The sequence below is a fragment of the Rhamphochromis sp. 'chilingali' genome (genome assembly GCF_963969265.1).
Source record: "Rhamphochromis sp. 'chilingali' genome assembly, chromosome: 20".
Classification (NCBI taxonomy): domain Eukaryota; kingdom Metazoa; phylum Chordata; class Actinopteri; order Cichliformes; family Cichlidae; genus Rhamphochromis; species Rhamphochromis sp. 'chilingali'.
The window spans coordinates 22414989-22559167 of NC_137947.1; the positions used below are offsets into that span (position 1 = coordinate 22414989).

The window sequence follows — 144179 nt, forward strand, 5'->3', positions numbered from 1 at the left end:
CAATACAGTGAGTCAAAGAGATGGTGGAGTAGGAAATATAACTGTCATTTTAGTGATGAAGAGAGGACCCAAACTCAAGAAAAAGAGAGAAACATAATAGACATCCTGATTAAGGTTACGGGGAAGACTGGACTGTACAAACGGTAGGGAGTGAGACACAGGTGAAAACAATCAAGACAGCAAAAAACAAGGCGGTCAAGCTGGAACAAAACATGACAGGAAACTTAATGAAGTGTTTCCCTTCACAGCACAGAATCTGGAATAGGTACCAAAGTCTATTGTTATCTAGATCAGGTAGCTAACTCTTGCTGAACTTCTTATCATTATTCAGTTTTTAATCAATTACATTCCTATACTATAATAATATAAGTGCCTGTTTCTGCTGGAGGTTTCTTCCTGTTAAATGGGAGTTTTTCCTCCCCACTGTCACCAAAGTGCTTGCTCATAGGGAGTCATATGATTGTTGGGGCTTTCTTACAATATAAAATTTTGTGATTAAAAACTATAAATAAAATTGAACTGAACTGAATTGAATAACTTCTATAATTTACTAAATCACAATTAATGCTAGTTCCTATTGGAACATTACATGTGTCTGTTTTGTAATGCGCTGCATTACTGTTGCTAATTTCAGTCACATTACAGTTATTGATGAAAGAATTACTGCACTGCATACATTTTACAAAGATTTGCAAATTCAGGGGGAAAATTCATCAAATGTGGCTTTTCATGCACACTTTGCACCAATGACCTGACCTCAGTTTGTACAGGACATAGAACAAAAATGGCAGAGTGGTACACTGCTCTTTAAAGGCGAGGATATCGACGTTATTTTTGGAATTTCCTTCACGAAATGCAAGAGCATGTGATGCGGAAGTGCAAATTGTATGCAGACAAGAAACCACTATCCACCTTACAGTTTTTGCCCACTGCTTGAACACATTTTGCAAAACCCCGCTCGCTGTGCCAAAACTGTACACACAAGTACACATGACACAACACTGGGAAATATACTATTCACATCTGTGCCAAATTGGAACTCTACTCCCAAAACCTAAACTCTGCTGTCAAAACCTAACATTCCTTTGTCAAAATGTAACTCTGTTGACAAAATGACACATACCAGCACCATATGCAAACACTCACAGATCAGGGGGAACACACTAGTCTGCTGTACATAAAACACTGCAGTCCTTGATTCCCATTGTTTATTCAGAAGGCACATTTACAGGAGACACATTTCCAAACAACCATAAACGCAAATAGACCTACTCAATACTGTACATTGCAGTACCATGAATACAGGTACAGCAAATAAAACAACAACAACACAATAGTACTGCAATAGAAAAAACACTATACTGTAAACACAAAAAACCATGACAATTGTGCATAAGTGGGCTCATGGATCCCGCCGTCTGTTGGGGTCTGGCCACAGGACCTCATCAACATCGCAAGCAATGTCCTCTCCCGCTAGGCACCGGGGTAAATATCCTCTTGCTCTCCCTCCATCCATGCTTGCAAAGTTCTTGGAATGGCTACGCTGAGGGCTTTTTGTAGTTGGCTAATTGGTGTTCGGTTTTGCAAGTAGGTGCCTTCAGGTGTGTATTTGAGTGGTTGCAATTACCCGATGTGTTTTGTATTTTGGATACATGTGTTTTCCGAATGGCACCCTGAGATTTCATTTTGTGAGCGAAGTGTCTTATGTATGAAATAGAGTGTAGCATGCAGGACCATGTGTGTTGCATGAGGGAGTAGGTGTGTTGCATAATTGGTACTGGGGTGCAAAGCAGCGCTTTTGTTTAAGGTAGGGGTACATGTGTTTGAGGTATGGTAACAACAGCTTCACGTTGTGTTACTTTAGTCTAAGCATGGGTTTATAGTGTTCAAGCAACGGGCAAAAACTGTAATAAAACAAAAACAAGTAGCAAAAGCCCTCCAGTACCAAAATCATGATCAAGATTAGTGTAACAAAATTAGAAACAAGTAGATTTGTCACCATACAGCAGCTACTAGGGAAAACATTCACCATATCTATAGTAGATTGGTACTGCCACAACATTTTTAAGGTTACTTCCCACTTTGTCGTGATATTTAAACACCAAGACAAAGACCTTGTTTATGTCCTTTGTATTAGGACAGAGGTTTATCCCAAAAGGTTGATCCATTTATCTCTGCACAGTTTTCTCAGTACGAGGGTGCTGAGCATGCATCAGAAGATAGAGGTTTGTGGTCATATGTGAGCTGTGGTTATTACATGACAAGGTGATCTCAGGTAATGTTGCAGAACTGAAAACGTAATGCAACAATCAGTGCAAGGAATGAAAGAGTGCAGTAATACTTAAAGTAAACCATCACTTTATACTTTTTAAAGTTATAAACATGTCGTTATGTTAGTAAATGGGTAAATATATTACATTTACAACACTGGTCACTTTGTCACATAAATACTGATATTTATGATAATTATTCTTTAATGTTGCTTTCTGTCCTCAGTAACATGACATATTCAGATTTGTAATTATCAAAATATGTTAAAATATCAACTTGATGGCCAAATCCCAGATACAGATTCTGCCTTCCTCTGCTCGCTCAGCCAGACCCCTGCGTGTGACATAACCTGGGAAAAGTATTTTTTGCCATCATGGGAAGTGCAGAGTGTGAAGGTTCTCTACATAAAACCCACAACCTCAAACTGAAGGTTATTTATGCCACTGCTGTGGCATTGTGGCCTACAGAGTCTTTGTGATGCAGGGAACAACATCCTCTAAAGCTGCTTGGGTTTTGTGGGGAATAAATTGTGCGGTTCCTCTGGTCCAGCTCTATATCATATTCGGCTAGCTTGTGGGTGCCACTGAGGTGGTGAATGGGCCGCCAGAGGCCCAGCCACTGGCGGGTGGTCTGACACAGAAAGGTTAAATATGGTTCAGCCATGGACTCTCTCAAAGGGCCTGGTTGTTAAAAAAATAAGTTATGTGTGCTATACGTCTTCATGCAGTCAGAAAATTGACAATACTGGCGCACTGAGGCACAGGGCTGTCCGAGAGCTGAACTTCATGGTTGACCATCCCACTGAAGAAAAAGAGTCGCAACCTCACTTGTTTCCGGTGGATTTATTGACGGCTCATCAAAGACTCGGCTAGACGAGAGGTGTAAAATCAGCACAATGACCATAATGGTTATGCTCGGCTCTTTGCACTTAAAGCTATGAACTCTAAACTTGAACTCAGTGACAGAAAAATGGAAAAGCAAACAAAAATGTAGCCATTAAATAAAAGAAACAGTTCAAATGCTTAATATAGTACAAGCATTGAGTGATTAAATGAGACATTGCTCTTAAAGCCCAAGTGAGTTATTGTACTACTTGTATGGTCAACTGATAGGTCAGTTTTGCATGCCTTTATCCATTATCATCATCATCAGAGGATGATTACTGACTCTTCTCCTCCTTTTCTCCTCTAATACTACAACTATAACACTACAATCCATGTCTTTTTGTTAAAAATGTAATCAAATTAGGGATGATGCAGAAATAAAATGGGTCAACCGGTGTTATTTTCCCATCTACAGTGTGTCTGCCATCACTGTTTTGTGCAGTTAGACTGACAGAGTTGAGATCACTGTGAAAGCTCATCTCAGTTTAAAACATTTGATAACGGAGCGTTTTTCTACCTATTGTAGAACAATAGAAATTTCTAGTTATTTATAGATAGCTAAATAAACAGGAACTTGTTTATGTAGTTACTTAATTACTTTGGTGTAGTATGAATAGCCATGAGGGGGTCTTTATCAGTAGGAAACGTTGTAAAAGGTATTAAAAATACAGTTGAAAGTCCAAACTTTATATCCTATAAATTTTCTAATGCCATACAGTGGGCCAGATTGGAGTCTTTGCTGTCTTTGTGCTTGACACCACTGAATAGACAACAGGGTCCAGCTGATTTACCTGCAAAGAAGGTACAGGTATAACTGCTTTTTCTAGAAAAGGATTAGTATTGTACAGAGGGACTTGCACAAATTGATTCAACAACCCCAATTTTCTCCACACAGCTGTGTCAGCTTCTGAATTTCTGTGTAACTCAGTAATAAAAAAAAAACTAAAAGTGCTTTATCCACAGAGAACAGGGGTGGGAGTGGGACATGGAGAGAGGGCGTGTGTTTTTGTGTGTGAGTGTATGTTGGGTTGGGGGGTCCGAAAAGCAGTGAACGGGATGGGAAGGATCTTCAAAGCCTGGGGAAGAGGTCCCTGGCCCCCCACTGCAGCCTTGTTCACATGAGAATCAATCTGGTTCCAGTGTTTGATGTGAACCACAGATAAAAGAAACAAAACAAAGAATGACAGCGGGGAGATATGGAAAGATGGGGCACAAACAGACAGGGAGATTAATGGGATAGGCAGATAAAAAAAATGTAGAGGTATGAAGAAGTGCCAGAGGGCAATGTTTACCAAAGAGAGACAGGGCGACGGTATCGGGACAAGCAAATGCAAGGATATGGAAAAGGAGTCATGAAGATGGTGTGATTTTAGGAAAAATAATAATAAATAAGAGACAAAAAAAGAAAATCAAACCATCTGATTGACAGATGCATGTAAGCAGAAGGACAAAGTAAAAGACAAAATGTCTTTCAGTCAGACAGACACAATCCATCAGTCAGTCAGACATCGAAGGGCAAACGAAGGTTCAAAGCCAGCGTGGTGGACACCAGTGCAGTGTCTCCTCGCACAGTCTCCCCGTGACGCCAGGAACTCGAATTATCATCACAATGCAAACTGCATTATCATCATCACCATTACCATTATCATGAAAAATGAAAATCATATTGAGTTCGGAGTAAAGCCTTCAGCTGGACAGCTTTCACTAAAGGATTCACCCCAGTGGAATGTGGAGGTTACATCTCAGTGTGCCACAGCTTATCGAGAGCTTTATATTCACAGATAACACTGAAAATATCCTGTGACAAAGGAAAAAGTTGTAAAATTAGCATAAGAGTGTAAATCAGAAGCCTCCTTTTTTCCAAACCTCCTCTTTGAAACTCCCCCCTCACGGCTGGTCGTCATGCTCCTCATGGAACAAGGTAGGAATGCTGTTTTATTTGTACTACGTTGAACAGAAAAGTCACAGTTCTGTTATCATGGGCCGTATGGGAACAACGAGAGGTGGAGAGAGCAGCTTTTGGGTCTTTTCTTGTTTTCATTTCAGTTGAAACAGCCTTGGACATTGTTGTTCTTTCTGCTAATTAAGCTGTTAGAGAGAGGGGCTGGTCTGACAGGGCTCTGCCTGGCAGGGAGGTGAAGAGTCAATGGGCCGAAGCTGAACTGGAGACATTTATGGGCTGCCTTAAGCCATTGTTTCCCCCCACTGACGATCTTTTCAGGCCAGTCGCCTCTGTCTCGGTGACCTGTACAATGAGAAGAATGCCACTCTGAGAACCCAGAGCTGGCTACAAAGAGCAGTCCCGCAGAATGAGGATTTCACGGCACTGGGCCGAATCCGGACGCTGCCAAGATTCCGCGGATAGTTCTCACTTTTTCCGACCATGAGACACTCCGAGTAGCTCTGCATGCGTCTGTGGGTGCATGTCCAAGCAGGAAATATTTTAGACACGGATGTTTTGCATATATTCAGTAATACAGGTAAGTTTAATTATGTCGTAGACATTCTCCAAAGGTTAATTCAACAGAGCCATTAAAAAATAAACATTAAGAAATGTTATTTGTCATTTTAACATCAATTCCTGTTTATTACCCAGGGGGAAAAAAAAGAAAAATCAGATTGGGCTTTAATCAACTTTTTCTCTAAGTTTGTCCAGCAGCAGTTGTTTCTGCCAACTGTTCCTGTTACAGAAGCTGTTGCCCAACCTTGCAGATTAAACAGGTGAGATTAAGGCAAAGCTTTGGGCAGCTTGCAGAACATCCCCTAACACAGGCTACAAACACCCCTTCTGTGAGTGTGTGGATGCATGTGTGTGTGTGTATGTGTGTGTGTGTGTGTATGTGAGTGTGCTCTGGTCCATTTGATGGCCATCCAAGCGTCTCCGTGTGTTTACTTGGACTTCACGGCAGATCCGTCCTCTCTCGCCGAGTCACACAACTCTGTCGCTGGCCTGAAGACTAATTTGTGATCTGCTTAGTTGTCTCAGAAAACTTTTTTTTTTTCAAATTGTGGTTTTCTAGTGACTTAAAACAAACCATTTCTGTGTCAACACCACCTGCTTATGTCTTATCAGCGTGCCAGTTTCTGCTCCTTTAGCAACTGCCATGTGTTGTCGTAATGTAACTCCATTTACCACAAAGTGTTGAACAGCACTTTCAGACGAGTCTGCGCCTCGCACAACAAAGCGGCCCAATTATAGAGCCATTTATGTGTTTGTCAGGGGCTTCAAATGGGCACTGGTTTCTTGGGGTAGCCATATTGGCGAGGTCAGGCACAGCATCTAAAAAGGCAGCTTTATTACAGAACGACCCATCCCTCTCTTAGATGAACACCCAGGAAGAAAAAAAATGACAAAAAGGGAAGAAATAAAAAATGACAACTTTGTTCTTTACAACAGTTTGGCTCAGCCTGCCTGTCTGGCTGCTCTGTGGAGCGCAGCAGCATGTGTTTCAGGGATTGTTCTGGAAGGGGGAGTGCAGAAACAGCAGGGAGCAGAAGACAAACAGGCAATTCGTGACTCATTAAACACGGCCACGTTGGCCAGCACAGTGGAGGGGTGTGAGGACCCACGATCCAACCGGGCGATAAACCCCCCCTGTACCAGCTGGAGCAGGCATCTGTCAGCCGCGCGCCGCACCACGCCACGCCACCGATTATCAGCAACAAGCCATATCTGAGTGACCGGCCACCGCCATTTTCAAACACCTTACACTTACATAACCGCCCTGATTGGCTCTCAGGGGACCTTCAGGTCCACTAACAGGTTTCCTGTTGAAAAGTTGTTGCAGGTCAAGCTTTAGAGGGAGGCGAGCAAAACCTGTCTTTTTTTTTTTTATCCACATGCCACTTTCTCATTTTGTTATGAGTAGCAGGTTGGCAGGTTTGTCTGGAAGCTTGTCTGCTAACAGTAGTCCATAACACCAAAGCAAAAAAAGGACACTGAACCCAGACTGACAACCTATTCTCAGGGCAAGAGCTGAAGGCTGAAGATAGTTTTAATTATAAATTGGTGGCACACACAAGTGAGGGCGGTACTTATAACAGCTTGTGTGCTTGTGTCTGTCCTTGAAGTATTACACAGGTGTGCAATACTTCAAGGACATCTCTTTATGGACTAAGAACTAAAAAACGTCTGGAAAATACTTAATAATAGCAGTAAAACTATATATATTTTTAATATGAGCACAATTTCTTTAGTGCTAATCATGTAAAACAATGGATCCTTTAATGCAGGAAAGTTACATTTGCAGGCAAAAAGCAAAGCATCAGGTAACCAGGATGTCCAAGTACCTCTACTGCACTATTTGGCTTAACAGTACGGCAAGGAGTGACGTGAAGCTACAGGATTATATACTTCACATAACTGTAGATGAGAAACAAGTGTGCCTGTGAAATCTGAGCCAGCCACACCCACTTCTGAGAGGAGGCAAGATGAGTTAGTTGAGTCACGAGGAGAATCAGAAAGGGTGTGTCAGGGGACCATGACACCAGGCGTGGCTAATCAAATGCACTTTACTCATGATCAAGTGTGACAACCGCTATATATATTGGCAGTTGGAACAAATGTATATTAAGGTCAGACTCGGCAAGTAAATAGAAAAAAACCAAAAAGCCACATTTTAGACTCCTCAGTTAGTATGTTAAAGTTCACAAAAGTACAATTTATGAAAACAGCGAAGAAATATGTCTGTTTGAAAACGATGCCAGGAGAAAGAACATGGTGAAAAGAACATGGCAGGACAGTTGAGGTTTGCAAAGTTGCATCTGAACAAACTTCAACTCTTGTTGAACAACATCCATTCGACAGACAAGACCAAAGTAGAGATGAATGGCCACAATACACAATGCCACATATCACCACAAATAACAACAAGAGGCATGGCATGGGAGGCGGCGATAAAGAGAGTGGACTGGAACTACTAACAGTCCCCTCTGTTATTTCTGCATCATCCCTAATTTGATTACATTTTTAACACAGTAATGATCCCAAGCATGACAGCAAATTTACAACAGAAGGGCTGAAAGAAAAAATAATCAAGGTGTTGCAAGTTGACACCTAAGCCTGATTGAAATGCTGCTGCAAGACCTTAAAACTGCCACCCAGGTAGAATATTTAATTCCATCGTATAATTAGAATACTTCTTTTCATACACCACAAAGGCAAAGACTGGGGCATTCAGCTGAATGTATAGAGCATTTCTATTTGAGCCAAATATTTGAAGTAGGACATGTAGCTATTACAAAGACGTATTTCCAGGAATAAGAAATACTGCATAGTTCTAGGTTGTGCTAATAGTTTAATAACTATAATGTACTGCTTGTTGTAAGCTGTGTCCAATGACATCAAATTGCAAAGTCACACCAATGAGGCTAAAAACTGACTTCTCTCAAAGCTTTTGTAATAAATCATTTTCTTTATGAACAATTTATTCCTACATATGTCTCAATATGAACAAAGAAATGTCAGAAGAGAATATTGTCCCTGAAAAAAATAACAGCACAACTTATTACGACAGTGTGGCTGCAAGGTAATCAAAAGCCTCCATCGCCTGGAAAAGCTCAACCTCAGCACAACTTTGCAACAGAGTAAAAGTTTGCTCCCAATAGAATTTAACGAGCTGCTAACTGCCTAATTAAATGCTGAGAGCAGATAAAAGCATGAAATATAGATAAGCTGGAAATGCTGCCTATAGCTCAGTGGTCCATGCAGAGGAAGACAGCGATGTCTCCTAAAGCCACAATCAGCAGAGGAGCTGAACGACATCTCATTCTCCACCCGGCCGTGAATGTTTAATAAGAAAGTGAAGCTAAACATGCTGCCTCACAAGCCGCGAATATGACTGAATCGCCTGCCAATGGATGTAAAACTAAAAAGTGTAAATTTCACTGAAAAGCTGCCATTAATGTGGTGCTTCAGAAGCCCATGGCACTTTCTAGGACACAGGAATCAGAGCTTTAACGGTGCTCGTGGTGCGACAGAAGGGGCCTCTCCGTCTCCTCGCCAGTGGTAGTCAGGGTTGTAATTCTGACTTTAGCAGTCTTTACGACTCCCTCTCCTCATTTCTCTGGAATATGAAAACATCAGCATATGGCTGCTGACAGCACCGAGGCTAAGGAGTCAATTTCCCCTAAGTAACATTGGGACAGGGGTGACATTCACGTCAGTATTGTCCCCCTGATTAAAAAAGAGGACAGAAGAGAGACAAACAGAGAGACTCAGACAGACCCGCACTGTGAGAGGAGACAGATGGTGAGCCGCACAACGACAGAGAAATTCACAAGGAAAGGAAGACTAAGATGGTTTGTCTCTTATTTTCTTGCACCAGCAGGTCTTCAATGCCTTTCTGCCTCAGTGTGTTCAGCGTACAGTTCACAGAGTTTCATGTGGCTACCAGTAACTGAAAATCTGTCCGTCAGCTGCCAAAGGTTCCAGCTCTGCTCCGTTCCTCTGAGCGCTCTTAAAAACCCGCTGTTTCACACCCATGAATTACACTATTTATGGCCCTGGTTAAAATGGGCAGTTTCTGGGCACGCTGCATGTGTGTGCCTCTGTTCCTGTGTGAACGTGAGTGTGCCATGTGGCAGATGGGAAGCAATATGGCACACCTCTGCCCAGGCAGATGTGACACAGCACATCACAGTGAGCCGGGAGAGGGATAGTAAACCTCAGCAACATCTGGACCTGTGGCAACCTTCACCCTCAGCCAGCAAGCTAACTTTACCTAGCTGCTAAGGACCTGGGAGGACAGAGGAGGAAAAACTGGCTCGTAACATGTCTAGTCCCTGAGATCCTTTGCATGGCATCTTTATCTCCGGCGGCATTTTGACTGACAGATGAGGAATCCCACCTCCCTCAGTGAGAGCTGTCAATCAACTGCTCTGTGGAGTGGAGCGCTGAGGCCTGTCCCAACATGGGCCTGTCATGGCCTGCTGCACAGGACTACATTCCCACCACTCGGGGGGCAACCAGGCAGGAATTCAAACGAGGGCCAGCCAGGGGACAGAGTGATTACAGGAAGAGGGAGGGTGGTAAAAGGAAGCATGCTGATAGCAGTGTCAGACATTATAGACTCAAGTCTATTTATCAAAAAAAAATGTTTTCTGTGATAGCAGATGTTGGCACCAGTAGGGCTTTTTATTTTTTCTTGATACTGTATGTAAAAGATGGAGTCTGAAAAGCGAAGCCACTGCAAAAATGGCTTAAAACTGCAGTCTTTCTGATGGCCAGCAGGTGGAGACTCTTGTTGACTCCTTTAGACTCCAGTTGTTTAAAAGTCGTTTTGTAAAATAAATATATCATTATATCTATAAAAACTATAGTCTCAATGTTTCAAATCTTTCTTTATTAACACAGCACAATTTTTATTTTGTAAAGAGTTCCTTTCAGAATAAAACATGATAAATAAGGGTTTGAAATGATGGAGGGCTATGTGTATTTTTTTATTTACAGCCTATGTCCTCAAACTTTTTTGTCTCTTCCATAAAACTTCTCTAGTATCAGAATAATTGTGATTCTTTGAAAATTGCTGTTTAATTATACCAAAAATGCCAAAAAGCAATGTTTAAAAATCTACTGGATCTGAGACTAATTCTATGATTTAGAGACAAGAATATGTGGTTAAGACTTTTGAAAACAACTTTCCCTCCTGCCAGGGTGAAATGGGGAAAAAAAAAAAAGTATTTCAATGCAGTTTCTTAGATAATATTCAACACTGGGTAGACCATAATAACACACTGGAACAGCCACTGAAGCTCAATTAAACAATCACCGAACAATTTCACAGTAGAGCAAACAACAGGTAATTAGTTGACTTTTCAGGGTGAGGCTGCAGCAAGCGGTTGCATTTTGCTCTAGTTTACACAAACAAACAGACATGGAGAAGCTGTGTGAGATTGTCTGAAAAAGAAACGCTGTTTGTTTTTCTCTATGTGATGCACAGAAAACATACATTTTATGCAGGGAAATCGTAATAAGGTTTATATCAAAGCAGCAGACCATATCATTCCTGTGAGGGTAAATACCAACCAACTACCTTTTGTGCATTTCGTCCTTTCTTCCTCATGCGCCTCCCTGAGCCTGAGTTTTTCATTCCCACTGTTGCCAAGTGCTTACTCGTAAAGGGTCATGTGATTGTCGGTTTTCTCTGTATTATTGTAGGGTCTTTACAATAAAAAGTGCCTTAAGTTGCTGTGATTTGACGCTATATAAATGAGATTGGATCAAATTGAATTAAACAACCAAAACTGGAAAATGTAGAAATGCCAAAAACATCAAATGCAGGCAGATGCCGACACATGCAGCTGTAGCTGGCACATCACCTCTGTCAATCTGAGTTGCTGAATTGAACCTCTTAATCGTGTTTGTGGTGTTGGTGTCATCTGGAGCATTTTTAACTACCTAAGAAATAATAGGGTTATAATAGGGTTGCAGTTGTAGGTCTACTAAAAGCCCATTTTTTGTGACTGAAATTCAAGTATTTCATTAGTCTGTTAGCCCTTTAAGACCTACCATAGAACCAGGTCCAACAGAGTTATCTTTATATTTTTACATGCTGTAGAGCCATTTTTGGGAACATTTCAAGTTGCTATACATCAATATAACCGTTATAGCCCATATTTTAATATTATGTATGTATTAAGACTATAATAACTACATAATATAATGAAAAATGCTCTATTGGTTGAAATTACGCAACTGACTTGCCTAGTGCAGAATTACTTTTTATTTTATTTTTTTTTGCCTTGCGAGCTTTTGGGCTGGTTTTTGCAGTATGCTTTGTGTCCTCATCTATTTGTATTGTGTAGCACTGCTTCTGTCAGCAGTCACATCACAATAAACACACACTCAATCGCATCTTGATTGATTTACACCACTGTGATGGCGTATAAAGGCAAAACTACATAAAAAAAAAGTGTCTTTCTCCAATAAATTATAGACCTGTGTCTCTTTGTTGTGCATACACAGTATAACTAAGCTTTCTATTAATTTGTTAATAAGTTAGACTCCATGCTCTCTTCAAACATGGTCATCTCTGACTACATTAGTTCCATAAAATGATGGGTGATGTCTCCGTGTCCATTTTTTATATACAGTCTATAGCACCAAAGAAATTCTGCATCGTGGCTGAGTCCACAGATTCCATCATTAGATGATCCCGCCCCATGAGGAGGCTTCTGCGGGAAAGGGAGCAGACATGTGTTAGGCAGAGATGTCACAGATGCCTATAGACTGAAGCACAGATGTCCTCCTGTTCATACAAAACACAGGCAATATGGATCACATCCCCTCCATCTCACTGCTTCAGACCAAAACATCCGAAACTTTAAGAACATTTTGTTATTACCCAAAAGCAGCCGGTTACACGCTGTTTTATTTACATGAAAAATATCAGGTTATAAAACAACTTATTACCCTCTGGAGCAGAGATTTTTAATGTTATTTAGTCCAATAGTTAACAGTGTGTATTTAAGAATGTATAAGTTAAGTGATTTTAAAGGATTTTTACATCTATGTAGGCGTTTGTAATTTTTTTATGTGTCTATGCTAATTTTAAATTAAATATATGAGAAATGTTTGATTTAGTTCATGTGATATATAGATAATTTAAAGCATACTCAAAATCAACTAATTTAAAGTGTCTGTAATGTAACGCGGTAACGTGGTTTTGTTCTTGTATTATTATAATACACAGGAAACAAACTGGTAGATTCCTTTTTAGGGGTTCTCTCTCTCTCTCAGCTCTTTGAATAATTAGTGATGTGTGTCAATATTGTGGCCCATAGTAACCATATGGTGGGTGCAGGCAGACAGGCCATTGTTGGGAGCTGTGAAATATTGTGTATCCCTGCGAGGGCTGGAGCCAGCAGAGGCAGGAAGTGTTGTCAGGACTGACAGGGACATTGTGCGCTTGAATGGGCGAGTCCTCGGTGGCAGGGTGCACCGCGGACCCAGACAGAAAGTCTTGACCCTGGCGAGAAAGGCTGATTAGGCATGGTGCTGCAGGCTTCTCCTTCATCTACCCCCACCACCACCACCTCTGCCACCCCCTCTCATCCACACCCCCTTCTGGAAGCTGTTAGGGCCCAAGCAGAATACAACAAGGCCACTTAACTTAGTGACGCCTTTTCAGTGCGAACATAAAAACACTCATATATTCATGTCAGGGGTGGAGAGGAGAGGGACGGGGACTCGGGGCTGCACAGGCAGTGTGTGAACTCAGGAATGATTAGAGTGCGCGTGATTTGTGGGAATGACTGAGCTAATGCTTATTTAGTAGAACAAACTAGAGATTTTTGACCATTTCCCACTCACTTCTTAGCGTGCGTCAAAGCTAAATAATGTAATTAGTGGGTGGAGTAGAGAACAGATTGGAAATGATGCTAAGCTTTTGTTTTACATTGTGCATATAGCCACAGTAAAATCAGACAAACACATTAGTTCAGATACAATAGAAGGAGGACAACATTATCCTGTCACATTAACAATCTGTGGAGTGCATGAAAGCAACACAGCTAGTGTATCGTAAGCCTTAAAATACCACCTTAAGCTCCAGCAAATATCAGACTCTTAACTGTGCAAATATTTAAATTCAAGAAATTCTTCAAAATGTCGAGGGCACACATTTAACATCTGAGCTTTATGGCAAACACTTTATGTGGTAATTAACCGTTTAAGAAATTTAAATGCAGGGAAAAGGTTCACATCATTCACAAGCTTACTAAATAAATCAGTGCACTAACTCTGAAGTAGTGATGCATTCAGGTAGTTAAAACTGAGCTTTATGACAACATTTCTTCCACAATTTCTTCAGCTCAGTCTGACTTATGAATGATATCATGAATGGGTGGGCAACTAATTTTCCTTCCTGCAAAACAAGCAGGATATTTTCTTACCGACGGCTGAGTTTCACTTCACCGTCCACTGTTCCTCTCTGTTGATCAAACATGCTTCCATCCGCGTCCCCTTTCCTCCTCATCTCTCCATCATTCTCCTCTTTCATCCCATCCTCCTTTCCCCTCACTGCCAATTATCTCTCCGTCAGTCTGTCACACTTTGTAGTCTCATAAAGGCCGCCTAAATTGCTGCCCATCCCGCCTTTATCCCCCTGATAAAGCACAACAATTAAGGCTCATGTCTCTTTGCTCAGGGCCTTTGATGGCGCACAAAGCTGCACCAAGAAAGAGGGAGAGGTGGTGGAGCTGCACTCAAGTTAGCAGACGTCTCTCTCTCTCTCTAAGTCAAACATAAATATAATGAAGGTATGAACAGATATAGACACACAGAAAAACAGGTGATTGCTTTACAGTCAAAGACCTAAAGTAGCTGTAGCCATTGAGTTTATTCCAACCCTTTGACTTGGAATACATGCTTATTCCACACTTGAAATAGCCAATCTTAAATTGATTTCTTTCTGCCAGAAAAAAGGAAAGAAAGAAGAAAGAAGCCTAAGATAATAATTTTTTTTCTAGGCACAAGGACTGGCTAAAGATTCATGCCTGATATCTATTATAAGAAATTTCACAGGTGTGGCAGCAGCCTGGGAAAAGAGCCTGTAGCAGTTTGAAAACATGTTTTATCTTATCACAAAGTCTTTAAACGCCTGTCCTCAATATGAAGACACCCTACTGCTGTCAAAGAGACTGGTTGAAAATTAAGGGTTTTTTGTAATGTAGAAGTAAACAGACTCATCCGTTTGTCTTGATGTGACAGAAGAAGCAGATAAAAAGTGCAGCAGATAGCATTCTGAAAACCAAACAAATAAAGGTGATATTTGGGGTCTTTGGGTCTCAATCAAATAAATGCCACAGTCTTTCTGAGGTTTATTGATGACACTGTCCATCCCTTTATGACCACAGTTTATTCATCTCCCACTTCCAGCCAGATGATGCACCATGTCACAAAGATCAAATCATCTCAAACTGGTTACTTAAACATGACAGTAGATTGACTGTACTAAAATGGCCTCAACAGTCACCAGATGTCAAGCCAACATAGCACCTTTGGGATGTGGTGGAATGGAAGAACCTCATCATGGATGTCCAGCCTGCAAATGTGCACCATCTGTGTGGTCTCAAAATGGACTGAAATCTCAGAGGAATGTTTCCAGGACCTCGTTGAATCTCTGCTAAGAAGAATTAAAGCAGCTCTGGAGGCAAAGAGGGTGCGATGGCAAGGTGTAGCTAATATAGTAGCCAGTGAGTGTATGCAAAATAGTTGATGACTATAATTTTTATAGTTTGTTGATATAACTAAACTTTGATTTTTTTTTTTTATCAAGTAAAATTCAACTTTGATTATTTAATTTTTTTTAAAGTGCTTTGTGGAGCATGCCAGAGAAAGCGGGTTGGGATAGTGCTTGGGTTAAAATAATCTCTAACTGAAACAGTTAAATGGAAAAGCTTTTAACAGATAAACTCCATTGTCAAATTAATTTATGACAATTCATTTGGAAAGTTACATCTTCCATTTTAGATCTGGCTAAAAGAAAACACAACCCAAAGCCTAGACAGTCACAAAGAAAGTGGTTAAACCCATTCTTTGTAAATGACCTGTTTATAAAAGAAATATCCAACCAGATATGATGATCTGAGGATGACCTAGATCATCCTAAAAAACACTAGTGTCTTTTATAATCCTGGCAAAGCTGTGTAAAATAACGTCCAAGACCAATTTCATTAGAAAACATTTTAAAAGTCTTTCATAAAGAATGTTACTGCTGTAAATGGTCTCACTCTCCTCTTTATGACTCTCAGGTCATTGGTTATTGTACTATAAAATTATGTGAATACTGTAAAACTTTTATGTGACGTGTAGCTTGGCAGGCTTTTTGTCCAGGTCACTGTCATGAAAAAAGATAATGTATCTACTGACACTTCTTGGTTAAATAAAAATAAATCCCGCATGTCAAACAAGGGGAGGAAACGCTGAATGTGTCAACAACACAATAATAAAATGAATTGTGTTATTATACTCTGAGCTGTCTAACTCAAAGCTGTGAAGAAAAACTGTATTTCCTCTGAGAAAAGAACAAAAGTTTGTGTTTTTGAGGAAAGAGAAAATCGCTTGGAAATGATTGATGAGTCTTCAAAGAGCAAAATGTGGTAAACAATCATATTTACTGTGAGTATTTCAAATTTGGTAGATGAGAATTAAAACACAGATAATTACTAAGTAAATGCCAAAACATTTAGAAGGGAAAAAAAGGACATTTAAAAAACACAGCGTGATGCCTGCAAAAATGTTCAACATGCTACCTTTTCGTTTATTGATGTTTGTTTTTTCCCTATATGCCATGACACCAGGGGGTAAGCTGTAAATTTGAATAGTCGGTGGAAGTAAATGAAAATGTGTGAAGGAAAGCAGAAGACACAACGTTGTTAAAATCCATCTTCGGTCTGTGGAGGATTCAGATGCATGAGAGCAGCGACGCCGCTGACAACTGAAATCAAATCTGCACCCTGTTATTATACTGCGTCTTTTCACCAGAGAGGAACTTTTCTACCTAAAGAGAGACAAAATGATGCAAGGCAAAATATTCTTTACGTGTACACGGAAAGTTTAAATTGCACGTCTGCCATTGTGTACAGCTTTAATATTTCACAAATTGACTCTGTGTTTTTACAGGAAAGTGAGGACATAAAGAATGTTTTACTTTTGTTGTGTGGATGTGGAGCTGATTTGCAGGTCAAAGTTAATCCAACATCTACATATATCAGACTGATGCCATGTGTGGATTAAACTCTGCTTCCAGATGTGCAGTAATGAGTTTGTGGTTTGGTTGAGCAGTTAAACTTACTCTTTTTTTTTCTGGCTATCATTCAGTCAGCCCACATTCTGTGAGGGTGGTGCTGAGTCTGTGCACCGTCTCTCCATGCAGCAGAACCAGTTCAGCAGGGTAGTTACCTGGGAGGCAGGGCCTCTTGAGTGAGTAATGCTGCTGAAACAAAAGCTCTGACAGCAGAAGTGTGGAGAGAGTGATGAGAGCCCCTGCTGCTGTGTTAGCTGGCCTGGCCTCGGAATCTCCTCTCTGGCTTTCCCTTTCAGACTCTTGCCCCTGAGGGCCAGGAGCCTTGGAGACGTCAGAGCTCCGGTTCAGCACTGGTCACCTATAATGCAAATGCCACAGCCCGCTCACACTCGATTCCAAAACATATTTCTGATCATAAAATGATGATATGGACTTTAAAACTGTAACACTTTATCAGCTATTCCAATCCTGCATTAAAGCCTGCACTAACCTACTGAAATGAAAAAGGGTAATCATCATTGCTGACATTATTATTACTTCACCAATAAAATAAAATAGCTTTGTTTTTAATTTGCTGCAGTCTTACACTCTAGTTGCTTGTTGAGTTTACATACAAAACAACATTAATCACGTCAGAATATAATGCTCTGTAAAGATTTAATATAAAACTCCTAAAATTTGTCTCTAACTCTTTACTGGCATGCCTTCTGTCTGCTTCACAGTTACTTGTAACCAGCACAAAATAAAGCAAACTCTTATTTACTTTGCCAGTAAATTATATCTGTTCAATTCAGTTTCAAACCATATTTTTCCCACAGTAATACACATCTCTCCACCTCTGTTACATGCCAGGGCATCAATAAAAATAAGCCACCAACACTTTACATATAAGTTTGCCTTTCTAATCATTTTACTCGAGTAAAAGTTTGGATCTGGTTTGTTTTTGTTAATGAATAAAAAGAAATGATGACCGCTTTTCTGGTTGCTCTGAATGAATCCAATAGTGCTGTCATCAACAACAATACATGAAATGTGACGTATTGTTAGGCTTCCAAAGAATCAAAGACTCATTAGTTGAAAATATATTCGTGTAGTGTTTTAAAAGCTTCAGCATGCAGAAGTTTTCATTTACACGACAACTAGATGAGGTGACACAACACCACCAACTTCTCCCAGCTTCCCCGTTTAGGCCAGCTTCATGCAGTCACCGTGGTATGGGCTGCAGAGGGGACGTCCGGCTGTGATGGGGCGCGTGACATGATACTCAACATTCAGACACCATGACAACCTGGCAGCAATGCTGTTGATTCAGCAACTTGACTGAACTGTATGAGGAGTTGGAGGGAGGGGGCAAAAACCTGTTGCTGAAGGGAGGAAACACAGGCTGCTGTTGCAGGATCAAAGGCTTGTGCTGGATACAGGCTGTTTTATGACACCCGCTGAGGAATAGCAGGTGATTCAAATGAGGAAAATATTATCCCAAAGTCTTCTAGTCCATGTCACCGCTTCTCTTTTTTTTTTTTTTTTTTGTCTCATGCATAATCATGAAGGTGCCTGCTTGGAGTCAGAAATACAGTCTGCTGTTATTAATATTTTTAAATGATAGAGCAGATGATCTAATAAAGAAAATATATAAATATTATCCCCACTCTAGTGCAAATAGATCAGATTTTACTCTAATAACATTAGAAATTATAAATGTGATGTTTAGACCCAGAGACTGCTGGGTGGTGAGAAGTCTCTTAATAGCGTTTGGTTCCCAAAGTGGGATCTGCAAACCCCAAGGGGTCAGTCACCAATAGCCAGTGGCCCTGAAAATAATTTGTTGTAAATTATACAACTAAGCTGTATTATTAAAAAGTGCACAACTGCAGATGGGAACCATTTCCAACCTGAATCCAACCCACACCATCTTTGGGCCTGTTTAAATTCTGATATAACTGTGACCTTAGCATTGGGTTAAAACGTTTTTAAAAACATATTGTTTGAAGAATATTTATATTGTCTGATTGAGTCTAGCATTGACAATTTCATTGTCAGTCGCTCATCAATTAAATCGTTTTGGCATTTGGATTATTTATTTATTTTTGACGTGAAGTGGAAATGGTGATTCTCCTTTTGGAGTGTTTCATTAGTAAATTAATAAAAATAATGCTTTTTTGCTAAAAGCATTTATTTATATATTTATTTATTGTTAATTTTAAGCTCTGTTTTTTATATATGCATATAAAAGTTTGAATTTAAGTCAACATTAATATCAAATTGAATTTCACAATTTATTTGGAATTGCGTATGAATTGGGGAGTTAAGATGTTTTTAATTGCATTCTTCCCTGTTGCTCTAAGACTGTTTTGAAACATTGAGTACTTTCCATATAGAGCATTTAAAAGTGCATACAAAGAATAATAAATTAAGATGCACTAAAATGTGATTAAAAGTGATCAAATAAAATGAGCTACAGACAGATGACAAATCACAGTCTAGAAATAAGTTGTAAACAGCCTCAAAATTAATAAAACAAATAAAAGTTTGGTAGCGAAAACAGTTTTCTAAGTTATTGGAGAAGACCAGATTTTTTTGATGTGTCCATCTGTGCCGAGATTAAATTCTTCAAGCTGATGTTTTTTTTATCCGTGGTTTCGATTTATCAGCAGACATCGCCATTAAAAAAATCTAAGATGTGCTAAACTGGAAGCCAGAGCAACAGTTTAGGACTAATAAAAACGTGATAGAAGTATTAAATAGATGCTCAAAAAAAATGCTCAAGTTATCTGATGTTATTGGGGGGGTGGGGGGGAGCTGGAGATGAAGACATGGATAGCCCTCGCATCTGACCTTCAGTTTTTTCTTTGATTTAGCTGACAAAAAGCTGATTTTGTCATGGCTGCTGAAGCGCCATACTTAATGCAAAATAGTTTATTATTCAACCTCCTTATTTAAAAGGAAAACTTTCCCACAAGATGCATTATAGGCCCTGATGAGCTAAAGCGCTGCAGGAGAAAGCAGCAAGGCAAATAACCATGCTTATACTGCCACCATGTGATGGGAGAAGAATATGGAGAACATTTTAAAACAACTTTGAAATTCTTTCTAGGTTCTGAATATATATAGCGCTCTCTATATAATATATATCTATCTGTATCTCAATAACCCTATATATTGATATCTAAATCTCCATATACCTTCCTATATATATATATATATATATCCCTATATATATATCCCTATACATATATATATATATATATATATATATATATATATATATATATATATATATATATATATATATATATATATATATATATCCCTATATATCCATATATATCCATATATACTTATCCTAGTATCCAAGTGTATCCTTTTTGTTATAGCCAGTCACGTTTTTGATTATTAATTCCCATTTATAATAACAGGCTCATAATAATTATTGAGTAAACTTGTATTTTAAATCAGCTAAATGACTATTTTGTAATAATTAAGCTTAATTAAATCCATGTTTGCTTTATACAATAAACATATGTAGTGACTTTGAACATCTTTTGGAAATGTCATTGTAAAATAATGCTTGCAGTATAGGAATAGTTTCATTTTATGCAGTTATGAGCAGTAAATAGATCTGAGCAAATGTTTGTGACTTCAGAGAGAAGGACAATAAAATTATTTTTCTACCTTAGTCCAAATAATGTATGCTCATTTTATTCAATACATTCAGGAAAACGCACAGTAAATCTTTCTTCTTGATGCTCCAATCGCAAACAAGCTCTTCTTGTTTTTGGATTATTTCATCTGGGGCCTGATCTGCTTCTACAAAGAGAATATATTTGAACTCTTTAAAACTAGTATATTAAATGTATTTTTTGGTTGTTTTATCAGATTCTGATTGACGAGTGTGTGCTCACAGTGTTAGATGTCTTGCAGAGTTCCTCATTTTCCAGGGAATTGGACTCTGTCTGCCAATCATGACAAATCTGAGTACAAGATGGGAAGCCCTCAGCCACATATTCAGATAGTTCAGATGGAGGACCATAGAGATATCTGTGTCCAACAGTATTAAACCCATGATGCACATGAGGATTGAGGTAGTTGAAAGGACTTCAAAGTGACCCAATGGAGAGTCTTCAATAACCTGCTACCTCATTACTTTAGCTCACATGAGGGGGGGCCTCAACACCACTCTTCGGTCTACACAAAGCCTTCACCAGGGGAAAAGAGTTGGCAGACCTGCTGACTGAGTCCCATGTGTATGGATTTCCTGGGGCTGGTGCAGATTTATCATATCCAGGTTTAATGAATGAATGAATAAAAAGTAAAAAATTGGTACAGAGAGTTAAAATAATTTTTTACAGTTGGGAAAACACCAAACACTAGACCTAAAAGATCTCACTAATGAATGTGATTACCCTCAGCGAGTTATCTCACAATATTATTGTTTCAAATGTATGAACACTGAAGTAGAGATTTATTATTCAAATCATTTTCTTTTTTGTAGAGTAATTAAACATGTCAAGCACTGCCAAAATACAGAGTCCCACCAATTATAAAGTGCAACTCAGTGAAAATACCCAATTACATGAATATTGTGCTTGAATAGGCCACAATATTTGAGAAAAAGGATTTAGCGTCAAAAGAACTGGGAAATGCCTTCATTACAGCAGCTGAAATTTAAGTTAAATACAGCATAAATAAAAAAATGACAAAATACAATGCATACAAACTCATTTTGGTTCCTTTCACGGTTGTCTGCTTCAATTAGTGAGGAATTTAGAGAAGTTAAGTGCTGTGACAGTGCAAGCTTGAAACAAATGGTTAAGAGAAGAGAAAAGATAAGACTAACTGGATGAAAGCTTTAGTCAGTCAGTACTAAATTAACATTAGTTTAGCAATATAACTTGAGAGATGTTAACTTACAAAAGTCGAGGGGGGAAAAGGTGTTGCTTTAGCGGAAATAGCAGCTATAGATTTTTATCGTGATCATTTAATTTTGAGTGAATTGTAAACTTTGTGCTGTAAAAGATGTCTGGTGTATGCTTATGTCCACATAAGCTTAGAGGCTGCTGGTTAATTTCTACTTTTTCACAAACTATTTTTGGACACTAGTGGGAGCCCTCCACTCAATGTCCACGCTTTCTTGAGCTCAGTTAAATGTAGGCTACATGTAATACAGTGCACACAGTATGTGGTTACGTGCATAGTCTCTAAAAAGACATTCTAAAATTACTGTGGTAGGACCAAAGGACAGCATCTGATTGACTCTGATGCTGTTCCAAACATGTAAACTGTTTATAAAAAAAGAAAAGGAAAAAAAGAAGAAAGAGTTATCATCAACCTCCAGATGATGACCTGTGGTAGACTGTATTCCCAGAAAGTCCCTTTGCACAGTTTAGACTTTTCCACTGTAAATACACAGTAAACAGATCTGGAATTCAGTACTGGTCTGATTATTTTTGTGCCTCTATTCTGAACGCACATAAATAATTTTTGCAAGTAGAAACATTGCATTTCGAGGAGAAAATTATTTTGAGCGAAGAAAAGCTTAATTTGAGCGAACAAAATTCATTGCTGTGTGCAAGTTCAGTGTTTGCTATTATCCATACACACACAAACACACACAATAACAGCCCCTCACGCTCAGTTGTTGGCATTTGCTCTTGCTCAGACCTCTACTCCGTGTTCTGACAGACATCTGAAGACCTGCTGTCAGTGTGTCGCTCCCGCTCTCAACATATCTGCTCCCGCTCAACTCTGTACACTGTGCCACAAAACCAACCAATCACAGACTTGGATGCAAAAATTCTGATTGGCTGTCAGCTTGCTAGCTACTGCGTTCCAGAAACATATGTTTAATAAGTTTATTTTAAGATATATAATTTTTTAAGATATTATTATTCGACTGCATGGCTAGATTGTCGTAGCAGTTCTGATAATTATTTTAAGGATAAAATACCTGAAATCCAAAATTAATTAAAATGTGTTTACAGAGTATACACATTTATATATGTGTGTGTATATATATATATATAAGTCACTCTTTTTTTCTTTTCTTTTTTTAAAGAAATTAATAAATAGCTGGAAAAGAAACGTGTAGTTGTAGCAGTAACCAGTGTGTTAAGTGGATGCGTTGTACAGGGAGATGGCCACAGGCAGGAAAGATTTCCTGTGTCGTTCAGTGGTGCTTTTCGGTAATCTCAGTCTCTCACTGAACGAGCTCCTGTGACTGACCAACATGTCATGGAGTGGGTGGGAGGTGTTATCCAACATTGTCTTTATCTTGGACAGCATCCGCCTCTCCGACACCACCTTGGGGGAGTCCAGCTCCATCCCCACAACATTACTGGCCTTACGGATCAGTTTATTAAGTCTGTTGGCATCTGCTACCCTCAGCCTGCTCCCCCAGCATGCAACAGCATAGAGGATCGCACTGGCCACAACAGACTCATAGAAAATCCTGAGCATTTTCTGGCAGATGCTGAAGGACCTCAGTCGCCTCAAAAAATAGAGACGACTCTGGCCCTTCCTGTAAAGTGCTGTGGTGTTTTTAGCCCAGTCCAATTTATTGTCAATGTGTACTCCAAGGTATTTATAGTCCTCCACAATGTCAACACTGACCCCCTGGATTGAAACAGGGGTCAAGTGTTTCCTGGTCTTCCTGAAGTCCACGATCAGTTCCTTGGTCTTTGCCACGTTGAGCTGCAGATGATTCTGCTCACACCACGTGACAAAGGAGTCGACCACAGCCCGGTACTCTGTGGTCGAGTAGTTTTAAAAGGTTGACTTTCAGCAAGTCGTAAAGTTTGGGTTCAGACTGACAGTCAGCTTCAGAGAGAGCAAAGGCCAACATAACAAACAAAACATCCCTGATACGAAAAGTCACAGTACAAGTGCATGCACTCACAACTGGGTAACAAATGGAGTGATCTCCTAGACACTCCTTACATTCGTGGTCAAACTTGCATGTTATTTTGAATTCTTGTCTTTTTTCATCAGGATGGGAACATGGGATTGGCCGGTCTGCCATATCGCGCCATCGGCCGCTCTGGCCATCACCAGTAGGCAGTAGGTGAAGTGTCTTGCCCAAGGACACAACAACCGAGACTGCGGGGCCGGGGCTCAAACCAGCAACCTTCCGGTTACAAGACGAACACCCAACTCTTTGAGCCACGATCACCCCAAAGATTCTTTGGAATCTTTGAAAAGTGCTCTGAGTCGGGAGCTTTGGAATCCTTGAAAATGAAGCAGTCGGGAGGTAGAGGAGATGTGTCTAATGATTCCTGAAGAGGTACAATGTAAAAAGTGACTTTGCCACCTCTTGACACAGCTTTCAGTGTTTTGACAGAATATCTCCAGTTCAGATGGAATTACAGTGAGCTTTCATCGACCACTGCCACCTTTATTAAGAGAAAGAGGATTGGGGAAAAAATAGCATGAACAATGAAGCAGCAAAAGTATCCACTACATAATCATAATGCAGAATAAGCATGCAACAATGCCTAAAACACAAAAAAAAATGCAATTAACAAAAAACCATTTGTTGTTAATTGCAACAAATGGTTGCAAAGATGTTCCATTTTTGGAAATGTTTCTTCCAGAGGTCTGGTTAAATGTGTCTGCAAATGACTGCTTTTAATACCGACTCTACAAACTTACCTCTGTTTGGTCACCAGCTTCTGGAAGAGACACTGTTTGTCTCCCCATGCCCCTCAGCTGGCAAAGGTGTGTGGGATGTGTTTTTTGACAGCAAATAAAAACTGAGGGCTGTGGTCTTCCTGTCTGCCTTAACAAGCTGCTTAGTAGATGTTAAACATCTCTTTTTACCAAGACTGAAATCTGATTTGAAATATCCTGGAAATGATCTGTGGGACAAAAATGTATGAGTTTAAAACAAGCATAAGAGTTATTGTTTATAAAGTTAAAGATGTCATCTGTTCTGAATAGCATATTTTAATTTAAACATCTATGTTGTTAAATTGGCATCCATGAAGGATTTGTGCCATGTTGTTAAGCAAAAAAGATACCAGATTTCTGACTGCTGACTCAACTGCACCATTACCCTAAAAACAGATTTAAATGATTTAGTTAAAACTGCAACAATTCGTCATGAAAGTGGTCACATGGGAATACACATCCTCAGTAAGAAAACTATGCTGTTAATTAGCCATAAGGTTAGCTTAAACTCTACAACTGCACCCGTAACTACAATTTCACAACATATTTAATAAAAGGTACTGCAAATTACTTAATACACAGAACAAAAATCTGAACTCACCTGCTGCTGTGGTTTAGTATTATTAGAGCCATTGTTTGATTCTGTCATCTCTTCATTAGCTGCAGAGTAAATCAAAAATCCCTCCTTCTGGAAGAAGCTAAGCTGAGGAGGAAACATCCCTTCAGGACTGACTCTTTCCAAATCTGTTTCATAACAATGCGACAGCACTATGCTACACCAACAATGGTCTTAAAAAATTATATATTTAAAAATAAAATAATTAAACATACCAACAGAAAATGGGTTTTAATCTAGTTTAAACCACTGGATTTAGCTACATTTTGGACAGTGTTTCCGGAATGCAGTAGCTAGCGAGCTGATTGGAGAACAAAACAGCCAATTAGAATTTTTACATCCATGTCTGTGATTGGTTGGTTTTGCGGCACACTGTACAGAAAGAGTTGAGTGTGCAGGGAGCAGAGATGTTGAGAGCGGAAGACACACTGAGAGCAGGTCCTCAGATGTCTGTCATAACCAATTGGTCAGAACACGGAGTAGAGGTCTGAGCAAGAGCAAATGCCAACGACTGAGCGAGAGGGGCTGTTATTGTGTGTGTGTGTGTGTGTGTGTGTGTGTGTGTGTGTGTGTGTGTGTGTGTGTGTGTGTGTGTGTGTGTGTGTGTGTGTGTGTGTGTGTGTGTGTGGATAATGGCAAAGACTGAAATACATTTCTTGCTCACAGCAATGAATTTTGTTCGCTCAAATTAAGCTTTAAAATAATTTTCTCCTTAAAATGCAACGTTTGTACTTGTAAAAATTATTTACGTTCGTTCAGAACAGAGGCACAAAAATAACGCCATACTATGGCGGTCTGAAGGTTCTGTCACTGTTCTCTGACCCGCTTTCTAAACTTACCAATCGTTGTCATCATGTGCGTCTCTCATATTTCTGCTGGCTGATGGACCGGCTAATAATAGCACAGACACAGATTAACACGACTGCTTTCGCTCTCCCTTTCAAAAAAACCAATTACTTTCCACCTGTCAGTTTCACAGGCATTAACCTCCTTCTCCTTGTGTTCCTTGACCTTTTCCTATGTATAACTTTATCTTAGCCATTATAGTGTGAGGGAGAAGGGGTGGAAAGCAGCCTATTATACAGCTAGACATAATAATCCTAGCAAGCCAGATAATTTAATTAGTGTAGTTTTTGATCACCTTTGTGAAATATTTATTGATTATTATATTGATTGTGCTGCATGTAAATGTGCTCTCTCTCCTTTTTTGAAAGAAACAGCTACATCTTTGTCACCCCAGACAAATACAGTTTACAACTGCATGTAAAACACTCAAGATTAAAACTTGGACATTCTCCTGACACACTGAATGTGTATCGGATTAGTTGACTACAGGAAAGACAAGTGAGTCACCTCCAGCGACTCCTAAATGTCACATTTAATCCTGGGATGGAGTGGGATCTCCAGGATAAATGGGGGTTGTCCCTGAGAGAGAGGAGTGGTGATCCGGCATCTGTCAGACACTCGATCACAGTTAACCAACTTAAACCTGAGCAGCTGTTTAAGGTGAGCTTTGAAGCCACTTTACCATTTCTCTGTCGTCCCTTTAGCTCTGTGTGTACATTGACTCTATTCATCTGTGTCCAGTATAGTTTAGAGTGTTACAGTCTACAGGAACATTACAATGCCCTTGTTTACCTTCCCTAAACAGCTTTGTTAGATAACAGAACTTGAACAAGTATTTCCTAGATAAACAAAATGCCAGTGCAAACTCACCTCACTTGCTACCCTAGCTAATGCAAACAGTCCAAGCTATGGTTACACACCTGTCACCAAAAACCGCAACCTAAGAATGGCAGATGGCTGCTCCTCCCCCCATCTTTTTTCTATTGGAGGTTTCTTCCTGTTAAAAGTGAGATCTTCCTCACCACCAAAACCAAGCGTTTGTGCACTAGGGACTGTGATCAGTGGAGTTCTTTTATTTTTTTTGTAGGGCCTTTCAGACAATATAAAGTTCACAGTTCAATTCAAAATCAAACTGAACTGAATTGGATGTGTCATCATGCCAATGAAAACTCACATCACTGACTTATCAGACATGTAATTAGAGGGTATGAAGAAAAGCTGCCCTCCTTTTTAGCAGAGAAACTTTACGGGATGTCAGTCCTGTATTTTGGATGTGGGCAAATACATGAACTGAGTTTATCACACTAAGAAGAGCTTTTATAGCTTTTTGTTTAGTAACCATCGTGACTGAGAGCAGTTAGAGCCATAAAGTTAGTAAGCAGAGTGCAGCTTTTCTCTAATGGCTTGAATATATGGCTAAACATGTGAGATAAGTGCTTATCTTTACTATGGGCAGTTTCCCTGTGTCAGCAAAATTAAGCTTTACTAAAGTAAGGAAGAGGAATATTTTGCTGAAATTGTTAAAAATGGCTGCTAGTGGCCACAATATGTAAATAAACAAATGGTGAGTTAGTGAACTTTTGAAGGAAATAAAACTGAAAGTTATGCTAGTGGGCTTGCGTGTGTGTGTTAATTGCTAATACTAGCATCCTTCTATGCTTGCAATGACAGTTTTGGCGTGTTAAGATTAGCTAATCAGTGCTAAACACAAAGGAGCTGATGGTACATATTGATGTGATACGGCGCAAATGAAAATGTATTAAATTTTCCTTTCTGATTTTTGTGTTGTTACATTTTGATTTGGGGGGACAGATGTCCTCACTACTTCCAAGATTAGGCCTCAAACTTTAATCTTGAACAAAGGTTATCATTAGGGCTGGATCAAGTGCAATCATTTCACACTGCTGCTGGACTTCCCATGATGTACAGAGCAGTTCTTGTACACTTTGCCCACGTATTTTACTACTGCATTCCATTAACATTTGTCTTCTCTCTACCCCAGTGTGTTTTTTCATCATCTCTTTATGTTCTCCTTGTCTCGCTTCTCTTTTCCCTGGCCCCCAAAGGTCACAGCACATGGCGGCCCCTCTCTGAGCCTGGTTCTGCTAGGTTTCTTCCCATTAAAAGGGAGTTGTTCCTTCCCACCATTGCCAAGTGCTGTTCTTAGGGGATTGTCAGATTGTGTGGGGTTATCTGTTTTGGTATTTAACCGTTTCCTCCCAATAGCGGTCAAATGTATAATGCCTCCAACCGTACCTAAGACTGTGTAATAAACCTCTAGCCCAAAAATCTATTACTATTACATAATCTTAGTGTTTTAGTTTTTGAAAGAGGCAGAGCTAAAAGGGAACAAACAACAGCCTCGATTGATTTCAGTGACCACAGTGTATAAATATACATCCCACACCCAAGTTTCAGTTTGCCAATAAGAATTGTCTTATTTAAACAAAAAAAAGAAAGCTGAAGGGTTGTAGGCAAAAAAAACCCTCCAAAAAACAATAACAACAGGTAAGCGGAGCCTAGACCAGCCCTAATTTAATACAAAAGAAAAGCTAAGAGCCTCTTTCTCAAAGGCAAGAAGGAAAAAAACGTAAAGCCTCACAAGAAACCAAAGGATGCTTTTAAATAGAGGACAGAGCAACCATTAATCACTCCCACCTAAGAGAGGGAGAGAAAGCAGAGCAAAAGAGAGAGAGAGAGGAAGAACACACAAGGAGTAGACATGTAACACATGAAAGCACTCAACTTTCATTGGCTTCATAACTGTTTAAGTATAATTTATTCTGCTCCTTTAAGTATGTCTGTATGTAAAGACATATTTCTGATTGTGATTATCAGATAAGAACAAGAGTAGTAGAGAAGAGAAGTGAAGCGCCCAAACAATAAAGAGTGCAGGCAGGATCCCACAAAAATGTTGAGGAAATAGATATAATTTCCTTCAAGATCCCTATCTCACCCTCTACAGATGGGAAGCAATGTTGTTAATGATGGTAGCATTGGTGAACCAATGAGACCTAGTCATGTTAACAACAGAAAAATAGAATAAGACGATAATGTTGTGGCTATCACGGCCAGGTTAAAGCAGCAGCTCTGAATGTGTGACATGTAGCTCTCATCACATTTCCTGACTCTTTGTATAACATTACAAAAAGAAACTATGCATGGACTCTAAAACAGTTTTTTTTATTAAGCTGTAAACATGTTTTTTTAAATTATGTGAAGTTGGGATTCTATTGGAACTAAGTCTAAAAAGAGACCCACAACCATCTTCTTTGGCTCTTCTGATGGGATGCTGAGGCATTCCCAAGCCAGTCTAGATGCTTAATCTGTCCAGTGTGCCTTGGGTCTAACCATGGCCTCCTCCCATGTCCAAAGAGGACATGCCCCAAAACTCCTTTGGGTTGTCCAACTATCTTAACTGGCTCCTTTTCAATAACGAGGAGTAGCAACTCTCTGAATTCCTCCTGAATGACCCAGTTCCTAATGCTATCTGAAAAGGAAAAGCACAGACACCTTCAGGAGGAAGCTTATTTCCCTCACATGTATCTACCATCTCATTCTTTCAGTCCTCTATTGGCTTTGATTTCCACTGCTTGTCCCTCTGTGGTATCTTGCAGGATCCTGGTAGGTGAGGTTTATTGGTCAGTCTCCCTGGAGTATTTAAAAGCTGACTGTTTCAACTTTTGCAGCAGTTTTGGAATGGCCTGTCTACCAGCAGAGTTCTCTGTTGTATGATGGAAGCAATGTACAAAGCATTTGGTACAACTGGTCTGTTGGCTATTCTTGCTTATGCTGTTGCTGAGAAGAGCAAAATAATAATGTACAAAGAACTGAAAGAGTAACAAGTGTTAAAAGCAATGAAAAGTGTCCATTGCAGACCAGTACAGCATCCACACTGATGCTAATGATGCACCAGACAACAGCAAGACCATAAGGTATTTGAACTCCAGTTGAACTGCAGCAACTAATTGAGTCATGGCCTCTAACTTGGAGGTGCTAATCCCCCACAGAGGTCCTGATATCTTCAATAAATAAAGAATAACTATACTTTTTAAATTATATTTTTGTAGTAAACAAACCCTAGATGCCAATAGAAGTGCTGTCAATGCCCACCAGGGGGCTGCAGCTCACACTTTGGGAATCACTGCAACAGGGGGTTGAGAGAACTCATTGGTACGCCCCTGAAATCAGACTTTATGCTGGTGTCAGGGGGACGAAATTTAAAGTTTGAATTGGTGCAATGATTAGTTGAACGTGTGCTGTAAACTAATTAAAGAAACACTTGTTTTGCCTCTGGGATATCTGTAAATAGTTTGCATTGCTGCGGCAGCAGCCACGGGGCGGGATATAACTTCAGCAGAGTGCGCGAGGAAAAAAAAAAAAAAAGACGCTCCTTTGACGTCAGCAACGGTAGGTTTCAGTAGTCCAAGATGGCGGCGGAGAGCGGGTTGGTTAACAGAACTCACTTGGAGAACAACTACAGCCACGGACTCGATGGCAAAGGTAAAGTATTTTTATTTGTGCGAAAAGACGTGTGACAGGGAGCTGATGGGGAGAGTGAAGCCGGGACAGCGTTTACGAGTTAAAGTGTTTATGTTTCGGTGGTCTTTGTCCCAGTCAGGGGGGTTTACCGTTAGCCAGACGTTTCTGTTTTCAGTTGGAGAGACCCGTGGTGTCCTGCCAAATGCCCCAGCCAGAATGTGTCTAGTGTAGCTCGCAAACAGAGGCAACTTGGTTTAAAGTCTGCGAATTTTACTTGAGTTGAAATGAGGGTTTGAGTCCTCACTGTTAAAGTGTGGGTTTTTTCTTAAGTAACTTGGGGAGAAAACGCAGCTGTAGAAAAGTGATTCCGACCCGGATACAAAATTCAAACGCGACACCTGTCTGCTCGTTTGTCCGGGCCGTCACTTTCACCTGGTTTCAGGAAGGACCCACGGCTTGTCCGCGCTTTTTTTTTTTTTTTTTTTTTTTTTTTTTTTTTAACTTTCCACATCCTGCATGCTCACTATAAACTGCCTTAAAGTGCTTTCATTCTTAAGTTTGAAACCAATGTCCTTAAACCGGATTGTAGGCAATACAAATCGAGTAACGTCGCGCTAATCTCATCCCACTAATGACTGGGATATTTTTACATACCCTATAAGTAGTCTGCTCACTTTGTTAGCAGACCTAAACAAGGTAATTGCCAATCAGATCTGCATTTGCTTGTGTTTTTTAGCAGAAAATAAAAATATCATAGCCGTGAACCTATGAAGATAATGTAGATCATTTGTCTCCTTTTTCATTTAGGTTTTTTGTATTGAATTTTATGTATTTTGTATATTCCTTGGCAGAGTTACATTAGCCTATTGCCATTGAGTGTAGTTGTGATGTAATACAAAGCTCTGACTTATTAACAATTTTAACACAAACGCGAGAATTTAACGTTTTCCAGATGATGATAACATGTCTTTGTGATAAAGCTTCTTAAGCCTTCTTTTCATCCCAGTGGGCAACTTCTATCCGGTTGTTCAGTCTGACGTCACTAGCCGTGTCTGGGTCTAAACTCCGCTGCAGGTCCATATATCAAACGATCACTATGGCATTACTGAGAGTTGAAAAACTGTCTAAAGTCTTTCATCTTTAATAAAATGATCAGCGTTCTGCTCTACCAGGTGTAACAATTGAGTTTAACATCCAGGCATCCATGAAAACGGAATTTATGACATTTAACGGAGTTAGAAGTTAGCAGGGAGTTAGCTCGCTAGCTTCTATCTAAATACAATATAGCATGTCCTGACTGTGGGGTTTTGGAAACAAATTAAAACGTACAGCTCTGCTATCACTTCCAGCATAAATGAAGACAGAAAACTAAACAGCAGTGACGTTTGTAGGGTTACTGAAGTTGGGCTAGCTGGTATATAATGATGTGCTACGTGACCGCTAGCGACACAGCTATGTTAGCATAATATAAACAAGCTAACTTTTTTTCCACTCGATAAAAGTTAATGTGAGTGTTCTCGGTGGTCAGGAACAAATGTAATCGCATGGCAGGATGCTGTAAAAGGACCAAACTTCAGCCAGGAGAACAACTGAGATAATCCATCCACAATACGAGGTTAGTCATTCATATACTGCTGCATGGGCTGGGCTGTAGTTACATCGTAAGGTTTTAAAAACTGAGCTTAAATAAATGATTAGCGGTAATAAAAGCCGAGGGAGGTCAACAGTGATCACTGACTGTTTTAGGAGCTTTTTGAGATCAAATAGAAGAAAATACATAACATTAAACATGTTAACAACACAAAAGCCATATTAAACGCAGACTACTTTAGACCCGGAAGTAGGATTCGTCGCGTCATCACTGAACAACCGGATACCGTGCTGAGGAAAGTGGTTTTGCCATTTGTGTTTTTATTTTCCCTCCCCACACATTTGTCACACAGATAACCTGAGTAAATACAATATTCAGTTTTTAAATGAGGATGTAATTTATTAATGGAAAAAAGGTTAGCTACCTGGCCCTGTGTGGAAAAAGTAAGTAGCCTCCCTTATAAAATATGACTAAACACATTTTTGTGACCTTTCACTAATCACACCCAGCCCTGATTACTGCCAGACCTGTTGAATAAATAAATTATGCAAACTGAACCTGTCTGACAAAGTGAAGTCGGCTAAAACGTCTTAAAAAGTAACACATCAAGGAAAACTCTACTGAAACTCAACAAATGAGAAACAAAATCATTGACATCGATCAGTCTGGAAAGGATTACAAGGCTTTGAAACTCCAGTAATTCACTGTAAGAGCCATTATAAACAAATGGAGTAAATTTGGAGCAGTGGCGAGCTTTCCCAGGAGTGGCCTTTGGGAAAGTATTCTGTGTTCTGATGAAACAAAAATTTAAACTTTTTGGAAGTCAGGATCTGGCCTACTTGCTCTAATTGATGGAACCATAAATTCTATTCTCTACCACGAAATCCTGAAGGAGACTATGTGACTAGCAAGTTCAACCGCACTCACATTATGCAGCAGTACAATGATCTGAAACACACCAGAATAGTCCAATTCTGAATAGTTTAAAAATAATCATTTTGGAGTGACCTAGTCAAGTCCAGTCTTAAATCCAATTCAAAGGCTTTGGCATGACCTTAAACAGGTTGTTCAATCTCAAACCCTCCTGTGTGGTGGAATTAAAGCACTTGCGAAAAAAGAGTGGGCAAAAATTCCTCCACAGTGAAGTAAGACTCATTGTTATAAGCCCTGTGTGTGGCACAACCAGGTGTTAGGTTAGGGACCAGTTACTTTTTCACACATCAGGTGTTTTGGGGCTAATTTTCCCTTAATAAATTAAATCATTAAAAAAAATGAATATCTTTGTCTAATATTAAAATTTGTTTGTTTTTAGTTATAAATCAGAAAGGGGCAAATACTTTTTCACAGTACAGTATATTTAATTGTCTGCTAAAACTACATAGGCTACTACCTCAATCTTTTATAGCATAACTTTTTAGTAGATTTCATTTTAGGGTACAAAAGTTTTTTGACACCCAGGAAAGGGATTGTGACCTTCCCATAAAAGGAAAAATCCACAGGACTATGATAAAAATACTTTTAATCAGTTTAGAATAGAATAGCCTTTTATTGTCATTGTACAGAGTACAACGAAATTGGAGTGCCACTCCCTTGGTGCAAGTTTCAATAATAAATATAAATGTAAAATATAAAAAGTACAAAAAAAACAATCGTAAGTACTTTGGTCTTAAAAGTTGGGTTTAGTTTACTTAACCTTAAAATACACGTTTGGTTATCAAATAACCATAAATAACATGAAAAAACATTTTGTTAAGTAAGATAACTGTTTACATCAATAGATAACCCCTGAGAGAGCTAGATGTCATATAAATAGTCTAAACCTGCAAAAATAAATAAGGCAACTAAATCTATATTCCTTTACAGGTAGAAAGAGAGGTGTGGAAGGATTGATTTCAACATGCAGCAAATTTTACAGGAAATCTGCCATTTTTTTATAGATCGTGCCAGGCTAAACCAGCAGTTTGCATAGAGACAATTTTCATTTTACCTCATTAAGACTGTGGTCAGGCAACAAGATATTCTTTTCATGTTTAACCCTGTTAAACAGACGGTTTGATAAAAGATTGTAATGGCTTTTACCTGCAACAGTTCCTTCGGTAATACAGTGAACAGAAGTGGTGTGCTATATCTTTGCTACCAGCTGTGTGTAACAGAAAGGAGAGGCTGCAGCTTCACCATAAACCATCATATAATAGCTATTGGTCTAAATTGGACTGTTAACTTGCCCATGATACTTTTCACTGTTTTACTGAGCTGTGGTCATAATGGTATGTTGAAATCTACAGTTAATGTTAAATGTTGTTAAAACCTGTCACATCTTTCCCGTCTATGTTGCCATAACTTCAACTTGTTTTACAAATGTAGAAAATGGTCTGTTGTCAGCAGTTTAATGCAGCGTACATTTGTTAAACCAATTCAAAATATTTGACTGAATACTAAAGAGTTGCTGCTGTGACAGTCAGGAATCCTTATCGTGATAACCCTTATGTCTAGTTTGGAACACACCAGCTGACTCTGTGGCAACAACAACATTCACTCCGGTTGCTCTTAATCTGCACTTTGTCCTCGCAGACTTCACATTGGTCTGCTTGCTGCAACTCAACATTTCCCCTTGTTGACTCGTGTCCAGAGAGGCCAAGTCAGGTTGTCTTTTAGTGTTGGAGTGCAGGGAATTTAGCATAGCTGCATCTTAATAGCCTACAGTGAACGCCTCCTTCTTTATGCATTGAATAAAAAAGTATCACCTAGTAGTTAACATGTATATTCTGGATGTGCTATGGCTGGAAGAAGGAGTTTTAACCAGGCTTGTGACTAGCTGGTGTTACTAATCTGTGGTTGCAACAGTAGATTTTTGCTTGAAATTTTCTCCTTTTTTTCCCCCCCAACACTTTAAATGCCATTTTTCTTTCTTGTGACTCAACTAGAAATGTTAATTGTTTAATCATGCTTGACTAACTGGATATGTTTTCTTTTTATAGTACAGTTTTACTCCCAAAGGCCAGTTTCTTTGTAATTTTTGCACTCCTACACAGATATTGCCTGTTTAAAGTAGGAAACATTCCATATTTAGACAGCTGCTTAAGTTACTGGACTGTAGCTTTATCAAAGTCTGCCTCAGATGTAGTGCAGGAGTCGAGGGGAGGGGGTGAGGGCAGGGAAGCTCATTTGGGATATGCTGCTGAGATGTAGGCTACCTTGCATACTATTCTTGCACTTGATAGTTAAAGATAACTGTGTAATGCTTCGGAAACCTTACTGCACTAACCTGATGTTCACCTCTACAAATGACAACATCTTGTACTATACTATTGTTTCCTTTACATTTCTTGTTAATCTTTCCGCCATTATTCAGATTTCGACGGCATAACTACAGATCACTGCAGGCACACAATGCACAAGTATTAGTTCTAGCAGCAGTATTGGTCAGTTGCAGACTTGCATTCTGAACATAGATTGATCACAGAGGAATAAATTGCCCTTTAGTGTCCTGATTGTGTTTACATATTGCTCCAGTGCCGATTAGAGCTGACTACACCACAAGCAGCACTGGTTTGCATGGTTGTTTTACACTTTGCTTGTTTACATCTTTCTGTCACAGAAATTGAGATGTTTCAATCCATCCCGAGTAGCATTGGAGCATTTCAAACAATAGTTTGATGGGGATTGTTTCACATTAACACTTACACTTATTAAGAAAATAAGAAGAATTTGTCTTCTAACGTCATCTAATGAGGGATCTAGTGTTTAAATGGCTTGTCAACTAGTCATGCATATCTCTAGGATTTGTGTGCTGCTTTATGCTTGTGTGATGCAAATTCCTCATCATCAATTGTGTGTCAGGGAATCGTGTAAGCCAGTTAACATCTGCTCTGTGCCATCATAAGATAACAAGTTAAGGAGGCTAATTTTAGGCCTGTCCTCATTTTCTGGAAGCGGAGGAGCAGGGCAGTGCATTTGCTAATATATCATGAAGTGTTGTAGTGAGTGCACATATCAGCAGAGCTAATGGGGTTTTACTGTCTGTTATGCTTTCTTGCATACTCGGCCTGTATTGTTTTTGTTTTGCAACATAGGCCCCTCACAGTCCTAGCAGAATAGTGTCTTTGTGTAGGTCTCTGCAGTCTGTGCCACTTCATTCTGCTAAGTGTTGCTTTGGTCTTGATGGAAACCTGCAGTGCCACAGACTAAGGAAATGCTCAGGGCTAATTTGTGTGCAGAGGAGATTACTGTAACTGCCCTGTGCTTACAACACTGCTGTGGCCCGTTTGCAGCTCCAAGAGGGTCTTTGGGTGTCCTATTTACAGTTGTTCTCTTAAGAAATATCACCTGATGTTCTCAAAAGCTTAAACTGTTAGACAGCTGTAATTAATCTTCAGGTTATTTAAAAAAAAAAAATTGATTGTTTGCTTCTCCTTTGTGAGAAAACATTGAAAAACAGTGTTGTTGAACCCTGAAAACCTAGCGTAAGGTTCCAAAATATTAGACTAATGGTAAAGTCCAAAGATCCACATTATTAGTAGAAGTAGAATATTACAGAAAGAAAAGAAGCAAGACATCATAGATGAGGAGCTTAGAAGTCCAAGTATCACACCATTAGAAAAGTTTGACCCATCACCTCAGAACTTTCTACAACCTTATATATTTCAGAAATTTTCCCTTTCCTTTACTTTGGTACAAATAGAAATTTATTATAGAAGTAAAGAATTAGGTAGACAAATATAACAGGAAAAAGGTTCAGTTAAGTAAGGCAGGACACATTCTTTGCTTCAACGATATTTAGTCAATCACGCTTGCATGCAAAGCCACTCCCAAATCCAATTTTGAGCTAGGAAAAACTTGGTTATAAAACTTAATTTGAACATTTAAAATGTATATGAAGTTAAGCTTAAACCCTAAGTCCACACTTAATGGGTGTCTCTCACAGGAAATACTGCTCCTTAGTTGCTTTAAAAGTTCTGCAAGAAGTTGAGGTGTTATTTCTATTATTTGTGTATTTCACAATCAAACATAACTGCCCAAATGGCTGCCGATCTGAGCTAGTTTTTAGTATGCTCTTAAACAAAGAATAATCACCTTTGTTACTTTCCACCATTGCTTTCCTTGCTGCAGCTGCTTATATTCTCTAAAGCACGCCAACTGTTCTGTGCTGGCTGTGTTCACTGCTGTGCTGCCAGCAGTGAACACAACTGTCACAACTGAAGCCCTCTGTTAGCTGATGTTCTGGTCATGTGCTCTGAATATTTCCTGATTGGCTTTGTTTCCCTGAGAAAAGACCTGTAACCAAAGTCATTTTCAAAAATATTTATTTCCTTTTTTAAAAAAAAATTAAATTAAATTAAATTTAAAATCTGTGTATTCTCACATTTGAAGAACAGCAAATAATTCAATTTTGGCATTTTTCTTGATTTAAAAAAAAAATCTTTTGTGTACATGCTCTACCGGTACTTGCACAACTTTTTTTTTTTTTTTTTTTTTTTGTTTCTTTTTTTTTTTTTCCTTCTTTAGGATTTCCACTTTATCTAAAAACATGCTCAATTTCTGTAAGAGGCCACGGACTCGCAAAACAGACTATTAATTTCAAGACTTGACTTTCTTGTTTAGTTAAAATGTTCGACTGAAATTTGTGTTATACATAAGTGATAGCGCTTTTTAAAATAACTTTCTTGTAAAATGACTAATGGCACAGCTTGTGGTCATGAATAGAAGAAGTTGTGTATAATTGCTCCATTTGTTTTTCAGTTAAACACACAAGTAATGCATAACCTTCCACTTTCATAATTGTGATGTCTTATCTTGTATTGTCAGTTTTGTTACTCCTGATAAATGCTTAGTATCTTGATGGTGTTTATGAAGCAGGAGCTCATAGTTATACATTTTTTTTGTAAATATCAGGACTTCGATGGAGGTCATGTACTTATCAAGAATGCCAAGCAAATTAGAAGAGACTGGTCACGTTGCTTTCCAGACAGCCCATTTGAATCTTGTGACAGACGTGACTGAGACAACTTGGTATGAATGGCTTGTAACCCAACCTGTTTCATAGGCTGTCAATAATTTATATTTAAGTACACAGTGAACTGTATATTTAAATAGTGTCATTTTAGCCTTTACCTGTGAATATTCTGAATCTTTAAAAGAAAAAATGATACAATGTTTTTGTTTTAAAAGATGATTTTGTATGTCATTCAAAGATGCAAGAAGCCATTCATCTGTAAATAATAGATTTTGGAGTTCATCAAACTCATGTTTACTGCCTTTATGCCAATGATACAGGAAGAAGTCAGTTTTTAAGGAAAGGGATTTAAGAGTTAGTAAATATTTACAGAAATTTTGGGGAAAAGGCTGAGAACAACACTAAAAGCACTGTCCTGCTGACTTACTTTACTTGTCCTTTTTTCCTGGCCCTTTGTGATTTTTCAACACATAGCTATTTTAGAGCTTGACCTAGTTGAAGGGAACCAGAGTGGATAGCAGTATTTAGCCCAATACACAAAGCTGGAAAGAGTCCCGTCTTTAGTTTGATCCATGTGGCATTTCTTTTTTTCTCTCTCTAGCTTTACAGAACAGTAGTCTAAAGGAAGTTATTTTCCTTAGAAATAAGGAAGTAAGCTTTTCCTTAGAAAATAAGCTGGTCGCAAAAGTCCCGTTTCTCACTTTATCTTTTATCATCTAGCATGGTGTTATGTAACCACTTTCATTTTAGCTTTTTATCTCCATTTGGTCTTAGGCTCTAAAGGTGTCAATGGATTCAAAGATTGCACCATTTCCCAACGCAAGGCTCCAAAACCTGAAGCGAAATCTGAAGATGACAATGATTTGTTTCCCAGAACCATGGATTTGGGCAAAAATATCAGTCCCACCCCCCAACCAAAGGAAGGGAGTCAAGAAAAAGATGTGAAGGTTTGATGTGTTTTCTACCATATTAGTCTATTAATGAGATTTAGGATATGTAAATATAACAATACTTTTATAAATGTTTGAAGTAAGCAACACTTAGGAGAATAATGTGACCAACTGAATTCTTTGAGGGTCACTACAAAAATCACCTGAACCTCCCTGACAAACCTGACTGTTTGCAAACTTGTGTCTTCAGCCTGTGGAAGAGAAAAAAGTGGCCGGGCCCATCCAGATTGTCCAGGCAAATGAGCACAACTTTGAGCTGAACGCCACGGCACTGGAGGAAGTCTTGCTGCAGAAACATGTGAAGGACCTGAACGTGGTTGTTGTGTCTGTGGCTGGAGCCTTTAGGAAGGGAAAGTCCTTCCTGCTGGATTTCATGCTGCGCTACATGCACAACCGGGTGAGACGACTGTTGTATTTACACTTTCTGTAGTAGGGATTTAAAAAATAAAATAAAATTTTAAAGGTACACATATTAGTTGCATTACATTTTCCAAATATTTAAAGAAATGTCAACCAACATGCATTTCTGAGCTGTCTCTTTCTGTCTGAGGTTTGCATCTTTTTCTCTCAGCCCGTGTGGCTGTTCTGGCTTCCTCCTACAGTCCAAAGACATGGAAGTAATTCTAAGCTGGCCATAGAGTATGGGAACATGAATGAATGTGTCTTTCTGTATTAGTCCTGGACATACACTAGAGACCTGTTCAGGCTGTAATCCACTACTTTCCCTATGACTTCTGGGATAAGCTCATTAAATTACACTGTGTCAGACCTGTTGTTGTTGTTGTTGTTAAAGAGTCATTATTTAATCATATTGGTACAACAACCCGGAGCATTAAAGATATTCTTTAGATATAAATAAAGACAGTCAAATTGATGTCTCCTCATATATAAAATTTACTACTTTCATTTGTACACAGTTTCACTGAGCTGAGATATAGATTAGTGCTAATTTTGAACCCAAGATGTGTTTACATGAGCTAAGTAAACATAAGAGTTTATCCTTGCTCAAAGGGTGACTATTGAGTAACATTTTCAGTCAGTAGAGATTGTGAAATTGGGTAGAAATGAACAAGGACAGCAGAGGACACTTCAACTAGTACTTGCATGCACAGGTGACGTGCAAAGACGAGTGCTTCCAGTTTTGATTTTGTACTGAGATACTTGCTGAACCAGGAGAGTAAGATTTTGAGTGTGGTCCACGTGAGCACAGTATCTTGTTTATTTCCTATAGAAGTGTAAACGGTGAGTCTTTGAGCCCCTCTAACAGCAGTTGGACACACAGAAGCAGTCAGGATCACCTTACACTTATTTTCAAATAACACACGTGAACACATACCAGGAAATACAAAAGGGTGTTGCAAGTATGGTATTTCTCAAAGTTGTTGGGCATGAACATGGGCATTCATGAAGTTATTGATAATTAATTCAAGTTTATTCATGACTTAATGGTACCACTAGACTTAATAAGTGTGTGCAGCTTTTTTTTGTTTTTTCCTTTTTATTACAGGGAGTATTGTCTGCAGGTATTTATTATCTGTCATCACATCACACTTGGACACTGCACAGATATGTACTAATGGGGAATCAGTACTCTGATGTACTCTGACCTTTAAATCACACATTTGCTTTGAAGCTGCATTTCCTATTTGTGGTCAGTGGGATAAACATTCATTGTCACAAAGAGTTACCATTAATTGACATTTGTGCTCGCAATCACAGCAGTTGACTGGCAAAAATATACTATATTATGTGAAATTCTACATTAAGAAATCATTTTTTTATTCTACATTAAGAAATAATTTTTTATTCATCTGTTTGTTCAGCTTGTGTTGATATCTCTTTGAACAATGTTTAGTTGAAACGTGTTGCTGTAGTCATCATAGATGCTATAAAACATGTTGATGGTGATTAACCTTTGGTTGCTTTTCCTTCATTTGGCATACTGCATTAGTCTTACATGCACCATTCCAGAAACGTTACAACACACTGCACTGACAAAAGACCTCGGGTTCGGCCCCATTGGGCAGTGTACCTGTGCAATTTTCACTTTTATCTTTCATCCTCTCCCAGTCTTAGACAGGAATTCACATGGATCTAGATGACAAACAACCTTGGTTTTCATCTCCCTCTGTTCCCTTCTCTGTCTCATCTTGAATCTTTCCTTTTCAGGATAAAGACTCATGGATAGGAGGTAATGATGAGCCCCTGACTGGGTTCACCTGGAGAGGAGGGTGTGAGAGGGAAACCACAGGAATTCAGGTCTGGAGTGAAGTGTTTGTGGTGGAGAAGCCTGATGGCGACAAGGTAGATACAACACCTCCACTCATTGCCAGACATATTTATCATGAACAGTTATTTTAATATTTTGTTAATGAATTTTCAAGCATTTCAACACAAACTTGTGCTGAATGTGTTTTGAACTCGTTTAATCTCATCCCGACAGGTTGCTGTGCTCCTTGTTGACACACAAGGAGCATTTGACAGTCAGTCTACCATAAAGGACAGTGCTACAGTTTTTGCCCTCAGCACAATGACCAGCTCTGTTCAGGTGATATTCAAAGCATGTCTTTTCTTTAAATATAATATATTTACATATTTATTTTAACATATTAAGATGCAAGCCTTGCATTACATTTAAGTTCTGTTTTTTGTTTTTGGTTCTTTCAGGTGTACAATCTCTCTTCAAACATACAAGAGGATGACCTGCAGCACCTCCAGGTTTGTGTCATTTTGTTTCTTCTCTCACCAAAAAGTACCATCAGAATATTCAGTTCTTTCATCGTCATTTATTTTTCCTTTCATATGAAGCTCTTCACTGAATATGGCCGTCTTGCAATGGAAGAGGTGTCCGAGAAACCTTTCCAGGTACTGGCTTTTTCTTTTCGCTGTGTTTGTTGCAATTCACAGTGTACATTGTTTGAGGTTTGAGTCAGCCCTTTTACTGAAAACAAATGTAGTGTGGACAAGTAAAAAAACTAAAAAAAGAAGAAAAATAGCCTCATTTATTTCAGTTACAATGTTGTTGTTTTGTTTATTTTTTTTTCATAAAATGAAAGATATTCTCTGAGTTTCTGTACTGTTGGTTTTCTCTTTTAGTCTCTAATGTTCCTCATTCGGGATTGGTGTTTTCCTTACGAATTCTGTTATGGAATGAAAGGAGGCAATGAATTTCTGGATAAAAGATTGCAGGTGAGAATTATATTTCAACGCAGATTCAGAAAATAAAAGGGGGGAAAAGTGTCGGAGGTTACAGGCTTCTAGACAGAAGAAACCTACCATACCATACCCTGATGTTCACACAATGATTATTGCTTCCTGCAGCACAAATAATTTTAACAATGTTCCTGTTATGGATGGCGCATCTCTTCTTGAAAAACACAAAGTCAGTAACAAGCTCACATTTTCACTGTGTGTCGATGCAGGTTAAACATAATCAACATGAAGAGTTGCAGAATGTGAGAAATCATATCCAGCACTGTTTCTCCAACATCAACTGCTTCCTGCTGCCACATCCTGGCCTGAAGGTGGCTACTAACCCAAAATTTGACGGCAGGCTGAGAGGTGAGAACAAGGCACAGTAGTAATGTAGACTAATGGCTAAAGACGTGGTAGGTGCTGGTTGTACACGGAGCCTGCTCAAAACATTGCAGATTGGCGCCTATATGTTGTAGCTGTTACCTCAGCCAGTTTCAACTCTGCTGTCACTCCCTTTCCTGTTCATGGCAGTTTTTCAACCAGTCAACTGCCATGGATTTATGCATGGCTTATGCATGGCATTGTCCCTGTCAGGCTTAAAACCAGAAACCTGAGAGAGAGAGAGAGAGAGACGGAGAGAGAAAATTGTTTGAGTGGTATTTCTAACTTCAAAAATGATAGCTGTCCTAACCCTTGCTAATACTGATAAAAAGAGAATTACAACGTGTCTTCAGAGTGCCAAGTTTTACTTCTAGGATTATGTTGCCATAGCTCTTTGGACTGAAATTACACAACTTTCCATGTTTTAGACATTGATGAAGACTTCAAAAAAGAGTTGGCCCAGCTCGTGCCTCTTCTTCTGGCGCCGAGTCAGCTGGTAGAGAAAGAGATCGGAGGCAACAAGGTCACCTGCAAAGATCTTCTGGAGTACTTCAAGGTGGTGCATAATTTTAAATAAATACCAGTCTATGACCAAAATATGACCTATTGTTGTTAAGATAAAATTACATTTAAAAAGCGACAGAGGTCTCAGTGTATACAGGATTACAGCTGCTTGCACAAATGATTCCAGTGCTTTTCATACTGACCTCCTGCACTACAAATACAAAGCTTCAAATTGTACACCCTTCTGCCTTTTTTTTTTTTTTGATAAATCACAAAAGCTTGAGAGTGAATAAACGACACATAGCAATCCAGAGCTTTTGGTAAACTGTGGTCTCACTGACAAAAGTATTCAGTTCTTTGTCATCAGATTTCATTTCTCCAACTTTCCAAAATAAGTGTGCCCAGTCATACTTGCATTAAATTTTATTTAGGGGTTTTTGCAGTATTAAGTCATTTTTAAAGATAACATCAGCCTTTTACTTGGAGTACTTGTTAAGTCACCTACCTGCCAGAGTGTTAACTAAAGAAACACTTTGGTGATGCTGAGACTCATTTTTCTTTCCTGCAGGCTTACATAAAGATCTACCAGGGAGAGGAGCTGCCTCACCCAAAGACCATGCTGCAGGTCAGTAATTGGGAATCTTTTAAGTCATCTCATTTTGATTAGGGTTGTGTTCAATCTTTTTGTCTTTCATTTTTTTTGATAGGCAACAGCAGAGGCCAACAACCTGACAGCTGTGGCAGGAGCCAAAGACCTGTACAGCAAGAAAATGGAGCAGGTAAGGACCGGTTTATCCCTGATATTCATCGTGAATGAAGTCTAAAAGGTGCCCAAGTCCAGGGAGCAAATATGGGAATATCACTGCCTGATTAATTGACCTGCGCTTCCTACCTGATAATCACCTGGCATTTTGGGCAATAAGTTTCAGGCTACATTTTCCAGCCTGACAATAATCCCTGAGACATTGCCAGTGCAGTAAGAGTGTACCTGGATAGAAAAAATCCTCACAGTGAATAATAAAGTGAAAAGAAAAGAAAGAAAGTGTACTTTATTGGTCCCCGTGGGGAAAATCCCTCTCTGCATTTAACCCATTCACTCAGTGAAGCAGTGGGCAGCCATTGGGCGCCCGGGGAGCAGTGTGTAGGGACGGTACCTTGCTCAGGGGTACCTCAGGGTAGCTGTTCAGGGGAATCGAACCCCCGACCTTCCGATCATGGGGCCACGACTCTACCTACTGAGCTATCCCTGCCCTTAAGTTCATTAGAATTGTACAAACTCTGCCTTTGCCTTATCAGTGCATTTCTATGTACGTTCGACCATGTTTCAGTAAATCACTGCAGCGTCCTTCCTTTTTTCTTTTTCTTTTCACAGTGCTGTACTTTGAGTGCTGGTAATTCTGATCGATCTAATTTTCATAGTATCGCAGTCAAGTATTTGCATGGATGCATTAAGTATATGAAAACTATCTTGCTGACTAGTTTTACATGACTGACTCAGGAAAATACAGTAAATATTTTCCTGTGTAAATGTAATAAGGTACCAACAAACAAACAGAATGACTTAGAATTTCATACTACTTAGAAATAAAAATTTAGAAGGAAAGACTTTCTCCTGATATCATCTCCTCCTCCCTACAGGTCTGCGGTGGGGACAAGCCTTACGTCGCCCCGGCTGATCTGAAGCGCTGCCACGAGGAGATCCGCGATTACTCTGTGTCTTACTTCCGCTCTGTGAAGAAAATGGGGGGCAAGGAGTTTTGCCAGCGCTACCAGAATCAGCTGGAGTCAGAGCTGGAGGAAACCTACACCAACCTCTCCAAGCAGAACGAAGGCAAAAACATCTTCTACGCAGCACGCACCCCTGCCACGCTTTTCGCTCTCATGTTCATCACCTATGTGGTGTCTGGAGTGACGGGTTTCATCGGCCTGAGCACCTTAGCCACACTGGCTAACCTGGTCATGGGCATGGCGCTGCTGTCGCTCTGTGCCTGGGGTTACGTGAAGTACTCAGGAGAGTTTCGGGAGGTGGGAACGATTATTGATGAGGTGGCAGAAGCACTCTGGGTGCAGGTAGGTAGACAGTGTGAGAGGAGGGAGAAAAGTGTGTGTGTCTCTGTGTGTGTGCACAGACTTCAATCGACTGGCTTGGTTTTCATCTCCTAATTTTTTATGGTGGTTTTTTGTTTGTTTGTTTTATTTTTTTGTTGATATTGTGGCATTCCTTTTTTTTTTTTTTTAAGTCCAAAAATCAGTAATAGTTCAGTGCCTTTATATACTGAAAGCTAGCCAATAAGAAGGAAATCATAGTGCAGAAGCACCAAAGATCAGTTTGCAATAGAGGTTTGTCCTTTTTACATTTAAACCGAAACGTACAATTATGAACCTTATCGATGCATGAGTGTTCATCAAGCATAATGATCAACCAGTTGTAACTCAAAAGAGACAGATTGACAACCATTTGATCTATTAAACTGTATCTCTGTTCACTGCGTCATACAGCAGCAGCAAAGCAACGGTTACTAATGGGAGAAAGAACAAGGCTAACAGCAAAGAGTCAGTAGTTTGTTTTTCACAAATAAAGACAACATTTTTGATTTGAGCATCTTGTTAGACACTTGTCAAAGCGCTATTTGCTTGTAAAGTAGCCAAAAAAAACCTTGCAAACTCCAAGAAGGGCTTTTGTGAGGCACTACACTAAAGCAGGGACACATATATATTCTGCGTTCACAAACTTAATCATCAGACGGTTAGCACGAGGGTCCGTGCTGACATCTGCGTGCCTGCTGGTTTTTGACCATACGAAGCAGGGGCTCTCCCATTGAGAATTTACATATCATCACATTACATTTACATTCTGTCAACCAGGAATGACAAGTATAATCTAGACTTAAATGTGAGAAACTAGTGAAGAGAAATTACAGTAGCTTGCAGCCCAATCTGATGCTGAGATGAAGTGAGAGTAGTTTGAATAATTCAGGTGAATAATTGGTTATGTGGTCCATCTTGGGCCAGTTAATTATTATCCTTCTAATAATATCCACAGAGTATAAATCTGATGGATTTGTGTATTTGTTCTTACTGTTTTGTGTATTTAGTTTAAGTTGAAGCTTAATGTAAAAGTCATTATGTTAACAGCTTATTTTTCTCCAGGTTCATTATATCTGTGCACATCTGGTTTATTTTCTTCCTTACATGCGTCTCTTCCTCTTTGTCTTCTAGCCTTTTTTTCTGTCCTCTTATCCTGTTATCCTTATATTCACTTCACCTTACAGAGCTCCAGTGAAACCCAGCCAGCACATCCTTCATCCTCGTTTGTTTGCCTTCCCTATTTTTATTTTTTATTTTTAATATGTTTTATCACTCAACCTTCCTGTCTCTGTTTGTGCCTCTCCTGCTGTTTAGAGGATGGTAAGAAAGGTGAGCGATGTTGATTCCAGTTTTTGTCTGCCTGCATCATATCATTTCCTTCTCTGTTCTGATTTTATTTATCATTTTATTTATTTTTCCATCACTTCTTTCCCACGGCCTCTTCCAGTATCAGTGCCTGGTTCCCCTCTGTTTAACTCCCCCGTTCCTCCCTGCTTTCCTCTCAGGTCATTTCCAAACTTTTGGAGCCCGTCAGTAGCTTCCTGGCGTGGCCTATTTCTCTCCTCCCTTCCCTCCCGTCAGGAGCAACACTGGAATTGAAAGCTCTGTCTCCTCTCAACGACAACTACAAGAAGACCAACTAACTGCTGGTCAGCTGGTGGATTTGCAGACTCGTAAACGTGTATATCTTGTATCAAAACCTTCAGTTTGCTGGCCTCTTGATTTTTAATTTTCAGTCTGTTGATGCTGGATTTTTGTACTGGGTGTGAGCACGGAGCACGTCTGGGATACGGAGGCTGCACAAACGGTTTATAATTTTATTCTGTGTGGATAGAAACAAAGGTTTTCTTTTTCCTTGGCTTTGTTGTGAATCACGCGTCTTAAGAGTTTTCAGTTGTTTCCCTGGTCAGCACTTTGAAAAATACATCCTTTTTTTGTTTTCATTCCTTTTAAGTGCTTTTCTTCCCTAACCTACTTTCTTTTAGTTTCTGTCTCCTTTATCGACTATTTGTAACTGATAATCAGTTTGATCATCCGTTCATGCAGATCCTTTTTTTTTTTTTTCTCCTCCTGCAGGTTCTGAAGCCAGTTACTGAGCAATACATGGGGGATAACATGAGACAGACAGTGATGAACTCTATTAGAGCCAGCTTGACAGAACAAGGCTCGCAGCAAACAAGGTTAAAGAGTGATTGATGCTCTTCCTCCTCAACTCTACCTGTTATCTTCATTATCATCATCCTCCACTGACTCGGCGTGTTCAGTCCTAGAACTGTGAAACTAGTTCAACACCAAAGCTGACCCACTTTTTTTGTTTTTCCTGCCAAATGTCCTTCATCACATAGCTGCCCCCCTCTTTATTTGCCTGTCGAGGACTTGAGGCCCTCTGCCTGCTCTGCTCTTCATCGCCCCCCAGTGCCTCAGCTCAGATATTGCATGTTGACTGAGCAGAGTCCAGCCTCCTGCCAAAACACCTGACAAATCTTCTCCAGTGTGCCATGCTGCATTGTGATGCATACTGAAGGCTGGCACACACGCGCACACAGATTGATGCTGGTAGTGAACTGCACTCGTATCATGATTAAGCTGTAATTCAGGGAAAACTGACACAGCTGTGGGCAGCTGTTATCAGCATTGGATGCAAACTGAATTCATTTCGTCTTACAGGCCAGCTCAGTTTACTTCCTCTTCTGCCTGGTGATAGCTTGTCCTGCAAGAACAGACAACTAATCGACTTAAAAAGCTCATGAAGATGTGACGCCCAAGTTTCTCTTGATTCTACTGAAGTGAAAGTAAATTAAAATCTGAGTCGGAGGCAATTTAAAGACATTTATCTACCACTGAAAATGTGACTTCTGGATAAAAATCAAAGCTGTAATTCTTTTTTTCGCTCTCTCTTCTGTCTGCCTCCTTTATTAGTTTTCTGCACTACATTTGGAAGACAAGTTAATCAGGTAACATTTGTATAATCCACATCTGGGCTCCCATCTTTGCGCTTGTTTCATATTCCATTATTATCTCTTGAGTCTCAATCCTCTTGTTCTTTACGCGTTATATCTGGACTTCTTGTAACAGACCTGACAGATTTTGGCCCACTGCATGCTGTTAAGAGGAGCTGTGTTATATCATGAGGAGCTTTTAGAGTCCAGCTATAGTGAGGTAGTTCAGTTTAAGTCACACTAGTGCTGATTGTTTGCAGTTTTAGGACCTACAGGCTGTAAGTTTGACTGTTGCTTTGGGAGCCCCAGCTCAGATGTTTTGTACATTATTTATGGTAAATTTGATGCTTTTGTTTTTTTATAAACCTTATTAAAGGATTAAGTTTGAGGAGCTATGTTTGTCCACTTTCTTGCTGAAAGTTGGATGAGAAGCAACACTCAGCTGCTGGTTAGTTTAGCACAAAGACATGATTCAAATGAAACCAGTGTCGGTGAAGCTAAGCTGATCAGCTTTTACTTTAACTGACACAAGAGAGTGCTGTAGGTCTCGTCTTCTCAGCTCGCTCCCCAAACCCCTTACCTGACACTTTACCTGCCTTTTTGTTGAGGCAGCTGTCAGAGCTTCAATCTCCAGAATGAAATGAATAAAATGTGCTTGACTGTTAAATGATCTAAATAAATCTACCCTGTCGGTTTAACTCGTCGCACCTGTCTTTTTCACATCGATTCCATCCACTGCTCACCTTAAGCACCAGTCTTGTACTGTACAGTCTTTTGTTTTTTGGGTTTTTTTTTTTATGTGTTCATACTACAAATCGGGCATGTACGTTGGATTAAATATTTAAATAAACTTTGTGTACATTTTATAGCGAATCAGTTAAATGGTTATTTTTTTGTTTTCCTCTCTTGTTGATCAACTTACCAGTCTGTGGTTTAAGAATAAGTTGCTGCTGTAGGTTTAGTTTCTCCACGTGAGGATTGACGTTAGCGGAAACGCGTGAATAAATCTGACAGGAAAAGCATAGATTGTGATGCGCGGGCAGGAGAAGGTGTCTGTCTCTTTTAAAGATATCTCTGGTAATTTATTTTTGAATAAGATGTTTACCTTAAGAATAAATCATCAACACAACTCTTTCGGCTCCTTTTGTCTTTTATTCCTTGATGGAAGCATCTAAAAGGACCAGCAAGCAACACATGTATGTCGTGTATATGAAGAGTTGTCTTAACTGGGAAATGTGAATATTTTCTGCAGACTAACCAAACCTTTAATCCAAAATCTGATCATCACACAAGTGTAACAAAAAGAAACCACACTTTTCTTTGCATTCATTTAATTTGTGTTTCAAACACAAATTAAATGAATGCAATAGGTTTGGATTCATTCATTTTGCCAAAGGGATTAAAAAGATTCCACTGTGTTTATATATGTAAATATCTGTATTTACATATAAACATACAGGGTTTAACAAATGTGTAAGACCTGTTCAAAAACATTTTCGGAATCTGTCAAAACCCTGTTTAACCTGAAATCATGTTTTTATATACTCGAGCTGGCACACTGGAAATCTGAGGTCAGATTAATAAACTAAACAGTTCAACTGTTCAGGAATGCAAGTAAACTAATTTGGCATCTTAAAAAAATACTTTAGCCTTTTTGTGGATGCAAATTTGAACATTTGAATAACAATTATATTTTAGGGATAAAAATATCAGTTTGATCAAAGGGCTTGTGCATACTGGTGGATAAAACAGGATTCTAGTAATTAACAGTGCTGTTGATTTAGGGCACCTGTGACATAAACCTGGTGGACTAATAAAGCACATGGTATACATAGTAATAGTTCATGTGTTTCTTTCCTGATTGATAATGTGGAAAATGTTTGGGGAGGGGGTTGTTTGTTTGTTTTTTTTGGTAACACTGCTTTTGATACTAGTGATTTAGAATTGTAAATCTCCAGAGTTTGAAAAGAATACATTCATTTTCTCTCCTAAATAATACACTTAAAATAGTTTTTATCCTGTAGGATTATCGTATATTCCTACATATCTAAACACATTTAATGTTGCAAAAATTGAGAATTCTGGTTAAGAGATGAGGCGTCTGTTAATGTATTGTAAATGACTTATGGCTCATGTGCAGCACCAAGGAGCTGAGGCTCACGTTTACTGTTATTTACAGGTTTTATCTTGATGTGAAGCATGCTGTCTTCCTATATTTAGAGAAGGTGAAATCAAAGATGGAATAAATGTTCACATTTTACTCCCTCCCACTGTAATCTGTAATGTAATGACTAAACTCAGTGAAGATGGAAAAAGATCTATTGAAGAATTTTTTTTTTTTTTCTTTTTAAGGGTGAAAGGTTTCAGCCTGGTTTTACTGGAGGTCTCTTCCAGTTGAAAGGAAGTTCTTCCTCCCCACCGTCACCGAGTGCTTGCTCACTGGAGACCTTTCTGCTTTAATTTTGCAGGGTCCTTACCTTACAATATAAATCCTGTCTGTGAATCCCCGGAAGAAAAGCTAAAACTAACAGGGATCTGACTAAAGACTGAAAAATATAAATCACCCTGAGACAGCTGCTGGTGTGAACTGGCATTACATGAATAAGACTGAACTGAATGGGCTTGGCATCGCTTATATTTGGAAAGCAATTACACCACAGTCCCCAGGTTTGTTGTTTTTGTTTGAATTTACATAGAGTATTTTTATAGTATGGATTTCTTTTCTTTTCTTCAACAGTTTCTTCAGCACTGAAATGTCCCGAGACGTGAAGTGCTGCATTTCCAAAACTGACCAACAAGAGGAGCCAAAGTCTTAAAAATACACAGAATGACTTTATAGTGAAATACAACATTTTAATGGCCTGTGACAGATTCCTACCCACATTCAAACAGACTATAGAAGCCCAGACCAGAGTGCTTATAAACAAGCAGGCTGTTAGTATTCATATGAATCCTGTGTACAATTAAAGCAGACTTCTTAGAAAATAAAGCCCTACAAGGCCACCAAAATGCAACAAATGACCAATTTTTATCTCCTATTGAGATACGAACGGCTCCCCAAAATAAGCTAAAAACTACATTTGCTATAAAACGTACAGAACATTTAAAAGAGAAAATACGCCATTTTTAAAGTCCCAATCTTGCTCACATTGCCATGTAACGTGACTGACGGCTGCACGTTTTGCATGTTCATGATGCATTTATTCACAAAGTCTCATTTTTATCAGGTAGACGCAGCAATTTAAGAAAAAAACAAAACGTGTGACATCTGGATGAGTCAAACTGAAGCAAGAGAGACAATAATAATAATAATAATAACAATAATCTGAAACTACAAACGCTCGCTAAAACAAAGAAGATTCAGCAGGAGAAAAAAAAAGTTATTTATAACCTCCGCTTTAGGATTCAGTCCATCTTTACATTCTTTGAGTTTTGACGTCTTTGTTGAGTAAAAAAAAACTGAGCAGAGAGGAGTGAAGCAGTTCCTTAACCGAGTGATGGGTCAAGATTTCCCTTCAGAGTTCAAGATTTTCCAGTGTTGTCTTCATTTATTTGGCTTGATCCGCGTTAAAGACTGCAACGGTCTGGAGTGATTAACAGTTGCGTTTCATGTCTGATGTGTAAACGTTTTCAATTTACTGAATGAGCCACCGAGCACCATCTAAAAACCTCATTAACGACAGATTTGTTCTTTAAAAATGATTCCTTGAAGTAACTTATTTTAAAACATTTTAATCCTGTTTTGTTTTTTTAAATAACAGTTGATCAATGAGTCTGTGCTGTAAAGACTTTGTGCTCTTCTATAACAAGTACACTAAAACTAAAAGTTTTGGTTTTGATTTCCACTCCAAATATTGATCTGATCAGTGGTTACCAATTAGAAAATGTCCTCAAAAACAGGAGAAACAAAGGTTTGCACACTGTGCTGCTGGAAAAAAAAAAATCCCATTTCAGCTCTTGTTGAATGGATGAGTCTCAACTGTACACATGTCGAAAACTGAGGTCCTCTAGCCTGCTGTGCAGTCTCCTCTCTGTTACTGAAAGCTGCTCCCATACAGGATCATGACAGGGAAGATGTTGGAGGAAAGGATGGTCCACCTAAATCTACTTGAGGTTCTACTGCAGGTTTTAGATCGCAGCCCGGAAACCGAAGGAGACAGCAGCTCCCAGTGCCAAGCCGAGGGACAAGAAGAAGGCCATGATGGCCCCCGCCGTCTCTGCCTCGTGCTGCGACACCTTCCTGTAAGGTGACAGAGGGATAAAATCAGTTAAGAATGAGTCGTTAAGGAACACAAAGTGGAGTGTCAGTTCTGCTTTGGTGCTTTTTGAGAAATGGTTCACAAGCTGGGAGTACCATCCTCATTCAGGTTTGACAGGGTTTCTAGTAGCTGATGGCTTGGGCAAAACTTGAAGATTGAATCAGGTAGCTGGGCTCTGATGAACACTGGCACTGAAGCATTCTGGGATTTTGAGGTTGGAGATAATGACTCAACAGCTGGTGAAGTCTTAACGGTGAGTTTATCTTATAGATAGAATATGGAGAGGGGATTGTCTGGCTGGTTAGACTACCTTCAATGAAAACTTTCGTTTCATAAAAAACAAAAGGTACTGTTTGAATTCGGAAGGCCTATTAGCAAACAGCTTATAGTGCAGGGGCGTAATATATAGACAAAGAAGAAGAAGGGGCATGTATGGAGGCACGGTCCCACTCCTGAAATTCAGATTATTATCTCCACAAACACATTTGAGAACTGAAAGTTATGTAGTGTTGGAGAGAAACAATCCACAGAGGCCAAATGTTGTTTGTTTTCCAGTCTATTCATATCCCAAATTAACATGCGAGTCTATGGGGATGGGTTAGGTTTATGAAGCCGGCCTCAAATGGTCACCAGAGGAAATGCAGATTTGGAAACTTGAGCACTGGCATCATTTTCAGCCCTGCTCACAGCCACTGATGTCTGCAGTAGTGTGGTGCCAGATTTGTTGCTACTTTAGGTAGAAACACATACGACCGGTTCTACGTTAGGCATCAATTTTTAATATTTTCTCTCTGCTATTACATGTTATGTTTGTTTTGGGGATATCATTAAAGTAAAAGCATGCTGCAGTTACCTCAGTGTGGACACAGAGTTAAAACAACCAGCAGCTTTCAATGGAATTCATTTGATTTTTACATTTGATCAAATTTGTATGTGGTTCGCAGTTTTAACTGAAGTTAGAAATGGGAACTATTTAATGATTTATTCACCGACTTGGCTTCTGTAGCTCTCAAAAGCCAAGTCAGCAGATGTGTACGAATTAATAGTTTTCATATTGTTTTGATTTCATTTAGCCTTTAGAGGTCCTGTTAGGAACAAGGTTTTAGGACAGGCAGGAAATATTTCTCCCCCCCGCCCCGATGGGTTTGTGATTTGTAGGTGAGCAGTCCTTACTTGGGTCCAAAGCACATGCAGAGGCTGGCCAGGTATCCGTTGGAAAAGGAGAAAAAAATCATGAAGATGATGTACCAGGCATCATGGCTGAACCACACGGTTTGGGAAATCACACGAGGCTGGACATTACAGAGCATGAAGAGGGGGATGAAGACGACCCGCAGGCCCACGAGGATAGGAAGCCAGATGCTGTCCTTGCCCGGCTGGAGAGAGAGAAACACAGAGTATTGATTGTTTGTCAGACAAAAAAAATATTTGAAGAGATCTGTTTGGTATCCAGAAACTAGCATTAGATAAGATACAATGCAAAAGAAGGCATGAATGCAATAAGTAATGAGATATAGATAAATTACAAAACAAGATTTTATAAGATTAAAAACTTTCGTTGATTAAACACAGCACATAACAAAACAACTTAAATATTGTGAAATAGCTCAAAAGATAATGTGAAATATGACAAAATGTCTCAATAACATGAAGAAAACAAAAAAATTACACCGACCAGAAAAAATGAAGGTAAAAATAAACTCAGTTCAGGCCTTCTCTCACAGCCCAAAGATTTTTCTTTTGAATGAATATAAATCCAAAATAAAATAATGTGTTTATCATGTATTAACTCAATATATAGTAAAGCCCTTCAACAGAAGAGCATTTTCCCCTAAAAGATGTAATATGTTAAATATAGAAATCTTCTAGAGCAGTGGTTCCTAAACGTTTTTGTTATGAGCCCAAAAACACAGAATCAGCATTCTAGAGAAATTAGTGTGATTTTTTCCCCCAATGTCAGCGATATAAAATAATATCATGCAACGTCAACGTGCTCTCGATTTTTTTGACTTTCTGTTGATTTTTGGGTGGGGGGAACTGTTACGTTTCGGTGTTGTCAGTGTGTTGTTTTTGGCGTGACTGTTATGTGTTTCCTGTTTACTTTGAAGGTCTGTTGTTATCTTAGTGTTTTCAGTTTACGTTTCCTTGTCTCGTCAGGTCTAATTTGCCCCAGCTGTGTTTCCCTCCTGTGGTCCATTCCCTGATTGCTCCTTCTATGTATTTAAGCCCTGTGTGTCAGTTGGTCATGGTCGCGATCTCCCCCGTGTTGTAAATAGTTTGGTGTTTTGTTGTAAATAAATAGTTTGTTGTAAATAGATTTGTCGATACTTTCGTTTCGGGATTTTGGTGGTGAGCTTTAGTGGGGTTTTTTGTGTGTGTTTTTTTTCTTTATTTTTACTTTTTTTCGTGTTGCACTCCGGTTGCCTAGGCCGGGGTGTAACATATGGGGGCTCGTCCGGGATTGCCTTCGCTGGGGGGTCCGGGGACTGCCCCAGCCTTCATTCGCCTTCGCTGGATGGTCCGTGGGACCGCTCCAGCCTCCGTCGTCTGCTGGAGGGTCCGTGGGGCCGCTCCAGCCTTCATTCGCCTTCGCTGGATGGTCCGTGGGACCGCTCCAGCCTCCGTCGTCTGCTGGAGGGTCAGTGGGGCCGCTCCAGCCTTCATTCGCCTTCGCTGAAGGGTCCGAGGGACCACTCCAGCCTTCATCCGCCTTCGCTGGATGGTCCGTGGGACCGCTCCAGCCTTCGTCGTCTGCTGGAGGGTCGGTGGGGCCGCTCCAGCCGTCATCAGCTTCGTCTGCCTTCGCTGAGGGGAGGGTCCGTGGGACCGCCCCAGCCTTTGTCGTCGCTGGAGGGTCTGTGGGACCGCTCCAGCCTTCATCCGCCTTCGCTGGAGGGTCCGAGGGACCGCTCCAGCCTTCGTCGTCTGCTGGAGGGTCAGTGGGACCGCTCCAGCCTTCATCAGCTTCGTCCTCCAGCCTTCATCAGCCTTCGTCCGTCTTCGCTGGAGGGTCCGTTGGAGGGACCGCTTCAGCCTTCGTCCGCCTTCGCTGGAGGGTCCGAGGCACCGCTCCAGCCTTCGTCTGCCTTCGCTGGAGGGTCCGAGGCACCGCTTCAGTCTTCGTTTGTCTTCGCTGGAGGGTCCGAGGCACCGCTCCAGCCTTCGTCTGCCTTCGCTGGAGGGTCCGTGGGACTGCTCCAGACTTCATCCGTCTTCGCTGGAGGGTCCGTGGGACCGCTCCAGCCTCCACCAGCCTTCATCCGCTTTTGATCAAACATTTCACTTGGGGTTACATGTTTGATTTTTGGGTGGGGGGAAATGTTACGTTTCGGTGTTGTCAGTGTTTTGTTTTTGCGTGACTGTCATGTGTTTCCTGTTTTACTTTGAAGGTCTGTTGTTATCTTAGTGTGTTCAGTTTACGTTTCCTTGTCTCGTCAGGTCTAATTTGCCCCAGCTGTGTTTCCCTCCTGTGGTCCATTCCCTGATTGCTCCTTCTATGTATTTAAGCCCTGTGTGTCAGTTGGTCATGGTCGCGATCTCCCCCGTGTTGTAAATAGTTTGGTGTTTTGTTGTAAGTAAATAGTTTGTTGTAAATAGATTTGTCGATACTTTCGTTTCGGGATTTTGGTGGTGAGCTTTAGTGGGGTTTTTTGTGTGTGTTTTTTTTCTTTATTTTTACTTTTTTCGTGTTGCACTCCGGTTGCCTAGGCCGGGGTGTAACACTTTCCAAAAGGCTCGAGCAGCATTAACTCCACAGGACAAACACAGATGTGGAATCACAAAGAGGAAAACAGTCGCCAATCTTTCATCTGACGATTTAAAAAACACATCACATGGTGCTGAATCAGCTGACAAGCGTTATCTGCAGCGAGAAGCTGCATTCCTGCCAGGTCAGAGGACGTCAACAGATTGTACTGGGCTTGATGATTAAATTAGATGAGTTCCTCTGCCGCACAGGAAATCTGACCTTCTTGGTAATTTGTTTTTTCTGGACGAGGTTTCAAAAGGTTTGAATAAATGTTTTTACCAGAAAGGAAGCGATGATTCTAAAAACAAACATCAGCATGACGCTGAGAAGTGGTGAACAGGATGAACTTCTTTCTTTTTGTTGTTGTTGTTTTTTTAAATATGCAAGTGCCAGTGTGTAGGATTTTCATCATTATCAAATGACTGGATTATGTGTTTAATATCTTAATCTTTTTATATATGTTTTGCCTTCCTTAGTAAAATCATCCGTTTGGATGGCCCTGTCACACGTTTGTGATTGGTTATCAGCTGCAAACACCGCCTCCTTCAAGTCAATGCACTTGTAGCTACGCTGGGCTGACTGGGCCTAGAGACTGGTTAGCAACCCCCTGGCAACCAGCGGTCGCTTGGGAAAAACGTGTATTGTCTGACCAGTTGGCAAGAGGTTACTAGAGATTGATGATGTATTTATAACATAGGATTGATAAATGACAACAGCATAAAGAAGTGATGGAAGAAACACCCATCAACCATGGCGCGCATATTGATATAGCATGGTTTGTTCACCAGAGGGCGCTCTGCAGCTTCCCCGTTTGCAACACAAAAATGCCACAAACAGGCGATCCAAGCAGAGCTGGTAACACCACATGAGGAAAACAAGATAGTTTCCAAGTATATTATCATGTCATCTGCATAAGTTTTCAGAAATAACTACATAACAAATGGGAAATCACTTAATGTTTTGTGTATTTGAAAGAAAAGAAAGAATATCGAATTACTTTGAATTACGAGTTTGACGACACTAAGCTTTTTGTTTTGTTGTGAAGTCTTCTGCATAAAAATGTCTTTATTACATACTTTTGGAATATTTAGCAGAACTGATGTAACAAACCAGATAAATATTGATGACTGCCACTTGATTTTCAGTTTAATATCAGCTAAAATATTTATGCATCTCTGTTGCAAACCTAAAACAGTCTATTAAAGCTTGTAGGAGAATAAAAGTTATCCAAAAATTATTTCACAATGGAAACAGACACCCGAGGGCTTTCTGCCTTTCTACCCAGGACCCATTGTTCATCCAGATGTGAGGGAAAGATTAGCAAACCCTGAAAAACACTAGTCACTTTTTTTTGACCCCTAAAATCCCTTTACACGCACAACACGTATGTGCGCGCACACGCACACACACACGCACACACACACACACGCACACACACACACACACTCTTTCCTCCAATACAAACCTCTGATCTCAGCAGAAAAGCTCGTCCCTGAACGTCTTTTGTTTTTCCATCGTTCCCTTCATGACTCAGTTATTCATACAAGGGCAAACATTTTATGCAGCCAGAGGCTTTCTTTAATGTTGTTTGTAAATGCATTTAAAGGAGTTAATAATCAAGAATACTTGATCATCTGGTTCAAGCACTGGTCACTGTCATCGCTGCATATTTGTACAGGTTAAAACACGCTTAAGTAGTGTATTATATACTTTCAATGTGTGAGTTTTTGATGGATAAAGGCTTGTTAACTTGGCCGTGCAGCTATTTGGACCGAGCTCACAAACAAACAAAGCCAGCTCTGCACTCACCTGAAACCTGAAAAATTGGCTCCACAGCAAACAAGTTTCAACTAACTGTGGCTTCTTTTTTTTTTTAGCTTCGTGATGTGGCCTCACTGGTAATTTTGGTAAGAAATCTCATTTGTGATTTACTGACCCACATACAGATGGCCGTCAGACTCCTGCCAGCCCAGTCCATCACGTTGAAAAGGAGGAAACACGACACGGGGATGAAGTACTTTTCTGAAAAGAGATCAAAACAAACCGACTGTAGTCAAGAGCAACAAGACTGCAGAGATGCTTTCCTCAAATAAAAATACACAGGAATCCATTAAACCTCTGCTGGTTTAAGAGGAGGAGGTGAAGTTTGCTTTCACTTTTACGGAGGGATCCAGAGAACACCAAAGTAATTTCTAAAACTGATCTGGTGACACTTTAAACCTTATAGAAAAATGATGTTTAAATGGAAATAATTTCTAGAATTTTACAGGCTGCTCTGAAGTTCATAAATGAAGTCTCGCCCATAATATTTTCAAATGAAACTATGCAGATGAGCACAAATGTCAGGTTTAGTGACTCTACAACACTTAAGTCTGAATTCTGGATATTTTCCACAGCACTGCTGGAAACACTGTGATTTCTAAAAACACAGCTCGTGTGTGAAAACAGAGAAAATGAGCAGCAATTTCATAGCACGTTGAACTAAAAGCCTTTCAAAAAACAGACATTTGGAATCCACGTCAACCAGCAGGCACCCCCTAGGAGATAGGATCTGATCAGTTTTTGTAATCTTCTTGTCATGATTATTTCATTTTTATAAGAACTGGAAGGCGAATGAAATTCAATAACTTGTCCAGGCCTTAAAAATTCCCCATATCATGATTGGAGGTTAATGGGTAAGCAAATGATTCCCAGTTCAATCCTGGAAGGAGACAAATCCTTCTGGGGAAGAGTGTCCAACAAAAAACCCACTGTAACGACCACTTTCAGAGAAGAAGTTGAGAGCAGTTTCCATTACTGCTGGAGTTTAGGAGTTAAAGATTCTTAGCAGTCATCCAACTCCAATATCAGATTTTCAGAATTCCTGGCTCACTGATTACTGTAACAGTAACTGTTTGTATGAAAGGGACCTGCAGACTCACCCCAGGCACTTTCACCAGCAACTGTCGACTTGACATCGACGGTCACGGCTGGAAAAACTCCAATGGTGACAGTGAAGATGAAGCACACAGACAGAGCCATCACCCAAATCTGATTAGAGAGAACAAGAAGAGCTTTATCAATATTACGTAACCAGTCTGTCACACAGGTAGAAAATGCTTGCATGGAACAGATAATGTCCGACTTGTAATGAGATTGCTGGCTGCACAGCTTCAGTAGTAACTAGTTAATGTGATAGAAGCTTCTGCAACTCAATACACGATATTTATGATTTGAAAAAAAGACTCAAAAGTTTTGCCGGTAACAAAACCGGAGTTTCTGCCTTATAAGTTCTCATCTCACCTGCTTGAAGATGTTAAACACAGACGAGGTGGGTTTGGTCTCATCTTCCATGAGATTCACCACCGGCCGCTTTTCAGCTTCACGTTCTCAGGGGAAAAAAAACCCAAACTATTTATTGGTCAAGCAGCACCTGGAGTTTAGAGCATCATTACTATATTTGAGTGGGTGTACACACAAGATCCCCATTGTTACATCTTATATGTCAAAAGGGTTCCCATTAGGTACTCCTACTCCCTATAAAATTACACTGACTCAAGAAAATAACCTTTCATATCAAAGGAAACATGGTAAGAACTCCCGAAACAAGATGACTTCCCATTTATTTTCTCTAAAACCTCCAGAGCTGCAGGAATCCACCTCCACCCTGGATTCCTGCAGCTCTGTTCACCCGCTTTAATGCTAATCGTGCAGCCTCATCATCATATGTGCAGCTGTGCAGAAGTGAGGAGGGGGTTTATTTTCACTTCTAGCATTAAAAAAGTGGGCAAAGGTAGGCACACATCAGCTGAATGTTTAAAGGTTTTAAAGGTTTTCAGCTGATAAGCATCATTTGCCTGGCTCTTTATAAAGAAGCGAAAAAAGAGCAGTTTTCTAAACTGTCTTTGTGTGTTTAAACAGTTAACAGGAAGTTGGGGTGGGGGGTGAGGGGGTTCTTAGGAATAGTGGCTGCCACGCCTGTAATTACACTGGCAGAAAGACTTGTATGAAGCAAGCAGATTGAAGCCTTGGATGGAGATAAAGCCCTGCAGTCTGAATCCCATTTACCAGTCACATGCAATCTTTTTAAATAATGTCTTTGTCTAATCTAACAAGAGAAACAAAAGTACAATTTCCAAAGTGTTTCATCGTAGGAAACAGGCGAGGATGGAGCTTACTGAGTGCTGCCAACAGCACATGTGAGCTACAGATTGCACTTAATAGAAAACAGGTTTGTGGAATCTGCAGGTTTTGAGATTCTGGATCAGTTTAGATTTCAGCAGAATGTTGTTAAAACTACCGTTTAGATCAACCCCCGGGCTTTGGACCGGTACCGGTCCGTGAGTCGTTTGGTACCGGGCCGCGAGAGTTGAGGCTCAGGTGTGAAATGTATGGTTTTCAGCGTTATTTTGTTATCGTTTACTCGGTTTTCCTGGGTCTTTTCACGTGTGTTATGAATAAATTTTTTTTTCGGTACCGGTACTAGTTTTATTTTGTTGTATTTATCCGCGACACCTTAAAGGCCGGTCCGTGAAAATATTGTCGGGCATAAACCGGTCCGTGGTGCAAAAAAGGTTGGGGACCGCTGGTTAAGATGGAAAAATACAAAACAGATGACAGAATTTCGAGAATCTGATCTAGCAGGGTACACATGTTGAACTTTATTGCTCTCCATGTGATGTCAGTTCTTGAGAATTTGCACAGCCAGAATCAAAGTCTGAGTTACAACAGCGTTATGCTTTTTGCATCTGTAACATCCAAGAGGCAGAAATTTGTGACAGCACAGCCTCTACGGTACAAGCGGACTATAACGTAGCATAACATGAAAAGCTGTGTCCTAGCTTTAACCCCCTGACTAAAACATCTGCATTAGCTTCATTGCTGCTTCTTTTTTGCACACATCTAAAAGTTTCACACTGTTGTCCTTTTTTATAATGAGCAGGCTGGTAAGCACCTTTTTTGAGCAAGTCCATCTTGTTCTCCTCATCGGCTGATGGTGCAGATCTACTGCTCTCCATGTAGTACTGGAAGAACTCCTGTTAACAAAAACCATAATTAACTGATTCCACTAAACCAGCAGGACAAAGATGAGCAGCTTGTTCACAGAGAAACTGAATTTTATTCGCCATCAATCAAAACGTCCTTTTCAAACAAATACCTTGTGAATAAAAAGCACTAGAAAGGAAGAAAACCAGGAAAAAATGTAAGTTCTATTTATAGATTGAGGCCTTACCATCTTGGGAAGAATGAGGTAGGACATTATAGCCAGAAGAATCACAATACAAGCTGTGATGAAGTAACCAAAAGCACTGTCCTGCAGTTCTGACCCACCTGAAGACAATCACACAGAGTCATTAGTGTGTTTTGTTATTATTGGATAATTTCATGAAAAATGAATCAGTTCCTCCCAAGTCCCTCAGAATCAGCTGATTTATTTCTCTAATAACTTAAGAACACTTAATAAAGCCACAGAAACTTTTACATTCTTGTTATGAACATTGTCAGAGTTACAGACCCCTGAAGTCCACAAGGGCTGAAATCTTGTGCCTTTAATTTCACATCATTTTTCCAGCCCTCATACCTTCTAAAGGACAGGACAGACTCAGGGGACATTAATAGGGCTGAAGAACACATTTACTCACTCAAGCATCACAGACTGAAGCCACTGGCACCGTGGCTTCACAAGTGCTTTACTCTGTGAATCACCATGTTGGGGGAGGAGCATGAACTGTGGGGTAAATTGACCCTTGATAGGGTAACCCAAAGCAAACTGGTTTTGGGTGAAGACAAAATGTGGTGATCCTGTATAAACTAAGTTACCTCACTTGGAGAAAGGATAAGGGGGAAACCACTCTGCAACCCTGGCCTTGTTGGCAAGTGCCTGCTCAAATAAACCACATGGGTTCACCACCTGCAAGAGGAGCTGTGGTGGTCTGGTGTTTTGTGGCAGTGACCTTGTCTGTTTGTTTTTTGGGGGCAATTCAGTGTAGTAGACATCTTGGGGTAAGTTACAGAAGCTAAAGTTTTTCATGGCTTCATTTAAAGTTGATGAACATAAAAAGTAAGCCGACTCAGAGGAGGGTCAGAACTTTTTCAGAATATAAGAAATGACCCCCGTATATTGTTTAATCCCAGACTTACTGGCCAGAGCGCAGATCATGGAGAAGGCAGCGAAGGTGCCGGCCAGCCCCTGTCCGCTCATGATGGGAGTGGTGTAAGAGGCAGGTAGAATCCCAGCCAGCCCGAACAGACTGCTCTGAAAAATCGCCCCAAACGCTGGAGAGGGATGAAAAAAGAGAAAAACACATTTGAGGAATTACAGAGTGACTGTGACACAGAAACACAAAAAAATGATCCACATCTACACAGTTATAGCCAACAAGCATGTCAGAGAGAAACAACATCCTTCTGATCAAAGTATTCAAGATAAGTGTTGCATAACACTTCTATCATTTTAATTGTCTCCCCTAAAAAAGGTTTTTTGTCAGTACAGACTTTCCAGACAAATTCCTTCCGCATTACAAACGAGTTAGTAGCTGCAGAAATCTCGAAACGTGTGAAACTGAGAGGAATGTGCCAACGCAGATATCAAAGCCTCAAAGTCACCGTGTCCTCCGCTCTAAAGCAAACACGATGGGCTGTTCCACATGCGAATCTGGGGGTCAGGACTGGCCCACTGGGGATAAGGAGGGGGGTAAGTTCATTCCTGCTGCTCTGTGACTTATTGTAAACAAGCAAACACTGTGAGAGCGCAGCTTGTGTATCTTTGTCTGTGTGAATTTTCCCAACATGTTCAGGGGACGATTTTTATCAAAGAAAGATCCACAGAAATAATCAGTTATACGACTTCAACATGGAAATAAGGCCATGAATTAAATTCTTATTCTAATACAGATATCTTCATGAAGCTTATAATTGTTAGTTTTCTGTTTCTGGGCTCTTAAATTTATGATTATGTTGCTAATGCAGGATAATTCTTTGCAGATGTGCAGCAAGCTGTGTATCTTCATTTGCCTTTGGCACGTGCAGAAATCAGAAAACTCTCTGAGGCCTTTTCCCCACATTTTCTGTTTAACTGAACTACTTCTGTGTCATTTTTCCCCTTTTTGTACCCCTGGTGTGTGATTTTAAATGAATTTGTTGGTCACATCCTCATGTTTTGGCTGCTGTACCCCCCTTACCCCCAGATCCCCGTTCTTGCTGTTGCCATTTAGATGTACTGTAGTTTGAATCAACATACAGTTTTCAACCCTCCATCATCTGACAAAGAGGTCATCTAAATCAGCGGTCCCCAACCTTTTTTCCGCCACGGACCGGTTTATGCCCGACAATATTTTCACAAACCGGCCTTTAAGGTGTCGCGGATAAATACAACAAAAATAAAATTAGTACCGGTACCGAAAAAATGAGGATTTATTCATAACACACGTGAAAAGTCCCAGGAAAACTGAGTTAACGATAAAAACGATAACAAAATGACGCTAAAAACCCTGAAAACCATACATTTCACACCTGAGCCTCAACTCTCACGGCTCGGTACCCAACGACTCCGGTCCATGGCCCGGGGGTTGGGGACCGCTGATCTAAATAACTGTGGCTGTGGATAATTAATGAAATTTGATTGTCCTCTGTACCAACGTTTAAATTTTAATCAGTTTGTCACCTGAAAAAGTTGATTTTCTGGCTCATTTTGATTTGAGTGATAGTGAAATGGCTAATTTTTTTCTTTTTAAATTCTACTTGCTGTTTTTGGTTTTTCCTTGTATTACATTATTGACAAAGACGAATCTTCACCAGTAGTTCTATGGCCTCGAGCAAGCCTTAGAGCGTTGCATTGAGACTGACACAAATCAGGGATTTTGGGGTTGAACAGGGACACTAATCTGAGCGGACAGACGAAATGTTTTGGGACTGAAAGGTGGTGTGATCCCAGAAGTGATGCTTTGTGACCCGGATTCTGAACTGCTAGCTGCTGGAATCTGTTTCGCTTGCTGAGGTAATTCGTCCTTGTTTTGTCTTTTGAATCTAGATTGAATCAATATATGCTTTTTTTATTCCTCCATCAGCTGGCAAAGAGGTCATGTAATTGACTGGATGTGGACATTTAATGGATCCTGACTGTTCTCTGCACCACTTACAGGACACGAAGCTGAACACTTATCCAACATCCATTTCAACTCCACTGCCCCAAGCAGAGATGTAGAAAAACTTCATAAAAACCTCCTCCCACACTACCTGCACTCATTTTAAGCTCTCTATTGTTTCTTTTCATCTAGTATTATTTAAATTTAGATTTACTGAATTATGTTTTTTACTTTATTCTTCTTCAACAAAGTCATTTAACATTTTCTCCACATTGTACAAACAAAAGGTTTACATGGCCTACAGGTGAATGCACATAATCAAAGTACCAACACTGCTCTTGTTATCAAGTAGGCTAGTTTAGCCTACTTTTTCTGAAGAACTGTGCATTTTTTTAAGCACTAGACACTCACAGTTGATGCAGACAATTTTGACCATGGTCAGGACAAAGAAGGGAAGAGGAGCCAGTTCTACTTTAACAACCACCGCTGTCACCAGAAAAACCACCAGGATGACAGTCAAGCTGCCCGAGATTCTCAATTTCTGAGGAATCCTGAAACAAAGAAAAACCACATTTAAAAACGCCCATACTGAAAGCACACAAGCATCACTCAGTTACTGCTCTTCAAAGAAATGCAAATTTCAAGAAAGCGGAAGTGCTTGAGTCAGTTGCAGTGACTAAGCCCTTTTTTTCCCCATCTTAAGCTCATTTTTATGTCTTTCTGAAAGAACAGCAGTACATAGAAATGGCACATAAAGCAAAAACTAAGTGGTAAAAATGCTGAGAAATGAAACCAAGGAAGAGAGGGAGACAGAGGGAAACCAAAGTACAGCAAACCAGGAAGAGGTAAAGAAGATACATGAAGTGCTTACTCCTGCACTGAGTAAGCAGTGCAGGAGAAGGGTTCATTGTGGTTGAGGGCCACCCGGGATTGTTCTCAATCCTACTCTAATTAAACCAAACACACTAAACATAAGCTCATACAACAGGATCACGTTACTCACAGTGGCACGGGGTGACTGAAGGTTAAGGGCAGGAAAAGTTTACACTGTGCGTGTTAAGTCTTGTGTACACAATCTTCTCCGAATTAATTTAAAAAAACAGCTATGGTAAAATTACTTCATAGTACAGAAAACAGTTATAACTGAGTTATTACACCAGGGGATTTATATTACACTGAACTTGTGTAAGTAATGAAGATGATTAGAAATTCGAGCAATTAAAAGTTTGAGCCTGATGGATGAATGTGGAGGTCTCCTAATATACTAGCTCCATTGAGGCTAACTGTTTAGACAGCTTGCCTTGTGAGTGATTGGTTACTGTCGTTATGACGATTGTATCAGCAGAGATACCTCCCCAGAGATTAGACATAAGCGCTGTGAACCACTGAAGAAAAATCTAAATGTAAATTCTGCCTCAGAAAAATGCTGTATTAATAAATATTAGCTACTGGTGTACTCTCTGGAGACTGTCGATATTTATAACAATTAAAAACATTTTTTTTAAAAAGGGTTAATCACAATTAAAACAAAAGGGCAAAAATGTTTGAAAAACATGAAATATACTAATTAAAAATGTCTCAGTGCCATAAAATGAGAAAAGATACTAAACTGAAACCGAAAGCTAGTGCTGTTATTTCATTATAATGCAATACTGTGGCCACTAAACCCCAACTCGTGTTCCCTCAGATCTTTTCTCACTTCTAGCTTCATTAGAAATATTTACAGTTTGCCTCTTAATGAGTCGAGCTTTTTATTTAGACTGACGGTAGTTCGATACCTTTGGTGTATGAAGGAGTTGAGACAGGTGAAGATGAGCAGAGGCACCATGGCGCACAGCGTCATCACGTTGTTGAACTTGGACTCCAGCACATTGCGAGAGTCTCCGGCCGTCACGTTGGCTGTCTGATTGGAGGAGTGCACAGTGGGCACGTCCTTCAGTCTGCTGGTGAAGTACTGAAGATAACAGAGGGAAGAACACACATTTACCACAAGGGTTCTCCTGCAATTCATCACTAATATGGAGTCACAGGTTTATGTCACATGAATGTAATTTACAGAAAAAACTGAACTATGGGTGCAGTGTTTATTGTAGGACTCCTGCAACAGACTGAGGGTAAAATTTTGAGTCAAACTAAGCTGAATGAACATGATTTTTACACTCAAACAGTTTCCTGATGGTGTCAAGCAGAGCTGAGCAATCTCATTTTAATTTCAACTGAAACTTTGATGTGTGACAGCCACTAACATTAAGTGTATTAAAAAAAGAAAGGTACACCAGCCTTTGTTTTGCCAACCTTCCCATTAGTGAAGCCTAACCTTTCAAAGAACTACTTGTTAACCACAAAAGGCACCACCAGGGCTCTTCCTTTTATTTCCATCTGTCTCCTGATCTAGAGATAAACCACATTGGCCTGCAGACGCTCTCGCAATTACAAGATTAAAATTGTACTTTACCATTGTTGCCGTCATGAAGAAATTCCATGGCAAGAGGGTTCCCAAGCCCAGGATAAAGAAAATGAGCCATACTGAATTGTATCTGGGAAAGAAGCAAAAGGAAGTTCGCATGAAGGCACATCAATCAAGTCATTCATGTTAGTATCAACAAACAAATCGCAACACTGGGACTCAACCAAATTTCAGTCAGAGAATATTAATGCCAAGATAAAACCCAACAAAGGCACAGCTTAAATCGTTTAAAAATTCTCCTCTTACTTGTCCCGAGGCGCATTGATGGCCGTCATGGTTCTCGATGGACAATCTTGGGGTCCGTGTTCAGTGTTGGATTAGTGCAGCACCAGGTCTGCAATGTGCAGATGACAAATGGAAGGTTACACAAGTAAAAATCTCCGACGTGTTATTATCAGCAGCCATTTGTTTCTTTCTGTATTTACATATTCACATGTAATAGAGTGAGCACCGAGTCTTGTGGATGCCTCAATATCCTCCACTTTCTTTCACACGATGCATTGTTTAACCTGATTAAAATGTATACATTTCTCACCTCTCCTCTCAGCTGCGCTTGCAGCTTTGTTATACATTTTAAAAGCAATGCATAGCCTGTGATATCAAGTATTTACACGTGTTTTTTTTCCACTGGTAACTTTATTTATATACTGGTTAAACTCGTCCTGTAAATGAATCGCCTTACAAACTCGGAGTAGGATGAGCTATTTCTAAAAGAAACAATTGGAGCTTCTGCCAAGAGGAGGTCAGAACAAGCTGGCACGAGCAGGCCAACAGCTACTCACTCCCAACTAGGGCACTAACTAAAAGAGCAACTGAGCTTATTACGCTGCTGCTTCATTTTTTGGATTCTCCACCTACTCCACATGACGACCTTTTTATAGTTCAGAAACCCCCCGTTTTTGGTTTCCAAACAACCTCAGATTGAAAATCTAATTAATACACAAATTTCAATAAAAGCTTAATTTCATTTTCTAATTTATGCAACGTGAACAACCCCTCAGTCATTCCATTGTGTTTACAACACAAACTAACCGCAGCAACAAAGAGCAGCTTGACACTTCAGCAACAATAAGCCAGAGGCATCTTCCCACAAAGTTTTGAAATTCAAAAGTTCACAGCACAACTCCTCTTAAACACAACAAGTACAGGAACAAACAGCAAATAAACTTACTCTGAGAGGCGTTCAAACACAGACGGAGGCTCTCGCTTTCCACTGATCAGATCAGGGCTGAATAAGCTCTGCCTCGCTTATACTATACAGATGTTTCGTAGGCTGACACCCAACTGTCTTGTGACCAGCCCCCTTTGCATCTAAGTGCCCATCCCTCCTTCTTCCCTTTACCTCGAACATCTTGTTCTCCTCGAGCCCTTCCAGCCCTTCCTACACATTTTTACATTTGGAGCACACAATACTCTTGTCATACAGACTACTACGTTACATAGTTGAGCAAAACCAAAAAAACCAAAAAGAGAAGAGTGATTAATTAAATCCACCAAGCGTCCCGTCTGCGTGATCCTATTTTTCCAATCTATCCATCCGCATGTTCCCTTTCATCCCCATGTGTCCTACTGTCTGGTAATTTCTCATCTCATTTCATCCACTTTTCCTCCTCAGCAGTTCTTTTATTATCAAGTTCACACTTTCTTGACCTGCTCCATCTATCACTTTCCCATCCACTTTGCTCTCACTGCCTCTTATTGACTTATCCAGAACTATTTGTGCTTCCCCAACTCCTTTCAAACCTTGAATCTGATGGAAGACATGTGCTCAGATATCTGTGTGACACACATCCAAACAGAAAATCTTCACTAGAAAACACTTACCCCTTTAAAAAAAAACAAAGCAATTTGGCATCAAGTCAATCCAAACAACATAAAGCAAAGTTTAAGCTAACAAACTGCACTATTCAACTTTAATGGGCTGAATTTAAAACGGTATCCTGTGGACTTGACGTATTCACAGTGGGTGCACTTCTTTGCCTCTAACATGGAGGGGAAACCTTTTTCGGTGAGAGGAAGTGTTACCCTAATCTGTCAGGGTGATCAGTGTTTATGGTGAAATTAAACACTGATATGGTGGTATGGTTCACGGCCGCACTCTCTTGTATCAAAAAGTCACTTTGTTTTGTTTGCATGAAATAGTGATTGGCTGATATGGCATTTTTATTATTAGTAGCAATCAGAAAGATTGATGACCAATATTTGAAGCAGATACAGTTTTGTAGTTTTGATTAAAAAGCCACACTAAAAATGAAACAAAACTTTCCTTCAAACACTCGTGAAGGATCACACACACCAAAAGTGCAGTCGGACCTGCTTGCACAAGCCGTGCTTGGGTGTAGCTCCGGCTTGTCGTGCACCTCTCCTATTGGACGCAGATGGGTCAGCTGTGACAGCGGGAAAAACAAAAAAAAAAAAAAAAAAAAAAAACACTGACAGGTCTGTGGTGATACCACAATCTCGCAAAACAAACCAATGTGGCAACTACAAGGGGGCCCATAAGCTGTTGGAAATAGCGTGAGCAAGGCCACTGCAAAATGTTGCACTTTGAGCATTAACGTAACCGGGAGGCAAGAAATGAAGATCACATGACTGCATTTGTAACATTTGCAGAGATGTTTACTTCAGTAATATATGCTAACCTAACACTGAATCCCAGCTCTGCTAGCTCACACTGCTGCAGACCACAGTAATGAGAGGTGAGCGATAAGTCAGCCGAATGATGTGCAGACTCTGCCTTCTCTCATGAGCAAGAGGTGACTGGCTGATGAGCCAAATAACACAGTACATCATGGCAAAGGCTACAAGAGAGGACACAGCCGACAAGTATTTATTGTTGAAAATTCTGCATTAAATTCAATCTGCAATGAGCGATTGATAGCAGGAGGATTTAATGCATATTTCAGTCTCCTGCCTTTCGTCAAGATAAAGATGACATGAAATCTGCACAGACGGAAAGACGAATAAGCTTGGCGAGCGAATGATATCCTCCTCTCACATAAGATAATTTGTGGAACTAGACACTCCTCAGAAAGTAACACTACAGTCATAAAGGGTCACCCCATCCCTTATCACATAAGAAGTTGTCTGAAGCTGACGCACAAACAAAGAGCGTCTGTTTGCGTGGCTAAAACTGTTCTCTCTCACAGTCAGACAAACGATATGTAACTGTTCGACGAACAATCTGAGCTGCATAAAAGGTCAAAAAAAGAGTAACATCAGCGTATTTGTGAGATTTTCTAAGACACAAAAAAAAAAAAAAGGAAATGTTTAAAATACTTCAAATTTAACCAAAATCATCAACAGAATGTGAAGTTAATCACATCAAGGAAACATATGTATACAATTTGACTTAGCTACAGTTGAATTAACTGCCTTTCCAAAGTGTGATAGAAGCTCTGTAGTGCTGCTGAGAGAACTTATGAATCCATGACCAGCCAGAACTGGCTGGTCATGAGCGAGCTATGAGTGAGGACAGAGGGTCCTCTATATGCACACACAGGTTAGCTAATCGTACAAACATGGGACTGAACAAGCAGAATCCATCTGTGAGAAACCCCTGTCAGTGAGACGGGTCTATATGGATTGTTAGAGGGGCAGAGGACCAACAGACAAATACTGCAACAACGTCCCCTCACACTAGAAACAACCTTTGTTACATTTGTTACACTGTGCGCAAAGTTAAGGTTACAATATGCAAACTGAACGATGTGATTAAGAGTTTCAGCTTTCCTTTAAACACAGACACTATTCTTTTAAAAAATAGAGTTTGTCCTTGCCCACTAAAGGTTTTCACCATCTTCTGAATATTTCCCTACTTCCTTTTTCTTCCTCCCATTTAATCAACTAGGAAATTATGTATCAAAGCACGATTCCTGTTATGAAGGTCTTTGGCAGCTAAGTTTGACCTTTCGGGAAATTATCGTGTTTCTGTTCACATGTGCCCATCCTGTCTCTGTGCTGCCTTCCTCCAGGTACTCAGGCTTCCTCCCACAATCGGAAGAGATGTTTGTTAGCTTAATTGATGAAAGTGAGTGTGTGTTTCGGTGTGTCTCAGTGTGATGGGTCTTACAACCTTTAATGGGATGAGCAGCTAAGAAAACAGATGTATGGATCCACAGGAGCACATATTGTCTGAGCTTTATTTATCCCCGTTTCCCCACACCTTTTCAATGTCAAAACTGAGAGAACTGTGACTCAACATTTTGTAACTTTCCAAAACCACTAATCTGACATTGACGCTCTTTTCACACAGTGACTAACTGGCTGCAGCCGTGCAGAAGTAAGAAAGGACCAGGATTAAACTTCTTTCTCCTGAAAAGCCTTTTGAGAATCACACCACTAAATCAGTATTTTAAACATCTCTCTTCTCTAGATAGACTGATAAATGTCAGTCTATCAGAGCAGCTTATTGAGGCTTGACGTTGACCATAGCCATACACTACAGTGTGCTTAAAATTCACCAGCTTTGCCTTGTCCCAGATTCCTGTAAAGTATGCCTCTCTCAACCTAACATGCCATCAAAACGAGCCAGTTGGCATAAGCTGCCTGGTGCTGAAATGGTGCCCAGCAAACACACACTCACTCACACAGGCACTTTGCAGTCTGTAGAGTGGTGCACTTTAACACTTTCAATGGCTAGCCTCTCAACGATGTCCAAGTCCAACAATCAGCACTTCAGTTAACAAAGACTTAACAGCACTGGTGGTAATTTATTGTTTCCCCCTCTAGGAGAACTAGGGCAATTCAGACCAGCCCAAAACAATGTATGTGAAAAATCTGGTCTGGTCACGCCACAATGATGCTACAATAAAGTGGGCTTCTCATCCCGTATTCACCTCATTTTATACTTGATAAAATTGAAAAGTCATTTTTGTTCTTCTCACATTTGTGTCATTAATCCAACTATAAAGATTTTACACAGTGTAAAAATGATCTTCAAACTTAAATATTGCAAGACCCATGTTGTTTTTGTGTTGGAGCACAAACATAAATCCACATCCTCATCACAACCTCAACCAAATCTGAGCCAAAGCTCATTTACAGGAACGAATGAGAAAGCCCTCACAGACTTCTACACAAATCAGGCTATCTAAAACCACAGGGCTCTTTCTCCTGGTGGACGTTACAAAGAATGCATGTTTCAAGCATGTCTTTTATTCTGATTACAATTAAATCTTGAAAAGTTCTCATTACTAAGGTAAAAATGAATTTGAAATTATTAATGTATGTACTCAGAACATAAAACTTGTGACTATGTACCTATGTGTATACTGCATCAAAGCAGAGACAAAGAAACTCTATTGGCATCCTTTTTTATAGCAAGTCAAAGCTTGCTGTAAAATAACCTATATTGTGTAGGCTTAAAAGTTAAAGAGGTTCTGAATGCAGTTTCCTCATTAAGTTAAAACCAAGCAAAACAGCACACATAAGGAGTCATGTGCTCTGGGCATGATCTAAACTTTACCATCCACACTGAGAAGTTTAACCCTCTCAAGGCAGGCGTTGCTGATTTGCAACAGTTAAAAACTAACAACCTGATTACCCCACATACATATTTTATGAGGTTTTTTTACTCAGAAGTACCACTGCAGGACTTGGTTGTGCATTAGCAACAAAAAGTTTAATTTGAGCCTGAGAGGGTTAAAAAGCAGTCGTTGAACGCAACATTCTCCATACAAATGTGTGTCCTGCGGGTATAGGTGGAACAATAGAGGCTGATTCCGAGAACACAGATGGTATGACCATCTTCCTCATTGTGATCTCTCAGCAGTTATTGCTGGCATGTAGGGCTGCCACGATTAGTCGACTAGTCACGATTATGTCGACTATTAAAATCGTCGACGACTAATTTAATAGTCGACGCATCGTTTGAAGCTTTGTAAGATCACAAAGGACGCAGGAATGAGTAGTAGGATTTAAGAGTGTAATAACGGACTGAAACAGAAGATGGCAGCACTGCATGTACAAGGATGCCAGCTGCCGTTAAACCCCGAAGAAGAAGAAGCTGTGTCCCAGAATTCGTAGCGCAGCCCAGCGCAGTTGTCGACAATGGCGGCAGCTAGTTAGTTTTAACTTTACTCTTATTATTCTTTCTGGGTCACAAAATAAACGTTTAACATATTTTCAGGCGAGAATGTAGCTGTGTAAACCTCAAATATCTGCTCAGTTTATCAAGACACCACATATTTTCAAAAGCGCTCCGACGTTTTCGGAGACTCTGTTACCCACTAGCTCGTTAGCTAGGCGGGGGCAAGGCTAACTAGAGCCGTGAGAACACCGGACTCCCGGCAAATCGTTTTCAAACCCACCGCCGTCTTTCGCTAGTCAGGTTAAACATATATATAAGTCACTTAGATAACTTAAAAATGTTAGTTTGGCTTTCTTTAGTATTTTATTTGTTCCTGAGTAAATCGGTTTGGCTGAGATTAAAGTTATAGTTTTTGCACAGCTAAAACTGTCAAGCAGACAGCTGATTATCAGAAGTGTGAGACGCTGGAGAATATACTCCGGTGTCCTGTTATATTTTAGAAAGCAAGGAGTTTATTAAACTTCACCGAAACAATCTGCAAATTTCATTAAAAATTAATAAACTACCATCTTGTCTTTATTTTTAGTTAGCACAAACACTTCAAGCTGTAAGCTAATGATAGTTATATAAGACCAGATGCTGCTGGTGCAATAAGCTGTACGCTGTACGTCCAATGGATGATGATCTGATTAGTCGACTAATCGCAAAAATAATCGGTGACTAGTCGACTATCAAAATAATCGTTTGTGGCAGCCCTACTGGCATGTGAAAAAGAGTGGCACGTGTTATGGAAGTAATGCATGTCTATGTGGCGTGTTGGCCTGAATTTAGAGACAAGGACAGTGACAAGGGGTTTGGTGTATGGGGAAGTGAGCTTTTCAAAGTGGGATACAGTGGAGGGTAAGAAGTTAGAGTTAAAATGCCACTTAAATCAGAGCTAAACATGGATGGAAAAGGTTAGAAGTTCCTCTTTCTCACCTCTATAACAGAGACGCCTTTATCCCCAGGCTGAGTTACAGAATAGTTTGATGCTGGTCATATGATGAGGTGTGTGAAGAATAAACTCTCTCCTCGAGGTCATGTCCCAGTGCTAATGGGAGCCAAACCCTTTTCAAGTCACAGCATATTGACTTAGTAATATTAAACTGCAACTAGACTGGAACTGGATTGTTTTTCTAGGAATTAACCAGAGGAAATGGATATGGTGGTGCTGTTTATTTTAGCATGACTGCTGAAGACTGGATAGTTTTATACTGAGAATCTTGAAGAGACATGTCATGCTCAAGTTTGTGAACCCTCCCAACCCTGTGAATTAAATAACAGTCTGAGCAATAAGCTATCAGAACTTTTTCTGCAATTTGTACTGTTGAAATTAGACTTCTCTTTCTTAAATTGAGCTATTTTAGGGATTCAATAGTAGTTAAAGTTCTTAACACTCACAGACAATGGAGCTTCATTGGTCAGGCCCACTTAAGATCAAAGTGGGCTGTATGTGGCCCACGATGTAAAATGATTTTGATATCAGTAGCATTAGCGTGTGCCATTAAATGATCAGTGTGTGCAACCAGTAGGACGGAGGGGTGTTGTTAAAAAAAAAAACAAGCAATATGTAGCTGTGATTGGATAGCTTTTCAGGTCCGAAATTTCTCGAAGACAGAGCATGGAAACTACCACAATAGTGGTTTTGATCTACAGCACTTATCATCAAGCTTTCCAATACATCCCCTCCTACAGTGTGGGATTCCCCATCAGTATGTATTTACAACTCTCTATTCTAGCTCCACAACTGCATCCCACCACCGCAACACAAATAAACTTCCCATTAAATAAAGCCCTAAAAATATTAACCTACAAATCTGAATGTTTTTGGAATCCTCTCTAAGAAAAAAAAAAAAAGGAATTTCTGCAATATTAACCCTCTGAGTCGTCATTGTGACTCGCTCCAAACTAGCTCTGAACCCGAACCTGAACATTCCAAGAAAGTAAGTTGGAATGATTTCCACAGGAGAACTTTTCTGAACTTCAATATGAGCAATTAAGGCAACAACAATAACAGTAAAGGATAGTGTTGATTGGCATATGACGGGGTGGCAAATACAACAGTTACCTAGGCAACTGTTACCTGCAACACCCACTAGCAATTGACCGTCAGCTACAAAGGGATGTGTGCTGAGTGAATCAGTTCCTGTGTGGACACTCCTTTAACTTTAACTGGCACTTCCAGTCTCCTGTTTTTGCTACCGGCTGGCTTTTGGCCCAGGTTGCTCCTTTGGCCGCCCTTTAGGCCATTCAGCACCTTCCCAGAAAGAATCTCACACAGTTGGATGTACTCCAATTCAACCTCAGGGACTGCTTGCTCTGCTCTGGTAATCTGCTGTGCACTTGAGGGCCAAATTAACCACAACCTGCAGGAGGTGAAAAGCTGGTTCATGTGCCGCTACGCTGAGCTCACCGAGGCAGCAGAGCAGAACAAAGACTACAAGCCGGCTGCTCCAGAGTTGGAGTTCATAAGCACTCACACAAGAGGCACATGGATATACAGCTGTTATTTTCACAATTTAGTTAGCAAATATAATGTTTGCAAAGTAAAACTTCGGTGTTTATTTGTGATTAATTGAAATCTGCACCTGACATCTTCATGTCTTTGACTGTAATATTTAACATAGAGAGGGAGAGAAAGGGCGAGAGCAGGATGAAGACGGCAAAGAGACGGAGCAAAAATAAACAGGTAAGACAGGACGTGTAGTAAAATTCACTAAAAATTATAAAGCTGTGTTGTCCCGTTATCGATTGTGGATCCCCCACTTGCTCTTATAAATTATTATAAGGTTATATTTTTGCCATTTTTTAATTTCTAGTTGAGTGCGGAGGATAGAGAGAGGACAAAGGAGAAAGAAGGAGGCAGCAGATGGTGAAGTTAGCTGGAAAAACAATACTTGGGTTTCACAAAGTAGTTTTTCATTTATTTCATGGATGCTTTGTGTGCTTTCCAGCAGCACACTTAAAAAATGCCAGTGGATATTCTAAACAACGCATATTAATATGAATGGTAGTTTATTCAGGATTCATACCACTCTAAACATGGCTCAAACAGGATGACTGCCACTACACTGACGAAGAGACTTCAGATCTATTCTCTAGTCATAAAATTGGGATATACGACGATACTTCTTTCCTGACTGAGCCTTTGCCTCGGGTTTGATAACTAAAGCCTCCACCCTAAAATGGCTGGATTAGACTGAGATCTCCGACTATTCACTCGGCTTATTCTTAAACACTACAATAGGTCATCCAACCAATTAGGTTGCTTTTGAAGGTAACATGGTAAAGCGACTCCAACTTAATTGAAGTTTGCAAATGTGAAAAGGGCTGATGACATTTGCAAACGGCATATTTTTTTTAATTAATTAGAAGGCACTGTATGGATAACGTTATGATTGGGAGCTGAAACCCTCTAGAAGTTTGAACTAGAATCGCCCTGGGTTCAAGTATGACACACAAACTGAGGCACACACAGAAATTTCTGTTTGCTCCACAGCTCAGACTGAGGACACCCAGGAATACTTTATAGCTACGTTGTAGTATGTTGACTTTTACAGTCTTGATTTCAATTTCACGCAGTCTCTCCTCCAGTTTGTGTCATGGACAGTTTCACTATCTTGATTCTGTCTAAAGAGAACAACAAACTGAACGACTGAAAAAAAAAGGAGGAAGACATGGGTAAAGCAAAAAATTCCATTTAAAAAAAAAAAAAAAAAAAGGGCCAGAAAAAATTTTCAAGATGTTTGAGCTCATTTTTGAACAAAGAAGAGAGAATAAGAGAGGAGTTCTGGGTTGAATAAGGTTTACAGCTCAGTTTCTCAAAGCTTAAAGTGTGAAGCTGCGTTATTGACCATCACTTTATTGGCAGACTACATAAGGAAGTGGTTTACTCTGGTTGCCAATTCTCGTAGAGAGCGGGCAACCACTCACCCTGACTTTTATGCAAGTTAAGAGCAATGAACAGCAAAAAACTGCAACACTTTCATTTGAGATACAAGTTATATGCTGTCAAAGTATATATGTTGCTACAGTGATGTGCAAAGATCTTGAGCCACCCCTCATTTCTTTACATTGCGCTATCAAGGAGCTAGAAATGTGTCATTCATTTAGTCCAGTCCTGTACTTGACCGTTTTCAGACCAACCTGTTTTTGTGTGTGTGTGTCAAAAGAATTATTCAAGCATAAAAAAGGCACCTAATTAGAGGTGTGTCTACACATATGACAAAACCTAGTTTAAACTATGTGTCTAGTCACTTTGTTACACATTTCAATAAATCCAATGCATCCATTTCTCATGTTTCTATTCCTAATAGGATAAAGAACTGAATAAAGATTTGAGGGATGGTACAAGACTTTTACATGTACTTTATCTCTTAACGTATTTTAGGTTCACATGCTCATACATGTTCTTGCACACCCTCCTGCCTCACTGCAAACTAAGTACAGTAAACAGTAACACAATATCTTCACACTGCTTTCCAATTTTCACTGGGCCATGCATCAGTATAGCAACCACCTGCCCTGGCAGCAAATTTATGCTGCATAAAAGTTCAGTTTTTCATCACCTCAAAGCTGCTATTTGGTGTCAACGTCACAGTCAGTGGACATCACCAAACGCCGTGCCTGTACAGGCCTTTTATTCAGTCAGTGATAAAATAAATAAATAAATACAAACAATGACTGTGACAGCTCATATTCAAGGAATATCCTGAGACGTTGGCAAATACCTTAATCTCATCACGTATACAAAAAAGGGATTTGAGTTGTCACGTTCACAGCAAGCAGACCTGCACAACAACCCAATACACAATGAAAGCAGATCAATGAAGGTAATTCAACAAACCTCTAACATCACTGGAGCTGGGAGTGGAAATACAATTGAAACACAATATCTGGCTTATTACTCATAACTCCATCTATTTATAAGAAGTGAAAAACAACAGGAAGCACTCTCTACTGCAATCTTTATTTAGAAACAAACTACTACCTACTGCAACCATGCTGTCTAGGTTTTTCCCCTTTTTAGATTTTACCTACAAAAGCAATCCAGTGACTTACATAGATTGCTGTCTCAAACTGGGAATAATTATTTGCATGGGCAAATAAGAGCAGGAATCAATAACACAGGGAGATAAGGGAGACTTCAGTGAGGTACTGAGAGTATCAGGATTATAAATCCTTAGAATTTACAAAGAAATCCAATTCACACCAGAAGAAAGGGTGTTAAAAGGTCTCCAGATCTGTTGTCTTCACTGTGACCTGCTGTCTTTACACTCATTTTCCTTTCCCGCCACTCTAGCGGGAGCAGGAACAAAGCCTTTCTCCAGCTGCCCGTCTTTTCAGTTGGTTCAGGTGGTTTGGATGAATAGCAGACTGGCAACAGCAGCTCCATGACTGCACTACAGTCGGCACAGTTGAGTTGAAATACAAGGCAGTGAGTCAGTTTAGCCTAATCATTTCCTTCACATTAGCCAAAAATGATCTATGCTATATTCTGTAACCAAGAAGACTGGTTAAAGCTCAGGAAACAGGTGAAAACTTAACTCCCACTCTTACTAGTCACCCTGTGGTGGTCACAGCACCATCAGCTGTTCACTGGGGGGGGGGGGGGAGTTGCCATTCTGGCACACTCTTCTCTCTGTTCAGGGGTCACAGAGTCACAAATAGACACAGATTCATGTGACCTGAAGCCAGGCCAGGAAAGACACTCAGTAAGGGAGAGAGCCTGCAACAGAACTACCCCCTATAAATCATCTAAGTATCACAAAACCACAAGAGAAAGAACCCCACAGGATGCCCACTCCCCTGTTCCAACCACACTTATGGTTTCAGATTACAACTGGCACGCTTAAGCGGTGAATGCATTCATTTCACCTGCTCATCAATTCATTTCATTAGCTCCTGTGTGATACCATCACGCACGTTGAAGAGCCCATTACAGCTGCCAACACACACACACACACACACACACACAACCAACCACGTGTCCAACGACTGATCACAAGGTTATCTAAAAATGTAGCACTGCTATATGCAATTCTTTCATTCGACAAGAGTTTCATTAGAGTCTTTTGTTTTTTAATTACAAAATTCGGGAAGAAGCTGCAGCAGTGGTTTAGATGTGTCACTCTCGTGCTGAGAGAAACAAAAACCGGCGAAATGCGAAGCGCAGGAATGAAAAAATGCGTTAAGAAACAGCGTTTTTTAGCACCACAATGTTTCCATTAGTCAGCCCTCTTCTCTAGCCGGACCGTCTGTGTCTAATTGCCGGGATAGAGCGCGAAAACGTGGCGCTAAATTTAATTTAAATCAACAAAGGACACACGCGGCCACGGAGTAACGAAAGCCCCGGTCAGTCTGCCTGTTTTTCTACCTCTTTAGATTATTTTAGGTATAAAAACGAACCACGGCCTCGTAACTTTAACATAACAGCACAAATCAGCATCCGATACAACAGCAACGTTATTTTTACGCTTAATCTGAAGGCGGTTTCAAACTACCGCGCATTTATGTGGCGATCCTTGATGATAAAGGTAAAATAAGCGTCTGTGAGTACAGACTAGCGCTCATTGACTGCAGTGTGATGTCTTACCTTACCGGAGTTGGTGGAGTTTCTTGTCCCCATCCACTCGTCTACTCAAATGAACAGACAGACACGCCTTCGTGGCATGATCATCACCCAATCATTTATCGCAAGTTTAGAACAACAAAAGGCGCACAGGGGACGAAAATAAGCCTGTTATTGGGTGGTAGCCCGCCAGGGTATAAAAACAAATATCTAAAATTAATAAATGAGCCCAAACACAACACGAAAGGATCCTTTTGTCACAGTCTGTGAGTTTTGCTCCGAGCCTTTAAGTTTTCTGCATTGTTTTTAATTTGTAGTTCAGGCTTATTCGTTTCAGACAGTGTTTCATCGAGCTTTTTCGTTTCAGCACTATCCGCAGGGGCGGATCTAGAAGGGTGGCACGGGGTGGCATGGGGTGGCACCCCATGCCACGTTTTTTGTGTGATTTCAAATCCGTTTTGTTAATACAGTATGTCAGTGAAAAATAACTGACATAACTAAGGTTATTTTTTTCCTATTTTTTTGTTAAACACTTCCCATTTACACTTACTACAATGATTTGACATGCTCAACTACAGCTACTAGATACAACCTTGCAGCTCAAGATTATTAATATATAACATAATAAACAAACAAACTGCTGTGTAGTAGAAGGCTGTTATATTAGCTTTTCCTCAATAAGCATATTTTGACACTAGTCAGGTGTACTTTTTTCATAAACAATGAATAAAAAAATTACTCATAAGAAAGTGTTTCTACACTGTAATTCTATTTAAAAGGAAAAAACGGAAAGAATACAATTTATGGAAACACACTATAAAATGTTATGGCTCGGCAAGTCAACTGCACTTTCAAAATCATCCCTGAATGGCACGCCGTGAAGCCTAACCAGTGACGAGGCGGAGGAAGCTTGAGTATTCGATGTGGGACGACAATAAAATGTCATCTGCCACCCAAGACTTTCTGGATGTGTAATGCCAATGTCTGTGACTGTTTTTGAAACATCTCTGATGAGTAATCATATCACTACTGATGTGACCAGCACAACCATAAATGTGGCAATTATATCACTCTAAAGAAGCAGCTTGTGGTACAAATGAAACCAAGTAATGCAAAAGTACTTGCCACAGCACAGCATGGTTTTTCTTTGTTTTTGCTACAAGAATTCAGAACTTCAAAATAACAACGAAAAAAACAAAGTAAGCAAAAATACCACCAACTAAATATATTCTATAACAAAGCAACCACCTTTTGCTTTAATAATAATAATAATAATGGATACTTTATTGATCCCCATGGGGAAATTACTTGTTTTTCTCTGCATTTGACCCATTCACTCAGTGAAGCAGTGGGCAGCCCACTAAGCAGGCGCCCGGGGAGCAGTGTGTAGGGACGGTACCTTGCTCAGGGGTACCTCAGGGTAGCCGTTAAGTGGATTCGAACCGCCGACCTTCCGATCATGGGGCGACCACTTTACCTACTGAGCTATCCCTGCCCCTTTTAATAATAATAATAATAATTTGATAACACCTTTGCACAGTCAGCGTCATAAGCAAGTCTTGAGGGAGTTTCCACATTTGCTGAGCAAGAAGCACGAAACAAAGTTTCTGCAAGGCACCATTACATAGATTGGAAGTGATGCAAACAGAGATAAATCCATGTTTGAGTGATGTTTCAACTTTGGTCATGAAAACCCATCAGCTGCGATTCTCCCATAGAGGAAGAAAAGGAATTTAATGTGTCTTCTACTTGAAGCCTGAGAAGCAATGATTCAGAATTCAATCACAAAGTTCGACAATCCTAATGAATGTATTCTTTGATCCTATTCTCTGATGTAGACAGAAATCAGTACATAAGGCAAAAACAGAGTTTGTACAGTTATAATTTTTGAAAGAGTTTGAAAGTCAATATTTGGTATGAGCACCTTTACTCTTCAGCACTGCCATTCTCTTAGACAAGCTTTCTAGTAATTTCTTAAAGTAGTCTTCGGGAATACTTCTCCAGGCTTCTTGAAAGACAATTAAAGCTTTTCTTTGAATGCTGGCTGCTTTTTGCTCCGTTTTCTATCAAGATGATCCCACACTGCTTCAGTAATGTCGAGTTTTGAGCTCTGCCAATCCATGACATGACATGCAGAAAAATAAGCCTGTTGCCAAAAAGACATTTTTCAGATGGTATCAGTGGTTTAAAATCAAACCCTTCTTTCTGCATTCCCAGCTCCATCAGTTTTGACAAGATCCCCAACACAACAGGCTGAAATGCAGCCCCACACCATGACAGAGCCTCCATCATATTTTACAGATGCTATAAACACTCATTGTTGCACCTCTCCTGGAGGAGGTGAGGAGAGGTGAGGTCAGTTCCTTGATCATTAATATGCAAATATTCATGACTACTGATCAACAACCACTGATCTTTTGGGATTTCCTTACCTGGATGATTGAGCTTGCATCAAAATGGTTTTCTCAAATGTTTTAAGGATAGATGTTACTGAGAAATATCTAGTTTTAGCTAATATAGCTCCTTGGGAATCACCTTGTTGGGGCAACCACTTTTTAAAATCAGATTTTGCCATGTGCCATGAGTTCGGCACATTTTATGCTTGAGTGATTCATAGGTCTGTGTTAAGTGGTTTAACAAACAAAACAACATTCTGGTCAGATACAAAGACTGGACTGACAGTGAGTAAAAAAGCAGCCAATATCCAAAGACAAAGATCTTCAGAGAGCCTGGATAACTATTGCCCAAGACCCCTTCAGAAAATTACAAGAAAAGTCTGGCTCCTTGGAAACAAAATAAAGAAATAAGAGGTATCTCAAGAGTTTTGCACAGTACTGTATTTCCAAAGCAGCACAATACAGATAGTTACCAGTAATTAATTCGGTGTTAAATATGGAGGGAGTTGTTTTAATTAAAAATGTACAATCAATTATTTACCATGCATTACTAATATTCACACTAACCTACAGTATTTTCGAATGCAAAGACATTAGGCACAGGAATTTGCCCTGAAGGCCAAAGCTGACTAAGTTTAACAGTCTGAGGCATATAGAGAAGGGCAAATCACCCACAGACAAGATTAGAAAGCCTATTTAGTATTCCTAAAGAGCTGTATTTGTGTAAAACAAAAAAAAATGCCGAAAACATTTTTTTTCCCTTGTACTAGAAGAACTGAGTCCAGTTTTTGTCGTGATCAAAAGCTGGAAACAGATGGAATCGGTTATTGCTGTTGTGCAACACTTTGGCCTGCTGTATCTCTAAATAAAATACAAACATCTTACAGAATCTTTTAGAGTACAGCTTGTCTCAAGAGTGTGCAAAAAGAGACACCAGCATATAATTTCATCATAAAACGTGGGCCGTTGTTTGTGGACATTTTTGTGTCGAGTCTGGATACACTTAACCCTGTTTACTCATATAGTTGTGGTAGGTACACAGTCATCCACACCCTGTCTCCCCTCCGTCTAAAAAAAGCTTGCGGCGGTTTCGGACAGAAACCATCTGTGACGGAGAACAAGTCTGTCTGCTTCCCTGCAAACCCAAACCCAGTGAACGACGAGCTGAGCAAAGAGGACTGAGGGTCCACTGTCTCTCTCTCTCTCTGCTGGTGTGAAGACACAAAACTGCACAGCATTTCCATCACTGGCCTTTCAAATGTATTTTTGTAACTATATATGTCTGTGGCTTGTTTATTGGCTTGTGTAGCCAAAGAGGAAAGTCGGTTAGCAGCTTGTCAGTGCTGTAAGGCACAAACTTAACTGGGTTTTTCCATGAAGAGGACTGAGACTGCCAGGGAGAAGGAAAATAAAAGAAAGGAAAAAAAGAGAATATGGGTTCTATGAGAGACTTCTTTCATGAGGCAATGTTGAGCATGAACGCAGAGATATCTGACGGGTAATGTGGGAAAGATAAATGCAGGTGACGACCAGAAAATTGGGGCAGAGAAAACAGCAGCAACTGTAACCCAACGGGTGTGCGTGTTTGTGGTCTTTGGCGAAAACTGACTCCTTTGGAGCGCCTGTGTGACATCTGGCAGAGGCGGTTTTAGCCTGCACAAGCTGAACATGCAGCCAAAGCAACCTTTCATATTGTCAATGAGAGCCTGAAAAAACAATCAATGGCCTTCTTCTTTTTGTTGTGTCGCTGTCAGATGAAATGCTTAACCCCTTCGCTTCCCGCTGACCCACGAACAGCTTCCTTGTTTTGCCATTTTTAGAACAAAAGTTAAGCAAATAAACATCACACGTCTAATTCGAGAACATCTTGTGAAGTTTGTGGCATAAGAGGTGCACGCAGAGAGAGGAGGAGGGCATGACGTGAATAGGCTGGAAGTGGCTTTCTGACCACATACTGAGATTTAAGAAGACAGTGGTAAAGAAAGGAATCCCAACGGATGGCCTCTAAACCCCCGAATGGCTTAGGAAGCAGGGTGAAGTAAGCTCTCTACTGGAGGATGAGGATTTTAAGACCTGGCTCCATTTTTAGGGTTTAAAACTTGGACTGAAGTGATAAAGACAAACAAACAAAGAAAAACTCCTCACAAAGATATGTGAGAGTGGAATCCCTGTTTTCATTACCTCAGAAGCCCCTTCAAACTCCCAACTGAGTGCGAGTCGTTGCAAGGGTCACGCGGTACTATGAAATCCCTGTCACAATGGACCATCAGCAAATCTGCTACTGCACAGACAAGGAATTCCCCTCAATCTGGAGGTGCGTTGAGGGACAGGATTTTGAAACAGTCCATTATGGGATTTACATCCAAATCCAGAAAATTTAAAACTGGCATTAGTCCCAAATTGTGCAACTTGAAGAGTTGCTGCTCACATTCTTCTGTGTGACCATGAAATAAAACAGAAACCATCAGACTTTAATTTGCTGAATTCCCTTAAATCACTTCTTCATATATCACTAACTTGGTATGTATAAGTGTTGATAAAAGCTTATCTAAGCGTATCTGAAAAATGAATCGCTCCTGCACATAAAAATGATCTTTTCCATCAATCACTGAGCTCATTTTTCATTTCAGGATGGACAAACAGGTGTGCACATTTATACGAAACTGAAGACAGAGAATAGAAGTTATTTATGTCAGTTTGAGCAGGTTTTAACCTTCCACTGAATGCTGTTAAAATGTATGAATTACATGATGTTAAAACAAAGAAATGCTTCATTTTACAAGGTGTGTTTGTTCTGTACACAGAAATTTTGAGTCCATCCATGTGCAATGAACACACACGGAGAAGGCAGCGGGGAGAAGTCGGGGGGTTAGGTGCCTTACTTAAGAGCACTTGACACGTAGATCTTCTGAGATAGCGGGAACCCACCCACAAATTTCTCACACCACTCTCAGTCACAGTTGCCCTCAAAAAAACAGTTGCGAGTCTGTTCTGCACATGCAGAGGCGGAGGCTGTGTGAGTGTGCATTCTTGTCATTTCTACATTTCTATTATCCTTAAAATTAATTTGTGTTGTAGCAGATTTGTTCTGACGACAGGACAGAGACCAGTTCTCTGGAAAGAGCTGCTGTTATCCCAGGAAATAAAGTGGTACTAAAAAAAGCCCAGAAATATGGAAACTGGAACCAACAAACAATTAATTGCTTTATTCCACAGTTCATAACAAATGGCAAGTGCTTCTCAGGCATAAAAGGTCAACATTTAATACATTGAAATGTTTGCAGTGCATTTCAATCACATTTAATCCCAATGTGGTGTAAGGAAGGTGTCAGCAACCTGCAGCTCTGAACCCAGATTCTTAACGTGGCTTTATCTGATTTCATCCTTAAGACTGCTGGCTTACAGGCATGGTTAATATGCAGCTGGAGTTAATTCTAAATTAACTGAAGAAATCCTTCATTTTACAAGGGGTTGGGGCTCTAGGTGCCTTACTTGAGAGAAATTGGCCCTTTATTTTAGACTCTTAACCAGTCTGTTGTAGGGCTAACACACCATTGAGTCTCACACCTACATCCAATTTAGAATCACCACGTAACCTAACATCTAACATCCATGTCACTGGACTTCTGCAGGAAGCCAGAGTAAGATGCAAACTCTGCAGGGTCCAGGACCTTCTTGCAATGAAGCAGCAGGGCTAACCAGTGCACCACCATGCAGCCCCTAAGCACAAACCAACATTCAAGAATATTAAACAGGAACTCAAATCTCAAAGCATCACGAGGTACCAAGACTTCAAGCCATGAGTTACATTCACGTATCATCATCATCGTTCAGATGAGAATTGCAGAAAGATAGAAAGGTATAATCGGTGACCAACCGAACACAAAGCAAGAACTGCGTGACACACAAACCAACCTAAAAAAACATCCACGTTTTCCCTCACTCATTCTAGAACTGAATCCACACAAGCACTGTCATAAAAAGCCTTCCCACAAAGCTCTATATTGGCTAATAAGAAGCACTAAAAACATGCTCTGTGCATCCCTGATTAAAGCTCCTCCAGCAAGTCTCCTCTGTCCTTCTGATGCAATCTAGGAACTGATTTCATTCAACATGACACACTGAAATTGCTTTACGTGTCACAGGCAAGTAGACAGAGGGAACGAGGAGGCACAAATTAGAGATGACGAAACGCTCTGCCTCTATGTCAAAACAATGCAAACAGTGTCTGAATATCTATCTATCTATAAGGTCAGTCAATTGTAAGTGAGCTAAAAGTGTGTTTTCATGTAGAGAAAAGCAGAAACTGCACAGAAAAAACCCCACTTAAAAACATAAAATCCCTGTTTTTATGTGGGCACTAGCTAACTCAATCTGTGATGTCACAACATGTGTTTTTCATAACTGCTTAACAAGGTTAGTGTCTTTGAAATTGTTGAATCCAAAGTCTCCATGCCCAGTTTTACTATGAACTAACCGCACAGACATTCACCACGACACACACAACAAATATTAAACTGCAGTAAATGTGAGAAATCTCGCGATTCTGCACATGATCTGAACTGCAGCTGAAGTCCATGACTGCATGCGTGTAAACGTATATGTGTTTGCATGCAGCCGCCTGTGTTTTCTTTGAGTATCTACTTACATAACATCATCTGTGAAAACAGCTCAGGAAATCTGAATTCCCCACTGACAGACAGCTGTTACAAGACTTTAGGTCCGGAGTACATTTGGCTATCAGATCATGAGCATCTATAGATCTACTCTTCTCCTTGATGTTGTTTGCCACTCTTCTTAATGCCATCAGTTTTCGCCCAGGCCCTGCTTTACATCTTATCAGGAGCTTACAGCCATCCTGTTGGTCTGTCCCCATAAGGGAAAATAATCAAGCAGAGGTAACCAGATGCAAAGGCTTTATTTTTTTAACATTTTGGAGGTCTGTTTTCTGTGGTGTGGTTGCCCATTTGAAACCCAGTACTCAATTGTTCTTGATTTCCCAGTCTTATTTAACCTTGACTGTTTTCATCTCCCTCCACTTCACACACAGGCCATCTGTTGAAACCATAATGGAAACAAAGGCACACTTGAGGCTGTAATTGCTTAAGAAATGTGTTTAGTGAAATTATATTTTCACAGTGGCACAGCACATAATTTCAGACTGTCAGAGTCAGGTGATGAGGCTCTCTACAGTCACTTTAAAAAAAAAATTGCAGTTCTTCAGTTTCACCCTGGATTTCAAAGGATTAGTAATGGAGTCAGATATTTATTTAAACTATGGAAATTTTCTGCATAGTTTATCCAGAACATTAACAATGAATTGCAGTTCATGTTCTGCATGAAAATACAGAGTTTTTTCTGTGCTTGGTCTTAGGAATTCATATAAAAATGTTGTTTTCACTCGCTGGGCCCATGTCCTCATTTTCGGTTTGTCAGCGTCTTAGTAGGTAAAGGTGAATGGCTTGGACATGAATTGAGCTGCGGTTTGGGGAAAGCCTCGAAGGGGAATGGCTCCCGGGCCTGGCAGATCCCCATGTGCCAAAGAGAATTGAAGAAGTTAAAGAATTGAAAAGGGGAGGGAGGGTGGGGCACGTAAATGAGAATGAACAGCTTGTAGAACTGGGGGAACTTATATAGATGAGAACTGGAAGGAGGGTGTTGGAGGCAGCTGCTAAAGTTCATTTTTAATTGTCAAAAAAGTAAAATTAAAATTGCTGGTTACAATAAGCCTGTGTGTGTACGCAATGACTGCAGAGCTCCAGTTAGTTAAAAAACTGGATGCACTTCCAAAAGTATGAGTATTTTCCTCAGTCTCCTGACTAGTCGTGGTGTTGTAGAGCTTTATATTCTACTTCCATCTGAGAATAGTTTGAAGCATCTACAAGGATGTCCAAACAGAGTGGAAGTGTGTAGGATGTGTGGGCAGGATTGGTAGAAAAGTAAAGGGACACCTTTGTGGTCAGGCTTTATTCTACGTGGCCATCCTTCCACCTTTCCCAACCTCTCGGTCCTTACCAACTATATCCAGCATAGAGACAGTTACAACCGTGGGCCTAAAGAACCGTATCTCTGGTTGCTTTCTTTCAAAATTTTATGTCATAATCACTGATCACATGAGTGCTCCTTGATGGCAAGAAGAGTCTGGATGGTCAGAGGAGTCATCAAAAAAGCAAAGCTATACAACGGCGCAGTATAAAGTGATAAAAACAGATTTATTCTGTTTTATGGAGAAAAAAAAACAAGACTTTGGTGATATTGTTCAAGGTTCAAGGTTCTTTATTTGTCACATACATAGTTATACAAGTATAACACACAGGTAGAGGAAGAACATTATATATATATATATATATATATATATATATATATATCACTGACCCTTTTTGAAATAAGTTTAAACTTGAAATTTTATTTATGATAAAATAAATGATAAATGATTATTAAAAAAATTACAGAGTTTTGGGCACAAGCTTTTCAACTTTTGAAAGGCGGCATTTAAGAAAGACAGCCACTAGCTTAAAGAGAGGTAGAAGGACACTGTAACAGCTTGTTTCACACTGAGGATGAACTGTAGGCTGGCCTTTATTTGCTCGTTAAGCTGACACCAGATCCCTCAGCTGCGTGTGGACCACATGGCAGTGTGACACTTGATGATTAAGTGTGAGGCATCTGCCACATGCATGGCCAAACAGTGACTGTGAGACGTGTCATGGGCACCATCATCAATGCATCTCAAACAGAGATGTGGGAAAGGTTCAGTTCTACAGTTTTTCATTTATTATTAATAGATAATGAACAAAAGAAGCATGTTTATCATATATTATATTGTGTTTGTTTACATGACACCTCTACTCTCTTTTAGCCTCAAGTTGTACTGCTGAGACTTTGACCACAAGTGGCATGACATCATCACACAGACGATCATGCAACAGACCCCGACATCTGTCAACAATATCATTATTTGGAGGCGGAGTTAGCATTTTGCAAAAGCATTGTTTGATAAAGGTGTGATATGCTTTTAAATGTTTAAGGAGGATTTAAGATCTCAGTAAATCAGAGATAAAAGACTAAATGATGCCTCAAGGATTTTAATTTTTTCCAAAAGGTTTTTTAAAAAAACTGAATATGAAACAAACAAAAACAAACAAACAACGCAACAGTATCTAGAATCTAACAACATTCATTTTTGTAAAGAAAATAAAGATAAACATTCTCTTTTTATACTGACCTTGGATTTATCTATTGTTTAGGATGTTTTAATAGACGGACTTATAGACATTACCCAAAGGAGGTGAAAGTCTTTTACCTGCCAGCTCCCAGCTAAAAAACTATGTCATGTCTGATTGCACTGACGTGAGAACACTCCAAGTAATGGGGCACAGAATTCCTACCTTGCAGATATGCTGCCTCCAGCATGCTCACTCTAAACCAGGGAATACACGCAAGAGTGAGAATACTACTGATGCAGCTAGTCTCCTGCTGTGTGCTACATATGAGGAAGGACGAAAAAGGACACTGACTCTTCAAACATATTTAAACAGCTACAGACTGGAGAACACTCTTTATATGATGTAAAGATACCAAAACACAGGAAAGCCTGCTTTGCCCTCTTATGCATGCAACCTTGTCGCACTGGTGTGCAATGAGCTTGTGGTTGTCTTGCAGTCTAGCCTGGTTGCAAAATGTTTTCAGAATTAAGGAAACCATAAACCTCAAAAGATGTATACTGTGTGCTGTATGCGTGTATCACAAAATGGCATGCATATATCAGTCTGCAGATTTAGATATGTTGGGCAACAACATTATTCACATGACTTGAATGTTTTTTGAGTAGACCCAAGTCATCTAGTAAGTCATACATTTCTATCAATAGCCTCAGAATTGTTTCTCTTTCTTCTAAATCTTAAACTTAGTATTTCCCAGATCTTTGGGTAAAGCTTTGTAGTCCAGATCAAAGAAACTGAGCTTAATTTCAGTGCAAGTGAGAAGAGAAATTACAGTCAGCCTTGTGCCTGTAATCCATTTAGTTTTCGCCCTTGGCTCACTCTTTGTGTGTGGTCTTGACTCTTGCTCATTCTCCACAAATGTCCCAATTATACCACAGTATCAAAATCAGCCCTGTCCTTTTCTTTCATCTTTTCTTTCTTTTTTCTTTTGAGGAAAAGCAGCAGCAGCAGCAGAAAGCTGTGATCCTGGTGTAACGGAAACCAGATTCACAGCACTCAACATGGCATATCAGAATAAATACCTCGTACCAACTGTCAACCTTGGTGGTGAAGAGGTGATGATTTAGGCTTGTTTTGCAGCCACAGTCACCAATTTTTGTAAAATTATTCTTCACAAATCTGATATAAGATCGGATTAGGAATGTCTGATAATTATCTGAATTTCTGCTAGTGTTTTCTCAAAGTGTGTAAAAAGCCTTTTGCTCTGTTATTTACAGGCAGTTTACTTTGTGGACACTGAAAACAACAAATTTGAAGCTGCCTGGAAGTTAAACAACGTCCCAATGTTAGCTGAAAGATTTAAATGGCAAACATATGTTTCTGATTATTTCGAGGAGTTTCCCTGAACTCTCATCATTGGTTTGTTATGTAATCATAACTTCTATCTTCACATGAAAAAACATGAAGCAACTACCTCATTTTTATGAAATCTACTTTGCTTGACCAGCAACGAAGACAATTAGGCGTGAGCCTTAGTTGACAAAAACCAAACTGACCTCAGTTTGCTCAACTAAACTCAACAAACTTCTGTGTTTGTGTAAAATATGCCTTATTCGACTTCTGAAAACAAACCTGAGATTATTTACTGATGAAACTTAATCAGACCACATTCCTGGGTATTTTCTGCAGAAATACGCTCAGGTTATTTGTAATCTCAGACTTCTTTATTTTTAGTGACTGTAGAAGCCCTCTCAGTTTAGTTCAGACACCCTCCTTTTGTCCCTTTTGTTTCTATAGTAAGTTAATCATAATATCCATCATGGAAGTCTGTATACATACTAACAGCTTTGTGAAGTTGTAGTTACATGTTAACCAGTACTTAACTAGTGATACACTGTTATCAATGCAGATGTTTAAAATAACTAGCTGACTGCAGTTTCACTTTTTCTGTTTCTTGCTTTTGTTTTTGTTGGTATTTACTTTGTGATAATGAACTAAATAAACCTTCTTTAGATGAGCACAACTAATTGTTTAAAGTCTTTCAGCACTTAATCATGCTTATTTTGAACATTTCACAAAGACAAAACTGCCCTAAAACATTTCAACAAACAACTGCTCTTGCTAATGGTAAAACAACACTGCAGAAAGCAGTGTCACCTGAGTATGTTAGCACACAAACTAGCACTACTTACAGTAGACTGTAAGTGAGATGCACAAGGTCAGCAACAATACTGAGGTTTTGGGTGTTTAAATGATCCACGGGTTCAAAGTGCGCAAAGAAAATATGCCCCACACCCTTACACTACAGGCACTAGCCTGAACCTTTGTTACATGCCAAGATGGATCCATACTTTCATGTTGCTTACACTAAATTCTGACTCAGCCGAATGTCGCAGCAGAAACTGGGACTCATTAGATCAACATCCTATTGTCTAATTTGTCTAATCTGTTTCAGAGATGCTCTTCTGCAGATCAGCAGCTTCTACAATACTCAGACCAACAACCATGCTACATTCACAGTCACTTAAATCCCCATTCTTGCTCATTCAGCAGATCATCTTGACCATGTCTACATGCCTAAATGCATTAAGTTGAACAAGTGTCCCTAACAAAATGACCATAAAGTGTACATTAAACAATAAGTAGACATCTGAAGCGGTTTGTGCCACCAAAGATGAAGAAAGGTTTGGAGGTAACCAAAGACACTGGGATCCTCCTCTGGGCCATGTCAAAGCAGGACAGGATTTCCTTTCCTTTGCATTTATTTCAACTGTTGTTTTCATGAAACTGTGAAGGACATTTCCTTCTATTTCACCAGTTAAATACATAAACAGATTGGTTTGTCTCTACAAAATAAAGTCAGTTGTGTTTAAGACCTTGATTCGGTTTTGGTTAGTCCACTGCATCATGTTACCCTGCTGCACACTCACACTACGTGCTGTTCCACCCCCGTCTGATTTTCAGATTGGACTTTCTAATTATAGCTGCATAATTGTCTCAGGGCATAACGTCCTGGTAGGAGATCAAAAAGAGAGAGCTGCAGAAAAGGACAGTAAACTGGGCTCAGTTAATAAGGTGCTGAAGGCCGGTTACAGAGCTAGTAGGGAGTTCAGCATCTTGCTCAAACTCACAATGATCCTCGGCTTCTGCAGTCTGTAATCTAATCACTTCTATCTATGTGCCTCTGTTACAAGAACAAGAGAAAACAATCAGGATGTCACATAGTTTTATTGTTTTCCTAATGAATAGGAAACTTAACAGATTTTGCAAACAAAGGCCCATTAACTAGTAAAGTGCTACTCACTGGGGTGTTGCTAAAGTGGGGACGTGGGGTGGGGGTGGTTTCTTTTCCCCCTGGAATTTGATTGACATCCCCTCCCAGTTTCCCCCAGAATTGTTTTATCAAATCAGTGCAAGTGGGAAAAACTACAGGAGGGACGAGGAGGTCTGGATCCAGTGATCGGGTTCACTGCTTAAAGTACCACTCCCTAAACTCCATTACATTTCAGATGTCAGCCTAAAACTCTGTTCTACAACTGAGCAGAACAAAACATGCTTACAGTTGCAACCAGACTGCACTTTGTTGAATCTTGGCTGCTATGTTCTTATAGGTCAGCTGCATCTCCGAATGCATGGCTAAATTATGGAAACCGGTAATGTTTTTAAACCTCCGAAGGAGGAGGAGCAGGAATAGCTGACACCCGATGATGTTTTAGTGATGTTTATGGTTTTGTATGGTTTGGGGTTTTTAATAATCAGCATATAGGAAATGTAGTTCTCCTTTAATTGGCAAGTCTATAAAATAACTGAACATTAGGAGCGGCATGAGTTCACAAAGCTCTGCGGTCATCTTGCCTTTATCTTTTGTCAAGTTCAAATCCAAATATTTTCAGTTTCAGTGAGATAAGACTGAGAACAAATCAATTCTTCTAATGATCAACTACATTTTTGATGACTGTTTTCGAACTGAGAACATCAGCTCCAGTGAGGATGTAACCTGCTCCTCTTTACATGCACAGCTGTGTTCACTGCAGGAGAAAACCAACAGACCATATTATCACTGAGAGAATAGCAGCTTTCTCAAAGCCACAGGAGCGCTGATATGCAAGCAGCTTTAAAGGTGCAACACACTCCACCAACATTATAGCAAGCACACAGAGGACAGGGAGAGAGAGAGTCTGAAATGGTGTGTGAGCACTGAAAACACCAGCCAAATGTTCACATGATACAGTAGTGTTTTTAGATCAGTGGGGTCTATTCTCGGAGCTCTTTCATGTTATCTCCTGCTGCATAGAGTGTGTGTGTGAGTATTTGAAAGGAGGGATCTCCATTCTCACACTGCCACCTGCTGTGGCACCTCAACTCAAACCGTGCACAAGTCTCAACCTCTGGCCTGCACCAACGTTGAGTCCAAACGAGTCATCTTTCAACTTCCTCTGCAGCTATCACAACAAAAACGCGGGGTTTGTGTGGACTGTTCCACAGCTATTCCGCCTCACATCAAAATTCGAGTACAGCTCTCTGCCCTCAGTCACGCGTCATCTGGCGCACTTTCAGCACCATGCGCAGCATTTGACCTTGTCACCGGTTCTGCTGGAGTTTCACCAGCTCGTCCCAAACAGACAGGAACACAGACTTACCTAATGCAACCAGCCTGCGATAACCTCACATTCGAGCAGCACGGAGCTTTGTGGGGAACAGCGTTGACGCGTTCATTCGTCTGTTTTCTCTCGTCTCATTCAGCCGCGAAATTAGACCCTGTTCGTGCAGCTGGCACACATAGATGGGCTACTGACTGCAGGGTGGGGGTGGCAGGCGAAAGGGATTTCTGTGACTGGTCTAGATTTCGTCAAATAGCGGGCCAGGGTTTTTACAAATAAGCCACCAGATTATAATCCTTTTAAAACTACAACCAGAGCTTGATACTGGGTCAGAGAGAGAGAGGACACAGTTATCTAAGTATTCGTCCATGCATTTTGTCACCACAGTCTGTCTCACACTGTTGTGGACCAGCAGCCACCTACTCTTAACCATAAGAGTCTCATAAGAGTGTTAATTTATGCACTATTAATTGTATGCATCCTCCCAGGTCCCATGTATATCTTCTACATATACTGCAGCTGTCTGTGTTTAAAAGTAAACATGGCTCAAATCGTTGTAAAGACTTGGAAACAAATTAGATACACTATCAGTGAATATTTCGCAGGCATGTTCTGGATGAACATTTCGTGACTTTTTCATCGGGGAGTGCTGATAAGAAAATGCAACCCATATGGCATTATTTTCATTAAAAACACGGAGAGGTATTTATTGTTACAGAGTAGATGTTGCGAATCTGTAAGAAGTGAGAAATGTTTTAAGTAAATATTTTTTCAAAAAATAGCTTAAACCTGATATTTATGAGCGAAGTCCGGCGCAGAGATACGATTTCCCTTTCGGGATTAACTTGGTGATCGAGAAAGGAGGGTGTAATTTGAGAAATGTTTGCTTGAATTAGTGATGGTATATTCTGAAACTCACCAATAAATTAGAAGGAAATCATATTTATGGTTGGGGTTTTTTCTCACTTAATGTTGGATAAGAAATGTGCGCGCCTTCTGTGGATGCTTTACAGCACAGATGGTTTATTTTGTAACCCCGAATTCCATTTTTTATTCATGTTGCTGGTTTGTTATAAATAAAGTTACAGATGACAAAACGAGGCTTTGCTTGATCCAGCTCTGTGCAGAGAGCTGGGACATGTGAGGAAACAGCTTCTACCCCCAGCTGCAGCATCATCATCAGTTATTCTTTCTTCTTTGGAGCTCCTTTCATCTCAAAGGGTCCAGCATCTGATTTATATATTGCGGGATTAGCAAAAGAAGGTAAAAAAGAAAAGAAAAAAAAGGGGTAAATGTGTCATGTGGCCTGCTTCAAGGTTTTTCCACAAACTGTCTTTGAGTTTATGCCATTTAAAACATCAGCAGCAGGAGCGAGATGAGACCTGCAAAACAAAAACAGAATGGTCCACCAGTATTCAGATATTTACTCAGTGAACTCACAGAAATATCTGGTGTGCTATTCACGGTGCATTTTCACAAATATGTGAACATGATGCAACTTATTTCTATTTGCCAACACTTATTAGTGTGACTATGCATGCATGTTTTATTTCACACGTTTGCTGTCCTCCTCCACACCAAACCCAACCTAACAGTGGGCGATCGTGTGTGAGGCAGAGCACATCTCTCCTCATCCACAACTGGATTCCCCTTAAATGTTCGTCCTGTGTGTTTCCTTCATTGGACGGGATGGAGAGTAACTCACTGACCCTGTTATGCAACCCTGGGTTTGTAAAATTCCTGATCATGGCTGAATCCCAGCTCAATTCAAAGTCTTATTACTATACTCAGTGCACAATACTACTTCTCAGATACCCTGCAGACACACACACAAACACACACACTGAGAAAAGCATAACCCTTCTTCTCATGAGCTCAACTGTGAGACACGTCCTGACCCACATAAGGAAAATTCCTCCAATTCCCTTGCGTAAGTTTCACATAATTTAAATCGCAGGAGATTAACCACTTGACTGTTTTTTTTTCTCAACAAGGTATGGGAGGATTATATCAAATAACCTTAGTTAGGATCAAACACTGCTGCTATATAGAGACTATACACTCTTACTTACTGTAGCTCAGACTGTCTATAATGAAGTAGTGGTTGAAGCACATCAAGCCACGTCAGGGAACTGTAAACAAATTATCTGGTGAGGTTTGAGCCACTGAGTCCCCATTTGGGCTGGACATGAACAGACATGTGGGAAATAGTGTCCAAGGATCCAGTGGTGTCTGCTGATGATCCCGTGTCTTTGTGGGTGGTTGCATAACCAGATTAGGGCAGTTAGTTTTAGGCTCTGGGGTCACTGGGGCCTGATTATGCTCTTTAGCTTTTTCAATCTGAATCGCCTGAAGCAGCTTCCCAAACACTGAGATTCCTGAATGTGCTGCTGTTCTGTGTGAAACTTTTAGGCCACATGGAAGAGATTCTCGGGAAAGGCCTAAAAAAAGGCTTAACAAGTTCCTGAACAAGTCATAGATGATGGCGAATGTAGCTTTCCAGCTGCTGTTCTCAAGAGTGAGTGATTAAAATTGAAAAATGAAAGCTCTAGAAAAAATATAAACCATGACAGAAAAAACATTTGAGGAGTAAATACCAAGTTTAATAAAGGTTTTGAAATCAATGCATGAACAGAGTTCATTTAGTTGACTAAGATGTGCTACATGTCATGATTAAGCAGGATTGTGAGGCAAGCTTAAATACAACAATTGAAATGTTCAAAAATCAACTACTGGAGGTGGGAAAATATATTTTCTTACACCGACTGAGACGTTGGATAGATAAATAAAGGTTCTTGCAGTACCACCTAGTGGTGAATTATTTTCTTCTCAGGCTGGACAGAGGTATGCAAAAAGTAAAGTGGGTAAACGCTTCAGGGTAAACTCCATTATTAACCAATCAAAACACACACAAGACACTGCACAGCACACTCTCTGTGTTGTAAACTGGAGGTCATATATATCACTCAGTCTAAAAAATAAAGGACTTTTTCTTTGTAACTGAACTGAATTATTTTGTCAGTTTGCACTATGCATGTGCACATCCTGAATTAATCAGTGATAACTTCTCTTGTAAATGTAAAACTAGTTAGCCTAGAAAAATGAGAGCACATGAGTACTAGCTACACTCATGGCTCACTGGATATTTTTTGCGTTTTGTTGCAGTTTCAGCCAGTCTGGCGCCTTGGTCACTTAAACCAACTTTGTTCCTCAGCTTTAACTTCAACAGGTTGTTTTGATTATATCTTCATGTCTAAATGCATTGAGTTGCTGCCATGTGGCTGATTAGATATTTGTGTTAATGAGCAGCTGAACAGGTGTACCTATTGCACAATGATATAATTCACTCCCAAATTTCCCAATCTGCGCTCAGTGTACAAACATTCACTCGTGTGCAGACTGTTTCGATGGTTTTGGATCTATTCCCTGGGTCCTTGTGTTTATCTTCTGATTTCTGTTTACTTTGTTCTGGACTTTGTTATTTTATTGGACTTATTTCAGCATTAATGCTTGTTTTTTTCATCAATCATTCTATCTCTGGTGTCCTGCTTTTGGCTTCTCTTGTCCACATAATTGATGATAATTCCAGCTCTTCTTTTACTTTTTAAAATCTGTTTTTAAAACTGTGTTTTGTCACGTTGACCTCTGTGCATATTTGAATGAATGGTGCTGTAAAAATGACAATGTAGTTTCCCACCGTAAGCAAACACACTTCTAGAGAGAAGCAATCATCTTGAAAATAAACACTCTTATTCATTAGACTGTAGTAGTCCATGATAATTCACCACTACAGCACACTGTGGAGGTTATATTTCCAAACTGACATCTGAAGATTGTTCACTTTCAGAGTTACATTCAGATACTCTTGAACTCATCTACAGCATGAAGGCAAAACATGTCTGGATGGAGAAACAACCAGTGAACTTTTACATCCAGAGATTCTCTGCAGGTACATGAGGTCATGTGACCAGAGCCTGCTGGCTGTGCATCACACAGACTCCCCAAGAGCTCTCGCCCAGTGTGAAGTTAGTGACAAACTTGTGATGAATGTAAAACATCTAGCTGGTAAAGAAAAGTGTCCTTTTGAGACCAAAAAAAGAACTGAAAAAGAAACAGAGGAACAGAAACCAAAAAAAGAAAAGATTTGCTATGTAGATGTTTTTTAAACTTTTAAGCTGATTCTGAATTTCTTCCGTTAGTAGAAAAAAAAACAATTCAGCACTCGTGGTCCATCTTTACATAGAAATATAGCTCAGCGTACGCACTAATGCACTAATCAAGTATAACCAAACCCTCATTATTATTTTTTTTAGTGATGGGAAGCACAGAAAAATATGACTCTGCATGTATGCAAATCTTCATTTCTAGAAAAATAAATCAGTAGTGATGAACGAATGCTTGAAACTGAGCTACTGTCATCTGTAATAAGAACCTACTGCTTTGAATTAGTTGAAATGTGACCAACTGTGGTCTTTGCAGACCACAGAAGAACATTATACAGACACAAATCATTTTCATTCCATCATTTCTATCTATTTGTTCCTAATGACGTGACAATGCAGCTTTGTTGTGTGTTATTGCTTTTTAAAAATATAAATGTTTTGGGGTTGCAGGTGAATCGTGTCTGCAGTGGTGAAGAGAGAGCTCACTATGAAGCTGTCCATTTATAGGCTCATATATATTCTGACCCTCAGCTTTGGCGATGAGCTCTGGGTTGTGACTGAAAAATTAAATTGTTGATGTATGCAGACATGAGCTCATTGTCAAGAATGTCTAGGCTCTCCCTTACAGATAGAGATGTCTTCACATTGTTTGGGTATCCAACCAGAAGGCCTCCTGGACAGCCCTTAAATATGGGCAAGTTCTAGGAGGACTGAACCTGATAGGTTATCACACAAACATGTCATATATGTTTACTGGAGTTTGCATGTTCTCCCAGTGTTTGTGCTGGGATAGGCTCCCGCCTCCCCACGACCCTGAATTGGATAAGTGGAAGAGAACGGACGAATGGATATTATTTGGCTATTATAATTGCTCTTAACAGTAAATTATTCTTGGTGTACCCAAAGATCACAGGAAGTACATATGTGAAAAAATGTCAGTGGGATGATTAGTAGGAAAATTACTTTTAATAATAAAGGTTATAATTAATGAATCACAGAGCAGAAGAGATCTGGTTGATGAAGAGGTCGGCACACGGCTCTGAAAGTGTGACAGTGTTTTAAGTTTGCATGACCAGGCGAGCTGCAGCTGTACCAGAGAGCACATCTGCTGAACATCTGCTTACTTGAAAAATAAGAGTGGAAAAGGGCACTGTGTCCCACTTTGCTCTTTCTGAGTAAAATAAACTGATGATTTAACACCAATCAGATTCTGTTGTATAAAAGCAATCATTACAAGCTGGACGTTATCGGCAATGTTATTGCTCAAAGTGGGGATCAGAGGTCATGTCAACAGTAAAGAGAAACATAGTGTGAAGCTCAGAGCCTGTGCTCATCAAACTGTTAAAATACTTTTCCTTCACTTTACTTTTTAGCTGGTTACACTGCTTAAATTTAAAAGAGGTTTGCAGCTTTCTTTAGCACTTTTCATGCATCTTATAACGATGTTATAAACAAACACTTTTATTTAAAACCCAAGTTAAGAATTCATTTTCTGCTCCACTTTGGTTTTCTATAACACATCTTTCAGTGACATGTGATTTTTATTAAAGAAAATGAATCAGATACATCAGAACATACAGACGATTAATCACAGTGTCACCTGATAGCAGCTATTAAAGAGAAACTACAAAACAACAAAGTGTTAACTTCCAGAGGAAAACCTTCCTTAAAAATGTATTTTAGGGGAAGTCATCGGACATTTTAAAGTGCTTTATTTAGTTTTGAGATTTAACTGGTGATTCTATACATGCAGCATCAAATTTCAAGTTAATTTAGTTCATGCTTCAATTGATTTCTCAAAATAATAACCTGCTGCTGAGTGCAGAGACTTGTTTTTACAAGGGTGCTGCTCAGAGGACCTAAAAACATGTTTTTCAGGCAGTGGATGAACTGGAGGGCTGCACCGAGGCCCAGAATAGAATAAATAGGGATTATTTTGAACTGTGAATCATGCAATGCCCAAGAACAAAAACATGGAGCTAAAAATAATTGAATTAGACCCACTTTAAATGTTACTGACATTTTGCTTTAAGCATCTTTATAATGGGTCTTCTTGCTCTTTACAGCAAAGTTTGGCGTCTCTGCTGAACATTTTTCATTATTAAATATGAGCCCAGGGGGATGAATGAGTCAATATTTCTGAGTGTGAGTCCCCAGGTGATATTTCAAGTGTGCACTCTGTAGAAACCCTCTGCCACAGATACCACAGCGGTGAGGCCTCTCGCCTGTGTGGCTTCTCATGTGCTTCCTCAGGTGTCCGCTGTGGGTGAAACTTTTGCAACAAAAGGAGCAGCAGAAAGGCTTCTCGCCCGTGTGAATCCTCATATGTATCTTTAAATCCCCTTTGCGGCTGCACTCTTTCCCACACACGTGGCAACGATGCAGTTTCACCCCGGCGTGGCTCGCCATGTGCTCGGTCAGTGCGGTCGTGCTGTTGCACTGCTTACCGCACATGTGGCAACATTTTGAGCCCTTGTGCGATTTGAGGTGCATGTTAAGGCTTTCGGTGGATTCAAACATCTTTCCACACACGGCACAGATGGCACCTGCGTCTGCTGAATGCACGTGGAAAGCATGATTTATCAGGTGATGGCTGGAGGAAAATGATTTATTGCACAAATGGCAATGATAGTCAGGTGCAGCAGAGTTAAAATGAGGTAACTCAGTGGATTCTCTGAAAGTGCTAAAGGGCGCCTGGGTTTGTTCTGATGAAAAACTAGCAGCAGGTCTTTCGCTTTCCCTTCCGTCCTGGACGCTTTCACTTTGGGCTAGAGTTTGTGAAGAAGATGTCAATGTGAGAGGCAAAATGAACTGCACAGTTCTGGTTTCCTGCTCCTCCAGAAACTCCTCATCACGTTCACAGTTTTGCACTTCAGGCTGCAGAGACGGTTTCGTGTCCTCTAGCTCATTTTCCTCCCAAACAGAAGAGTGAGGTGGATATGAGGCATCAGCATCATGAAACTCTTCGGCCTGTTTTTCATCTTGCTCCTGACCAGCCCAGAGTTCGCTGTCTTCCTCTTTAATATGTTGAGGCTCTGCATTGCCCTTATGGATGCTGATGCTCGGTGTGCGCTCACATGGCTCCTGCTCAGGCGGTGACTCCTCTTTACAAACAGACAACTGAAGAACATCTGAAAAAGAAAATGTAATCTTTCTTTTACTACTTTATTACTATAAACAAGGATTAACAATCATGTTTGTTACTCTCAAAAGGTCCTTTAAAAGCTTTCAGATGATCAAATACAAATGAATTAAAACCTTATCATTTACTGATAAAAAGCAGATATCAGCAGTTTGCTGGTCTGGAGCATTCAGGTGTGTGTTAACACAATACTACAATCTTCCCAGGAGTGGACGTTCACCCCAACTCACCCCCTGAAGCTGAAAGAAACCCAAGAGCTACATCTCAGGCTCTATAGGAGAAAGCCTCAGCAGAGCTTAGAGCAAACCCCACGACTTCTGACACAATGTCATGCCGACTGTTGGTGGTGGAGGGGTAATGATTTAAAGCTTGTTTTGCAGCCACAGGTCCTGGGCACCTTGCAAACGAACACTTCTTTGTCCTAAAGTATCCTAGAGACAAATGTGTGGCCATCTGTTTGACAGCTGAAGCTTGGCTGAAAATGGGTCATGTAACAGAACGCATTGCCAAGCACAGCAGCAAATCTCCACCAGAAGGGCTGAAAAAGAAAAGATTCAAGATGTTGCAGTGGCGCAATCAAAGTCCAGACTTCATCTGACTGAAATGCTGTGGTGGAACCTTAAGAGAGCTGTGTGTAAACAAATGCCCAGAAACCTCAATGAACTGAAGCAATGTTGGACAGTGGGACAAAATTTCTCTACAATGATGAGAGAGATGTATAGTTGTACAGAAAGCGATTATTTCAAGTCACTGCAGCTAAAAATGGTTCCATAACCTACTGAATGATGTGGGTGCAGTGAATCAACTTTTTCACATGAGAGTATGAGGTCTTGAATAATCAGGCCCCAACACGGTGACCACAACAACACCTCATAGTACCTTATTATTCAAACAGTGTTATTCTCAGACTGCAGGCTTACTTGCACTTCCTAGAGTTTTTAAAAGTAGAATGGGAGGCTGGGCCTTCAACTATCAGGACCATCTGCTGTGGACCCAGCTCCCACTTTGGCTTCAGGAGACCGATACCCTCTCTACTTTTAAGATCACAATAGAAACTTGACATTTTGATAAAGTTCATAGTTAGTGCTGGATCAGGTGGCCCCAAACCATACCTTAGTTACTACTAAGTAAATACTTAATGCTTGACTATTATTTTTTCACAACATTTCAAAATTCCTCATTCAGGAAAATCAGAAATAATATGAGTTTTAGACTGTCTTCCAGTCAGTTGCTGGAGCACAAATTAAAGTGTTAAATAAAATTAAACACACTTCACAAATTACGTTGCAGAAAATAAACTTCGTCTGCAAGGTTACATTTTAGGTTAATAATTCCAGTCTAGTCGGACACCCACAGATAAGTAAAAAATAAGACCCCACAGACCTCTTTTCTGGTTTGTCATGAACTCCAGCAGCAGACCTCTGAGTCGCTCGATCTCCTGCTGGGAGCTGCTCGCTTCTTCCTCATATTTTTCTATCGTCCTCTCAAACACCTGAAATATTTCCTCCGCGGCGGCTGTCAGGCGCTCGGTCACGAAGGCCCTGAGAAGAAGCGGTGAAGACATTTTAGAATACGTGTTACTCTAGAAGCACGGGAAGAGGTTTAAAAGACAGCGGGGGTTGCGCTAGCTAGAAGCTACGGAAGCAGAAGTAAACAAAGTACCGAGAGGAAGAGCGCTGACAGCACCCACAAATCAGACAGGTGCTGCCCTCTGGTGGACACCAGCGAAACTGCTCGGAAACCTTTAACTGGGCATGTTCTATGCAAGGTGATTAGACTTGATGATTTTATAAAAATTATAGTTAACTCAATTAACTACCCTCTGCACCATAAAATAAATATTTAGCTTTCAGTTGCAGGAAGTCTTCATTCTCCTGTTGCTGCTTAACTGCTCACCTCAGCATCCTGTGCTTGGCCTGTCTCCTCCAGCACATTTTAGTGCATCATTTGTATTTGTATTCTGCTATTTTATGTTATTATTATTATTATTATTATTATTATTATTATTATTATTATTTTGTTGTTTTATTTTACTTCACAAATGTGTTTGATTTGTTGTGTATTTTTTACTTTTAAGCTCCTTTATTTACTTTATTTATTATAAACATAGCTCTTTCATAGTGAGTATTTGTTTTTTTCTTTTTAAGCTATTTTGATTGACTATATTGTATTTAACTGTGGAACTTAATTGGCACTAACACAGACATCTCACATTTTTTAATAAATTAAGTATATCTTTATAAAACTAAAAGAATCAAATAAAAATGTAAGCATGTCTTTAATATTATTTTTTGTTATTTTCACATTGAACACAAACCCTCATTCTCATTTACTCAGAAATTGTTGAAAACTCCTGCTAAAACCGGGCAAAGACCCTGTATACCCCTTAAGCTATCGTCCAATATCCCTTATAAATGTAAACCTTAAAATAATCTGCAAAGTGCTTTTAAAGAGATTAGAGAAAATAACCCCCCTCTTAATTCATCCTGACCAAACTGGTTTCATAAAGGCACTCATCTCATGAGTAGGCACTCATCAACAAATACACGTAGATTACTTAATTTGATTGACTACTCATGCAGTAAAAACATCGAAACTACAATATTATCTCTAGATGCAGGAAAGGCGTTTGACAGAGTTAACTGGAAATTTTTATTTGCAACTTTACACAAATTTGGTAATCAGTCTTTATGCAGTTGATGTGTTACTTTTTCTGGGGTATTTGCATTGATAAACTCTTTTGCAAGAGTATCAGATTATTCAATTAACTGGTCAAAATCTTCAGTCCTTCCGATTAATTGCTCCTTCCTAAATTCTTCTTCTACACCACTGCAATCGGGAAATATAAAATATTTAGGTCATAATGTTTCTCCCAAGCTTGCAGATTTAACTAAATTAAACCATATCCCACTTTTAAAGTAAGTTGCTGGATGGAAATGTCTACCCATATCACTCAGGGGAAGGGTTGCCGCTATAAAAATGATGGTCTTACCAAAAATAAATTATTTATTCTCAATGATCCCAACTAAACCACCACAAGATTGGTTCAGATCTCTAGATTTGTATATGTCTAAATTCCTTTGGGAAGATAAACCACCACATATAAGCTTAAAAACACTACAAAAGACCAACAATAAAGGAGGATTCGATCTACCTAACTTTCAGGCTTCAATTTATCTCAGGATGGCTAAAACATACCTTCTTAGACGACCTTGGCTAGATGTAGAACAAGCACTTATAATAATCTAGAGATTTCAGACCTACCATTTATCAGCTCAAACATCCAACGACATGAATGCTTTAAAAGCGTCAACATCAGCTCTTCTCTGACAGCATGGTGGGAGTTTCTAAAATTGATGGAGTCTTCATTAATCCCATGCAAACGTACACCTATCTGGAACAACCCTGACATATTACAAAACAATAATATGATAAACTTGTCAGATTGGAGTGGTAAAGGACTCAAATACTTAGAACATATACTAGAAGGAACAGAATTTATTCCATTTGACAGACTAGTTACACAATATGGGATCAACAAGAAAAGATTTTTAGAATATCAACAAATTAAATCCATAGTAAAAAAGAAATTTAAACCGGGTCAAGTTGAACTACAAACACCATCAAGTGTGGTTCAATTTCTTACTTATAAAACCCCCAAATTACTTTCCAAAATATACAGATTGCTTTCTGTAACACTTTGTATTCAATTAATTCAATACAAAATATTACATAGAGTACACTATACAGGTCATCGGATGATTTCTGTGGGTGCTCCGTCTCCAGGCTGGGGCTCTGGCTGGACCTTGGGGGCTTGGGTCCTGGTTGGTGTGTCACCGAGGTTGTGTGCGGGTGGGTGCATGGGGGCTCAGCCCTGGTGCGGGGTGCCTCTGGTGCATCAAAGTTGAAAAGCATGAAGCAATAAAATGAAAATGTATAAAATCAAATGTTTAGTTAGGGAAATATGCTAAAATATAAATCAAATGCATGTAAGTCAAGTAAATTTCATGTCCCCAGATTCTATTAATTTAGATTTATTGTATCACTTCTTTGTATTTTTGACTACCACATCATCCTATTTGTTGCTGGTATTTGTCAGCAGGTAGGAACTTGAAAGATTTATGCCAGCCTGACTAGAGGACTCATCCAGTGAGTCTCGATTAATAAATTAATAAATCCATATTGTTGTTTCATTTCATAAACCAAGGTCAGAGTGAAAAACCTTTGTAGCATTAATTTATAACTGACTCCACAGAGTCTGAGTCGTGACCTGGGCCCACTGCTCCCACACTGTGCTCTCCTGTCTACCCACTTGACCATCTGTCCCACGCTGAGCTCAAAGGAAACAAAAGGGACATGATGTAAGCTGTACCTGGCACCGCTGATGTCCATCTGCAGCAGGTAAACAGTTAGACTTTGTATGTAACACTTGTCTAAAAATACTAGGCAAATTGCAGACATACTTTTATATTGTTTTATTTTAGGTTTCTTTTCACTGCTGAGCCTTTGTCAAGGAAACAGTTTCAACCAATCCAGTAATGCTCCAGGGATATTGGCCTTGCATGCATTATGATCACCAGCAGAGGGAGCTGAATAATAAGAAATATATCTCATATGCAGTACAACAAGACTGCGCGTAAGTATGTTTTAACTTGGTTTTAATGAAAAGCTTGCTCCTGTTTCTGTTTATTTCACTCCTTGACTAGCAGGACTGTAGTCTGCAGAATATTTGCTTACAGTCAGATTCTGAAAACTTTAAAGGCTCAATACTGCACATGCTTTTATTCGACTTATTCCACTGTGGTTTGAAGCTGCAGCTGCAGAGGTCCTTGTGGGTTTTCAATCCAAACTTCTGTATCTTAATTGCGATTTCAGACTCATGCACAGAGTGTACCGCTAACTCAAACAGCCTTCATGTCTAATATGTAAGTTCATGTATTCGATCACAGATTAAAGACGAGAGGTTATCAGCTCACTGACTTGCACTCTCTGGTGAAATGTGATCTGTCATGATTTATTTGATGGCCACTGTGGCATAATGTGGAGTAACCTGCAAATAAAGCTGTTATGTTATTACAATTAAACACCAACAATGATAATAATAAGTTTAATAAAGTGCTTCCCATTAAACTCATAATTATTTAGACACGTACTTTATGCATCCAGCGCAAGTATTTCTCCAGCTTTTATTGAGAAAATGAAATTAGTCTTTACCAAAATAGTAATAAGTGTGTTATTAACTGTTAAACTCCCTCATATATTAGCCTCCAGGCAATCAAAACATGCATATATTTATTAAGAGGAAACATTTAATCTTTTCTAAATCTAAGAATCTACTGGAATTTTTGAAATTACTTAAAGAACATATTTTTTCTTTATTTTTCCTTTCTTTCTTTCTTTCTTTCTTTCTTTCTTTCTTTCTTTCTTTCTTTCTTTCTTTCTTTCTTTCTTTCTTTCTTTCTTTCTTTCTTTCTTTCTGTTTAAACTTCCATCAAGCAGACAAACAAATATAGGAATATTAACATTGTGCAAGCTCAGAAAGTTTGCTATAGGAAAGAATAATAAAGTACTAAATTTAACCATCTCCTAGTATAATAGTACCAATAAGTAATTTCAATTGTTTGTTTGTTCTTTTTAAATCAAAGTGTGATAATAATGAGTCGTACTTAGGTAGAACAAACATAAAAACAAATAAATAATTAAAATACGATAAAACGGGGAATATTATTATCTCAGAAGAATGTTGTGCTTTTCTTTGTCTAGAAACAGAAGCTGCACAAAAAGAAACGTTTTGCTCATTGACAAAACTGAATTTTATTGTGAAAGGACTGGGAAGAAGAATTTTTCGCACATGCGTAGAATAAGCCAGGTTTCCGGTTCGGCTCAGTTGCTGGTAGTTCCTCCAGTCTAGGTCGGTGAGGAGTGGAGACAGCCAGGTACCGAGCTGAAATGTCGGACAGCGGGAGTCAGGAAGCCCCGAAAACACGGATACCCAGGCCGACGGTTGGCAACAAAGTGACCGTGGTACTCGGCGCTCAGTGGGGCGATGAGGGGAAGGGGAAAGTTGTGGATCTGCTGGCACAGGACGCGGACATGGTGTGCAGATGCCAGGTACGTTAGGTGAGCTCTGTCGTCAGGAGAGAGTCCGCAGGTAACTGCTGCTCGTTAGCTGAAACACCCGCCTCTCTGATGTTCTGCCGCATTCTTTATGAAAACCTACTGTCAGCTTCCGACTTCCAGCCACTCAGTGGGAGCTGTCACGCCACGGAAATATTGCGCGAATCATGCAAATACAAATCTGCACGAACTCGACAGCAATACATTCAGCTCCTTTTATACAGCACCTCTGTTTCGTGCCGGGCTTCACCCGTACTGTCCCGAACTACCAATACCCAACATAACAGGTGCGATTTCACCAATTTCACACCTCGTGAAAGTGGTTAGCACCGGAAAAAGCGGGGTCTTCCTCCCCCTTTTTTCTGTCATCCTCACAAGACCGTGTGAATTGAATCCAACAAGCCAGCGACTATTTCCTGGCTGACGAACATCCCAGGCAGGCTGGCTCTCTGTGTTTTTGCTAAAGTCACCTTGAATTCCTGCTAGCTGCCTAGCTCCCCAAACACCTGTAAAGCTGTGGTGACTTCATGTGCACACGTAAAACAGATACCTAGAGCTGGTTATTTAAAGAGAGAAGGCGCAAAACAGCGGCTATCCTCGGTTTGTGTTTATTCTCGCCGAGCTCTTCATTAATGCTTGTGTCTTGGCGGTATTGGCACAATTAAAGTTATCTTAAGGCATTTTCTTCTTCTTTCTTTTCTTCTTTTAAATCTTAATTGCTGTTGGCCTCAAAATTGACCCGTGTTGACATTTGACAGCGTTTCAAACGTCACCCAAAATACACAAAAATATAAACTTTAAAAATGTGCAGGTACTACAAACTCTAACACACTGATGCTGTTGGAGTCAAACTAGAGACTCTTGAAACTCTGAAGTTGTACATGCCATGTCTCTGTGTATGTTTTTATGGGACAGTGGTGACATGCGATCTATCTGTGCACCTGCTGGTCTCTAAAGTGTCATGGGAGGAATTGCTAAACAGTGCAATAGTAAAACAGCACAGGAGGGATGTGTATGGGGGCACAAAAGGAATAGAGGTCATACAGAGGTCAAAGGTTTCCTTGAGAGAGGGTACCTCAGTGCCACGGTGGAAAAGTGGGTAATGGTGTTGCTTCACATAAAGAAGGTTCCTGGTACCAAGCCTGTCTGCGTGCAGTTTGCCTATATGAGTACTCCTTTTCCTTGTACAATCCTACGACACACATTGGTGAATTGATCATAGATGTGAGTTGCAAAAAGTGCTTGAAGTTTACAGTACTGTATGAATATGTGGTTACAGTGTAACTTGCAATTAAAGGCACTTTGAGTGGTCAGTAAGGTTATTTTTCCTCCAAAAACAAGTGTTGTAAAACCTAAAGAATGCCCTCTTCCTGCTTTCTGAAGCATTAATTAAGGATTACTAATTGATTACTAATAATCAGCATTTGTTGTAGACACTTACTTTACCTCATAATAAGTGACGCACTTCAATTCTTTTTATATGAGGACTTTATATACACTCCACAATGCTTTTGTATGTTTTATACAAAAGCATTTTAGAGCCATGTTTATACAAATTCAAAAGTAGATGGAGAGACTGGCATAAGGACTGTTTTCAATACTTGGATAAAAATCCTTTGCGGTCAATGACTGCCTGAAGTGTAGAAACCATGGACGTCACCAAATGCTGCGTGTCCTCCCCTGAGATGCTCTGCCAGACCTTAACTGCAGCCAGCTTCAGCTGCTGCTTGTTTGTTTGCTCTCTTGGGTTGAGATCAAGTGACTGACTATGCCATTGAAGAATATCCCCTTTCTTTGCCTTGTACGGTTTCTTTTAAAGCATGCTTTATTTACATTGTTCATTTGCTCTGTGAAGCGTTGCCTGGTCAGTTTTGCAACATGGAGATTTGGGTGAATCTCCATGTTATAAGGAATATTGACGTGACACTTATGGTCCTCTGTAAGCATTACCACGATGGTCACAGAGTGGCACAGCTTGCTTTTAGAGAGATTTTAGTGTTTTAGCTTTTTTTAAACCTGTTAACTGCATAGACAATGGCTAGAGCCACTCATTGGTTCTTTTGACCATCTTTTGAAGCCAGACATGACAATTGAGGCCTGACTGTGACACAGAGGACACTACACACTCATTGGCTAACAACTTGTAGTTGACAAAATCATGAGCCAGTGAGCATACCCTAAGTAGTCCTCCAGACTCTAATAATGACCACAATCTACAAAATGAATTTCACCTTTTTAATTTAGCAAGACTAAAGACCGAGCCCATAATCTCACATACAATAAAATTAAGCTTGCTGGTAAAATGGTGACAGTACAAAGACTGCAAGGACTTTTGAATTGCATCCACTGTGGTTTCCTCATGCAAAATGAGTGGATTCAACTTTAAAATACCCGGATATGTTATCCCTGGGCTTTTAATATGCCTCTCCTCTTTTTGTCCAGCCTGTATCTGCCCTTGATCTGCTTAAATAAAAAGGTTTAAAACCCTCAGTTAAAAAGAAATTCTTAAAACCCTGCTGTTATTGTGGAAAGCAACAGAAAGAAGACTGCTGACGTCTGGCAAGGCTGCATCAGACTGCTTATATTAGGGCTGTGATGTATGTTGTTACGCATCATACAGTGTCTGGATTTGAAATGCAGCAACCTTATGTTTTGGACTGGTTTAGGTATTGCCTTAGCAACAAAACATGCAAACTAGTCAGCTGAGTGTGTTGTGTTTGCAGAACAATGCGCAGGACTTCCTATTTTGGAAGAAAAGGCATCAAAGCTTTGCAGATCGCAAACAGGCAGTTTGTCAGCCTGAATCTGTGCATGTAATGCAGTGAGGAGTGGGGAAGCAAACTAATCACAGTATGTTTTACAAGCCTGCCAGGCTTATGCACCAGGTTTATTATTTTCTTTTCTAGGCAAAAGCTTCAACGGTTAAGTCTGTCTCTGTTAACTGTTTTTGTATGCATTTAAACAAAAAGCAGGTGAAATTAAATACTTTATCGCTCTGTCACAATGAGGTAAAATGTGATTTTGGTACTTCCTCTTCATGCTGTAAGAGGGAAACAAATAAAAACCCCAGTGCCTCCCTCCTCTTTCCAGTAATCCGGCTGTGCCTACGCACAATTAATAACAGCGTCAGGATAGTCCACATCAATTCACTGCAATGTTAATTTATCCTCCGTATACCCACTTCTTGGTTGCAGCAACTGCGATGACAGATTTTCCAACATGTCCCTGTAGTAATTGCACAGATTGGCTCAGAAACACACTGGTTTAAATTCTTCTTGGCAAGGTGTGAAAATCTGATTCAGAGGTTTGAAACTTGCTTGAGAGAAGTGCCTTAAAAAGAGAAAAGCATCACACCGTTTCACCTTAAAGATCTGATCACTAACATATGGTGAATGCATTTATGATGTGTTGTTCTGGCCTCCAGCACTGTAACTTTTTTGAAAATTAGACTCAAGATAGTCCTTTCAGCTCACCTAGCTCATGGGTGTCAAACATAAGAACCGGGGGCCAGCATCGGCCCGTTAAAGACCCCGATCTGGCCGGTTGGATGGTTATGGAAAATGTGAAGGAGGGCATAGCAAAGCAGTATTTCTTTACCATGTAGACAAAGTGAGGCAAAATGTTGAAATATCTCTTCTTTGTCTTATATTAAAGTATCTAATTGATTAAATATGCATTTAAACTTTTTACACTGTCAGAAATTGGAGTTTCAGCAGTCCATCCCACATAAGATCAAAGTAAGCTGTTTGTGGCCCTCGATATAAAATAAGTTTGACATCCCTGCTCTAACTCAAGCTCAAACCTGCACTCTTCCACTAAGTAGACTCACAAAGCTCCTACCAAGTGAACCGGCAAAATATTAACCATATCCTCTAATCAGGCAGCGATACCAAAGCAGTTAAAATGCATAATAAACATCTCAAAATTATGATTTAAATCTGTTTGACAGCAGATGGGGAGGATTTCCTGTTAAACTGATAAGCACTATAAGCAAACCTTGTTCCTAATAAAAAAGCAAAGCTTAATAACACCTTGTGATGTGCACTTGGTTCAATTTTTAATTAAAATTTTAATGTTGGCTTCCAAAATTATAAAACAAGATACTGAGATAAAACAATTACTGCACCACATTTATTGCTCTCCACTCAAAAAAGTCCAAATTAACCCACAACAGTCTGTGGCTTCTTTCTTTTTTTCAGCTGAAATATAATTAATGTTTAAAGAAGTCGATGTAATTATACAGAATTGCTCGATAAGCCTAGAATTACTTTTGGAAAGTGCGTGTATAAACCTGTCAGATAATTTCAACAGGAGCCAAAATAATTGTGGTTTATAATTCTGCTGTAATCAAACAGCCTCTTTCACTAACGCAGACGGTCCAGTGAATCTGCTGAGTGCTCGTGAAAACTGGTTGTTCAGGAAACTCCCTTTTCCGTCCAGTTGTCTGTCAGGCGACCCTGCACAGACGTGCTTCCCCTCACTGCATTATGATGTTATGACATGTGTGCTTGATGTGTAAGTGAGCGGTGAAGTGCTGCAGCAGGCACCCTTAGTCTTTTTATAAAATCAGCTTTGCCAAGCAGTCCTGCTCGGTGTCCCTTACAGCCCAGACCTCTAAGATGCTGTTGGTGACAGTTGGGTGTGTGAGTCAGAGGTGTGTAGCAGACAGGGCGTGATACCAGCAAAACACATTTACAGTAATATATTTCTGTACAAGCTGCTCACACCTTTTAAACGTTTAAACATTCGTTGAATGCACAATGCGAAGACAATTCAATCAGTGATTAAAGTAAACTGTGACTGCGTGCTTTTAACAAAAGGAAAACATACAAACTGTAAAGTGTTATAGCTGAGTACATTGATGCCTATGTGGGATTGAAATTACTCAACACGTACTTTAATAGCTGATTATTTAAGTAGTTTTCTAAACAACAGCTCCAGATTGTCATATTTTTACTTTTTTATTTATCATTTTGGACAAAGTGTTTTTCACTATTCAGACATTTTACAGTTAAAAGTTTAGAGTGGCTCGATCACCTGATCGGAGATGGGAAACGTACCTGATGCAGAACAAAGGGCTGTGAAGCAAGGTTATCTGGTGAAACTGATAATACTTCCTCTCAAGTTTTAAAGCCCATTTTGTCCAGTTTTGTTTACAGTGTAGGTTTAGCTTACAATGGTTTGTATTATAATGGTGTACGAGTTCAGCTGGAGACGTGGTTGCCGCACGTCAACTCAGTTTCTATAGAGATGTTTGCAAAAGGAAAAGAAAACAGAGACTGTTGCCCTGTTAGCCCTTCGACTTTGATGCATTTGGTCTTTCAAGACTTAAAGGGATCCGATAAAAATCGTATAAATCATCTGTAATGAACTGAAGTCAGACCTTCCTACCAGAAAAAGAGGGGAAATATCAAACCACGGCAGGATTTTTCCTGGCTCACAACAGGGATTCACATAAGGAGAACTAATCATTAGTTTTTATATGCAGGAAAGCTTCTGCACAGTGACCAGTTAGAGGCAGATGCTGGCGGTCAATTTTAAGTTAAAGACCCCTGGGCACAACTATGTGGTGGGACCAGAGCAACTTGGTTTGATTCAGCTAATCTCATCAATAACACAGTCAGATCTACTGCTCACGGATTAATGTTGAAAGAGTAATAAAGTATAGAGCTCAGAGAGCTTCTCGGGTAAAATACTCTTGCCCAATTAGAAAAGGAACTTTCTTTGTTGAACAAAACATAAATAATAATGCAGGTAAAATATTCTCTCGATATTCACTGCTTTGGTCGAGAGCTGCAGCAACCCCTGCACTGGTCAGGGCAGCCTGGCTCCTTCATTTAGATTGGACCAAAGTTTCACGTCATAAATTCACTGCATTGCTAGTTTTTCCATTTTCCTCCATCACTTCTGTTTCATTCGTTTTTGTAGTACTGTATCATTTAGCCAGCTGACTCTGAGAGTTACTACTAGCCTCACCAGTGTGTATGATGAACTACTGTGTTCTACCAATTATATCATTTAAATAGATCTGCGTTTTGGTAATATATAGATTGAGGAAACATTTAAACAAATACAGTTATATTTTTTTTTTTCATTTGCCCGTTGGATGGGCTCCTAACTGTACATGGGCACGAACCCAGAATGGAGTGGAACAAAGCCTAGGTTTAGCTCATCTGGCCAAAGGATATCTCAGTCTCCTTCTGTGCTTCTTTTTTGGGCCTTTTATTTATTCATTTATTCATTTATTTTCGAGTGGAAGGCCAAAACTTTTTAGAGGGGGCTTCTAAATCTTTTTGAAAAACCCCAATCTGTTAAGGTTGCTCGGGGTGTGATCACATCCAGCCTTAGCTTAAACTACCTGCCTGTTTTATGTTTTTTTGCTTGCATCACAAAGAAGAAAAGTAACTGTGAGCATCCCCAACGGCTAGTTAATATCTTATAAATATACATACACGCTCCAAGTTCTGGAGTATGGTATTTGATTTTATTTAATGATTGATTCGTAAGATGTAGTTAATCTTTTGCAGCATTGTAAGGTAGTACAGAAAATGACAGTGACCTGCAATTTAGTGTCAGAGTACACTTGAGTAAGGCAAATGGTTGCCAACAAAACATGAGCCTGTTTAGGAGGAAGATCCTGTCCTCACTATGACTCCCTGGTTCTCAGAGACAAAGTGTCAGGTACAACTGATCTGTTTAGCAAAGTTGTTATCTGGCATTAAATGACTGAACAGAATGGAGTTGGTGCTGAACGGTTTTGACTGTTTTGCACATTACTTGATTCAGATGAAAAGCGGCAGCGCTAAAAAAAAGTCCCTGTTTTTGTGCTAACACATGGGATTCAGTGTGGTAACGTGAACACAGTTTGGTGAGGCGTCAAAGCTTTTTTAAAATAAGTCAAATGTAATAACTATATTTAGTTTAAAAAGCAGGATTTGTGGTTGAAGTAGTCCAGTGTTCTCCCAAACTCTCAAAACGTCTATGAAAAGTGTTTCTTTCTCCAACTGCAGATACTGTGTCCCATCAAGCATCACTTTTCCTGCTGTGGTATATCACAGTATCTTCTGTGAAAAAAACAATATTTATCTGACAGTGATCTGAGATATAAATACTGAGTCGTACCCAGCCTCTGAAAATGTAAATGTCTTTGAATCTACTGAACCCACTGCTGTCTCTGTGTAAAACTCTGTGGGTGACATTTGTAAAAATCAGGTTTATCTTGCAGGTAGGATCTAATAATGAGTCTGATGAAAAGCATCATGTTCATCATCAAGGCTGAGTGTTATTCATAGCAACCTAAATCCAATTATCATGATCATACTCAAAAAGTCATTCAGACTCTAAGTTTTTATTGAGTTTTTGGCCACCTGCTGAATGTAAGTTGAATACTTTCTATCAGTTCTAGCGATGTGTGCCTGCTGTTCGCTGTTTGGTATGCCCAGTGGGTTTGAGCAGTTTGGGTTTTCTTTTCAGTGCTATTAGTTGTAGAAGTAAAAAAAGAAGAGAAAATATAAGTGTGAACATCAAAACCGCTGAACTGAGCTCATTTTGGAAATCGATGCTACCTAAAAGATCAGATGCGCCAGCAAGACATCGACTTACCCAACTTACCATTCTGACATAGCAGTAAAAACAGAGGCGTTGAGACATTAAAATCTTATACAATGAGTAGAAGTTTCTGCTTGCTCTTTTCTAAGCTGCTTATTTTTGCAAAATAAATGAAATCTGAGACCAACGAGTGCTTTTCAAAAGTACCGTACTTGCATCACAACATTAATGAGAGGATGGGGCAAAAAATGCATTTTAAACACATTAACCAAATAAAGATCCAAAGATTGGATCAGCTTAAGATCTCTTAAAGCTGAAGCCAAATAATCTGTAAATTAATCTTATGTAATTATGTCTTTCAGAAGAAACTACCAGTAGCGCCTGATGACGTAGGGATTGACTAATTGTCCAGTTAATTCCAATGGCTAAGAGATGCATAGCTGCAAGATGAACTCATGTTTTTCCTTTCACATCAAAGCATTTATCCCAGGTTAGAGTCGCATGATTCATTATTACCAACAGCAAGGTCAGATTTTTCCTCAGGTCCTTTATCTATTGTCAAAAAGCTTCTACAGCTTTAGTTTTGTCTCTTTTTTAATAATAGTAATCATTTCTGTTATTGTTGAAGTATGTTTGCATAGCAGAGACCTTCTATTGTACCCTTAGAGCAGTAATCACACTGCCCCTGCAGTTCCCAAACTAAAGGGCAGTAGGTGACCATCGTAAAAATTTGTGTCTTGTGATGGGTACGAGAAGCCGATCATGGGACTGCTGGAAGACCGGAGTTCTTCGGTTCTTTGGGGGGATGGGGTGAATCATAAAAGTCATATCTAAAAAGGAGAGGCATCTGCCCCCCATCTGTTTCCCCTCTCCACCTTCAGGGTGCTGCTGTAGCCAGGAATAACTCCATGTGGCCAAAGCACATGCTGAGCCTGATTTATGTCCATAGGCATAAGTTGAATAGGCACCGTGGGTTGTGGGTAGTGACGCAAGCTGCAGCAGAAAAAATGGATCAGCAGTTTAATTTTTCATCACAGCAAAAGAAAAAGAAATTTAAAAAATGAAGTACTTGCTTAAGTATCTGTTTGTTTCTCCCCTTCTTTTCCGTGTACCTCGTGTTCTTTTTTACCTTAACATCTGACTGATAAACATGAAGAAGAGAGGAGTAAAGCAGGTCAGATTGTGATGTTCTAGTCCAAGAACTCACCGTTCCTTTTCTGGGTCCCCCCATTTTTATATCTAAAGTCAGATGTGCTAAATCATCTGCAGGCGTCTGTGCTACATCCTATCAGATTAACTCACAGAAGCATGATTAAATACAACAAGATTAAATGGTCTCTGCTTGTCTGAAATTGTAGTTTCCTTTAGCCAGTGGATGTCTTGTGCTGCAAACAAATTGGTGTACAGATATAGTTCAGTACTGAGCGTCTACACACCGATAGTGATACTGCTTTCGCTTCTCAGAACCTGCACTTCCAAGAGTCCACAGTCTGAATGATTAGCTGATTTTGTTCTTGTCATAAATTTGTCATCACTATTGTGATTTATCATCACTATTATCATAAAAAAAACTGATGAGGTTCTGTTTTCTCACCGACTTAGCTGTCAGGCAGATAGCGTCGTCTTGTTAAGTGTGAGGAGTTGGCCTTTTATACATGTCAAAGTCAGTTTAAGTGTTGGCGAGCGTTGCTGCAAATGTGAACAGTGTTTGTATAAAGTTGCACAGAGTCTGATGAGCTATTATAAGTGTCGTTGCTTTGCCTCACTGGTTAAATACTTAAAAATTAGAAATCTGAGTGTGGAGTTGGAAAGAAGTAGCATTACCATATCCTTTTTTCTTGCTAGTAATCTCTTCTCAACTGTAGAAGATTATTGAGGCCATATAAGCTGCTAATAAGGCTCAATAAACAAAAAAGACAGATTATGGTTAATATAGGCACCAATTTTGACAAGAAAAGGACTGAAGAGCTTGTAAAGCCCTATATAAATCTAAATTCTGAGTATTAGAACCTGTAGACAAATTGCATATTGTTACGCAAATATTATAAACTTCAGTCTAGCTTTTACTTTTGTAATCACAGCTTGTTGTAAGGAGGGGCGCAAGAACTCGTTATTCCTCCAGCTTCATTTCCTTTCTTGGAGTACCATGTCCTTCAGGCATAACTACGAATATTTCTTTATTATATATTCTTAAAGTGTACGTTTGTAGTTGTAGAGTCTTGACAGAACATGTCGCTGTGTTTGGGTGTGCAGACTAGAGGATTATGAACGCGTTCTTAACACACATTACCAACAGTTCGTTTGACATGCCCTTCCATGCATCTGTCAGTAGGTTTAAACTGGGTTGATACCTCTGCTTTCTGACCTCAAAGTAAGCAGAAGTTTCTAAGCAACAGCGCAGAGCAACACATACCCTAACAGGCAGCACTTCGTGGTTTGTGTATGATGCTTGTTGCTTCTCGCCAAACTATTTGGCTTTTCAAAACAAAGTTGGAGAGCCTCCTCTAGTTTCTGTTTGGCTTTAGTCATCAGTTTCTGTTTTTTCCCCCCTCTCTCCCTGCAGGGCGGCAACAACGCAGGACACACAGTGGTGGTCGACTCAGTCGAGTACGACTTTCACCTCCTACCCAGCGGCATCATCAACCCCAAGGTCACCGCTTTCATTGGTGTGTATTGCATGCAGAAATACACTTACATTGCTGCACGATACAAACACAGTTCCTCGCTATTTTCTTCTTGAACTGATCGCGATCCCTTTTAGTTGGCTGTTCGTCATCGCTCATATAGCCTCCATCCTGACGACTCTTACAGCGAGTGCGATCGGCTTGACTCGGAGCCAGACTGCAGGCTACATCGTATCCACCCATCTGCAGTAATTTCATTAGCTAATGGATCCAACTTTTCCTTTAAGGCTTCCAGTCCCTGTACACATCTGCAGTTGACCACGTACAGTCTATCAATACTTAATACTGTTTCTGCTTTGTTTTTGCTTACGACTGTGGCACTCATGTGTAGAGGCTTATTTCTGTTTGTTGTGACATAACTTTGCCTCCTGTGTAGATTTTGAGAACGTCTCATTTAGTGAGCACATTCATTCTGACAGTGTCATTAAAAGAGCTTTTTTAATGCTTTTATAGCTAATTTCCTTGTTTCCTATATTTAATTTGGTTAAAGTAATTACCTCATTGCCTCCACGTAATGAAGCTCCAGTTAAAAGCTAATTAGAGCCAGCTGTTTGAATACTCCAGTGAGTAAAGAAAGCTCTGCTCTGTCTCTTGGCATTACATTCAGGCACACTTAAGACTGCTTTCACAATGACGGGCGCTGACTTTGGTTTAGATGCAACTTACACACAGTCGAATGAAGCGACTCTGCCCACAAATGGGAATGATAAGCTTATCTTCCAACTAAGTTAAAACATTTCCAGATGCAGGCTATCCTGTTTGGCCAGTTCCGCATTCAGGTTTGCTTCCACTGTGGTCTGAACAGCAGACAGTATAGAACAAACAACAGACAAGGCAAATTTAGCGTCACCTATATGTATTTTGAACCATGATGCGAGGAGTAATGGGTAGATCTGACTGAAACGAACACTGGTTGGTGCTCATGAAACAACTGTAACTGTACAAAAGTCTTGATTAGCCAGGATGAGTGTGTTCAAGGTCACAGAAACTTTCGATGCGACTATTCGCTGGAAACAAAATCACTTATCTGTGAAAGTAACTGTCAGCTCTGGCCAGAAATGATAGGCTGGTATCTAAACGCTTTGTGCCCTGGTCAGAGGAGAGATTTAAGATTCAGTAACACATCTGTTAGTGTCTGGGTTTCAGAGGTCACACTCTCTCTCCTCATTTGCCCTTAATTTTCACTCTCTCAGAGCACAAAGCTGCTTGATAGAGGCTGACTGCACAGTAACACCAGCAGGCTGAAGTTAATACAGTGGAGTGCTATAAAGACAGGGTTTAAATTTGATCAGGTTTATTTTAGTTCATCCAGAGTAATAAGCCTGGATTGGCCTCGATATCACTCCATAGAGCTACTCAGGACATCTCCGATCGACAGCATCACAAATGACAGCCCCCAACAGAGCTGCATCATCAACAGTGTGTGAAGCATAACATGTCAGAAAGTTTGACTTGTCTTTGTAATAAGTTTTGTTTCTAATATCATTAATGAAGCCTCCGTTCTGTTCAAACATCCCAAAGTGTGACATTGTGGTGATGATAGAATTTTATACTACCTGTAATTTCTCTGTTGTAGGACAATCTGAACCTTCACTGTGGCATTGAAACATTTTACTTTCGTATCAAAAGTCACTCTTCTTTCTTTAAACATAATTTTGTGTATTCTTTAAGGGATCATAAACCAAAATAGGGCATATACTGATAGTTTACAGAGAAATAAACTCAGCTTTGACTCTTTTGATTTGAAACCAAGAACTGTAATGTCACATAGCTTTGTTTTTACATCAGGCAATGGTGTGGTGATCCATCTTCCAGGCCTGTTCGAAGAAGCAGAAAAAAATGAACGCAAAGGAAAAAGTGAGTGCTGTACTTACTTTTTTTTTCTTTTTCTGAGCAAAACATGGTGTTAGTTATCTGTGTGGAACTCACAGCATATATGCGTGTGTAGGTCTAAAAGGCTGGGAGAAACGGTTGATCATCTCGGACAGAGCACACATTGGTAAGTCCTCACAGATCTGCCCCTGCACTCGTTTACTTTAGAGAGTGTGCGACAGTTTGAATGCATGCAAGAAGAAGTGTGTGTGTGTGTGTGTGCGCGCGTGTATGTGTGTGTGAATGCGGGAGCTCTGCTTTCTTTGAGGTGTGTGAGTGTGTGTGTGTCCTCTCTCCCTCCTTCGCAGTGTTTGACTTCCACCAAGCGGTTGATGGCGTTCAGGAACAGCAGAGACAAGAGCAAGCAGGCCAGAAGTAAGAAACCTGTTGCTTACAAATGGCTGCAATGTACACACAGCGTGCACACACTTTAAGTTTCAGGTACTCCGTATATTAGCAAACACAGCTTCAAACACTAAAGTTAGTCGTTGATTGAATAAATGCCACTCCTTGTGTTCCTTATCTTGGATTGCGTTCTGTTTTCGGTATTCATCTTTGCACTGAGTCAAGCTTTTCTTTCTTTTTGTCATGTGAATCTTAGTCAGGCCTCTGGATAGTTTTGCAGTTTGCTGTCACAGGGTCAGGGTACTATTCCACATGTTACACACTAACAGCTGCCAGCTGTAGCTGCTAGTGGTGCACCGGATCACGGTTGAGCCGAAATCCGAACCGATCCCGCTCCACGGTTCGGTATGCGCGTGATCCGAAGATTCGAGAAAGGGGAAAAAAAAGTATGTGTATGGTGCGCGTGGTGGGTCTGTCAAGCGGTGGTTATGGCCAGCGCTAGCGGTCCAAGTGGCGGAGCAGAGGAGTTTGCGGCATTTAAGCAGCTCTTTGCTGCCCAATCCAACCGGGCTAAAGATATTACAAAAGCTACTGGGGTGTTTAGCTGCAGACGGGAGGCCGTATTCCGTTGTGCAAAACAAGGGGTTTAAACTGTGATAAACGTGCTTGAGCCACGCTATGATATCTCGTTGCGCGTCCACTTCAGTGACAAGATCGTTCCAAGCAAGTATGCGCAGGAGAAGTTTAAAGTTATGGCTGAACTGTCCCAGGCATCTTCTGTTGCCTTAACTACAAATGGGTGGACCTCCAGGTCAACGGAAAGCCACGTGACCGTGACCGCTCGTTATATCACAGCGGAGTGGTAGATACAAAGCCCTGTACTGCCCTATAGATCACATTAGATTAGATGAAACTTTATTTATCCCTCGGGTGGGTTCCTCCGGGAAATTCAGTTTCCAGTAGCACAGCACCGACAGAAGTTGCAGAATCTGAGCAGAAATATACCATATATACACAAATATAAATACAGAGTATACAAAGGGGATAAATAGAATAATTAGGAATAAGAATACAAGGAATGGCACATTTCAAGTATTGTGAGTCTATTATACCGTTGGATATTAACAAAAACTATTGCACAGTGAAAAGGCACTACAGCTTATTTGTTGCCCCTCCTTTGTCCCCGTTTCCCCTCCCTCTCCCCTCCAGCGAGGAGTTAAACAGTTTGATGGCGTGTGGGACAAAGGACTTTTTAAGTCTGCTGGTCCTTGACTTTGGGAGAAGCAACCTGTCACTGAACAGACTCCTGGTTGTTTATGGCCGTATGCAGAGGATGCCCAGCATGGTCCATAATGTCCATATTGCACCTTAATTTGTTTTTATATAAGTGCGTGGAATGAATCTTCAGTTGAATGTTTTTTAATAGGCAAAAAATACTTAAATAAGTAAATGGCGAGTCTAATTTTTGTCTTTTTTTTTCTATTTTTGCTGATCCGAAAATTGATCCGATCCGAACCGTGAGATTTTTGATCCGTTGCACCATTAGTAGCTGCTGAATGCGGTTAACAACAGTATGACTGTAAATCCAGGTAGAAGAATGTTACGGCACCTTTGAACACGATCCCAGCATGTTGGATTTCTTCTATAAACATCTTAGTCTCCTTTCTATAAATAAACACGACATTGATCCTCACATACAAACTTGAAGCACTGACATTTTTTGTAATAACACCTAAAACTGCTCCCACCCTCGGCTTTGCAGAGCATCGTGGTGACTCTCGGCTCCATGCACACCTTTCATTTTCTGTGTTCTCATAGTGTAATTTTACACAAGGATCTCTGAACATCCACTCTGTGCACTCATCGCTAAACAGCTGAAAGGCAAAGAGACTAGATGGTGAACATCGTGGAGGATTTAGCAGCCAAAATGCCAGATATTTCCACGAGGAGTTAAAAGCGGATTATTGGACTTAATGTCATCCTGTTGCTGCTCGATGTGTAAATATTCAGCTGTTAAACAAAACAGCTTAAAACATAATATGTTAATGTTGTTTGTAGTCCGTCGGGAGGTTTAAACTGGGTAATTGCTGCCAAAGAGTGTTATAGTACTTTGGAAGATAAACCTCATTCACACAGACCTAGAGACCGGTCGACAACGTCCTCTGGCAAATTCCAGCCGCTAGGGAAAAATTTTCATCGACAACTCGGTCGATCACATCTGCTTTTGTGTGATTTGGTTGCAGAGAAGGAACACACAAAAATCGCCTTGTGATTGCTTTATTCTCCCTGCAGATGCAGTTTTCATTTTAATCTAATTTAATTTAATTTAATTTAATTTCTGGCTTGCAGTGAAACTTGAAAAAGTTCTGAGCAACACTGAAATGTTGACCAGCCACCTTGAAAGTCAAAAGTTTGCCACACTTCGCATCTTAAAAGGTCTAACTTTTTGAAGGTGAATGTTTGTGTTGAATTTTTCACACTTTCCACACTGTTTGGTGAGTAGTTAGTGTTTCCGGTCAAGTTGACATCTTCCATACAAACTACTGGTGTCTGTGGCAACCTGCCTGTGACCATCAGCAACCACTCGTTGGCTTGCTAATCTCAGAATACACATTTTCCTCTAGACCGGTGGTTACCAGGAGGTCACTAACCGGTCTCTAGGCCTGCATGAATGGAGTTTAGCAGTCGATTTCACAGCAGCTGCCAGCAGCCTGTTGGGGAATGCATGATTTTCATTTGTGACCAGAGACCACCAGATGATTTCCCACAGGTCTCTAGGCTTGTGCAGGTGAGGCCTTAATAAAAGCATTTTTAATATCTCTTGCTGATGGTTTCAATAATAGGTTTACCTGCCATCAGACAGAGTAAGAGGGCCTTTGCACTCTACTATTAATTAAATCCTCACAACAAATGGGAGTCTGTCTAGTCTAGTGTCGTTAGTTTGTGTCATTGTGTGACTTTGGCCATTTCATGGGTCAGTACAGACCGAAAGTAGTTTGTTAAATTGTAAAAGTCTCAGAAAATAAACCAGGATTTATTTGCATGAACAAATCTACAGACTCTTCTGTGTGCTCCCTCACCTGCACAGTTAATTTATTTTGTATGAATACCTTTAAACTTTGAGTTATTTTCCAATTTTGGGGACAGAATTAGCTAGATCCTGTAAAATGTAACAGAACTATATTCATATATACAATACTGTTTTATTCTGTATCTGAAACCATATGGATACATATCACAGAGCCCATTATATTATATATAGTAACTTAAAAAGATAGATATAGCATTTTCTACTTTACTTATTCACACATAGGCTTATCTTTACTTTGCATGTGTGCACGAACGTCTCTCCACAGTGACACTGTGCGTGTAACCTACGCTTTCCTCTGCCTGGAGGCGTCCTCGGAGAAGTTGGAGGGCAGGCAGAGAGTAGCAGCCCTGCAGCAGGTGTTGTTTCTGTAGCGCGAGACAGAGTAGCACAGCTTCAACAAGTGACTAAGTAAAGCAGCAGGCTCCTGCTGACGGTCTGCCTTCTAAACTCTCCACAAGGACACAAGCAATAAAATAGGTAGTAAAACGAGATATTCAATCATCTAATTCAGTACTCGCCCGGGCACTGCGTCATACTGATATGTGTGAGGAATGTTATGCTAAGCCTGAGGAACATTCAGAATGCTAATCTAAATTCAGACCCAGCATACTCCTGTTAAAAGCAGCCACGGTCCCAAACTCACAGCCGGCTCACGTGTTTCTGAGAGCGACAGAGTGCATGTGCTTTAATGGCCGAGTCATTATAAGCTTTCAGCAGATTGCGATGTCAGGCTGGTGGATTTCCAGCATCTGCAGGCACGCTGTAGTGTAAGGTCTGCTGAAAGTCAGAGCAGAATACGATCACAGAACCAGGCAACACAATTCAGAGTGCTGGAATATCACAGCAGCCGGTGTTATACTGCTGATCTAACCTCACACATTTAAGTTAGTAACTCTCAATTCCATGTTATAATCAAGATTCATAATCAAGATTATTCTACCATAAAATTAAAAGTGTCTGTAAAACAGTTCAAGGCTGGGATCTCTGTGCGACTGTCATAAATTTCATCTCTGACAAATTTACCAGCATTCCAAGTAAAAAAGAAACAAAAACTTTAATATATAAATTAATATTTAAAGTTTTCTACAAATATTTGAAAAAAGATGATGCGTCACTCATTCCCAGCTTTGCACTGCTGTAAGATCACTCATTTGCCAGTGAAATGGACATTAAGTTGCACACATTTAATTTTCCACTTGTCTAATATTTCTTTTCAAATTTTGTTGCCTCACTTTAAATGTAAAGTCTACTATTCCGTACTGTATTCAAACTTTGGGGGTAAAGCTCAAATTAAATCCAATTTAATTCCACTGAAATATCATGCTTTATATTGCACAGTTTTTTTTATCACAGCTATTGTAGATTGGGCTCCCCTTTGCATCAGAAGTGACTTAATTGTTGTTGCACAGATTCCACAAGGAACTAGAAACACTCCTGCTGCTCTGTTTGAACTTCAGCAGGACATCTTGACCATGTCTGCTTGCTGAATTGCACCGAGTTGCTGCCATATAATTGGCTGATTAGATATTTGCATCAGTGAGCGGTTGAACAGAAGTACATAACAGAATAGCCAGTGAGTGTAGTGTTTCTGAGTTTGTTCCCAGTTGTACTTAAGAGTTCATCCCTTTTCAAACATCTCTGACAGTTGTATTTAAATAAGTGTTATTAAGATGTCAAATGATGCAATATTTCAGATAAAGCAAAAATGTGTTTAAAAATAAATCAAAGGTTTGTACGACTGGACTTTCCTTCTTACTTTCTTACTTCTCTGGCAGAAACAGCTGACTTTTCACTCATGCACATTGGCACATATGGTTACTGGATACTACATGAGTTATATTGGCTGCACTGATGATGAAGTGCAATAACTGTAGGGCATATTTATCTATTTCTGTTCTGTAGTTGCATGTATGGTGTAAATATTCTGCTGTGCCAAGACTTCCTTTTAATAGGGCGTCTTATTAGAGGTACATGATGACATGGTAAGCTTTTGTATGTAGATGTGTATTTAGGTGGGCATGCTGTCTCTGTAGTAATTCTGTGGTGATAGCACGTCAGACTGTAATACTCTAGTGTGAGAAGATGCTTTCTGTCTGAGTTTATAATATTTTGGAGTCTGTAGAGAAGAAGCAAATGGCTCAGTGACAGTTAAACATCTGCATTTTGTCATTTTTCAGAGAATAAAAGTTTCCACATCACGAGTTCGGACTTGCTAGTCTGTGACTATAACTTGAAACCGTTTTAGTGATATTAAATGAGAGGTGGCAGGTCAAATGTTTTTTATGTTGTATTGTTTTAGAAACCGCGTAATGAACTTTTGTTCTTGTGAGAACCACTGAGCTGCTCCTTTTTCATTTGTGTGCAACTGTGCATAGCATGAAATGATTTTACAGTTTCAGAGTTCATGTTGCGGAGTAAGACTGCATGTAAATGCTGTTTTTCTTTTCTCTGTGTTTCCTTCCCTCCTCTCTTGGCCTTGCTCAGCCTCGGGACGACAAAGAAGGGGATTGGTCCGGTGTACTCGGCTAAGGCGGCACGCTCCGGGCTCAGGATATGTGACTTGCTGGCAGACTTCACACAGTTCTCTGAAAGGTCAGTCTCACCAACAACATTATATATGTCACATCTACCTTTCAGAATACAGGTTTGGACACTGGAAAGGCCCACAGTCTATAAACACTCAACATGCAGTGCTCGTTCACCCTGATCACTTTTGCATATCAGCAGCAGGAGTCTGGTTGTCTGGTAACTGTTGCTGTTGTGCCAGTATCACAAAAAAAGCTTTAGACCATAGTTTAGACCATAAATGATATAAAACTTGGATGCAACCACCGTGTTACCCATTGGTTAGTAAAATAGTGTTTCCACCATCGCCATCTAGTGTTTTGAAACGGCATGTGACCAACCAGTGGGTGAATCTGGCTGTGAAACCGCAAGCCTGTGAAAGTTGCTAGCTAATGAGCGTACCCTGGAGAATCCTCCTGACTTCTACTTTCCAAAATGAACTCCAGGTTTTATTCAGTGTAATCTTAAACTAGTGATCGAGTCCGTAAAGTTATCAGGAAAGCGTTCACAGAGCTCACAGAGGAAGGCAGCTGAGGGTCACTTCCCCACAGACTTCCACCAGTGGATTTGCCCCATTAATAAGTAAATGTAAATGAGACATTGAGTCTCAACGGGACTGTCTCTGTAAGTAAGGGTTAAATAAAATATCTTATCTTTACTTTTCAGAAGCTGAAGTTGGTGTGAAGCTGGTTGTTTAGTTTAGTTTCAGGTGGACTGGTTTGCAATTTAAATATGCTGCATTAATAAACAACTGTAGAAGTGAAACAAAAATAAAGTTGAACTGTTTAAACACATTTCATTTCTGCAGTCACCGCTCAGCCTACCCTGACAGCGACACTGTCACTATGCAAAGGTTTAAGATTACTAATTAATTAAAGGCTGAGTAGTATTTTATATCTTTTGAACCACCGAGCTCAGAAATTTTAACTGGCTGACGAGCCTTTTTTCGGGGCCATAAACTCAGGCGCTTTTACTGGAAGCAGATCTAAGCAGGTGTTCAGATGAAATCCAGCTCTGTAAGTTGCTTCACTTACTCAGAGTTGAAATTCAAGATGGTTCAGCTGTTATGGTCATCTCAAGGTGGTTTTGAATACTTACAGGGAGGATTTTACAACTTAGGTGACGGTTATGCAAAGTGATTAATTAAAATAAAATTTCCAACCAGTTGCTACCTGCTGTAGTAACTCATTGTGATTAAGGAAGCAACCCCAAAGTATTCACACAGACCAACAGAAATCTGCTAGTGTTATTTAACTATAATCATTATTCAAGTGAAAAGCACAAGTGGACATGTCACAGTATGGGAGGGGAGTTTTATGGAGGGTAATGTAAAAGGAAAATAAGAAATATAAAAAAATATCTTTATCTCATATGTATTCTTTTAATAATCATTGGAGGTAGAAAAAAATGAGTTTGATCGCACAGGCCTAGTAGGTAACACCATGATAGACATTTGAATTTCTATGCTAAACCCTTCTACTTTCACTGACCTCCTTCAAAGGGTTGATCTCTTTCTGAATGTGGCCATTCCTGGTTGTTCCTACTTCCCCGCCAGAAAAGGAGGGGGGAAATAGTCCAACCGATAGTTATTTTCTGTGCTGCTATTTTTCATTTGTGTTAAAATGCAAACAAAAATGAAAAGTGTGACCAAGGTGCATGAATGATTGAAATAAATCAGAATCATTCTTTGTTGCAGGTATAAAGCTTTGGCCCAGCAGTACCAGTCTATGTACCCCACTCTAAAGATCGACATAGACGGAGAGCTGCTCAAGTTAAAGGTAATAAAACTAAAAGGAAATCTGAAAACATTTAGCTGTGCTCTTTGCAGATCTCCCTGTATTTTATTTATTATTTATGTTGGGTTTTTTGCGAGTTTTTTTAAATTTTTTATTTTAGGACTATGTTGAGCAGATCAAGCCCATGGTAAGAGATGGTGTGCACTACATGTACGAGGCACTTCATGGTCCTCCTAAGAAAATCCTGGTGGAAGGAGCCAATGCAGCGCTGCTGGACATCGACTTTGGTCAGTAAATCAGTGTTTACTTCACTTCTTTGTTTCTTTGTGTTAACCTGTAGTGTCAGTATAAATCTTGTTTCTGATTGCAAAGTGCTGTTTAGTGCACCCACGGTGAGCTGATGACGTTGTCCAAGAAACACTTAAAGCTTTGTGATGCTCTTTGCAAAAGCCTGCATGGAGCTCAGGGTAGGGACGATGGTAAGTTTAAGCGTTATTATTGCGCTTTGTGCATCTGGGCTTGGCGTGCACAATCACAAGTTCAAACCACTCACCTGTGCATGAGCACGGAGGCACCCTGAGTCTATCGGTCAGTTGATCAGAATTAGAGGGCCTCTTTAACTGTTCTCATAATACTTTAAAGTATGACAATTTGATTGTTCCTTTCATTAAATGATACGGTAGACTTAACCATAATATCTCTCTGTAAGAGCATAAACCTGTCATTGAGAGCAGATTAAATTACAGTCAAAGTTCAACATGATCCAGAGACGATGCCTGTAGTTTCTGTGGTGTCAGAGCGAAACACATCCCCTCTTTCTGACAGGCTGGATCTACACATGATCAGAACATGTCACATGGGAGCATGCAGGGTGTCGGCGTTTACATAAAGAGCACTTTGACAGGACACGCTTGATGGTTTAGACACCAAAACTGCTGTTTGATTACACAACAGTCTCTCCTCACAATGGGTTTACCTCCATGTCAGCAGCCTCCAGCAACTGGTTTTGTGATCCCAGCACTTATTTGCTTTTAAAAATTTCCAAGCATGTCATTTTTCTGATTGATTGTTCTGTTTGTGTCGGTCTGTCTGTATGTTTCCTAAGGTGCAACCGCAGGTCTAATCAGACAACAGGACAGACTAGGAAAATTACTTTAAATTTAACTGAGTGTCACGTAGAAGCCATCTGGTTTCTAGTCCAGTCACAGCTTGTTTTGCAGGTTTTGTCACAAATCTCTGGACAAATATGAAAGCCTTTGTACAAATCAGTACAAATCAGGACACTTGCTAAAACAAGCCTGCGATGACATCACCTTTTCAGAGCTCACACCAGTAAAGGAGATGTGACATGAGAAAGTATGACCCGACTTCACCTCTGGTGTCGTTGCAGGAACGTACCCGTTTGTGACGTCGTCCAACTGCACGGTGGGCGGGGTGTGCACGGGCCTCGGGATGCCGCCTCAGAACGTCGGCGAGGTTTATGGGGTCGTCAAGGCGTACACCACAAGAGTGGGCATCGGTGCTTTCCCCTCAGAGCAGAAGAATGTACGAGCACACACCGATACGAAATATAAACACAATAAAAGTTTGGTTCAGATCGGGTTTTATTTTTAATAAGCACGACTTCATATTTCACATGGAGAATTAAAAGCTGCACGTTACATACACATTAACTGTTTCGTACATACAGTATCTACTGTGTCTGCATGGTTAAAACATGGCCTAATCACTTAATTTGTCTGTGTGAAATATGAGTAGATTTTCAAATAGCACCACCTGGAGGAGTTTTGCCACACTGCCAGCAGTAAACCAGCTGTAGCTTAGAATTCGTTTCAAAGATTTAGAGACAAATTTAGAGTATTTTTGTTTTCTGCGATTGCAAACATTTACAGAAAACCTACATAAGAACTGATGTTCAAGTTTAGACTCTTGTTTTCATTAGGAGATCGGAGACCTGCTGCAGACTCGAGGGAAGGAGGTCGGCGTGACCACAGGCAGAAAACGACGGTGCGGTTGGCTGGATCTGGTGCTCATCAAATATGCACATATGATTAATGGCTTCACTGCGTGAGTTTTAAATCATTTTTTTGTATATTTTAAGAGAAAAGAAAGTATTTTAGAGTAGAGTCACAACTCCAGTTAGGATGCTTGGGCACCTTAGGGCACAGTCGCAACACTTTGGCGAGATTATGTCACTAAGTTGGTTTTGTGTCCCTACAGAAGGAAGTTTCTGTATCTTTGATTATTGTATCTAAACACTTCAGGACATCATGTAACCTGTTTATATGTTATATGAAGTATTTAGAGGAAGAGAAGAAGAGAGGGAACTGCTTTGTTAAAAGCTTACATGGATATAAGGGAGTTTTTCCTTCCCACTGTCGCCAAAACACTTGGTCATATGGTCGGGGATTTCTCTGTTATCTCTGTATTATTGCAGGATCTTGACCTTACTATACAAAGCACCTTGAGGCAACTGTTTTGTGAATTGAATTGAATATTGTGATGTGACGCTAATAGGTTTTAGGACCGCTAATAGGTTTTGCCGGTGACTATTATTCATTTTTAAAAAGTCTTGTTTTTCTTGTTTTCTGACAGTTTTTCATCCCTTTTGTCACATTTTGTTTAAAGCAGATTTGTTTTATCTGTTTACTGATTTACTGTAAAAATATATAAAGTATCTTTATCCAGTTGTTGTAAAGCTGTCCGTCTTCTCTTTCAGTTTAGCTCTCACCAAACTCGACATACTTGACGTTTTCACCGAGATCAAAGTGGGCATAGGGTACAAAGTCGACAACCAAACTATACCTCACTTTCCAGGTGAGGAAAAATTTGAACATGTGAGCTATGTTAATGAATTTTGTTTTGCTTGGTAGTCTTAAACTGGATCTTGGTAGGTGGAGAATCTTCTGCCTTCATGGGAGATCATCGGGCAGCCTTTTCTCTTCTTCCAGTCTATTTGATCATTTACAGAGAGCTCCGTTTTCAGAGAGAACACATCGATCTGTTGCTGTTGCCCTTCGAGTGATTCCTACTGTCAAGTTAATGGTGTGATGCTGTTATTGATTTGTGCCAGCCAATCAGGAGGTGCTGCAGCGTGTGGAGGTTCAGTACGAGACCCTGCCCGGCTGGGACAGCGACACTTCGGCCGCTAGAAGCTTCGAGGAGCTGCCCGAGAACGCACAGAAATACGTTCGCTTCATTGAGGAGCATGTGGGAGTGCCTGGTAAGAAGTCACGCATGGAAGTGCAAGAACTGATGAGCAGCTTTTTAAATTGATAGATTTTCAGTATTTCCCCTAAGATGATTGCTTCTTCTGCTTCTCACCTCATCAGTCAAATGGATCGGAGTAGGGAAGTCCCGGGAGTCCATGATCCAGCTCTTCTAGACAAATGGAAAGAAACACAGCCTACCTACCTGTTTTAAACCTCCAAACAAAGACGCCACCGTCATCAGACTGTGCCGGACTGGACTTCTCCAGTCTGTTTGGATTTTTAACAGTTTTAAACTTTATTAAAACAGCATCACAAGGCGCTCTGCTAACATTGCAGCGTTTTGTTTCATATACAACACACTGGGCAACGCCAGCTGCCATCAGGTGAGGGCGTGAAGGAACGGCCACGAGACACGCAGGCACCGGATCGCTCGTTTGGTTGAACACATTGTTTGACTGTATTTTGGTTGATCTATGCTGTGATTTTAACGCGCTGTGTTTTCCCCCTCAGCACTTTAGATGCTTTGGACTGTATGTGCTTTATGTTTTATTCTTCCAGGTGTACGGCGCATCCTCACACGATAAAGGGATCGGTTTATATTTTAAATGTGTCTTTCTGTGTTCTCAGTGTTAAAACTTGCCTTGTCATTCAACTCCAAAAAAACAAAAACAAAAAAAAACCTAGCTTTTAAATTTTTTCCGTAGCTAGCGGTTGCTTCCACTGATCGCTGTGGGAACGCTTGAGTTTTAAGGATTAATCTCAGCAGGTGAGCTCTCCTCTAACCACTAACAGGCACAGAAATGTTAATGTAACTTAGATTTTCGAAGTAAACAAATCAAATTAGTCTGTCAGCACTTTTCCACGCCTCACATTCTTGTGATTAATGTTGTTTTGTCTTTGCACTGTCAGCACATTGTTCTGGTAACATGGGATGAAGGCAATGATTCGATGTATGCTGTTTTGTTTGTTTTTTTGCCCAGTTTTCTGCAAGACTGTAATTCCACAGTCTTGATTTAGAGTACTGCATTGAATCCCCACCTTAGTGGATGACGACATTGTTTGCATTTACAGTTCTGTGCAATGAAGACATTTTGTGTGTTGGATCAAAAGGTGATCATGAGAAGAGACACAAAAAAGTTTCAGCTTTTATTCAGTATACATTAAATAAACTTTAGATTTCCTGTTTCTTCACTGGTCATGCCTTTACAGGATTTTACTGCACCATCATGTAGTTGTCAGATTTGTTGGGGTTTTTAAGTGCATGGTCATTATGTATCCTGCTGAAGTCCTTTGTTGAGGTGGTGGTGTGCTTTGGATTATTATCTTGCCACATAATAAAGATCCTCCTGATTATTTTGGATGAATTTCTTTGTAAATTGTCAGAGTATGTTTTTGGAGACTTCTTCATTCATTTTGCTACTGCAGTCATGATCAATGAAAGCGACGGAGCCCAAGCCATGACAGCACCTCCACCGTGCTTTATAAATGAGCTTGTATGTTTAGGATCATGAGCAGATCCATGCTTTTCTGCAGACACTGGTCTTTCCATCTATATGGTAGTAGTTAAGCTTTGTCCCATCAGGCCATAAAGCTGTTCCCTAACTGATGGAGCTCATATCTGTACAGTTTTGTAAATTGCAATCCTGTTTTTTGATTTTTGCTGCTGGTGAGTGGTTGGCATCTTGCAGTGTGGCCTCTGCATTGCTGTTCTCAAAGTCTCATTAGTGTTTTGGGGGTTTCCTTGCTGCTTTCACCATTTGTGTTTTATCAGCTCTTGTTTTTTGTTTTGTTTTTTTTTAGCTTGGAGAGCCATTTAGATGCCTGTTGCTCTGTACATCATTTCTTTTTCAGGACAATCCAGATACTTTTACTGACTTTGCTCAGCTTCTTTCCAGTTTCTCAGCTTCAGAATAACATGCTTTTCTCACTGGTCTTCATGTTGGTCTACCCAGAGGTGAAAGCTTAAACTGAGAGGAGATATCCATGATTAAACAATGGACCTTGTGGAACAACACTGTACCACAAACTCACCCATGGTTAGCTGTGGGGGAAAAAAAACTACAACTTTAGAAAAAAGTGAAGAAAAATGCAGCTGTGAAATGAGTGTGAGCAACAGGAAACATGCTGTATGAATGTGTGAGCAGTTTAAACATTTTGGTCAGTCCAGCTCAAAAACATCTGTGCCTATTTGAAGTATGGAAGAAAAGCTGCGACTGTGTAAGTTTAGAGACTTAAGTGTCACAGAATCTGAGCAAGCTTCACCATTAAATTCATGTTTAAATATGTACAAAACCCAGTGGTGTTTAAAATTCTCAGTAAAGAGTGAATATAAAATTAGATTTGAACGTGGGCTTACTCTCTGTGCAAACTTGCACAAGGGGAGTCGAGGAATCTGTGTTGGGCTACTGATGTAAGATATCACTGACATCCGCACACAGAGGTTGGTTTGATCTTCCAAGAATTGTGACGACATTTTCTGGAGAATTAATTGATCAGTGTGCTGCGATTTTGTAAAAGTTAAACTTAACCTGTTCCTGGTTATAGAGTCTAACCCAGCTGTCATGACGCAAGAGGCAGGATGCACCCTGGACAAGTCGCCAGTCCATCACAGTCAATACTTAGAGACAGACAGTCGCTCACACTCACATTCATACATATGATCAATTTAGAATCACCCATTAGCCTAACCCCATGCGTGCCTTTGGACTACAGAGAACCCAAATGGACGGTGTGAGGCCCAGACTGTGCCGCTCATCTAGATGTAAATACCAGGAAATAAAAGCTGAAACTCTGATCTCTCTTCTCATGTTCATCATTCAATCTCACACACAAATGTCTTCAGTGCACAGCAAAAACAAGTTAATGCTGTATGCTTTTAAACTTGTGTGTCTCCACTGATCAAGAGGGAAACTGGGCTGCTCTTGTTGGACTTGGAGCTAATAATGAATAACATTACTTTTACTGAGACAAAACTGAGTCGGCGTGCATACAATGAATGTCAGAGCAATGAAAATCAGAAAAATGGTATACGTGCCCACACAGTACTAGCAAGCTGGGTACAACTGCAACAGTTTCTGAAAGGTATTATCTCTGTGCTATTTAATATACTGTGTCTACATGGCGTATTATTACTTACGATAGCTACGTGTGGTTACATATTTGGGAATGTTCACGTTCTGCCATGAGTTGGATTTAATACAGTACTGTAAATGATGCAGAAACAGCTCTGATTTTGTTTGTAAACCTAAATTTGAACACTGTTTCTTTTTTAAAGGTGTTGTTAAAGAAAACAGTCCAGCATGAACTGATACAGTGACTTCAATGGGTCTTCTTTTAAACTGAATAAAAAAATAAAATAAAGGGGTCTGTAAATTAAAAAAACAACAACTATATAGTTTGTCTACAAGGTGATTTGGCTTTTGAGGCAAAAAAGGGTGAATGAAACCAGAATCTGGATCTGGCAACCAGACCTCAGAGGAGATGTGAGGTCACCGCAGGAAAAATGGTAACGTGTCTAATCCTGCGTTCGTATTTCTTACTCCAACGTGGGCGTGCTCACAGACCAATGCAGCAAGGCCGCCACGACAGCTGCTTTAGTAGCCGCATTGTTTGAATTGTGTTAATCAGGTGGAGATTCCACGTATGGGTATAAATGAACAGTTTAGATCGGTTTGCTTTGTGCCATCATCAGAGTGTATTTAATATCATCTGCAGCCATTCTGTCGAAGGTTTAAAGGAAGCAGCTGATGCAACATTTTCCCACTTGGTTCAAATGTTGCAGCATGAACATGGTGGTAGTCTTCCACTTTGTTGTGTAAATCGGCTTTATTTATTGTTTGATCTCATCTTAAGATGTCTGGATTTGAATGTTGAAAGAGTTTTCATGTTACTAAGTAAAGCTCTTCCATAACGTTGTGGCTCAGACATACTTTTAAAACAAGTGTGACACCTCGTACCTCCCTCCACATCGTGTGTGAATCGAGTCTCTGGATGTAAAAATATTTCAGGACACTGGGATAATATTTTCTGGAAAACATGATGACGTTGTGTGGCAGTACTTCATGTTTCAGTTTGTATGCATATGTGATGATATGATGAGAAATGTTCAATCTTCCTTAATCTCGCAATAGCCAAAAACAAAAACCCCAAATACTAAGAGTTCTTGGATCCAGATCTGGACCTACTGCAGAAGTTAATCACTTTTAATATTTTGAGCAATCCTGCTAACAAACTGAACCCATTGCATAACCTTCTTGGCAATCACAGGAAAAAAGAGAAAGCAGAGGTCTGAATTATCCCCAATTTTTATCCTAATGAGGTGTCGATTCATGGAAGGATGGTGCAGACGGAGTTTAATCATTTTCGCAGCAGCAGCAGCTTTAAAGCTGAGCTGTTTTAAAGCTTCCAGGGTTGAGTTTTGATGTTATTTACAAGCTGGACGAGGTGCTTCGACATGAATGAATCGACTTGACATGAATGTAGCATTTAATCAGACCTCAGAAAGCTCACAGAGCAAATAACGCCTGTGTTTACAGGCTACACATGACATGTAAACAAAACTTTAGGAGTACAATTCAGTTGAATCTTCCTTTAATGAGCTGCAGGCGGCTGCTCTGATCCAAGGTGAACGTTGGAAATTTCACACAGACAAATAAAATTTACCATCACGAAGAATACTCTGCTCTGTATTTTTAAAACCACCTTTTCCAAAGCAAAATAATTAAACTGGTGATGGAAGTTATATGATACTGTATATGATCTGCCTCTCATCTGGTGTCCTAGACATCGCACTTATACAGTGAGGACATTAAAAAAAAAAAAAAGAAATTGTATTTTTTGTGTTTCTGTTGTTTGTGACTCACTCAACGAAAGTTGGTTTTTCCTCATATACTCTTATAAGCAGAAAAATGGTGTTTTCTGATTTCCTGATTGTCTCCTGCTTCTGTCTGTCCACAGCAGATGTTGGCACGTTTGCTCTCATGAACTCTCTGAGCCTTTATTTCCTTTTTCTTAACAGCAGCTCTGACTTTTTTTTTTCTTCCAGCTGCTGTTTCGAGCGAACTTTTATCCCTTTACTTGTCCAAACTGCCTGAATCATAAACAGACTAAATGGCTGCATGCGCACAATGTTCACACGAAACCTTACCATGTTACACTGCCTCTTTTTGTCCTTAACACTTTTAAACACAGTTTTCCTTTTCAGGTTATAAAAAAAGTCTCCACATCTTGATATTCCTCCTGTACTGCTCGTGTATTTTGTGACTTTGGGATCTTGACTGGAATTTCAAATAAAGTTCTTCGGGTTTAAACAACATTTCGCTGCAGAGTATTTCTTCAGATCTGAGGAATGTCTGGCACCGATGAAAACCAGATTTTATCAGACCTCTCCGTCAGTGTGATCTTATAAACTTTAAATCTTGAAGTTTTGCTTTTAACCTTGATGGACTCTTGCATGCTTATAAGACACCTTGGCCTGGAAACTTTCCTTAATTTTGATTGCTGTCAGGTGAATTTCTTTGGGGGGGGCTGATGTGGGGATACATCTCTTGTATTTTTTGTGTTATGTTTGTATCACTTTACTTTGCGTGTGTGTGTGTGTGTGTGTGTGTGTGTGTGTGTGTGTGTCTGTACATGTTTACATGTCCTTGTGGGGACCAAACATTGGAAGATTACTTGTGGGGACCAACAGCCCTTATGGGGACAAAGTCCCCGTTCCCATGAGTTTGAATTTTTAAGACTCAAAACATAGTTTTAGTGTCAGGATTACAATTAGCTTAGATACAGTTATCACAGTGTTTCCAATTATCAAGAACTGGAGTGACAAATTCAAAGAAGACACTCTGTACAGAAACAACATTGGGAGAGGTAGAAAGTGAAAGATTTCAAAGACTCTGGACAGAAAACTAGTGAGAGATTTGTCTAAAGACCCCAGAACAGCTGAAAAGATACTCGTTAATGTTTTGCCAACTCAAGAATGTAGTCTCAAAAAGGCAACAGGAGTGGACTGTGAGGTTGCAGATCAGTAAAACCTTCACACCTTGAAGTAGGACAACCTGGACAAAACTCATGTACTGGAACGTATTGGAAGCACGTTCTTAATTAAGTTAGGTGAGGTGAAATTACAGTTCTTTGGATACAGAGATGCTGCTTATGCTTGGAGAACAAAGAACACCATCCCCACATTTAAACACGGTGGTTGGAGTATTTTGAGAACTGAAGACCGAGGTCCACCCGAGAAGACTATTGATTAAGAGAGATTTGCCAAAGAAGAATGGGATTGCTCAGGAGATGTGTGCGAGACTTCTACAAACATGTGTGAAAGAATGGGTTGTTCCCAGGAGCTCAGTGAATTCCAGTGTGGTAGTGTGATCAGCTGCAACCTGTGCAACTACTAAATATTGCACAATATTGAAAGACGTGAGACTTGAAAACTAAACGACTACAGGCTGTTCCAGTATACAATTATCTATTAGCATAGGGGGATAATCATTTTAACCCTTGTAGTAAAAAAAAAAAAAAAAGCTGCATTTAACTTTTGTCTTAAACACCAGGTGACTATTGGAAGAAAGACTTTTATAAAACCTTTAATTTCAACCAGAATCTCTTCAGCATGAAAAGAGTTTTTAATTTGTTTTTTAAGGTCTTTTGCAAAGGAGATCAGGGCTTTACTGTTCCATATTTATGAAACAAGCAAAGCATTCACATCAAGACCTTTTCATAACTTTTAAATCAAATATTGCTTTTTAGTTGCTGTTACGTCACTTTATTTTAATCTCTTAGCTGCGCAGCGCTTCAATAAACACCTGGTGCTTTTAAATGTCCTTACAAACACATTGACTTACCTATTTTCCTTTTTGTTGCTGATCCTTGCACAATAATTTCGCAGCATGTGGCAGATACAGAGCAACAGTAAATTTGCAGACCAGAGGACAACTTGTTTTGATCAAATCTAGGTTGCAGCTTATTGTCTACCTTATCACAGCTGGAAATAACAGTTTTAAATTGCTTTTGGGAGAGTGGATGGTTTAGATTTCCTGATATACATGCTCTTATATGCATAAATGACAACTGCAATCGCATTTTGCCCAGTTTTTATTTTCTTGTCTCTCACTCTGGTTTAATGCCTGGGATCAACTGCAGGCTAAATCCAAACTCATTTTATTTTTCTTTCTTTTAACCTATTGTTTCTGCAACAGTAACTAGCTTCATTTCTAAAACTGCAAAAAGCATGCTAAAGTTCTTTTTATGGAGAAAATTTAATGTCACTATTTTTTTTTTGAAAATATGGGTTTTGACGTGAAACCCATATTGACCTGCCTGGGTCCATAATATAGGCTACCTCAAATAGAGTGTGCAGTGTTGTTAGTTGTTCTTTATTCATGAATGTATCTGCTTCTCATTAATAGGAGTTTGACAACACATCTTTACAGCACACATGCTGGCCTGTCATAGCAGGAATTTCACAGTTATTAATGGTTCTCTATTGATACAGTAACTCTGAAGGCAGCAGTTAAATCTAGTCACACTAGCAAGGTGAAACAGAATCTTGCTAGTATTCCTGTATTCATTACACTTCCAGCACTTTGAGTGATTAGATATCCCATTTACAGTGGCTTGCAAAGGTATTCAGTCCTCTTGAACTTTTCCACATTTTGTCACATTACAACCACAAACATGAATCAATTTTTTTGGAATTCCACGTGAAAGACCAACACAAAGTGGTGTACACGTGAGAAGTGGAACAAAAATCATACATGATTCCAAACATTTTTTACAAATAAATAACTGAAAAGTGGGGTGTGCATAATTATTCAGCCCCTTGAGTCAATACTTTGTAGAACCACCTCTTGCTGCAATTACAGCTGCCAGTCTTTTAGGGCAGCGGTCCCCAACCCCCGGGCCTCGGACCGGTACCGGTCCATGAGTCGTTTGGTACCAGGCCGCGAGAGTTGAGGCTCAGGTATGAAATGTATGGTTTTCAGGGTTTTTATTGGTTTTCAGCGTTATTTTGTTATTGTTTTTATCGTTAACTCGGTTTTCCTGGGTCTTTTCACGTGTGTTATGAATAAATCTTCTTTTTTCGGTACCGGTACTAGTTTTATTTTGTTGTATTTACCCACGACACCTTAAAGGCCGGTCCGTGAAAATATTGTCGGGCATAATCCGGTCCGTGGCGCAAAAACGGTTGGGGACCGCTGTTTTAGGGTATGTCTCTACCAGCTTTGCACATCTAGAGACTGAAACCCTTGCCCATTCTTATTTGCAAAACAGCTTCAGCTCAGTCAGATTAGATGGACAGCGTTTGTGAACAGCAGTTTTCAGATCTTGCCACCGATTCTCGATTGGATTTAGATCTGGACTTTGGGCCATTCTAACACATGGATATGTTTTGTTTTAAACCATTCCATTGTTGCCCTGGCTTTATGTTTAGGATCGTTGTCCTGCTGGAAGGTGAACCTCCGCCCCAGTCTCAAGTCTTTTGCAGACTCCAAGAGGTTTTCTTCCGAGAGTGCCCTGTATTTGGCTCCATCCATCTTCCCATCAACTCTGACCAGCTTCCCTGTCCCTGCTGAAGAGAAGCACCCCCAGAGTATGATGCTGCCACCACCATATTTGACAGTGGGGACGGTGTGTTCAGAGTGATGTGCAGTGTTAGTTTTCCGCCACACATAGCGTTTTGCATTTTGGCCAAAAAGTTCCATTTTGGTCTCATCTGACCAGAGCACCTTCTTCCACATGTTTGCTGTGTCCCCCACGTGGCTTGTGGCAAACTGCAAACGGGACTTCTTATGGTTTTCTGTTAACAATGGCTTTCTTCTTGCCACTCTTCCATAAAGGCCAACTTTGTGCAGTTCACGACTAATAGTTGTCCTATGGACAGATTCCCCCACCTGAGCTGTAGATCTCTGCAGCTCGTCCAGAGTCACCATGGGCCTCTTGGCTGCATTTCTGATCAGTGCTCTCCTTGTTCGGCCTGTGAGTTTAGGTGGACGGCCTTGTCTTGGTAGGTTTACAGTTGTGCCATACTACTTCCATTTCTGAATGATCGCTTGAACAGTGCTCCGTGGGATGTTCAAAGCTTGGGAAATCCTTTTGTAGCCTAAGCCTGCTTTAAATTTCTCAATAACTTTATCCCTGAGCTGTGTGGTGTGCTCTTTGGACTTCACAGTGTTGTTGCTCCCAATATTCTCTTAGACAACCTCTGAGGCCGTCACAGAGCAGCTGTGCTGTGAGAGACTGGCAGCTGGAATTGCAGCAAAAGGTGGTTCTACAAAGTATTGACTCAGGGGGCTGAATAACAACGCACACACCCCACTTTTCAGTTATTTATTTGCAAAAATGTTTGGAATCATGTATGATTTTCACTCCACTTCTCACATGTACAGCACTTTGTATTGGTTGATTGTGGCTGTAATGTGACAAAATGTGGAAAAGTTCAAGGGGGCCGAATACTTTTGCAAGCCCCTGTAGTTTAACATATTTAAATATGTCTGGTCGATGCACAAAATTATAGTTAAACTCAGAAACGTGAGGGATTGTCACTTATAATAATAATAATTTTATCTATTCATTATTTATATTTAATAATAATTTATCTTTATGTTTATTTAGTTCATTTATCACATGAAAATTTCACTCCTTCTTTCTTTTTTCTTTTAAATAAATCAAACAACTAACCAGAGAGACATAGGTTAAAGTCACAGCTTATATAACATTTAAGGAAGTTTAAATTAACTACAACTGATGCAAATTAACAACTAATATATTGTACAACCTTGCGAAAAAACATTTTTTTCAGTATAGTTACCAGTTTATTGCATGCAATGCACCACCTAGTGGCAGGTTAATGAGAGAAAATGCCCCCCTGAGTTTATTCCAAACAGGTCCTGGATGATTTAGAAAATGACAAATTTAAATAAATATTCAAAACAACATTTTAAATACAAGTAAAAAGCTGCAGATGAAATTGGATTCAGCTGAATAAAGTTACAGAAACAAAGCTTTGGTTTCCAAAAATACCAGAAGATTAAAGATTTAGATTCAGAGGGAAACAGAGCCCAGATGTGGCACAGACAGAAGCACGAGACTTTAAAAAGTGTTACACAGGTGTGCAGAGTTAGGGAGTATTGAGCTGCATCTGACTGAACCGACTGAAGTCGTATTAGATTTTGGAGAAGCTTTCAGGCAGTTCAGCTGCATTAATATTTGTTAATTAATACTGTGGTGACTCCCAACGAAAACATGAGCTTCTCCACTTCCAGCCTGGCCTCCTGTGTTTTTATTAGTGCCAGACTAGACATCACTGCAGTCTTGGAAACCCAGCAGGCGTTCCTGCACATTCCTGTTAATACTGTTAAGTTTATGGATGATCTTTAAAAATTTGAAAACAATTTACAATAAAATCAGTTTAGTATATTTTTTTTCCCTAAAATCAACATGTGGCTCTTTGTTGTATTTTTTATACATTATCGAAAACCTTCCTGGGCCTGTGTGGAAAAAGTAACTGCCCTTTTTGATAAAAACATGAATTAAATGATTAACTGAGTTTTTTTGGAAAGCTGAGTTAAATTGATTTAGCCACACCCAGGCCTGAACAAAATCACCGACATCTGTCAGTGCAGAAAGCTTTGATTCTATAAACATGAACTCATTTCAACCATAGGGTTTAATATGATGTCGGCCCACTCTTTGCAGATATAACACCACCAACTTTCCTGGAAATACTTTCCACAAGGTTCAGGAGTGTGTTTATAGGAATTTTTGACCATTATTCCAGTAGAGGGTTTGTGACGTCAGACACTAATGTTGGATAAGAAGGCCTGGCTTGGACTCTTCGCTCCAGTTCATTCTAAAAGTGTTCTGTTGGGTTGAGGTCAGGACTCTGCAAGCCAGGCGAGTTCTTCCTACAGTGAGTGTGGTGGAAACTCGCTGATCCATGTTTTAATTAGCCTTGCGTTGTGTAGTTGTGTTTGCTCATGTTGGAACAGGAAGGGGCCATCCCCAAAATGTTCCCACAAAGTTGGGAGCATGAAATTGTCCAAAGGGCCACAAGGGTTGTTCTCCTGGCAAATCCAGACTCATCCATCATACTGACAGATAAAAAAAAAAAGATGGAGTTGTCATTCTAGAGAACACTTCGCCACTTCTCTAGAGTCCAGCGGCGGTGTGCTTTACAGCTCTGCATCCAGTGCTTTGCATTGCACTTGGTGATGCAAGGCTTGGATGCAGCTGCTTGGCTGTGGAAACCAATTCCTTGAAGCTCTCTCTGAATCCGAAGCACTGTGTTGCTGAATTGGTGTTGTTCCAAATGGCTTTCACTATGTGATAATACCATTAACAGCTTATAACCTTACTTTATCCTTATAAATGATTGACCCAATCGTTTTTTAATCTGCTTCTGTGGTCTTTGCCAAATGTAAAAAATAGTTTTCTACATAAGCACTAGAGGGAGCCATTTGACTGCAAATGAGTGCAAAACAAATGACCAGCGAGGTCATTTTCTCTCCTCGGGATTTTTTCCCCCTGTGCAGATATATATAATTCCACAGAAAACCAAATAAACCACACAAAACTAAACTCAAATCTCAAATAAAGGGGTTTGCATTAGCCTCTCTGCCCCCTTTATTTGTATTGACTTTTGCTGTGACCGCAGATTGGCTTTAACCACAGCCTCACCTGCAACTCATTTCCCTGCTTTTGCCAAGCTTCCTCTCCTTATTTGACTGCATCTGAATGCCCCAACAACCTCTAAAAACTCACAAAAACTCACAGAGGAATCGTCCAGATGCGCCTCGCTTTCATGACGAGTACAAAAACACCTCGCCTGCATGTTTATCCATCACCGAGCTCACAAAACTCCTCGGCTGCCCAGAGTGAGGCCATCCTGTTTAATAAAGTGTGTCACCTTGAAGCGCACAGAAACACACGCAGTGGCATCTGGCACGAAGCCTGGCCTTTTTACGTATTGTGTGACTATGTTGATGAGAGGTTGGGAGGCATCTCAGCAGGCTGGAAGGCACCACTGCCCCACAGTTTGGTCTGGAGGTGCACAAACACCTCTCCGCCTTCCTCTTCCTCACCCCTCAACATCTCTCACCTCTCTTCTTCATGCACAGCTCATTCAATGCTGTCTACATAACTCAACCTCCATACTCCACCAATAACCCCTTCAACCTCCCTGCCCCCTCCTCCCCCTTCATTTGAATCCCACAGTGAGGCCTCTTTGTCCAGCAGCTGCATTGTGCTGCGAAGGGAAGCTCAGTAAATGGACAAGCAAATGAGTTTTCAGTCGACTGTGGTGTTTGGACACACACTCAGCCTCATGTGCACAAACATACAAGTAAATCACCCATTCAGGAAGCTTTCAGTGTCTTATTGAGCTGAATATCTGTTTGTTGCTTGTCTCTAATCTTGGACCTGGAAACAGAGGCCTCTATAAGAAAGGGAAGACAGTGGCTAGTACACTTTTGACCATATTCACTGTGATCTCCATCTTTGAGGCTTGATCCTTTTCATTTAATATTTTGTTAAATCTTCATTTCTCTGTTAAATGCTGGGACTTGTGGTCACCAGCTTCTTCTGTCAGCCATTTGGCTCCTGGCAGGTAGTGCAAAACTGTGTTTATCTTATCCTTTTATTTGAAACAGCTGCCTGCTGCAGCTGGAAAAGTAACGAGAGCAGAATGAGAGCGAACCAAAACAGGAAACTGTGGGCTGTGAGGCCAAAACATGGAGCTGAAAGATGGTAAAATGTTCCACATAGCAGATCTGGGCTCCTCTCTGCAAGCAGCTTGCTTCACCTTGCGCATACGATTTATTCATTTAAAGAAATAAAAATGTCAACTGGCTGTAACCTTTCTGGAACTCTGAACTGAGATTTAACAAACTCAAAAAAGAAAATTGTCTTAAAATTATCTTAAATATATTATTTTGTTTTCGATTAAAAAAAAATTGGAAAACTGACACAGTTAAGTAAATAAGTTATTTCTTTTTAACACCTAGCATACAGAGGAGGAAGTAAATTTTTTCTATCATCTCTTATAGTTAAAGGAATAGTTCAGTAAGTACACATATTCACTTTCTTGCATCTACAGCACTTTTTTAGAAGTATTAATCCAACACTGAATTTGGAGAAAGTGAGCTTAAGCTTTATATGAAAGGCTTGAAACATAAGAAACAGCTGGCCCGCACTGGCACCTAACCCTGAAAAACCCTGCAAAAAAAAATTGTCATTTTTACACTTGAGCTCCTGTTAAGGTAAAAATAAACGTGTTAATTAACCTAAAAGGTGCTGGTTATATTTGTACAGGCTGCAATAACTTATTGTTCTAAAGTTTGCAGCCATAGACTGAGATCTGAAAATGCACCATGCTCATCATTTCAGCCGTTGCTAAGCTGGTGTTTTGAAAGTGGTTGTGATGAACGAGGTGCAGATCTCACTTAGAACCTTAAAGCTCGCTGCTTTCGCCTCCTCTTTGGTTCTCAGTGTGACCAGAATTGAGTAAATAAAGTTAATGTTCCTAATGTTCTAAGACCATAAAGCCATCAGGAAAGTATTTAAGGAGGTTACAGAGGTCAACTGTGCTCGTTTTTAGAAGCAGACAACTTGCTCCCCTAGTGGCTGCTAAAAAGAAAAGAAGTTTAAGAAGCTTCTCAGTTATCATTGCTTTTCAGAGTCAGGTGCTATATACATCTTTTATATACAGTCTTGCAGATCTTGCATTTATCTTCTAACTCAAAAAGATTCCTAACGCCACAAACTATCTCTTTAAGTAACAGATGTGATATATTGCTGAGGTGTAAGGTGGAAACGTACGCTTGCCTGATGGTGTTTGCCCACAGCTCGTGCTATCTCTTAAGGTGGTCTGACGTGTGTGCAAAGGTCAACAGCTATAGTGGCGTTTAGGTCACACGTGTGCTTTTGTTCAGGCCGAGCTGACCGCATTTTAATGCATTCCCACATTTTAAAGGGACTTTTGACCCCCAAAATAAGTTAAAAATTAAAGATGAATAAAAACATTTTGTTCTTTTCTGGGAGTTTTGTCTTTGAGAATGTAATATCAACCACGCATGGGTAAAGTCATGCTGATGTCAGGTCTTCTATCTGAAGTTTGTAGGTTATTATTCATTTATCTACGAAATCCAGCACACAGTCTTTTATTTGCCTTTTCATTTTATCAAGCGCTACCATTTATTTGATCGCTCTGCACCACTTCTTGAGCAACCCAATGACCCTCCACCCGTGACTCTGACC

At 40.0% G+C, this 144179-nt stretch overlaps 4 protein-coding genes across 9 annotated transcripts; 2 read left to right on the top strand and 2 right to left on the bottom strand.

Moving 5' to 3' along the window:
* The first annotated feature begins 30383 nt into the window (after window positions 1–30383).
* On the top strand, window positions 30384–49242 carry LOC308388344 (atlastin-2-like). 2 transcript variants are annotated; one of them, XM_080869007.1, is made up of 14 exons: window positions 30384–30533; window positions 38831–39003; window positions 39197–39403; window positions 41176–41310; window positions 41450–41554; window positions 41674–41724; window positions 41815–41871; window positions 42103–42195; window positions 42429–42567; window positions 43011–43138; window positions 43655–43711; window positions 43794–43865; window positions 44725–45156; window positions 46680–47242. In XM_080869007.1, the coding sequence occupies exons 1-14, from the start codon at window positions 30461–30463 to the stop codon at window positions 46815–46817; spliced, it is 1860 nt and encodes a 619-aa protein (XP_080725133.1). In that variant the 5' UTR covers window positions 30384–30460; the 3' UTR covers window positions 46818–47242. The 2 variants fall into 2 exon arrangements, with proteins under 2 accessions (XP_080725133.1, XP_080725132.1); XM_080869006.1 differs by lacking the exon at window positions 46680–47242 and adding an exon at window positions 47251–49242 and having other exon boundaries at window positions 30407–30533.
* Window positions 49243–50941: 1699 nt separating this feature from the next.
* Window positions 50942–93620, bottom strand: LOC308388346 (equilibrative nucleoside transporter 1-like). 5 transcript variants are annotated; one of them, XM_080869011.1, is made up of 13 exons: window positions 93491–93620; window positions 66897–66984; window positions 66639–66720; window positions 65962–66137; window positions 64595–64734; window positions 62241–62375; window positions 61333–61430; window positions 61054–61135; window positions 59403–59488; window positions 59042–59150; window positions 58057–58142; window positions 53546–53748; window positions 50942–52353 (listed from the first exon to the last, which is right to left on the bottom strand). In XM_080869011.1, the coding sequence occupies exons 2-13, from the start codon at window positions 66923–66925 to the stop codon at window positions 52242–52244; spliced, it is 1338 nt and encodes a 445-aa protein (XP_080725137.1). In that variant the 5' UTR covers window positions 66926–66984; window positions 93491–93620; the 3' UTR covers window positions 50942–52241. The 5 variants fall into 5 exon arrangements, with proteins under 5 accessions (XP_080725137.1, XP_080725139.1, XP_080725135.1 ...); XM_080869013.1 differs by lacking the exon at window positions 93491–93620 and adding an exon at window positions 79316–79386 and having other exon boundaries at window positions 59403–59479; XM_080869009.1 differs by lacking the exon at window positions 93491–93620 and adding an exon at window positions 79316–79386.
* A 4967-nt stretch (window positions 93621–98587) lies between these two features.
* On the bottom strand, window positions 98588–102389 carry LOC308388859 (uncharacterized protein). Its single transcript, XM_080869814.1, has 2 exons — window positions 102140–102389; window positions 98588–100745 (listed from the first exon to the last, which is right to left on the bottom strand). Exons 1-2 carry the CDS (start codon window positions 102318–102320, stop codon window positions 99745–99747), a joined length of 1182 nt encoding a protein of 393 aa, XP_080725940.1. The 5' UTR covers window positions 102321–102389; the 3' UTR covers window positions 98588–99744.
* A 4232-nt stretch (window positions 102390–106621) lies between these two features.
* On the top strand, window positions 106622–132631 carry adss2 (adenylosuccinate synthase 2). The gene is made up of 13 exons (XM_080869269.1): window positions 106622–106867; window positions 116985–117087; window positions 118894–118962; window positions 119054–119104; window positions 119286–119352; window positions 124898–125005; window positions 126675–126756; window positions 126875–127001; window positions 128105–128259; window positions 128657–128781; window positions 129434–129531; window positions 129788–129937; window positions 130047–132631. Exons 1-13 carry the CDS (start codon window positions 106706–106708, stop codon window positions 130097–130099), a joined length of 1350 nt encoding a protein of 449 aa, XP_080725395.1. The 5' UTR covers window positions 106622–106705; the 3' UTR covers window positions 130100–132631.
* The last annotated feature ends 11548 nt before the right edge of the window (window positions 132632–144179 follow it).

What these genes read in the sequence shown, in the direction of transcription:
- LOC308388344 (XM_080869007.1), top strand. Translation starts at nt 30,461, where the DNA reads ATGGCGGCGGAGAGCGGGTTGGTTAACAGAACTCACTTGGAGAACAAC. An exon ending in ATTTGACGGCAGGCTGAGAG is followed by an intron (nt 42,568 to 43,010) that starts GTGAGAACAAGG and finishes TCCATGTTTTAG; the next exon opens with ACATTGATGAAGACTTCAAA. An exon ending in ACAGCAAGAAAATGGAGCAG is followed by an intron (nt 43,866 to 44,724) that starts GTAAGGACCGGT and finishes TCCTCCCTACAG; the next exon opens with GTCTGCGGTGGGGACAAGCC.
- LOC308388346 (XM_080869011.1), bottom strand. Translation starts at nt 66,925, where the DNA reads ATGACGGCCATCAATGCGCCTCGGGACAA. An exon ending in CAAAATTGTCTGCATCAACT is followed by an intron (nt 62,376 to 64,594) that starts GTGAGTGTCTAG and finishes ATCCCTCTCCAG; the next exon opens with CGTTTGGGGCGATTTTTCAG. An exon ending in ACCTCATTCTTCCCAAGATG is followed by an intron (nt 61,136 to 61,332) that starts GTAAGGCCTCAA and finishes TTTTGTTAACAG; the next exon opens with GAGTTCTTCCAGTACTACAT.
- LOC308388859 (XM_080869814.1), bottom strand. Translation starts at nt 102,320, where the DNA reads ATGTCTTCACCGCTTCTTCTCAGGGCCTTCGTGACCGAGCGCCTGACA. An exon ending in CATGACAAACCAGAAAAGAG is followed by an intron (nt 100,746 to 102,139) that starts GTCTGTGGGGTC and finishes TTTCTTTTTCAG; the next exon opens with ATGTTCTTCAGTTGTCTGTT.
- adss2 (XM_080869269.1), top strand. Translation starts at nt 106,706, where the DNA reads ATGTCGGACAGCGGGAGTCAGGAAGCCCCGAAAACACGGATACCCAGG. An exon ending in AAATGAACGCAAAGGAAAAA is followed by an intron (nt 118,963 to 119,053) that starts GTGAGTGCTGTA and finishes ATGCGTGTGTAG; the next exon opens with GTCTAAAAGGCTGGGAGAAA. An exon ending in GCTGCTGGACATCGACTTTG is followed by an intron (nt 127,002 to 128,104) that starts GTCAGTAAATCA and finishes GTGTCGTTGCAG; the next exon opens with GAACGTACCCGTTTGTGACG.